Consider the following 119,425-nt stretch of genomic DNA (forward strand, 5'->3'; position numbering starts at 1 on the left):
GCGCTTACTGTGTGCAGAGCACCGGACTAAGCGCTTGGGAAGTACAAGTTGGCAACAACTTGTCCCGCCCGCTCTGGGGCTGCCTCGTCCTCCATGGGCCCTGACAGGTGGCACCTTTGCCCAGCTGAAGTGAGGGGCCTTCTGGGAGAAGTTGGTGCCATTCATTCATTCCAACACATTGACTGAGTACATATTTAGTAATAATAATAATAATGATGGCATTTATTAAGCGTTTACTATGTGCAAAGCACTGTTCTAAGCGCCGGGGAGGTTACAAGGTGAGCAGGTTGTCCCCCGTGGGGCTCACAGTCTTAATCTCCATTTTACAGATGAGGGAACTGAGGCCCAGGGAAGTGAAGTGACTTGCCCAAGGTCACACAGCTGACAATTAGTGGAGCCGGGATAAGAACCCATGACCACTGACTCCAAAGCCCGGGCTCTTTGGAGGCTCTGGGAGGCCTCCTTCCTCCCTCCCTCCTCCCCCTCTCCATCCCCCCCGCCTTACCTCCTTCCCTTCCCCACAGCACCTGGATATATGGATATATGTTTGTACGGATTTATTACTCTATTTATTTATGTATTTCACTTGTACATATCTATTCTATTTATTTTATTTTGTTAATATGTTTTGTTTTGTTCTCTGTCTCCCCCTTCTAGACTGTGAGCCCACTTTTGGGTAGGGACTGTCTCTATATGTTGCCAACTTGGACTTCCCAAGTGCTTAGTACAGTGCTTTGCACACAGTAAGTGCTCAACAAATTTGATTGAATTGACTTGAATTTCCGCTGAGCCACGCTGGTACTATTCTATTTATTTTATTTTGTTAATATATTTTGTTTTGTTGTCTGTCTCCCCCTTCTAGACTGTGAGCCCGTTGTTGGGTAGGGACCGTCTTTATATGTTGCTGACTTGTACTTCCCAAACGCTTAGTACAGTGCTCTGCACACAGTAAGCGCTCAATAAATACAATTGAATGAATGAATGAAATAAACAGAGTTGGACACAGTCCCTGTCCCACTTGGGGCTCACAGTCTCAACCCCCATTTTCCAGATGAGGTAACTGAGGCCCAGAGAAATGAAGTGACTTGCCCAAGGTCACACAGCAGACAAGTGACGGAGCCAGGATTAGAACCCATGCTCCTAGGCTCTATCCACTACGCCCTGCTGCTTCTGAAGCAGCGTGGCTCAGTGGAAAGAGCCGGGGCTTTGGAGTCAGAGGTCACGGGTTCAAATCCCGGCTCCGCCAACTGTCAGCTGTGTGACTTTGGGCAAGTCACTTCACTTCTCTGTGCCTCAGTCGCCTCATCTGTAAAATGGGGTTAAAACTGTGAGCCCCCCGTGGGACAACCTGATCACCTTGTAACCTCCCCAGCGCTTAGAACAGTGCTTTGCACATGGTAAGCGCTTAACAAATACCATCATTATAAAGAAGGATAATAATAATAATAATAATGGTATTTATCATCATCATCATCATCATCATCAATCGTATTTATTGAGCGCTTACTGTGTGCAGAGCACTGTACTAAGCTCTTGGGAAGTACAAGTTGGCAGCATATAGAGACAGTCCCTACCCAACAGTGGGCTCACAGTCTAAAAGGGGCTCACAGTCTAAAAGGGGATTTATCATCACTTTGCACATAGTAAGCGCTTAATAAATGCCATTATTATTATGTGAGCCCCCTACTGGGTAGGGACCGTCTCTCTATGTTGCCAACTTGTACTTCCCAAGTGCTTAGTACAGCGCTCCGCACCCAGTAAGCGCTCAATAAATACGACTGAATCATTAATCACCATTTATCATCAGGATGCGGGGGGTGGGCCGGAGGAGGTTGGATTGAGGCTTTAAGGAGGATGAGAGGTGGTGGGAAAGTTGAATCCCGTGCTGCCCCTCTCCTGAGGCTCCCCAGCCCTAGAGTTTTCCAATGCCCCTCTCTGCCCATTTCCCAGATGGGCAGAATGAAGTCCAGAGGGGGTCCAAGTGGGCAAACCTGGGAGTCCCCGACGCAGGCTCCGAACTCTCTGAGCCTGCTGTCTGGGGTTGGGGGGGGAAGGGGCACCCCGTTCTGCCCAGAGGCCGCCGGCCTCTCCATCCCTCTGCCCCCCAGGCTCAGTTTACCCCCCGCCTCCTCCCACCCCAGCAGCATTTGGTGCAGTGCATCTTGGAAAGGTCCAGGGCTGCAGCACAGGCGTCACCCGCAGAGAGGAGAGAGGAGGGCCGGAGCCAGATTCCCAGCCAAGATGCCCATCTCGCCTCCCCCCATCTTACCTCCTTCCCTTCCCCACAGCACCTGTTTATATGGATATATGTTTGTACATATTTATTACTCTATTTTTTTATTTATTTATTTTACCTGTACATATCTATTCTATTTATTTTATTTTGTTAGTAGGTTTGGTTTTGTTCTGTCTCCCCCTTTTAGCATCTTACTTCCTTCCCTTCCCCACAGCACCTGTATATATGTATATATGTTTGTACATATTTATTACTCTATCTATTTATTTATTTTACTTGTACATATCTATTCTATTTATTTTATTTTGTTAGTATGTTTGGTTTTGTCCTCCGTCTCCCCCTTTTAGACTGTGAGCCCGATGTTGGGTAGGGACTGTCTCTATATGTTGCTAATTTGTACGTCCCAAGCGCTTAGTACAGTGCTCTGCACATAGTAAGCGCTCAATAAATATGATTGATTGATTGATTGATTAGCACCTGTATATATGTATATATGTTTGTACAGATTTATTACACTATTTGTTTATTTATTTATTTATTTATTTTACCTGTACATATCTAGTCTATTTATTTTATTTTGTTAGCATGTTTGGTTTTGTCCTCCGTCTCCCCCTTTTAGACTGTGAGCCCAATGTTGGGTAGCGACTGCCTCTATATGTTGCCAATTTGTACTTCCCAAGCGCTTAGTACAGTGCTCTGCACATAGTAAGCGCTCAATAAATATGATTGATTGATTGATTGATTGATTGATCGATTGATTAGCACCTGTATACATGTATATATGTTTGTACAGATTTATTACTCTATTTATTTATTTATTTATTTTACCTGTACATATCTATTCTATTTATTTTATTTTGTTAGTATGTTTGGTTTTGTTCTCCGTCTCCCCCTTTTAGACTGTGAGCCCGCTGTTGGGTAGGGACCGTCTCTAGATGTTGCCAACCTGTACTTCCCAAGCGCTTAGTCCAGTGCTCTGCACACAGTAAGCGCTCAATAAATACGATTGATTGATTGAAGGGACAGGTGGAAACAGAGGTCCCCCGCTTTCTGCCACTTCCCAATGGGGGAAACCCCCACCACCACCAAACTGCCTCCCCAAACTTCCTCTAATGCTAGAGAAGCAGCGTGGCTCAGTGGAAAGAGCCCGGGCTTTGGAGTCAGAGGTCATGGGTTCAAATCCCAGCTCCACCAACTGTCAGCTGGGTGACTTTGGGCAAGTCACTTCACTTCTCTGGGCCTCGGTTCCCTCATCTGGAAAATGGGGATGAAGACTGTGAGCCCCACGAGGGACAACATGATCACCTTGTAACCTCCCCAGCGCTTAGAGCAGTGCTTTGCACATAGTAAGCGCTTAATAAATGCCATTATTATTATTATTCTCTGGGCCTCAGTTCCCTCATCTGGAAAATGGGGATGAAGACTGCGAGCCCCCTGTGGGACAACCTGATCACCTTGTAACCTCCCCAGTGCTTAGAACAGTGCTTTGCACATAGTAAAAATCTCCAGTGGCTACCGATCAATCTGCGCATCAGGCAGAAACTCCTCCCCCTGGGCTTCCAGGCTGTCCATCCATCCCCTGGCCCCCTCCTCCCTCACCTCCCTTCTCTCCTTGTCCATCGCAGCCCGCACCCTCCGCTCCTCTGCCACTAATCTCCTCCCCGTCCCTCGTTCTCGCCCGTCCCGCCATCGACCCCCGGCCCACGTCCTCCCCCGGGCCTGGAATGCCCCCAATCCCTCTGCCCATCCGCCAAGCTCGCTCTCTTCCTCCCTTCAAGGCCCTGCTGAGAGCTCACCTCCTCCAAGAGGCCTTCCCAGACTGAGCCCCTTCCTTCCTCTCCCCCTCGTCCCCCTCTCCACCCACCCCATCTTACCTCCTTCCCTTCCCCACAGCACCTGTATATATGGATATATGTTTGTACATATTTATTACTCTATTTATTTATTTATTTATTTATTTTACTTGTACATATCTATTCTATTTATTTTATTTTGTTAGTATGTTTGGTTTTGTTCTCTGTCTCCCCCTTTTAGACTGTGAGCCCACTGTTGGGTAGGGACTGTCTCTAGATGTTGCCAATTTGTACTTCCCAAGCGCTTAGTACAGTGCTCTGCACATAGTAAGCGCTCAATAAATACGATTGATGATGATGATGATGATGATAGTAAGCGCTTAATAAATGCCATCATTATTATTATTATTATTATTGTTATTCTCTGGACCTCTGTTCCCTCATCTGGAAAATGGGGATGAAGACTGCGAGCCCCCTGTGGGACAACCTGATCACCTTGTAACCTCCCCAGCGCTTAGAGCAGTGCTTTGCACATAGTAAGCGCTTAATAAATGCCATTATTATTATTATTATTATTCTCTGGGCCTCAGTTCCCTCATCTGGAAAATGGGGATGAAGACTGCGAGCCACCCGTGGGACAACCTGATCACCTTGTAACCTCCCCAGCACTTAAAACCATGCTTTGCACATAGTAAGCGCTTAATAAATGCCATTATTATTATTATTATTATTATTATTATTATTATTCTCTGGGCCTCAGTTCCCTCATCTGGAAAATGGGGGTGAAGACTGCGAGCCCCCCGTGGGACAGCCTGATCACCTTTTAACCTCCCCAGTGCTTAGAACAGTGCTTTGCACACAGTAAGCGCTTAATAAATGCCATTATTGTTATTATTATTATTCTCTGGGCCTCAGTTCCCCGTCTGGAAAATGCGGATGAAGACTGCGAGCCCCCCGTGGGTCAACCTGCTCACCTTGTAACCTCCCCAGCGCTTAGAACAGTGCTTTGCACACAGTATAATAATATTATTATTATTATTATTATGCCATCATTATTATTATTATCTTGCTCCACCCAATGCACGCTGCTCTGTCCGAGCCTCTGAGTCTATGGTGGAGGGTGGGGGGGCTCAGCTTCAGACCCAGGGACCCCCATTTCAGTTCTACACTATGCGGTCAAGCAGGCGAGAGAGACACAAAGAGAGAGGGTGGGGGGATCTGACATTCCCAACTCCAACCCATTCCCTTCCCCCAGATCTCTGGGGCCTTGGTGTGGCGGGAAGCAGCAACCCGCTCCCCTTTCCAGGAATTCCCGGCCCAGCCGGTCGATGTGGAGCCTGGCCACCGGACTCCGCAGGATGCCGACCCCCAGCACCTGGGTATATGTCTGTACGGATTTATAACTCTGTTTATTTATTTATTTTGTCTGTACATATTTATTCTATTTATTTTATTTTCTTAATGTGTTTTGTTTTGTTGTCTGCCTCCCCCTTCTAGACTGGGAGCTCACTGTTGGGTAGGGACCGGCTCTAGATGTTGCCAACTTGGACTTCCCAAGCTGAGAGGGCCCAGCCTCCTTCCTCTCCCCCTCCTCCCCATCTCCATCCCCCCGCCTTACCTCCTTCCCACTCCCCACAGTACCTGGATATATGGATATATGTCTGTACATATTTATTACTCTATTTATTTATTTTATCTGTACATATTTATTCTATTTATTTTATTTTCTTAATGTGTTTTGTTCTCTGCCTCCCCCTTCTAGCCTGGGAGCCCACTGCTGGGAAGGGACCGTCTCTAGATGTTGCCAACTTGGACTTCCCAAGCTGAGGGGGCCCAGACTGAGCCCCCTCTTTCCTCTCCCCCTCCTCCCCCTCTCCATCCCCCCCATCTTACCTCCTTCCCCTCCCCACAGCACCTGTATATATGGATATATGTTTGTACGTATTTATAACTCTATTTATTTTATCTGAACATATTTATTCTATTTATTTTATTTTCTTAATATGTTTTGTTCTCTGCCTCCCCCTTCTAGACTGGGAGCCCACTGTTGGGTAGGGACCGTCTCTAGATGTTGCCAACTTGGACTTCCCAAGCTGAGGGGGCCCAGCCTCCTTCCTCTCCCCCTCCTCCCCCTCTCCATCCCCCCCCCCTTACCTCCTTCCCCTCCCCACAGCACCTGCATATATGGATATATGTTTGTACGTATTTATAATTCTATTTATTTTATTTTGTTAATATGTTTTGTTTTGTTCTCTGCCTCCCCATTCTAGACTGTGAGCCCGCTGTTGGGTAGGGACCGTCTCTAGATGTTGCCAACTTGGACTTCCCAAGCTGAGGGGGCCCAGACTGAGCCCCCTCCTTCCTCTCCCCCGCCTCCCCCACTCCATCCCCCCCCCCCCCCGCCTTACCTCCTTACCCTCCCCACAGCACCTGCATATATGGACATATATTTGTACGTATTTATAACTCTATTTATGTTATCTGAACTTATTTATTCTATTTATTTTATTTTGTTAATATGTTTTGTTCTCTGCCTCCCCCTTCTAGCCTGTGAGCCCGCTGTTGGGTAGGGACCGTCTCTAGATGTTGCCAACTTGGACTTCCCAAGCTGAGGGGGCGCAGACTGAGCCCCCTCCTTCCTCTCCCCCTCCTCCCCTTCTCCATCCCCCCCGCCTTACCTCCTTCCCCTCCCCACAGCACCTGTATATACGTATATATGTCTGTACATATTTATTACTCTATTTTATCTGTACATATTTATTCTATTTATTTTATTTTCTTAATATGTTTTGTTTTGTTGTCTGTCTCCCCCTTCTAGACTGTGAGCCCACTGTTGGGTAGGGACCGTCTCTAGATGTTGCCGACTTGGATTTCCCAAGCACTCAGTACAGTGCTCTGCACACAGTAAGCGCTCAATAAATACGATCGAATGAATGAATGACCCAGGCCGGGCCGCTCGCCCACCCCAGAGAGGGACAGACTGCCTAGAGAGTTAATATGTTTTGTTGTTTTGTTAAGATGTTTTGTTCTCTGTCTCCCCCTTCTAGACTGTGAACCCGCTGTTGGTAGGGACCGTCTCTAGATGTTGCCAACTTGGACTTCCCAGGCGCTTAGTACAGTGCTCTGCACATAGTAAGTGCTCAATAAATACAATTGAATGAATGAATAGAGAGGGCCAGGGGCCTGCCTGAGGTCACACAGCATGGTGGGGCGGGAGGGGGGATGGAGCTGCAGCAGCCCATGGGCAGGGTCTCAGGGTGGTCTCAGGAGGGAGGTTAGAACAAAAACCAAGAAAGTGGAAAGAGCCCGGGCTTGGGAGTCAGAGGACCTGGGTTCCAATCCAGGCTCTGCCTCACGTCTGCTGGGTGGCCCTGGGCAAGTCATTACACTTCTCTGTGCCCCAGTTCCCTCAGCTGTAAAACGGGGATGAAGACTGTGAACCCCACGGGGGGCAGGGACTGTGTCCGACCCGATTGCTTTGTAATAATAGTAATAATAATGGCATTTATCAAGCGCTTACTATGTGCAAAGCACTGTTCTAAGCGCTGGGGAGGTTACAAGGTGATCAGGTTGTCCCACGGGGGGCTCACAGTCTTAATCCCCATTTTACAGATGAGGGAACTGAGGCCCAGAGAAGCTAAGTGACTTGCCCAAAGTCACACAGCTGACAATTGGCAGAGTGGGATTTGAACCCATAACCTCTGACTCCAAAGTCCGGGCTCTTTCCACTGAGCCACGCTGCTTCTCTACCCCGGTGCTTTGAACAGTGCGTAGCCCACAGTAAGTGCTTAATAAATACCACAGTTACTATTATTAGTCTCTCCTGGCACCCCTGACATAAAAGCCAGGTCAGGCAGAAGGGTTGGGGAATAATAATAATAATAATAATAATAACAATAATAGTAATAACAATAATGGCATTTGTTAAGCACTTACTATCTGCAAAGCACTGTTCTAAGCGCTGGGGGGATACAAGGTGATCATGTTGTCCGGCATGGGGCTCACAGTCATCATCCCCATTTTACAGATGAGGTCACTGAGGCTCCGAGAATGTGTTAGAGAAGCAGTGTGGCTCTGTGGAAAGAGCACGGACTTTGGAGTCAGAGGTCATGGGTTCAAATCCCGGCTCCGGCAGTTGTCAGCTGTGTGACTTTGGGCAAGTCACTTCACTTCTCTGTGCCTCAGTTACCTCATCTGTAAAATGGGGATTAAGACTGTGAGACCCCCGTGGGACAACCTGATCACCTCTTAACCTCTCCAGCGCAGCGTGGCTCTGTGGAAAGAGCACGGACTTTGGAATCAGAGGTCATGGGTTCAAATCCCAGCTGCGGCAGTTGTCAGCTGTGTGACTTTGGGCAAGTCACTTCACTTCTCTGTGCCTCAGTTACCTCATCTGGAAAATGGGGATGAAGACTGTGAGCCCCCCGTGGGACAACCTGATCACCTTGTAACCTCTCCAGCGCTTAGAAGAGTGCTTTGCACATAGTAAGTGCTTAATAAATGCCACCATTATTATTAAGTGGCTTGCCCAAGGTCACACAGCAGACATGTGGCGGAGCCAGGATTCGAACCCATGACCTCAGACTCCAAAGCCCGGGCTCTGTCCACTGAGCCACGCTGCTTCTCTATCACATCCCAAGCCCCCGTTCTCTCTGGAGGGGCTCATGCTGGCCTCTCCGGGACCCCGCCTAATCATAGCTTCCCTGTGAGGCCGGAAAAAAAAACATTCTTTATTGGCTTTTCATCTACATCTTGGTGGGGGACGAGGGGGGATTGCGGACCCAGACGTCCCCCGCAGTCCCCTCCCGCCCGGCGTCTTCCCCGCCTCGACGGAGAGAAGGGCGCCGTGCCAACTTGGCATCACCACGGCGGTGAGGCAGCCCACCCTTCTGGCTGCTTCTCAATCACTCGTATTTATTGAGCGCTTACTGTGTGCAGAGCACTGGACTAAGCGCTTGGGAACATATAGAGACAGTGGGCTCGGCCCATCCGCTCCCGCCCGGGGTCTCCTCTGCCCGCCGGGAGAAAGTCGGGCTCTCGGGGTGGGCTTGACCGGCACCGAGCCCCCCCGGCAAATTCTCCGAAATGCCACCCGGCCTCCGACCCGCAGCCGGGCACGCGTCCGTGGGGATGCCGGCTCATCCCGCTCCCCGGGAAGCGTGGAGCGGGAAAGCCAGAAAAGACAGAGCTCTCCAAGCGGGGGACGCCAAGTGTGCCACCCCCGCCCCCAGGCCTGGTCTGTGGGGAGACGCATCCCGCATCCCGTCGGGATTTCTTATCCCGTCCGGGGCCCTTCCAGAGACAGAGAGGCGGCGGGCAGGGGTCGAACAACTCACCGGCCGCCTCCGGCCTAACCGCCGGGGCCTACTTGTCCCCAAGAGAGGGCTGCCTCCATTCCACCATCCCAATCCCGCCGGGGGAATGGGGTGCCCCTTCCCCTCCGGAGGGTCGGCCGGGGGGCTCCGGGGGCCTCACCGGAGGCGGCACAGAGCCCCCGCGTCCTCCGAGTGGTCACAGTTGTGCACGTCCCAGCGGATGTGGGAGCAGCTCAGCAGGGAGGCCTCGTCCCCCTTGCACTTGACATTGTCCAGGAGGATGAGGCCGGCGCCGGGGCCGAAGTGGGCCTCGCCGCGGGCCGCCAGCTCCGACCCGCATCCCAGCTGGCGGCAGACCACCCGCACGGCCCGCAGGTCCCAGGCGTCGTCGCACACGGTGCCCCACTGACGCTGCAGGAACAGCTCCACGCGGCCCTCGCAGCGATGGCTGCCGTTCGCCAGGCGCAGGTGGCCTAATAATAATAATAAGGAGAATCAGCAGGTGGCCTAATAATAATAAGAAGAATCACAGTCTTCACCTATCCGTTCATTTCTTTCCGTTCACGGCCGCCTCCCCCTCTAAACGGTGAGCTCCTCTTGGGCAGGAGCGTGTCTGTTGTTAGACTGTTATTAATAATGATAATCGTTTTGGTATTTGTTCATTCATTCGGCTGCCGCTCGCCAGGCGCAGGTGGCCTAATAATAATAAGAAGAATCACGGTCTTCATCTATCCGTTCATTTCTTTCCGTTCACGGCCGCCTCCCCCTCTAAACGGTGAGCTCCTCTTGGGCAGGAGCGCGTCTGTTGTTAGACTGTTATTAATAATGATAATCGTTTTGGTATTTGTTCATTCATTCGGCTGCCGCTCGCCAGGCGCAGGTGGCCTAATAATAATAAGAAGAATCACAGTCTTCATCTATCCGTTCATTTCTTTCCGTTCACGGCCGCCTCCCCCTCTAAACGGTGAGCTCCTCTTGGGCAGGAGCGCGTCTGTTGTTAGACTGTTATTAATAATGATAATCGTTTTGGTATTTGTTCATTCATTCGGCTGCCGCTCGCCAGGCACAGGTGGCCTAATAAGAAGAAGAAGAATCACGGTCTTCATCTATCCGTTCATTTCTTGCCGTTCACGGCCGCCTCCCCCTCTAAATGGTGAGCTCGTCTTGGGCAGGAGTGCGTCTGTTGTTAGACTGTTGTTAATAATGATAGTCGTTTTGGTATATGTGTTCATTCGTTCGCTCGTGTTTCATTCAATCGTATTTATTGAGCGCTTACTGGGTGTAGAGCTTTGTACTGTCAATCAGTCAATCAATCGTATTTATTGAGCGCTTACTGGGTGCAGAGCACTGGACTCAGCGCTTGGGAAGTACAAGTTGGCAACATATAGAGACGGTCCCTACCTAACAGTGGGCTCACAGTCTAAAAGGAGGGGGGACAGTCTAAAAAATATATATAATATAATATAATATAATATAATATAATATAATATAATATAATATAATATAATATGATTATATTATATTATATTATATTATTATTATTGTACTACTACTACTAATAATAATGATGGTATTTGTTAAGCGCTTACTATGTTCAAAGCACTGTTCTAAGCACTGGGGGCGGGGATACAAGGTGATGAGATTGTCCCATGTGGGACTCACAGTCTTAATCCCCATTTTACAGGTGAGGTAACTGAGGCTCAGAGAAGTTAAGTGACTTGCCCAAGGTCACACAGCAGATGTGTGAGAGAGCCGGGATTCGAACCCATGATCTCTGACTCCAAAGCCCGGGCTCTTTCCGCTGAGCCACGCTGCTTCCCTTAAGCGCTTGGGAAGTACAAGTTGGCAACATATAGGCCCTCTGTCTCTCTCTCTATTTCTCTATTTCTTCCTCTCTTTCTCTGTCTCTCTGTTTCTCTGCCCCCCTCTCTGTTTCTCTCTCTCCATTTCTTTTTATTTTATTTTGTTAATATGTTTGGTTTTGTTCCCTGCCTCCCCCTTCTAGACTGTGAGCCCACTGTTGGGTAGGGACCGTCTCTAGATGTTGCCAACTTGGACTCCCCAAGCGCTTAGTACAGTGCTCTGCACACAGTAAGTGCTCAATAAATATGATTGATTGATATAGAGACGGTCCCTACCCAACAACGGGCTCACAGTCTAGAAGGGGGAGACAGACGACAAAACTAAAACAAGTGGACAGGTGTCAAGTCGTCAGAATAAACAGAAATAAAGCTAGATGCACATCATTAACAAAATAAATAGGATAGTAAATATGTACAAGTAAAATAAATAGAGTAATAAATTCATTCATTCATTCAATCGTATTTATTGTTAAGCGCTTACTGTGTGCAGAGCACTGGACTAAGCGCTTGGGAAGTACAAGTTGGCAACATATAGAGACGGAAGGTGGAGACAGACAACAAAACTAAAACAAGTGGACAGGTGTCAAGTCATCAGAATAAATAGAAATAAAGCTAGATGCACATCATTAACAAAATAAACAGGATAGTAAATATGTGCAAGTAAAATAGAGTAATAAATTCATTCATTCATTCATTCAATCGTATTTCTTGTTAAGCGCTTACTGTGTGCAGAGCACTGGACTAAGCGCTTGGGAAGTACAAGTTGGCAACATATAGAGACGGTCCCTACCCAGAGTCAGGGGTGTGGGGTGGTCCATGCTGGGACACTGGGGGGACAGTCAGGGAGGGAGAGGGGCGAGGCAGGGGTGTTGTTGAGTAAAAGCGCTCAATAAATACGATTGAATGAATGAATGTCTCCTCCTCCCCCCCCCCCCCCCACCCCCGGCCTTACCTCCTTCCCCTCCCCACAGCACCGGGATATATGTTTGTACGAATTTATTACTCTATTTATTTATTTTATTTGTGCATATTTATTCTATTCATTTGATTTTGTTAATCTGTGTTGTTGTCTGTCTCCCCCCTTCTAGACTGTGAGCCCGCTGTTGGGTAGGGACCGCCTCTAGATGTTGCCGACTTGGACTTCCCAAGCGCTTAGTACAGTGCTCTGCACACGGTAAGCGCTCAATAAATACGATTGATTGATTGATTGGACTTCCCAAGCGCTTGGTACAGTGCTGTGCACACAGTAAGCGCTCAATAAATACAATTGAATGAATGAATGTCGCCCCCTCCTCATCCCCCCCGCCTTGCCTCCTTCCCCTCCCCACAGCACCTGGATATATGTTTGTACAAATTTATTACTCTTTTTATTTGTACATATTTATTCTATTTATTTTGTTAATCTGTTTTGTTGTCTGTCTCCCCCTTCTATCATCATCATCAATCGTATTTATTGAGCGCTTACTATGTGCAGAGCACTGTACTAAGCGCTTGGGAAGTACAAATTGGCAACATATAGAGACAGTCCCTACCCAACAGTGGGCTCACAGTCTAGAAGGGGGAGACAGAGAACAAAACCAAACATACTAACAAAATAGAATAGATATGTACAAATAAATTAAATAAATAAATAGAGTAAAAAAATATGTACAACCATATATACATATATACAGGTGCTGTGGGGAAGGGAGGGAGGTAAGATGGGGGGATGGAGAGGGGGACGAGGGGGAGAGGAAGGAAGGGGCTCAGTCTGGGAAGGCCTCCTGGAGGAGGTGAGCTCTCAGCAGGGCCTTGAAGGGAGGAAAAGAGCTAGCTTGGCGGATGAGCCCGCTGTTGGGTAGGGACCGTCTCTGTATGTTGCCAACTTGGACTTCCCAAGCGCTTAGTACAGTGCTCTGCACACAGTAAGCGCTCAATAAATACGACTGAATGAATGAATGAATGAATGAATGAATGAATGAATGAATGGATGGTCCACGCTGGGTCATCGGGGGCTCCGGGGTGGGGTGGGGGGGAGTTGGGTTTTAGAGGACGCATCCCTATCCATGAGGGCGGATGTCCTGGGAGGAAATCCTACACACCTTTCCTCCCAGTGTCCCAGTGACCTTGTCTGAGGTAATAATAATAATGATGATGGCATTTATTAAGCGCTTACTATGTGCCAAGCACTGTTCTAAGCGCCGGGGAGGTTACAGGGTGATCAGGCTGTCCCACGGGGGGCTCACAGTCTTCATCCCCATTTTACAGATGAGAGAACTGAGGCCCAGAGAAGTTGTGACTTAATAATAATAACTATGGCATTTATTAAGTGCTTACTATGTGCAAAGCACTGTTCTAAGCGCCGGGGAGCACTGTTCTAAGCGCCAGGGAGCACTGTTCTAAGCGCCAGGGAGGTTACAAGGTGATCAGGCTGTCCCACGGGGGGCTCACAGTCTTCATCCCCATTTTACAGATGAGGGAACTGAGGCCCAGAGAAGTTGTGACAATAATTATAACGATGGCATTTATTAAGTGCTTACTTTGTTCAAAGCACTGTTCTAAGCGCTGGGGAGCACTGTTCTAAGCGCCAGGGAGGTTACAAGGTGATCAGGCTGTCCCACGGGGGGCTCACAGTCTTCATCCCCATTTTACAGATGAGGGAACTGAGGCCCAGAGAAGTTAAGTGACTTAATAATAATAACGATGGCATTTATTAAGTGCTTACGATGTTCAAAGCACTGTTCTAAGCGCTGGGAAACACTGTTCTAAGCTCCGGGGAGGTTACAAGGTGATCAGCCTGTCCCACGGGGGGCTCACAATCTTCATCCCCATTTTACAGATGAGGGAACTGAGGCCCAGAGAAGTTGTGACTTATTTATAATAATGATGGCATTTATTAAGTGCTTACGATGTGCAAAGCACTGTTCTAAGCGCCGGGGAGGTTACAAGGTGATCAGGCTGTCCCACGGGGGGGCTCACAGTCTTCATCCCCATTTTACAGATGAGGGAATTGAGGCCCAGAGAAGTTGTGACTTAATACTAATAATGATGGCATTTATTAAGTGCTTACTATGTGCAAAGCACTGTTCTAAGCGCCGGGGAGGTTACAGGGTGATCAGGCTGTCCCACGGGGGGCTCACAGTCTTCATCCGGTATATATGTATATATGTTTGCACATATTTATTACTCTATTTATTTATTTATCTTACTTGTACATATCTATTCTATTTATTTTATTTTGTTAGTATGTTTGGTCTTGTTCTCTGTCTCCCCCTTCTAGACTGGGAGCCCGCTGTTGGGTAGGGACTGTCTCTGTGTTGCCGACTTGTACTTCCCAAGCGCTTAGTACAGTGCTCTGCACACAGTAAGCGCTCAATAAATACGATTGATTGATTGATTGATTCATCCCCATTTTACAGACGAGGGAACTGAGGCCCAGAGAAGTGAAGTGACTTAATAATAATAACGATGGCATTTATAGGGACTGTCTCTATATGTTGCCAACTTGTACTTCCCAAGCGCTTAGTACAGTGCTCTGCACACGGTAAGTGCTCAATAAATACGATTGATGATTTATTAAGCGCTTATGATATGCAAAGCACTGTTCTAAGCACTGGGGAGGTTACGGGGTGATCAGGTTGTCCCTCGGTGGGGCTCACAGTCTTAATCCCCATTTTTGCAGATGAGGGAACTGAGGCCCAGAGGAGTGACAGCTGACAGTTGGCAGAGCCGGGATTTGAACCCATGACCTCGGACTCCAAAGCCCGGGCTCTTTCCATAGAGTCGAGGGCCAGATCCGGCGGAATGGGGAAGGGGCTGGGGGGGTCCATACCGTCTCTGGGAGGGAGGATGGATGCCGTCGTCGCTTCGGGGCCTTCCTCTCCGACATGATCTCCCGCCTCCTCCGGTCCTGTGGTAATGCCAGACGGAGCCCCCCACGTGGGCTAGGAGCCGGGCCTGGTGGCTGGGGGACCCCCCTAAACTGGGCAGGGGGAGGATTGGGGTCTTTCTGGACGTCCCCCCCTTTGTAGCAGCCGGGAGGGGGTCCTGTCTTGCCCGCCCCGCCCTGCTCACCGCGACAGATGACGCCCGCGTCCTCGTGGTGGCCGCAGTTGTGCTGGCCCCAGCCCAGGTGGAAGCAGTCGCCCAGCCTGGCCTCGCGTCCCGTACAGTCCACGTTGTCCAACAGGACCGGGCCGGTGCCGTAGCCGAAGTAGCCCAGGACGGTGGCCCCCAGGGCCGGCCCGCAGCCCGCCTGGCGGCAGGCCACCTGGGCGTCCAGGAAGCCCCAGTCGTCATCACAGACGGTGCCCCAGCCGCTCGGGTGCAGCACCTCCACACGGCCCTGGCAGCTGCCGTGCCCGTTGACCAGCCGCAGGCCGCCGCCTGCTCGGGCGGGAAGGAGGGGACGACGGGGGCGGAGGCCAGTGCCCACTCCGGGCCTGAGCTGAGCGCCCCAGGCCCCCGGTTCCCGCCTCCCGCCGCCCCATAAACAGAAATCCTCCAGCAGGGTCAGCTCCTCCCTGCTCCTCCTCCCCTCGCCCAGGGCCCAGATGCCCATCATCCGCCCTTGGCAGTGGGCATCGAAGGCAGACTCCCGCCTTTCCCACTCACTTTTTTCCCTCAGGCCTGGCTGGGCCGTCAGGGGCGGCTCGGTGCCCGGGGAGGGCTGGTCTCCAGCGTCCATCACTGCAGAGACACGTGAATCGGAGAGTTGGGGTTGGGGGGGGGGGTGTCCCACGGCCTATTTATTTTATTTTGTTAGTATGGTTTTGTTCTCTGTCTCCCCCTTTTAATCAATCAATCAATCAATCGTATTTATTGAGCGCTTACTGTGTGCAGAGCACTGGACTAAGCGCTTGGGAAGTCCAAGTTGGCAACATATAGAGACAGTCCCAACCCAATAGTGGGCTCACAATCAATCAATCGATCGTATTTATTGAGCGCTTACTGTGTGCAGAGCACTGGACTAAGTGCTTGGGAAGTCCAAGTTGGCAACATATAGAGACAGTCCCTACCCAACAGTGGGCTCACAATCAATCAATCAATCGTATTTATTGAGCGTTTACTGTGTACAGAGCACTGGAGTAAGCTCTTGGGAAGTCCAAGTTGGCAACATCTAGAGACAGTCCCTACCCAACAGTGGGCTCACAATCAATCAATCGATCGTATTTATTGAGCACTTACTGTGTGCAGAGCACTGGACTAAGTGCATAGGAAGTCCAAGTTGGCAACATATAGAGACAGTCTCAACCCAATAGTGGGCTCACAATCAATCAATCGATCGTATTTATTGAGCGCTTACTGTGTGCAGAGCACTGGACTAAGCACTTGGGAAGTCCAAGTTGGCAACATATAGAGACAGTCCCAACCCAATAGTGGGCTCACAATCAATCAATCGATCGTATTTATTGAGCGCTTACTGTGTGCAGAGCACTGGACTAAGTGCTTGGGAAGTCCAAGTTGGCAACATATAGAGACAGTCTCAACCCAATAGTGGGCTCACAATCAATCAATTGATCGTATTTATTGAGCGCTGACTGTGTGCAGAGCGCTGGACTAAGCGCTTGGGAAGTCCAAGTTGGCAACATCTAGAGACGGTCCCTACCCAACAGGAGGCTCACAATCAATCAATCGATCGTATTTATTGAGCGCTTACTGTGTGCAGAGCACTGGACTAAGCGCTTGGGAAGTCCAAGTTGGCAACATATAGAGACAGTCCCTACCCACCAGCGGGCTCACAGGCTAGATTGTTCATATAGAGAAGCAGCGTGGCTCAGTGGAAATAATAATAATAATAACGATGGTATTTGTTAAGCGCTTACTATGTGCCCAGCACTGTTCTAAGCGCTGGGGTAGATACAAGGTGATGAGGTTGTCCCACGTGGGGCTCACAGTCTAAGCATTGTGGCTCAGTGTAAAGAGTGCTTAGAACAGTGCTTTGCACATAGTAAGCGCTTAATAAATACCATTAGAAAAAAGGGCTTGGGAGTCAAGAGGTCACAGGTTCAAATCCCTACTCCGCCGCTTGTCGGCTGTGTGACTTTGGACAAGTCACCCGACTTCTCTGTACCTCAGTTACCTCATCTGTACAATGGGGATGAAGACTGTGAGCCCCTCGTGGGACCTTAGTTGTCCCACTAAGCGCTTAGTACAGCTTAGACAGTGCTCAGTACAGTGCTCAGTAGGCCCTACTGAGTGCTCACCTCCTCCAGGAGGCCTTCCCAGACTGAGCCCCTTCCTTCCTCTCCCCCTTGTGCCCCTCTCCATCCCCCCCCATCTTACCTCCTTCCCTTCCCCACAGCACCTGTATATATGTATATATGTTGGTACATATTTATTACTCTATTTATTGATTTATCTTACTTGTACCTATCTATTCTATTTATTTTATTTTGTTAGTATGTTTGGTTTCGTTCTCCGTCTCCCCCTTCTAGACTGTGAGCCCACTGTCGGGTAGGGACCGTCTCTATATGTTGCCAACTTGGACTTCCCAAGCGCTTAGTCCAGTGCTCTGCACACAGGAAGCGCTCAATAAATACGATTGATGATGATGATGATGCTCTGTACACAGTAAGCACTCAATAAATATGAGGGAAAGAGCCCGGGCTTTGGAGTCAGAGGTCATGGGTTCAAATCCAGGCTCCGCCGAATGTCAGCTGTGTGACTCTGGGCAAGTCACTTCTCTGGGCCTCAGTGACCTCATCTGGAAAATGGGGATTAAACGGTCGATGCCCCTTCTCCTAGGGGGTGGCTGGCACCGGCGCGGGGGCTCCTTACCCGTGCTGGCTGCGGTGAGGGCGTCTCGGTGGTCCTGGGTGGCCGAGATGGGGGGCTTGGTAGTAGAGGAGACGCCGTTCTCTACATGGAGACGGGGGGAGGTTGGTGGGAACCCAGACAAGACAAAGACTGCAAATGGGGGCTCACGAGCCCCAAATCCTCCACCTGAACCCCATCCCGCTCGGGATCCGGGAAGGTGGGAATGACGGCCCGGTGGTTCAGTGGTCTGGGATGGCCCCCCCAACCCCTTCACAGGGGTCCTGAACTGACATGGGTTGCACCTTCGGCAGCATGGAGAAGCTGCTGTGCCTCAGTGGAAAGACCCCGGGCTTGGGAGGCAGAGGTCACGGGTTCAAATCCCCACTCTGCCAACTGTCAGCTGGGTGGCTTTGGGCAAGTCACTTCACTTCTCTGGGCCTCAGTTCGAATGGGGATTCAAATTGTGAGCCCCCCGTGGGACCCCCTGATCACCCTGTAACCTCCCCAGTGCTTAGAACACACATTAGTAGAGTGCTCTGCACACAGTAAGCGCTCAATAAGTACGATTGAATGAATGAATGAACATAGTAAGCACTTAACAAATACCAACATTATTATTATTATTATTATTACCTTCCCACCGCCTTCGCCACACTTTGTACCCCCCACATGGGCTCTCGGGCACCCGCGATTCTCTTTGGGCTTTTGGACATCTCCTTTCACCCTCTACCCGCCGAGCCCTTCTTCCTCCGAGGTGTAAAACCCACCTTCCCATTTAATCAATCAATCGTATTTATTGAGCGCTTACTGTGTGCAGAGCACTGGACTAAGCGCTTGGTACATTTAGACCAGAAGCTTCCTGTGGGCAGAGATCGTATCTTTGACCTCGATTTATACCATCCGCTGGCATAGCCCGGTGCTCCGCATACAATCAACACAAATGGATTGATTGATATGGGCATGACCGGAGTAATAATAATAATGATGATGGCATTTCTTAAGCGCTTACTATGTGCGAAGCACTGTTCTAAGCGCTGGGGAGGTTACAAGGTGATCAGGGTGTCCCACGGGGGGTTCACAGTCTTAATCCCCATTTTCCAGATGAGGTAACTGAGGCCCAGAGAAGCTAAGTGGCTTGCCCAAAGTCACCCAGCTGACAATTGATGGAGCCGGGATTTGAACCCATAATAATATAATAATAATAATGGCATTTATCAAGCGCTTACTATGTGCAAAGCACTGTTCTAAGCGCTGGGGAGGTTACAAGGTGATCAGGTTGTCCCACGGGGGGTTCGCAGTCTTAATCCCCATTTTCCAGATGAGGTAACTGAGGCCCAGAGAAGCGAAGTGGCTTGCCCAAAGTCACCCAGCTGACAATTGATGGAGCTGGGATTTGAACCCATAATAATAATAATAATGGCATTTATTAAGCGCTTACTATGTGCAAAGCAATCAATCAATCGTATTTATTGAGCGCTTACTGTGTGCAGAGCACTGTACTAAGCGCTTGGGAAGTCCAAGTTGGCAACATATAGAGACAGTCCCTACCCAACAGTGGGCTCACCGTCTAGAAAAGCACTGTTCTAAGTACTGGGGAGGTTCCAAGGTGATCAGGTTGTCCCATGGGGGGCTCACAATCTTAATCCCCATTTTACAGATGAGGTGACTGAGGCCCAGAGAAGTGAAGTGGCTTGCCCAAAGTCACCCAGCTGACAATTGGCGGAGCTGGGATTTGAACCCATGACCTCTGACTGCAAAGCCCGGGCTCTTTCCACTGAGCCGCGTGTACTCTCGGGGTGTGGGGTCGCCCGGGGCCCGTGCCCACTGGAAGGGGCAGGGGCTTCCCACAGCGCCCGCACCGGAGCAGACGACGCCGGCGTCCTCGTGGTGCCCGCAGTTGTGGATGCCCCAGCCCAGGCTGGGGCAGGCGTCCAGGCGGGGCTCCCCGCCCTCGCAGTTCACGTTGTCCAGCGCGATGAGGCCCGTGCCGTAGCCGAAGAAGGCGTTGGTTTTGGCGGCCAGCGCCCGGCCGCAGCCCAGCTGGCGGCACGCCACGGCGGCGGCGGCCAGCCCCCAGTCGTCGTCGCACACGGTGCCCCACGTGCCCCGGTGCAGGATCTCCACTCGGCCTTGGCACGGCTTGCCGCCCCCGGCCAGGCGGAGGCTGCCGTCGCCTGCGGAGAGCGCGGGATCTCAATGCACCGAGGCTCTGGGGGCTCAGCGCCCTCTCCCCGGCTCCCTACGGGCACGGGGAACGGGGTGCCCTCGCTCACCTTTCCCATTCAGCGGCATGTTCGGGGGGGGCTCTGCTGGGTATCACTTTTCCCACCCAGGTGGGCAGCAGCTCTGGAAAAGAGGGATGGGGGTGAAGCGGAAGCGGCTCGGCCTAGTCGGCAGAGCCCGGTGCTGGGAATCGGAAGGACCTGGGTCCTAATCCGCTTTCCGCCGCGTGATCTTTCCGTCTCTATATGACGATGATGGCATTTATTAAGCGCTTACTAGGTGCAAAGCACTGTTCTAATCAATCAATCAATTTGTAATAATAAGAGTCATCACGGTGTTCGGTGCTTATTATTATTATGCGCCAAACAATGTGTCACATTCATTCCTTCCCTTCCCCGCAGCGCCTGTATATATGTATATATGCTTGTACATATTTTTTTACTCTATTTATTTATTTATTTATTTTATTTGTACATATCTATTTATTTTATTTTGTTAGTAGGTTTGGTTTTGTTCTCTGTCTCCCCCTTTTAGACTGTGAGCCCACTGTTGGGTAGGGACTGTCTCTAGATGTTGCCAATTTGTACTTCCCAAGCGCTTAGTACAGTGCTCTGCACATAGTAAGCGCTCAATAAATACGATTTGTGAGCCCACTGTTGGGTAGGGACTGTCTCTAGATGTTGCCAATTTGTACTTCCCAAGCGCTTAGTACAGTGCTCTGCACATAGTAAGCGCTCAATAAATACGATTGATGATGATGATGATGATTCATTCATTCAATTCATTCAATCGTATTTATTGAGCGCTTACTGTGTGCAGGGCACTGTACTACTACTACTACTACTAATAATAATAATGGCATTTATTAAGCGCTTACTATGTGCCAAGCACTGTTCTAAGAGCTGGGGAGGTTACAAGGTGATCAGGTTGGCCCTCGGGGTGGGGGGCTCACAGTCTTAATCCCCATTTTACAGATGAGGTAACTGAGGCACAGAGAGTAATAATAATAATAATAATGATGGCATTTATTAAGCGCTTACTATGTGCCAAGCCCTGTTCTAAGCGCTTGGGAAATCCAAGTTGGCAACATCTAGAGATGGGCCCTACCCAACAGCGGGCTCACAGTCTAGAAGAAGCGCGGGAGAGGTTACGAGATGATCAGGTTGTCCCACAAGGGGCTCACAATTTTAAGCCCCATTTTACAGATGAGGGAACCGAGGCACGGCGAAGTGAAGTGACTTGCCCAAAGTCACACAGCTGACAATCGTCAGAGGGGGTATTTGAACCCGTGACCTATGACTTCAAAGCCTGTGCTCTTTCCACTGAGCCACGCTGCTTCTTCTATATAATGATAATAATAATGATAGCATTTATTAAGCGCTTACTATGTGCAAAGCACTGTTCTAAGCGCTGGGAAGGTTACAAGGTGATCACGGTGTCCCACGGGGGGCTCACAGTTTTAATCCCCATTTTACAGATGAGGTAACTGAGGCCCAGAGAAGTGAAGTGACTTGCCCAAAGTCACCCAGCTGACAATGGGTGGAGCCGGGACCGACTTGTACTTCCCAAGCGCTTAGCACACAGGAAGCGCTCAATAAATACGATGGAATGAACGACTGAATGAATCTCGGTAAGGCACTTCGCTTCTCTGGGCCTCAGTTCCCTCATCCGGAAAATGGGGATCAAGACCGTGAACCCTGTGTGGGATGGGGACTGTGTCCGACCCAATTTGCTGGTACCCACCTCAGCGCTTAGTACGGGGCCTGGCACAATTTGTTAAGCGCTTACTATGTGCAAAGCACTGTTCTAAGTGCTGGGGGGGGCATCATCACAGTAAGCACTCAATAAATACGATTGAATAATAATAATAATAATAATTGGCATTTGTTAAGCGCTTACTATGTGCAAAGCACTGTTCTAAGCGCTGGGGAGGATACAGGGTGATCAGGTTGTCCCATGTGGGGCTCACAGTCTTAATCCCCATTTTACAGATGACGTAACTGAGGCCCAGAGAAGTTAAGTGACTTGCCCAAAATCACACAGCAGACATGTGGTGGAGTCGGGATTCGAACCCATGACCTCTGCCTCCAAAGCCCGTGCTCTTTCCACTGAGCCACGCTGAATGAATGAATTTGTTCAGCGCTTACTATGGGCAAACCCATACCATCATCACCATCACATCACCATCATCAGGGAGGAGTTGGGGGGGAAGATAGAAAGTGAAGGAGCACGGAGGGGGAAAGGGAAGGGAGAAGGAAGAGGATGGAGATTGGGAAGGGCCCATCAGCATTCATTCATTCATTCAATCGTATTTATTGAGCGCTTACTGTGTGCAGAGCACTGTACTAAGCGCTTGGGAAGCACAAGTTGGCAACATATAGAGACAGTCCCTACCCCACAGCAGGCTCACAGTCTAATCATCATCATCATATAGTAAGCACTTAACAAATACCCTGTGAGCCCACTGTGGGGTAGGGACCGTCTCTATATGTCGCCAACTTGTACTTCAATCAATCAATCATCATCATCATCATCAATCGTATTTATTGAGCGCTTACTGTGTGCAGAGCACTGTACTAAGCGCTTGGGAAGTCCAAGTTGGCAACATAGAGAGACAGTCCCTACCCAACAGTGGGCTCACAGTGTAAAATGAGCGCTTACTGTGTGCAGAGCACTGTACTAAGCCCTTGGGAAGTCCAAGTTGGCAACATCTAGAGACAGTCCCTACCCAACAGTGGGCTCACAGTCTAAAATCAATCAATCAATCGTATTTATTGAGCGCTTACTGTGTGCAGAGCACTGTACTAAGCGCTTGGGAGTACAGGTTGGCGACATCTAGAGACAGTCCCTACCCAACAGTGGGCTCACAGTCTAGAAGGGGCAGACAGAGAACAAAACCAGACGTACGAACAAAATAAAATAAATAGACTTCCCAAGCGCTTACTATGTGCAAAGCACCGTTCTAAGCGCTGGGGAAGTTACAAGGTGATCACGTTGTCGCACAGGGGGCTCACAGGCTTCAAAGCGCTTAGTCCAGTGCTCTGCCCACAGTGAGCGCTCAATAAATATGATTAAATGGATGATTGTGGGGCAGGGGGTCGGAGGGGGCGGCTCCTCACCGTTGCACACCACAGCCACGTCCTCGTAGTGGTAACAGTTGTGGACGCCCCAGCCGTGGCTCCCGCACTGGCTCAGGGCGGCCTCCCGCCCCTCGCAGTCCACGTTGTCCAGCAGGATGGGCCCCCGGCCCTGGCCGAAGGCGAGGGCCGCGGGCCCGGGGAGGGCCGGCCCGCAGCCCAGCTGGCGGCACACCACGTTGGCATCCACCAGGTCCCAGTCGTCGTCGCACACGGTGCCCCAGGAGCCGTTGTGCAGGATCTCCACGCGGCCCTGGCAGCGGTTCCGCCCGCTCGCCAGCCTCACCTCTGTGGGCACCGGGAGCCGGGTTGGCGGGCGAGGCGGGGGGACCCCCCCAAAAAAACCCCTATCCCCCACCAGGATCCCAATTTTCCCAAAAGGCCCCAGGGAAGTGATGCCACTGCCCAGCTAAGGCCGTGGGATTGAAAAGACGTTGCCATGGCGAGCTGCAGATTTAGGCGACGTAGCTAAGGCGGGTGGGGACCGGGAAAGCGCTCAGTACGGCGCTCTGAGCTCGGTCGGCGTCTAGTACAGTACAGGGGATGACCGTCGTTGGTGGGTAGACAGTGCCGAGCCCATGGCAAGCTACAGATTCCCTACACCCCACCAGGATCCCAATTTTCCCAAGGCCCAAGGGAAGTGATGCCACTGCCCAGCTAAGGCCGTGGGATTGAAAAGATGTTGCCATGGCGAGCTACAGATTTAGGCGATGTAGCTAAGGCGGGTGGGGACCGGGAAAGCGCTCAGTACGGCGCTCTGAGCGCGGTCGGCGTCTAGTACAGTACAGGGGATGACCGTCGTTGGTGGGTAGACAGTGCCGAGCCCATGGCCAGCTACAGATTCCCTACACCCCACCAGGATCCCAATTTTCCCAAGGCCCAAGGGAAGTGATGCCACTGCCCAGCTAAGGCCGTGGGATTGAAAAGATGTTGCCATGGCGAGCTACAGATTTAGGCGATGTAGCTAAGGCGGGTGGGGACCGGGAAAGCACTCAGTATGGCGCTCTGAGCGCGGTCGGCGTCTAGTACAGTACAGGGGATGACCGTCTCGGGGAGGCCTACCTGGGAAAGGTAGCGGTGTGGGCTCCAGGGTGCCGGCTGGAAAAGTTGAAGAAGGGGATTAGACAATTTAGGCCCGAAGTCCCTGTCTCCCCAGCCCTGGGACAGCTGGTAGAAATAATAATGATGGTGATTTTTAGGCGCTCACTAAGTGTCAAGCACCTGGGACAGCTGGTAGAAATAATAACGATGGTGTGTTTTAGGCGCTCACTAAGGGTCAAGCACCGTTCTAAGCTCCGAGGGAGGTAGAGAAGCAGCACGGTGCAGTCGATGGAGCTCGGGCCTGAGAGTGGGGAGGTCTTGGGTTCTGATCCTGTTCTGTCACTTTTGCTTCTCTGGGCCTCAGTTCTCTCATCTGTAAAATGGGGATTGAGACCAGGAGCCTGGATCCCCATCCCCCCTGCCCTAACTTCTTCCCCTCCCCACAGCACCTGTATATATTTTTGTGCATAATTATTACTTTATTTATTTTACTTGTACATATTTATTATTCCATTTATTTTATTTTGTTAATATGATTTGGTTTTTTGTCTGTCCCCGCCTTTCTAGACTGTGAGCTCGCTGTTGGGTAGGGACCGGCTCTATATGTCGCCAACTTGTACTTCCTAAGCGCTTAGTCCAGTGCTCTGCACACAGTAAGCGCTCAATAAATACAATTGAATGAATGAATGAATATGTTGCCAACTTGAACTTCCCAAGGGCTTAGTCCAGTGCTCTGCACACAGTAAGCACTCCATAAATACGATTGAATGAATGAATGAATGAATGAATACGATTGAATGAATGAATGAATGAATGAATATGTTGCCAACTTGGACTTCCCAAGTGCTTAGAACAGTGCTCTGCACACAGTAAGTGCTCAATAAATACGATTGAATGAATGAATGAATAAATACGATTGAATGAATGAATGAATATGTTGCCAGCTTGTACTTCCCAAGCGCTTAGTACAGTGCTCTGCACACAGTAAGTGCACAATAAATACGAATGAATGAATGAATATGTTGCCAACTTGGACTTCATGGGATTTGGACTTCGTGCCATGTTGCCAACATGGGACTTGAACCCATGACCTCTGACTCCAAAGCCCGGGCTCTTTCCATTGAGCCACGCTGCTTCTCAATGAATGAATGAATGAATGAATGAATGAATGAATGAATGACAGGACGTAGCAGCCCGGGAATTTACGGTGTAAGGGCGCCACCTCGCGTCCAATTCCGGGAGCGCCCTGTTCGAGTCTAGGGCCCGGGTTGTAATAATAATAATAATAATGGTATTTGTTAAGCGCTTACTATGTGCAAAGCACTGTTCTAAGCGCTGGGGGAGATACAAGGTCATCAGGTTGTCCCACGTGGGGCTCACAGTCTTCATCCCCATTTGACGGATGAGGGAACTGAGGCACAGAGAATAATAATAATAATAATAATAATAATAGTAATAATAATAATAATAATAATAATAATAATAATGAGAAGCAGCGTGGCTCAGTGGAAAGAGCCCGGGATTTGGAGTCAGAGGTCATGGGTTCGAATCCCGACTCCACCCCTTGTCAGCTGGGTGACTTTGGGTAAGTCACTTCACTTCTCACGGCCTCAGTTACCTCCTCTGGAAAATGGGGATTAAGATTGTGAGCCCGACGTGGGACAACCTGATCACCTTGTATCCCCCCCAGCGCTTAGAACAGTGCTTTGCACATAGTAAGCGCTTAACAAATACCATCATTATTATTATATTATTATTTGTTAAGCACTTACTATGTGCAAAGCACTGTTCTAAGCGCTGGGGGGGATACAAGGTGATCAGGTTGCCCCACGTGGGACACACAATCTTAATCCCCATTTTCCAGATGAGGGAACTGAGGTTCAGAGAAGTGAAGTGACTTGCCCAAGATCACTCAGCAGATATGGGGCAGAGTCAATCAATCAATCGTATTTATTGAGCACTTACTGTGTGCAGAGCACCGTACTAAGCGCTTGGGCAGTCCAAGTTGGCAACATAGAGAGACGGTCCCTACCCAACAGTGGGCTCACAGTCTAGAGGCGGGATTCGAACCCATGACCTCTGACTCCCAAGGCCGGGCTCTTTCCACTGAGCCACGCTGCTTCTGTAGAGAAGTGAAGTGATTTGCCCAAGGTCACACAGCGGGCGAGTGGCGGAGCCAGGCTTCCATCCAGTCCTCTAGTAGGGGAAGTCTTTTATCTTCACCCCAACAAGCAGTGTGGTCTAATGGATAGAGCACGGGCCTGGGAATCAGAAGGACCTGGGTTCTAATCCCGGCTCTGCCACTTTTCCATCATGACCTTGGGCAAGCCACTTCGCTTCTCTGGGTCTCAGTTACCTCATCTGTCAAATGGGGATTGAGACTGTGAGCCCATGTGGGACAGTGAGCCCGCTGTCGGGTAGGGCCCGTCTCTAGATGTTGCCAACTTGGACTTCCCAAGCGCTTAGTACAGTGCTCTGCACACAGTAAGCGCTCAATAAATACGACTGAATGAATGACAGGAACCGTGTCCAACCTGATTTGCTCGTAATAATAATAACAATCATAATGATGGCATTTATTCATTCATTCAGTCGTATTTATTGAGCGCTTACTGTGTGCAGAGCACTGGACTAAGCGCTTGGGAAGTCCAAGTTGGCAACATCTAGAGACGGTCCCTACCCAACGGTGGGCTCACAGTCTAGAGAAGCAGCGTGGCTCAGTGGTAAGAGCCCGGGCTTTGGAGTCAGAGGTCATGGGTTCGAATCCCGGCTCCACCACATGTCTGCTGTGTGACCTTGGGCAAGTCACTTAACTTCTCTAAGCCTCAGTTACCTCATCTGTAAAATGGGGATTAAGACTGTGAGCCCCACGTGGGACAACCTGATCACTTTGTATCCCCCCAAGCGCTTAGAACAGTGCTTTGCACATGGTAAGCGCTTAACAAATGCCAACATTAATTATTATTAAGGGGGAAACAGAGAACAAAACCAAACATATTAACAAAATAAAATCAATAGAATAAATATGTACAAATAAAATAAATAAATAAATAGAGTAATAAATCCTTACAAACATATATATGTATACATATATACATTAAGCACTTACTATGTGCAAAGCACTGTTCAAGCGCTGGGAGGTTACAAGGCGATCAGGTGGCCCCCAGGGGCGGGGGGGGGGGGGGGGGCGGCTCCCAGTCTTCATCCCCATTTTCCAGATGAGGTCACTGAGGCCCAGAGAAGTGAAGTGACTTGCCCAAGGTCACACAGCAGACAGGTGGCAGAGCCGGGATTTGAACCTATGACCTCTGACTCCAAAGCCTGGGCTCTTTCCACTGAGCCACGCTGCTTCCCTGTAGTAAGCGCTTAACAAATACCAATATTATTATACAGCACAAACCAGCTCACCTGGAGGAGCGAGGAGGAGGAGGAGGAACAAGGCCGAAGGGAGCAGGAACGGGGGGACGGTCCAGGGGGGCGGACTCCACGCTCTGTTCTTCTGGACGGGGCAGGGACCAATGCGCATTTCGGCTTCTCGAACCCAGGACCCCGTGGCAGGACGTAAGCTCGGGCTGCGGATTGGAAAAAATCGCATCAGCGGATCCCAGCCAGTGGTGGGAGGCGGGCCGGGGGCCCAAGAGTTCTCTCCTTCCACAACCCAGCGCCTGTATCTCTGTATGTACGTATTTATTACTCTATTTATTGATTTATTTCATTTGTACATATTTCTTCTATTCATTATATTTGGTTAATACGTTTTGTTTTGTTCTCTGTCTCCCTCTTCTAGACTGGGAGCCCGCTGTTGGGTAGGAACCGTCTCTAGATGTTGCCAACTTGGACTTCCCAAGCGCTCTGCAATCAATCAATCAATCAATCAATCGTATTTATTGAGCGCTTACAGTGTGCAGAGCACTGGACTAAGCGCTTGGGAAGTCCAAGTTGGCAACATCTAGAGATGGTCCCTACCCAACAGTGGGCTCACAGTCTAGCACACAGTAAGTGCTCAATAAATACGGTTGAATGAATAAAGCTTCACTCCTCTCTGGCTGACCTTCTCACTGGGCCTCCATAATAATAATAATAATAATAATAATGGCATTTATTAAGCGCTCACTATGTGCCAAGCACTCTTCGAAGCGCTGGGGAGGTTACAAGGTGATCGGGTTGTCCCAAGGGGGGCTCACAGTTTTAATTCCCGTTTTCCAGATGAGGCCACTGAGGCCCAGAGACTATGTGCCAAGCACTGTTCTAAGCGCTGGGAAGGTTACAAGCTGATCAGGTTTATCCCACGGTGGGGGGGCTCACAGTCTTCATCCCCATTTTCCAGATCGGAGAAGTGAAGCGACCCGCCTAAAGTCACACAGCTGACAAGTGGCGGAGCCGGGATAATAATAATAATGTTGGTATTTGTTAAGCACTTACTATGTGCCAAGCACTGTTCTAAGCACTGAGATTTGAACCCGTGACCTTGTGACTCGCAAGCCCAGGCTCTATCCACTCCACCACATGGAACTAGAACAGAACCCGGGCCTCCAGCTTCCAGGACTCCCCACCTCGCACCCTGACTTGGGGCCTGGGTAATAACAATAATAATAATAACAATGGCATTTATTAAGCGCCTACTGTGTGCAAAGCGCTGTTCTAAGCGCTGGGAAGGTTACAAGCTGATTAGGTCGTCCCACGGGGGGGCTCACAGTCTTCATCCCCATTTTCCAGATCGGAGAAGTGAAGCGACCCGCCTAAAGTCACACAGCAGACAAGTGGCCGAGCCGGGATGATAATAATAATGTTGGTATTTGTTAAGCGCTTACTATGTGCCAAGCACTGTTCTAATCGCTGGGATTTGAACCCGTGACCTTCTGACTCACAAGCCCGGGCTCTATCCACTCTGTCACGTGGAACTAGAACAAAACCGGGACCTCCAACTTCCAAGACTCCTCCCCTCGCATCCCCACTTGGGGCCTGGGAAATGATAATAATAATAACAATGGCATTTATTAAGCGCCTACTATGTGCAAAGCGCTGTTCTAAGTGCAGGGAAGGTTACAAGCTGATCAGGTTATCCTATGGGGGGGAGCTCACAGTCTTCATCCCCATTTTCCAGATCAGAGAAGTGAAGCGACCTGCCTAAAGTCACACAGCTGACAAGTGGCGGAGCCGGGATAATAATAATAATGTTGGTATTTGTTAAGCGCTTACTATGTGCCAAGCACTGTTCTAAGCACTGAGATTTGAACCCGTGACCTTGTGACTCGCAAGCCCAGGCTCTATCCACTCCACCACATGGAACTAGAACAGAACCCGGGCCTCCAACTTCCAGGACTCCCCACCTCGCACCCTGACTTGGGGCCTGGGTAATAATAATAATAATAACGATGGCATTTATTAAGCGCCTACTACGTGCAAAGCGCTGTTCTAAGCGCTGGGAAGGTTACAAGCTGATTAGGTTGTCCCACGTGGGGGCTCACAGTCTTCATCCCCATTTTCCAGATCGGAGAAGTGAAGCGACCCGCCTAGTCACACAGCGGACAAGTGGCCGAGCCGGGATGATAATAATAATGTTGGTATTTGTTAAGCGCTTACTATGTGCCAAGCACTGTTCTAAGCGCTGGGATTTGAACCCGTGACCTTCTGACTCACAAGCCCGGGCTCTATCCACTCCGCCACGTGGAACTAGAACAAAACCGGGACCTCCAACTTCCAAGACTCCTCCCTTCGCATCCCCACTTGGGGCCTGGGAAATGATAATAATAATAACAATGGCATTTATTAGGCACCTACTACATGCAAAGCACTGTTCTAAGCGCTGGGAAGGTTACAAGCTGATCGGTTTGTCCCACGGGGGGGCTCACAGTCTTCACCCCCATTTTCCAGATCGGAGAAGTGAAGCGACCCGCCTAAAGTCACACAGCTGACAATCAATCAATCGTATTTATTGAGCGCTTACTGTGTGCAGAGCACTGGACTAAGCGCTTGGGAAGTCCAAGTTGGCAACATATAGAGACGGTCAATCAATCAATCGTATTTATTGAGCGCTTATTGTGTGCAGAGCACTGGACTAAGCGCTTGGGAAGTCCAAGTTGGCAACATATAGAGACGGTCAATCAATCAATCAATCAATCGTATTTATTGAGCGCTTACTGTGTGCAGAGCACTGGACTAAGCGCTTGGGAAGTCCAAGTTGGCAACATATAGAGACGGTCCCTACCCGACAGTGGGCTCCCGGTCTAAGAGACAGGTGGCGGAGCCGGGATGATGATAATAATAGTGTTGGTATTTGTTAAGCGCTTACTATGGGCCAAGCACTGTTCTTGGAAAAGCCGTGTTTTCCGACTCCAAATCCCGGGCTCTTTCCACCGGAGCCAAGCTGCTTCTCCGATGGGGGAAATGGCGGGCAGAGCTCGGGGTGGACTGGCCTGACCTCAGCAGGGGCCCGGAGCCCCGGCGCACAAATGGGCGCGCGGGACAAGGAGGAAAAATAATCCAGTCCGGGCGGCGCGTTTTCAATACTCCATTCATCAGGCGGGGGCCGGGGGGAGGCGGGAGAGCCCCTGGGAATAATGTCGTCTTTTGTGCTTCTCACTCCGGCCTTCCTCCTCCGTGACAGGCCCCGGCCCGGGCCCGGGGACCGGGCTGAAAGATGGAAGCCGAGATGGGGGGCGGCCGGACGCGAGAGCCTTTTAGACCGTGAGCCCACTGTTGGGTGGGGACCGTCTCTAGATGTTGCCAACTTGGACTTCCCAAGCGCTTAGTCCAGTGCTCTGCACACGGCAAGCGCTCAATAAATACGATTGATGAGGATGAGAGGGGAGAAGAGTCCGTGGGGGACAGGAACTCGGCCACTCATTCATTCGATCGGATTTATTGACTATGTTGCCAACTTGGACTTCCCAAGCGCTTAGTCCAGTGCTCTGCACACGGCAAGCGCTCAATAAATACGATTGATGAGGATGAGAGGGGAGAAGAGTCCGTAGGGGACAGGAACTCGGCCACTCATTCATTCAATCGGATTTACTGAATATGTTGCCAACTTGGACTTCCCAAGCGCTTAGTCCAGTGCTCTGCACACGGCAAGCGCTCAATAAATACGATTTATGATGATGAGAGGGGAGAAGAGTCCGTGGGGGACAGGAACTCGGCCACTCATTCATTCAATCGGATTTATTGAATATGTTGCCAACTTGGACTTCCCAAGCGCTTAGTCCAGTGCTCTGCACACAGCAACACTCAATAAATACGATTGATGAGGATGAGAGGGGAGAAGAGTCCGTGGGGGACAAGAACTCGGCCACTCATTCATTCAATCGGATTTATTGACTATGTTGCCAAATTGGACTTCCCAAGCGCTTAGTCCAGTGCTCTGCACACGGCAAGCGCTCAATAAATACGATTGATGAGGATGAGAGGGGAGAAGAGTCCGTGGGGGACAGGAACTCGGCCACTCATTCATTCAATCGGATTTATTGAATATGTTGCCAACTTGGACTTCCCAAGCGCTTAGTCCAGTGCTCTGCACACAGCAAGCGCTCAATAAATACGATTGATGATGATGAGAGGGGAGAAGAGTCCGTGGGGGACAGGAACTCGGCCACTCATTCATTCAATCGGATTTATTGACTATGTTGCCAAATTGGACTTCCCAAGCGCTTAGTCCAGGGCTCTGCACACGGCAAGCGCTCAATAAATACGATTGATGAGGATGAGAGGGGAGAAGAGTCCGTGGGGGACAGGAACTCGGCCACTCATTCATTCGATCGGATTTATTGAATATGTTGCCAACTTGGACTTCCCAAGCGCTTAGTCCAGTGCTCTGCACACGGCAAGCGCTCAATAAATACGATTGATGATGATGAGAGGGGAGAAGAGTCCGTGGGGGACAGGAACTCGGCCACTCATTCATTCAATCGGATTTATTGAGCGCTCACTGGGTGCCGACTGTGAGCCCACTGTTGGGTAGGGACCGTCTCTAGATGTTGCCAACTTGGACTTCCCAAGCGCTTGGTCCAGTGCTCTGCACACAGTCAGCGCTCAATAAATACGATTGATTGATTGATTGATTGACCGTCTCTAGATGTTGCCAACTTGGACTTCCCAAGCACTCAGTACAGCGCTCTGCACACAGTCAGCGCTCAATAAATACGATTGATTGATTCCGTGGCTCAGTGGAAAGAGCACGGACTTTGGAGTCAGAGGTTATGGGTTCAAGTCCTGGCTCTGCCAATTGTCAGTTGGGTGACCTTGGGCAAGTCACTTCACTTCTCTGGGCCTCAGTTGCCTCATCTGTAAAACGGGGATGAAGACTGTGAGCCCCCCGTGGGACAACCTGATCACCCTGTATCCTCCCCAGTGCTTAGAACAGTGCTTTGCACATAGTAAGCACTTAATAAATGTCATTATTATTATTATTATTATTATTATTATTATTGATTGATTGCAGAGCACTGGACTAAGCGCTTGGGAAGGCCAAGTGGGCAACATCTAGAGACGGTCCCTGCCCGACAGCGGGCTCACGGTCTAGAAGGGGGAGACAGACAACGAAACAAAACATATTAACAAAATAAAAGAAATAGAATGAATATGTTCAAATAAAATAGAGTAATAAATACGTACAAAGATATATACAGGTGCTGTGGGGAGGGGAAGGAGCTAAGGCGGGGGAGATGGGGAGGGGGAGCCTGATTTGCTCGTATTCACCCCAGCGCTCAGTACAGTGCCTTGCTAGGTGCTTTCCAAATACCCTAATCGAGAAGCAGCGTGGTTCAGTGGAAAGAGCCCGGGCTTTGGAGTCAGAGGTCATGGGTTCAAATCCTGGCTCTGCCAATTGTCATCCATGTGACTTTGGGCCTCTAGACTGTAAGCCCGCTGTTGGGTAGGGACCCTATCTATATGTTGCCAACTCGTACTTCCCAAGCGCTTAGTACAGTGCTCTGCACACAGTAAGCGCTCAATAAATTCGATTGATTGATTGATTGACCGTCTCTAGAAGTTGCCAACTTGGACTTCCCAAGCGCTTAGTCCAGTGCTCTGCACACAGTAAGCGCTCAGTAAATACGATTGATTGATTGATTGATTGATTGAAGTGACTTGCCCAACATCACACAACAGACAGGTGGCGGGTCCGGGATTCGAACCCATGGCCTCGGACTCCAAAGCCCGGGCTCTTTCCACTGAGCCACGCTGCTTCTCATGTAAATACGACTGAATCAATCAATCAATCAATCGTATTTATTGAACTCAGTGAGACTGAGCCCCTTCCTTCCTCTCCCCCTCGTCCCCCTCTCCATCCCCCCATCTTACCTCCTTCCCTTCCCCACAGCACCTGGATAGATGGATATATGTTTGTACATATTTATTACTCTATTTATTTATTTATTTATTTTACTTGTACATATCTAGTCTATTTTATTTTGTTAGTATGTTTGGTTTTGTTCTCTGTCTCCCCCTTTTAGACTGTGAGCCCACTGTTGGGTAGGGACTGTCTCTATATGTTACCAATTTCTACTTCCCAAGCGCTTAGTCCAGTGCTCTGCACACAGTAAGCACTCAATAAATACGATTGATTGATTGATTGATTGACCGTCTCTAGAAGTTGCCAACTTGGACTTCCCAAGCGCTTAGTCCAGTGCTCTGCACGCAGTAAGCGCTCAATAAATACGATTGATTGATTGAAGGGACTTGCCCAACGTCACACAGCAGACAGGTGGCGGGGCCGGGATTCGAACCCATGGCCTCTGACTCCAAAGCCCGGGCTCTTTCCACCGAGCCACGCCGCTTCTCGTATAAATACGGCTGAATCGATCAATCAATCAATCAGTCGTATTTATTGAGCGCTTACTGTGTGCAGAGCACCGGACTAAGCGCTTGGGAAGTACAAGTTGGCCACATATTTATTACTCTGTTTATTTATTTATTTATTTATTTTACTTGTACATTTCTATCCTACTTATTTTATTTTGTTGGTATGTTTGGTTCTGTTCTCTGTCTCCCCCTTTTAGACTGTGAGCCCACTATCGGGTAGGGACTGTCTCTATGTGATGCCAATTTGTACTTCCCAAGCGCTTAGTACAGTGCTCTGCACATAGTAAGCGCTCAATAAATACGATTGATTGATTGATTGATTGATTGAATAAAGGCCCAGGTGGGAAGTAGATCAGGTCCCGGGCCTCCCAGTCCCCCGTCTCCCTCTTCATGGAAGAGGTGGGAGGAAGACCACCCCCCGTGCCCCCATCGTGCCCCCCAAAGCCGGGCCCCGGAGAAGGGATGGCCTACCTACTTGGAGGGGGATCTTCTTCCAGGAAAAGGAGCCACCGCTTCCTCGCTCATCCGAGGACTCCGGGCCCGGTGGGGAGGAAGAAATCAGGCGACGGGGCGGAGAGCAGACGGGGGGCAAGGGGGGCGAGCCATGGGCAGAGGGGGTCGGGCCGAGCTCCGGGGGCCTTAGCCGGGCACTGCCGAGATCCCGGCCAGAGGGATTTCCTGGTGATCCAGGGACAGGCTCGGCTTTCATCCAGGAAGGGAGGAGGCCGAGGCCTTGCCAGCCGGAGTTGGCGCGGCGAGGGATCGGGTTCCCTCGGTGGCCGGAGCAGGGTGGCAGGGGGAACCGGCTCGATTGCCAGGAATAATAAGGATGGTATCTACTAGGCGCTTCCTCTGTGCCAGGCGCTGTACTGAGAACCGAGAAGCGGCGTGGCCCAGTGGAAAGAGCCCGGGCTTTGGAGTCAGAGCTCATGGGTTCAAATCCCGGCTCCGTCAGCTGGCTGACTTTGGGCCAGTCACTTCACTTCTCTGGGCCTCACTTCCCTCATCTGGAAAATGGGGATTAAGACTGTGAGTCTCCCCCTGCCGTAGGACAACCTGATTTTATTTTGTTAGTATGTTTGGTTTTGTTCTCTGTCTCCCCCTTTTAGACTGTGAGCCCACTGTTGGGTAGGGACTGTCTCTATATGTTGCCAATTTGTACTTCCCAAGCGCTAAGTACAGTGCTCTGCACATATTAAGTGCTCAATAAATACGATTGTTGTTGTTGTTGTTGTTGTATCCTCCCCAATCAATCAATCGTATTAATTGAGCGCTTACTGTGTGCAGAGCACTGGACTAGGCGCTTGGGAAGTACAAATTGGCAACATATAGAGACAGTCCCTACCCAACAGTGGGCTCACAGTCTAAAAGATAACAATAATAGCATTTATTAAGCCCAAAGCACTGTTCTAAGCGCTGGGGAGGTTACAAGGTGATCAGGTTGTCCCACTGGGGGCTCATAGTCTTCAGCCCCATTTTACAGATGAGGGAACGGAGGCGCAGAGAAAAGTCCCACAGCTGACACGTGGCAGAGCCGGGATTAGAACCCACCACCTCCGACTCCCAAACCCGGGCTCTTTCTACTGAGAGTGGGTTACTCCCCAGCGCTTAGAGCAGTGCTTTGCACATAGTAAGTGCTTAATAAATGCCATTATTATTATTATCATTATTATTATTATTATTATTAACTGAGGGGGATACGAGTGAATCGAGTGGGTCTCAGTCCCTGTCACTCATTCATTCATTCATTCATTCAATCGTATTTATTGAGCGCTTACTGTGCGCAGAGCAGTGGTAGTCTATTCAATTGTATTGATTGATTGAGCTCTTACTGTGCGCAGAGCACTGGACTATTCTAGTCTATTCGATTGTATTGATTGATTGAGCGCTTACTGTGCACAGAGCACTGGACTATTCTAGTCTATTCAATTGTATTGATTGATTGAGCGCTTACTGTGCGCAGAGCACTGGACTATTCTAGTCTATTCGATTGCATTGATTGATTGAGCGCTTACTGTGTGCAGAGCACTGGACTATTCTAGTCTATTCAATTGTATTGATTGATTGAGCACTTACTGTGCTCAGAGCACTGGACTATTCTAGTCCATTCAATTGTATTGATTGATTGAGCGCTTACTGTGCTCAGAGCACTGGACTATTCTAGTCTATTCAATTGTATTGATTGATTGAGCGCTTACTGTGCTCAGAGCACTGGACTATTCTAGTCTATTCAATTGTATTGATTGATTGAGCGCTTACTGTGCTCAGAGCACTGGACTATTCTAGTCTATTCAATTGTATTGATTGAGTGCTTACTGTGTACAGAGCACTGGACTATTCTAGTCTATTCAATTGTATTGATTGAGCGCTTACTGTGCGCAGAGCACTGGACTATTCTAGTCTATTCAATTTTATTGATTGGGCGCTTACTGTGCGCAGAGCACTGGACTAGTCTAGTCTATTCAATTGTATTGATTGATTGAGCGCTTACTGTGCGCAGAGCACTGGACTAGTCTAGTCTATTCAATTGTATTGATTGATTGAGCGCTTACTGTGCGCAGAGCACTGGACTATTCTAATCTATTCAATTGTATTGATTGATTGAGCGCTTACTGTGTGCAGAGCACTGGACTATTCTGGTTTATTCAATTGTATTGATTGATTGAGCGCTTACTGTGCGCAGAGCACTGGACTAGTCTAGTCTATTCAATTGTATTGATTGATTGAGCACTTACTGTGCTCAGAGCACTGGACTATTCTAGTCTATTCAATTGTATTGATTGATTGAGCGCTTACTGTGTGCAGAGCACTGGACTATTCTAATCTATTCAATTGTATTGATTGATTGAGCGCTTACTGTGTGCAGAGCACTGGACTATTCTAGTCTATTCAATTGTATTGATTGATTGAGCGCTTACTGTGCGCAGAGCACTGGACTAGTCTAGTCTATTCAATTGTATTGATTGATTGAGCACTTACTGTGCTCAGAGCACTGGACTATTCTAGTCTATTCAATTGTATTGATTGATTGAGCGCTTACTGTGTGCAGAGCACTGGACTATTCTAGTCTATTCAATTGTATTGATTGAGCGCTTACTGTGCGCAGAGCACTGGACTATTCTAGTCTATTCAATTGTATTGATTGATTGAGCGCTTACTGTACGCAGAGAACTGGACTATTCTAGTCTATTCAATCTCATTTATTGAGCACTTATTGTGTGCAGAGCACTGGACTAAGCGCTTGGGAAGTCCAAGTTGGCAACATATTGAGACGGTCCCTACTCAACAGTGGGCTCACAGTCTAGAAGGGGGAGACTGTCCCATGTGGGGCTTACAGTCTCAATCCCCATTTTACAGATGAGGTCACTGAGGCCCAGAGAGGTGAAGTGACTTTCATTCAATCTTATTTATTCGTTCATTCATTCAATCATATTTATTGAGCGCTTACTGCGTGCAGAGCACTGTACTAAGCGCTTGGGAAGTACAAGTCAGCAACACATAGAGACTGTACCTACCCAACAACGGGCTCACAGTCTAGAAGGGGGAGACAGACATCAAAACAAAATACGTAGACAGGTGTCAAAATCGCCAGAACAAATAGAATTATAGCTATATCAATCAATCAATCAATCAATCGTATTTATTGAGCGCTTACTATGTGCAGAGCACTGTACTAAGCACTTGGGAAGTCCAAGTTGGCAACAGATCAATCAATCAATTAATCAATCGTATTTATTGAGCGCTTACTATGTGCAGAGCACTGTCCTAAGCGCTTGGGAAGTACAAGTTGGCAACATCTAGAGACAGTCCCTACCCAACAGTGGGCTCACAGTCTAAAACGGGGAGACAGAGAACAAAACCAAACATACTAACAAAATAAAATAAATAGAATAGATATGTACAAGTAAAATAAATAAATAAATAAATAGAGTAATAAATATGTACAAATATATATACAGATAGAGACGGTCCCTACACAACAGCGGGCTCACAGTCTAGAAGGGGGAGGCTGTCCCATGTGGGGCTTACAGGCTCAATCCCCATTTTACAGATGAGGTCACTGAGGCCCAGAGAGATGAAGTGACTTTCATTCAATCGTTTTTATTGAGCCCTTACTGTGTGCAAAACACTGTACTAAGCGCTCGGGAAGTCCAAGTCAGCAACAGATAGAGACGGTCCCTACCCTACAGCGGGCTTACAGTCTAGAAGGGGGAGACAGACGACAAAACAAAACATGCAGACGGGTTCAAGTCATCAGAACAAATAGAATTAAAGCTAGATGCACAGCATTAAGGAGAAGCAGCGTGGCTCAGTGGAAAGAGCCCGGGCTTTGGAGTCGGAGGTCAGGGGTTCGAATCCCGGCTCCATCAACTGTCAGCTGGGTGACTTTAGGCAAGTCACTTCACTTCTCTGGGCCTCCGTTACCTCATCTGTAAAATGGGGTGGTTGTGTGCAGGGTGATCAGGTTGTCCCACGGGGGGCTCACAGTCTTAAAGAACAGTGCTTTGCACATAGTAAGCGCTTAATAAATGCTATTATTATTATTGACAAAATCAATAGAATAGTAAATCTGTACAAGTAAAATAAATACAGTAATAGATCTGTACAAACATATATCCGGGGGCTGTGGGGAGGGGAAGGGGGGATGGGGAGAGGAAAAAGGGGGCTCAGTGTGGGAAGGCCTCCTGGAGGAGGTGAGCGCTCAGTAGGGCTTTGAAGGGAGGAAGAGAGCTAACTTGGTGGATGTGTGACTTGCCCAAGGTCACTCAGCAGACAGCGCTTAGAACAGTGCTTTGCACATAGTAAGTCCTTAATAAATGCCATTATTATTATTATCATTATTATTACTACTACTCTTTTCCGGCCTCTTCACTCCCAAGACCCCTAAGACAATTCAACCATCTCCTCAGGATTGCTCTAAACACCGGACTCATCCTCAATCGTATTTATTGAGCGCTTACTATCATCATCAATCGTATTTACTGAGCGCTTACTATGTGCAGAGCACTGTACTAAGCGCTTGGGAAGTACAAATTGGCAACATATAGAGACAGTCCCTACCCAACAGTGGGCTCACAGTCAGCCCCAGGGACAATTCAACCACCCCAGGGCTCCCCTCCTCACATTTTCCATGCCTGCTTTAATCCTTAGGGACTTCAATATCCCGCACAGAGATGCTCCTGATGACCCTTCTGCGGCTGCCCGCCTTCTCTCACCCCTCAACTCCTACCGAGAGCTCACCTCCTCCAGGAGGCCTTCCCAGACTGAGCCCATCCCACCTCCTTCCCCTCCCCACAGCCCCTGTATACATGTTTGTGCAGATTTATGACTCTATTTTACTTGGACAGATTTACTATTCTATTGATTTTCTTTTGTTAATATGTTTTGTTTCGTTGCCCGTCTCCCCCTTCTAGACCGTGAGCCCATTGTGGGGTAGGGACCGTCTCTATATGTTGCCAACTTGTTCTTCCCAAGCGCTTAGTCCAGTGCTCTGCACACAGTAAGCGCTCAATAAATACAATTGAATAAATGAATGAACCGGTGGAGCTGGGATTAGAACCACCCTCCCTCCTTCCCCTCCCCACAGCCCCTGTATACATGTTTGTACAGATTTATCACTCTATTTTAGTTGGACAGATTTACTATTCTATTGATTTTATTTTGTTAATATGTTTTGTTTTGTTGCCCGTCTCCCCCTTCTAGACCGTGAGCCCATTGTGGGTAGGGACCATCTCTATATTTGCCAATTTGTTCTTCCCAAGCGCTTAGTCCAGTGCCCTGCACGCAGTAAGCGCTCAATAAATACAATTGAATGAATGAATGAACCAGTGGAGCTGGGATTAGAACCGCCCTCCCTCCTTCCCCTCCCCAAAGCTCCTGTATACATGTTTGTACAGATTTATTACTCTATTTATTTTACTTGGACAGATTTACTATTCTATTGATTTTCTTTTGTTAATATGTTTTGTTTCGTTGCCTGTCTCCCCCTCCTAGACCGTGAGCCCATGGTGGGGTAGGGACCGTCTCTATATTTGCCAATTTGTTCTTCCCAAGCGCTTAGTACAGTGCTCTGTACAATAAATACGATTGATTGATTGATTGATTGACAATATACTGAACGCTCGTTCACAACGAGTTTACAGTCTCACCCCTAACATGGACCAATCAGTGATTTTTTGATGGAACCCTTACTCTGTGCAGGACAATATACTGAACGCTCGTTCACAACGAGTTTACAGCCTCACCCCTCACATCCCCCCCATCTTACCTCCTTCCCTTCCCCACAGCACCTGTATATATGTATATATGTTTGTACATATTTATTACTCTATTAATTTATTTATTTATTTTACTTGTACATATCTATTCTATTTATTTTATTTTGTTAGTATGTCTGGTTTTGTCTCCCCCTTTTAGACTGTGAGCCCACTGTTGGGTAGGGACCGTCTCTATATGTTGCCAATTTGTACTTCCCAAGCGCTTAGCACAGTGCTCTGCACACAGTAAGCGCTCAATAAATACGATTGATGATGATGATGGACTGTTAGCAGGTTATCAGCCTTGTTGGAAGGGTTCACAGTAAGTCAGAGCTACTGACTGAACCCCTTCCTTCCTCTCCCCCTCCTCCCCTTCCCCATCCCCCCCCGCCTTACCTCCTTCCCCGCCCCACAGCACCTGGATATATGGATATATGTTTGTACAGATTTATTACTCTATTTATTTTACTTGTACATATTTATTCTATTTATTTTATTTGGTTTACATGTTTTGTTTCGCTGTCTGCCTCCCCCTTCCAGACTGTGAGCCCGCTGTTGGGTAGGGACCGTCTCTAGATGTTGCCAACTTGGACTTCCCAAGCGCTTAGTACAGTGCTCTGCACACAGTAAGCGCTCAATAAATACGACTGAATGAATGAATGAATGCTCTGCACACAGTAAACGCTCAATAAATACGATTGAATGAATGAATGAACCGGTGGAGCTGGGATTAGAACCGCCCTCCCTCCTTCCCCTCCCCACAGCACTTGTATATATATTTGTACAGATTTAATACTCTATTTATTTTACTTGTACGTATTTACTATTCTATTCATTTTGTTAATGATGTGCATCGAGCTTTAATTCTATTTGTTCTGACGATTTTGACACCTGTCTCCATGTTTTGTTTCGTTGTCTGTCTCCCCCTTCTAGACTGTGAGCCAGACATTGGGTAGGGACCATCTCTATCTGGGGGAAGCAGCGTGGCTCAGTGGAAAGAGCCCGGGCTTTGGAGTCAGAGGTCATGGGTTCGAATTCCGACTCCGCCAATTGTCAGCTGGGTGACTTTGGGCAAGTCACTTAACTTCTCTGGGCCTCAGTGACCTCATCTGGAAAATGGGGATGAAGACTGTGAGCCCCCCTTGGGACAACCTGATCCTTCCCAAACTGAGCCCCCTCCTTCCTCTCCCCTTCCCCATTCCCCCTGCCTTACCTCCTTCCCCTTCCCACAGCATCTGGATATATGTTTGTACAGATTTATTACTGTATTTATTTTACTTGTACATATTTATCATTTTATTGATTTTATTTTGTTAACATGATTTGTTTTGTTGTCTGTCTCCCCGTTCTAGACTGTGAGCCCGCTCTTGGGGAGGGACCATCTCTATATGTTGCCCACTCGTACTTCCCAAGCGCTTAGTCCAGTGCTCTGCACACAGTAAGGGCTCAATAAATACGATTGAATGAATGAATGAATGAATGAATGAATGACCTTGTATTACCCCCCAGCGCTTAGAACAGTGCTTGGCACATAGTAAGCGCTTAACAAATACCATCATGAAGCAGCGTGGCTCAGTGGAAAGAGCCCGGGCTTGGGAGTCATTCATTCATTCATTCATTTATTCAATCGTATTTATTGAGCGCTTACTGTGTGCAGAGCACTGTACTAAGCGCTTGGGAAGAACAAGTTGGCGACATATAGAGACAGTCCCTACCCAACAACAGGCTCCCGGCTCTGCCACTTGTCAGCTGTGTGACTTTGGGCAAGTCGCTTCACTTCTCTGGGCCTCAGTTCCCTCATCTGTCAAATGGGGATGAAGACTGTGAGCCCCACATGGGACAACCTGTTGACCTGTATCCCCCCACCCAGCGCTTAGAACAGTGCTTGGCACATAGTAAGCACTTGACAAATACCATCGTTATTATTATTACGTCTGCTGTGTGACTTTGGGCAAGTCACTTCACTTCTCTGGGCCTCAGTAACCTCATCCGTAAAATGGGGATGAAGACTGTGAGCCCCACGTGGGACAAACTGATCACCTTGTATCCCCCCCAGTGTTTAGAACAGTGCTTGGCACATAGTAAGCGCTTAACAATACCATCTTTATTATTATTACGTCTGCTGTGTGACTTTGGGCAAGCCACTTCTTCGCTTCTCTGGGCCTCAGTGACCTCATCCATAAAATGGGGATGAAGACTGTGAGCCCCACCTTGGACAACCTGATCACCTCGTATCCCCCCCCGCCCCCAGCGTTTAGAACAGTGCTTGGCACATAGTAAGCTTTTAACAATACCATCTTTATTATTATTACGTCTGCTGTGTGACTTTGGGCAAGTCACTTCACTTCTCTGGGCCTCAGTGACCTCATCTGTCAAATAGGGATGAAGACTGTGAGCCCCCCGTGGGACAACCTGATCACCTTGTAACCTCCCCAGCGCTTAGAACAGTGCTTTGCACATAGTAAGCGTTTAATAAATGCTATTATTATTATTATTATTATTATTATTTGTATCCCCCCCAGCGCTTAGAACAGTGCTTGGCACATAGTAAGCGCTTAACAAAGGCCGTCATGCTGGTCTTCTGTGACTTCCCCCGCCCCGCCCTGAGAAAACTACAACTCCCAGAAGGCCCCGCGCGTGGGGGACATGCGCAGTGACCGCGTTTGGAAAGCGGCGACGCCAGTTTCGCTCCCGTCCGCCCGCCCGGAGCGGTCTGGACGCCCGCCCCTCCCCCCCCGCACCCCTACCCCGGACCGGACCGGATCGGACCGGATCGGACCGGACGGGAGCCCCGCGGCCTGCAGCCACGGTTAGACCGGATCGGGTCGGGAGGGGAGGGGAGGGGAAGGGGAACCGGGGGGCGGAACTGGGGGCACACGGGCAAGGGACCCCGGGCGGAAGTGGGGGGGACGGAGGGGACGGAGACCGGGCGGAAGTGGGGGTGAGGGGACAGGGAGACCGGGCGGAAGTGGGGGTGAGGGGACAGGGAGACCGGGACGAAGTGGGATGGGGGGGAGACCGGGCGGAAGTATGGGTGAGGGGACGGGAGACCGGGCGGAAGTGGGGCGTGAGGGGACGGGGAGACCGGGCGGAAGTGGGGGTGCGGGGACTGGGAGACCGGGCGGAAGTGGGAGTGAGGGGACAGGGAGACCGGGCGGAAGTAGGGGTGAGGGGGACGGGGGACCCCAGGCGGAAGGGGGGGGTGAAGGGGGGGAAGTGAGGGAGACCGGGCGGAAGTGGGGGTGAGGCGACAGGGAGACCGGGCGGAAGTAGGGGTGGGGGGGGGACCCCAGGCGGAAGGGGGGGTGGGGGGGGCGCGGGGGGAGACCGGGCGGAAGTGGAGGTGAGGGGGACGGGGAGACCGGGCGGAAGTGGGGGTGAGGGGACAGGGAGACCGGGGGGAACTGGGCGGAACTGGAGGTGAGTGGGGAAGGGACCCCGGGCCCAGAAAGGGGGGGGGGGGGGGGGAGGGGCGGAGACTTGAGGTGAGGGGGAAGGAGGCGGGGCCGCAGGGGCAGCGTGGCTCCGGGGAAATCATAATAATAGTAATAATGATGACATTTGTTAAGCGCTTACTATGTGCGAAGCACTGCTCTAAACGCTGGAAAGAGCCCGGGCTTTGGAGTCAGAGGTCATGGGTTCAAATCCCGGCTGCACCAACTGTCAGCTGGGTGACTTTGGGCAAGTCACTTCGCTCCTCTGGGCCTCAGTTTCCTCATCTGGAAAAGGGGGATTAAGACTGGGAGCCCCCCGTGGGACAACCTCACCACCTTGTAACCTCCCCAGCGCTTAGAGCAGTGCTGTGCACGTAGTAAGCGCTTAAATACCAGTCAATCAATCAATCGTATTTATTGAGCGCTTACTGTGTGCAGAGCACTGGACTAAGCGTTTGGGAAGTACCAGTCGGCAGCACATAGAGCCGGTCCCTACCCAACAGCGGGCTCACAGTCTAGAAGGGGGAGACAGAGAACAAAACCAAACATACTAACAAAATAAAATAAATAGAATAGATATGTACAAGTAAAATAAATCAATAAATAAATAGAGTTATAAATCTGTACAAACATATATCCGTATATCCAGGTGCTGTGGGGAAGGGAAGGAGGTAAGATGGGGGGGATGGAGAGGGGGACGAGGGGGAGAGGAAGGAAGGGGCTGAGTGTGGGAAGGCCTCCTGGAGGAGGTGAGCTCTCAGTAGGGCCTTGAAGGGAGGAAGAGAGCGAGCTTGGCGGATGGGCTCTCTTTTAGACTGTCGTCTTTTAGACTGTGAGCCCACTATTGGGTAGGGACTGTCTCTCTATGTTGCCAACTTGGACTTCCCAAGCGCTTAGTACAGCGCTCTGCACACAGTAAGTGCTCAATAAATACGATTGATGATGTGTGGAGGGAGGACGTTCTGGGCCGGGGGGAGGATGTGGGCCGGGGGTCGACGGTGGGATGGGCGAGAACGAGGCCTAACGGTGAGGAGATTAGCAGTGGCAGAGGAGCGGAGGGTGCGGGCTGGGCTGGGGAAGGACAGAAGGGACGGGAGGTGGGGGGGGCGAGGTAATGGACAGCCTGGAAGCCCAGGGTGAGGAGTTTCTGCCCGTGGTTGCTGCCTATGGTGCCCGAGTTGCCCGCGGGCACCGTGGCCCGGGCTCGATTCCCAAGGATGGCCATCGTCGAGCGACCCCTCCGCATATACGATGATGATGATGATGATGATGGCATTTATTAAGCGCTTACTCTGTGCAAAGCACTGTTCTAAGCACCGTACCTTGTTCTCGCCTGTCCCGCCACTGACCCCCGGCCCACGTCCTCCCCCGGGCCCGGAATGCCCCCAATCCCTCTGCCCACCCGCCAAGCTCGCTCTGTTCCTCCCTTCAAAGCCCTGCTGAGAGCTCACCTCCTCCAGGAGGCCTTCCCAGACTGAGCCCCTTCCTTCCTCTCCCCCTCGTCCCCCTCTCCATCCCCCCATCTTACCTCCTTCCCTTCCCCACAGCACCTGTATATATGGATATATGTTTGTACATATTTATTACTCTATTTATCTTACTTGTACATATCTATTTTAGGCTTTTAGACTGTGAGCCCACTGTTGGGTAGGGACTGTCTCTAGATGTTGCCAATTTGTACTTCCCAAGCGCTTAGTACAGTGCTCTGCACATAGTAAGCGCTCAATAAATACGATTGATGATGATGATGATCTATTCTATTTATTTGATTTGGTTGGTACGTTTGGTTTTGTTCTCTGTCTCCCCCTTTTCGACTGTGAGCCCACTGGTGGGTAGGGACCGGCTCTAGATGTTGCCAACTTGGACTTCCCAAGCGCTTAGTCCAGTGCTCTGCTCAATAAATACGATCGATGAGGATGATGGGGAGGTTACAAGGTGATCAGGTTGTCCCACGGGGGGGCTCCCAGTCTTCATCCCCATCTTCCAGATGAGGGAACTGAGGCCCAGAGAAGTGAAGTGACTTGCCCGAAGTCACCCAGCTGACAACTGGCAGAGCCGGGATTTGAACCCACGAGCTGTGACTCCAAAGCCCGGACTCTTTTCCATGCTTCTCTAACAGAGGCACGGGGCCCTAACGGCCGCGTGCTTCGCTCCGGCAGGTTGGCGGCGGCAGCCGGAGATGAGCGGCGGCGGAGGGGACCCCGTCGGGTGAGCCCGCCCGCGCCCGCCCCGCGGAGATGGCCATCGCCCCGAGCCCCGCGGCCCCGCAGGCGGGCACCGCCGTGGCCGTGTGGGAGTGGCAGGACGAGGGGGGCAGCTGGAGGCCCTACAGCGGCTCCGTGTGCGGCTACATCGAGCGGTTTGTGTGGCACCAGGGCCCGCGCGGGGGGTCCCAGGGGGGCAGCGTCCCCCTGGGGCAGGCCGACCCCGCTTTAGCCCCCTACGTCATCGACCTCCCCAGCTGGACCCAGTTCCGCCAGGACACCGGTAAGCCACCCGGGGGTCGGGGAGAGGCGGGACCGGCAGGGGCCTTTTCCGTAACTCCGCGGGATTCGTTCCGCGCATCCCTGTGCTGAACGCTGGAGCAGAGGCAAGGTAATTTTTATCTTTTTTAAATGGCATTTATTACGCTCTTGCTAGGTGCAAAGCGCTGTCCCACAGGTTGTCCCACGGGGGGCTCACGGTCTTCATCCCCATTGTACAGATGAGGGAACTGAGGCCCGGAGAAGTGAACTGACTTCACCCAGCTGACAATTGGCGGAGCCGGGATCGGAACCCATGACCTCTGACCCCAAAGCCCGGGCTCTTTCCACTGAGCCACGCTGCTTCTCTAAGCTTCAGTGGTATTTATTGAGCGCTTACTATGTGCGAAGCCCTGTTCTAAGTGCTGGGGAGGTTACAAGGCGATCAGGTTGTCCCACAGTCTTCATCCCCATTGTACAGATGAGGGAACTGAGGCCCGGAGAAGTGAAGCGACTTGCCCAAAGTCACCCAGCTGACAATTAGCGGAGCCGGGATCGGAACCCATGACCTCTGACCCCAAAGCCCGGGCTCTTTCCACTGAGCCACGCTGCTTCTCTAACCTTCAGTGGTATTTATTGAGCGCTTACTATGTGCAAAGCCCTGTTCTAAGCGCTGGGGAGGTTACAGGGCAATCAGGTTGTCCCACAGTCTTCATCCCCATTGTACAGATGAGGGAACTGGGGCCCGGAGAAGTGAAGCGACTTGCCCAAAGTCACCCAGCTGACAATCGGCAGAGCCGGGATTTGAACCCATGACCTCTGACCCCAAAGCCCGGGCTCTTTCCACTGAGCCACGCTGCTTCTCTAAGCTTCAGTGGTATTTATTGAGCGCTTACTATGTGCGAAGCACTGTTCTAAGTGCTGGGGAGGTTACAAGGCGATCAGGTTGTCCCACAGTCTTCATCCCCATTGTACAGATGAGGGAACTGAGGCCCGGAGAAGTGAACTGACTTACTCAAAGTCACCCAGCTGACAATTGGCGGAACCGGGATTTGAACCCATGACCTCTGACCCCAAAGCCCGGGCTCTTTCCAGTGAGCCACACTGCTTCTCTAACCTTCAGTGGTATTTATTGAGCGCTTACTGTGTGCGTAGCACTGTACTGAGCGCTTGGGAGAGTACAGTACAACAATCAACCGACACATTCCCTGCCCACAGCGAGCTTATAGCCTAGCGTGGCTCAGTGGAAAGAGCACGGACTCGGGAATCAATCAATCAATCGTATTTATTGAGCGCTTACAGTGTGCAGAGCACTGTACTAAGCGCTTGGGAAGTCCCAGTTGGCATCATATAGAGACGGTCCCTACCCAACAGTGGGCTCACAGTCTAGAATAATAATAATAATAATAATGATGACATTTGTTAAGCGCTTACTATGTGCAGAGCACTGTTCTAAGCGCTGGTGGGGGGGATACAAGGTGATCAAGTTGTCCCACATGGGGCTCACAGTCTAAATCCCCATTTTACAGATGGGGTAACTGAGGCTCAGAGCAGCTAAGTGACTTGCCCAAGGTCACACAGCAGACATGTGGTGAAGTCGGGATTCGAACCCATGACCTCTGACTCCAAAGCCCGGGCTCTTTCCACTGTGTCGTGCTGCTTCTCTAGAAGAGTCGTCAGAGGTCATGGGTTCAAATCCCAGCTCTGGCAGTTGTCAGCTGGGTGACTTGGGGCAAATCACTTAACTCCTCTGGGCCTCAGTGACCTCATCTGGAAAATAGGGATTAAGACTGGGAGCCTCACGTGGGACAGCCTGATCACCTTGTATCCCCCCCCTCAGCGCTTAGAACAGTGCTTGGCACATAGTAAGCGCTTAACAAATACCATTATTGTTGTTAGAGCGGGGGAGACTGACATTACGATAACAAAAAATTACGGGTAGGTATATAATAATCGGATCGGCCACCGCCCTGTGGTCTGCCCGGGCCTGTCGTGGTCTGAGGCGTGGTCTCAGTTTACAGATGGGGAAACCGAGGCCCAGGCGGGGGAAGTGACTGGGCCGAGGTCACCCAGTTGGCTAGGGCAGAGTGGGATTAGAACTCGAGTCTCCCAACCCTCCGGCCCTTGCGCCGCTGAGCTGGGGAGAGGACTCTGGCTGAGGTCACCCAGAAGCATAAGGGCACCACGGATCTCTTATTATTATTATTATCAATAATAATAATAATAAGAGATCCGTGGTGCCCTTATCAATAATAATAATAATAATAATAATAATAATAATAATGGCATTTGTTAAGCGCTTACTATGTGCCAAGCACCGTTCCAAGCGCTGGGGAGGTTACAAGGTGATCAGGTTATCCCACCGGGGGCTCACAGTTTTAATCCCCATTTTGCAGATGAGGGAACTGAGGCCCGGAGAAGTGAAGTGACTCGCCCAAAGTCACCCAGCTGACAGTTGGCGGGGCCGGGATTTGAACCCATGACCGCTGACTCTGAAGCCCGGGCTCTTTCCGCTGAGCCACGCTGCTTCTCTATATAGTTCATCCTTAACCATGAGGGTGGATGTACATATGTATATACGTTCGTACGCATTTATTACTCTATTTATTTTACTTGTACATATCTATTCTATTTATTTTATTCTTTTAATAGGTTTTGTTGACTGTCTCCCCCTTCTAGCCTGTGAGGCCCACTGTCGGGTAGGGACCGTCTCTATAAGTTGCCAACTTGGACTTCCCAAGCGCTTAGTCCAGTGCTCTGCACCCAGTAAGCGCTCAATAAATACGACTGATTGATTGATTGATTGGATGCCAGGAGGGCAACCAGCGGGCGTTTCCTTCCCGCATCCAATGAGAAGCAGCGTGGCCCAGTGGAAAGAGCCCGGGCTTTAGAGTCCGAGGTCATGGGTTCAAATCCCCGCTCCGCCTATTGTCAGCTGGGTGACTTCGGGCAAGTCACTTCTCTAGGTCTCAGTTCCCTCATCTGTCAAATGGGAGTGAAGACTGTGAGCCCCCCGTGGGCCCACCTGATCACCTTGTAACCTCTCCAGCGCTTAGAACGGTGCTTGGCACCTAGTAAGCGCTTCATAAATGCCATCATCATTATTATTATTATCATCCCGGTTGGACCTGACAGAGCCGGAGACCTGGACTGGACGCAGGGCCCGGGGGGGGACGGGAGGGGGTCTCTCCGGGAAGGCCCCCCGAAACCGTCCCCCGTCCCGCAGGCACCATGCGTTACGTGCGGCGGCACCTGTACCCGGCGCTGTCGGCCCCCGGCCAGGGCGTCCTCTGGGAGTGGCTGAACGACGAGGGCGGCTGGACGCCGTACGAGATGAGCGTCTGCGTCTACCTGGAGCAGCAGTTCGCCCGCGGGAGCCCCGGGGCCGACCTGGCGGCCCTGGGCTACAACTATACCGTCCACTACGGCAGCCGGACGCAGGTGAACAAGACGTCCAGCTTCCGGCGCAGCGTCCGGCGGAGCCTGGGCCCACCCTACCCGGCCACCGCGGTCCCCGGCCCGCCCGGCCCCGCGGGGCTGGCCTGCTCCTGCCTTCAGTGCCTGGCCGCCGGCGCCGGCGGAGGCGGCGGGTCGGGCCCCGTCTCCCACCGGTCCCGGCACTGGGCGGCCCACCTCCCGGCGGCTTCGGCGGCCCCGGCCCCGCACCGGACGGCCGCCCTCGGGGCCCACCAGGCCTTCGCGCCCTACAGCAAGCCCGCGCTGGCCGGCGGGCGCTCGGCCCCGCGGCTCGGTGCCGCCCCGGCGTGGGTCCCGCCGCAGCCGGGCGGCCCCGCCGCCCCCCCACCTCGCCCAGCCCGGACCGTCGACGTCCAACGGAACCAGGTACGGCCCCGCGGCCCGGCCGGCCCGGCGTGGGTTGGTCCATTTAGCCGCGGCGTCTCGTTCCTCTTCCCACACCCCCTGGTATCATCATCATCATCAATCGTATTTATTGAGCGCTTACTATGTGCAGAGCACTGCACTAAGCGCTTGGGAAGTACAAATTGGCAACATCTAGAGACGGCCCCTACCCACCAGTGGGCTCACAGTCTAAAAGGGGGAGACAGAGAACAAAACCAAACATACTAACAAAATAAAATAGATATGTACAAGTAAAATAAATAATAGAGTAATAAATACGTACAAACATCCATATATCCAGGTGCTGTGGGGAAGGGAAGGAGGTAAGATGGGGGGGATGGAGAGAGGGACGAGGGGGAGAGGAAGGAAGGGGCTCAGTCTGGGAAGGCCTCCTGGAGGAGGAAGGCCTCCTGGTGTCCCCCCACCTCCCTCACGTGGGGCCAGATTAAAGGGTAAGGGGCTTCTTCCTCCCTTCGAGGCCCTCAGAGAGGGATTTGTAGAAAAGATAATAACGACGGTATTTGTTAAGCGCTTACTACGTGCCAAGCACTGTTCTAAGCTCTACGGTAGATACAGGGTAATCAGGTTGTCCCATGTGGGGCTCACAGTCTTAATCTCCATTTTACCAAATTATTACTATTATTATTATTGTTACCCATCACCTCCCCCGTGGCCCCCTGACACTCAGAGAGGGATTTGTAGAAAAGATAATAATGACAATATTTGTTAAGCACTTACTATGAGCCAAGCACTGTTCTAAGTGCTGCAGTAGATACAAGGTAATCAGGTTGTCCCATGTGGGGCTCACAGTCTTAATCTCCATTTTACCAAATAATAATAATAATAATAATAATTATTATTATTATTATTATTATTATTATTATTATTATTACCCATCACCTCCCCCGTGGCCCCCTGACACTCAGAGAGGGATTTGTAGAAAAGGTAATAATGACGGTATTTGTTAAGCGCTTACTATGAGCCAAGCACTGTTCTAAGCGCTGCGGTAGATACAAGGTAATCAGGTTGTCCCACGTGGGGCTACCAGTCTTAATCTCCATTTTACCGAATTATCATTATTATTATTATTATTATTATTATTATTATTATTATTATTGTTATTGTTATTATTATTATTATTACCCATCGCCTCCCCCGTGGCCCCCTGACACTCAGAGAGGGATTTGTAGATCCCTTCAAGGCCCTACTGAGAGCTCACCTCCTCCAGGAGGCCTTCCCACACTGAGCCCCTTCCTTCCTCTCCCCCTCGTCCCCCTCTCCATCCCCCCCACCTTACCTCCTTCCCTTCCCCACAGCACCTGTATATATGGATATACGTTTATACATATTTATTACTCTATTTATTTTACTTGTACATATCTGTTCTATTTATTTTATTTTGTTAGTATGTTTGGTTTTGTTCTCTGTCTCCCCCTTCTAGACTGTGAGCCCGCCGTTGGGTAGGGACCGTCTCTATATGTTGCCAACTTGGACTTCCCAAGCGCTTCGTACAGTGCTCTGCACACAGTAAGCGCTCAATAAATACGATTGATTGATTGATTAATAAATGCCATCGTTATTATATGAGGCATCATGTGAACCTAGAACGGGCTGCCGGAGTCTGAAGTTGGACGGGGGTGGAGGAAGGTGGCGGGGACGGAGGGGTGTTTTAGGTGGGTGGGAGAGTGGCCCGGCAGGCCTTCCCGACTGGAGCGCGGGACCCGATCTAGGCCGGCCTGATCGGCGGCTATTCCGGATTGGGATCAATCAATCAATCAATCGTATTTATTGAGCGCTTCCTGTGTGCAGAGCACTGGACTAAGCGCTTGGGAAGTCCAAGCTGGCAACATCTAGAGACGGTCCCTACCCAACAGCGGGCTCCCAGTCTAAAAGGGGGAGACGGAGAACAAAACCAAGCATACTAACAAAATAAAATAAATAGAATAATTGGGATCATCATCATCAATTGTATTTATTGAGCGCTTACTATGTGCAGAGCACTGTACTAAGTGCTTGGGAAGTACAAATTGGCAACATCTAGAGACAGTCCCTACCCAACAGTGGGCTCACAGTCTGAAAGGGGGAGACAGAGAACAAAACCAAACGTACTAACAAAATAAAATAAATAGAATAGATATGTACAAGTTAAATAAATAGAGTAATAAATATGTACAAGCGTATATCCATATATACAGGTGCTATGGGGAAGGGAAGGAGGTAAGATGGGGGGGATGGAGAGGGGGACGAGGGGGAGAGGAAGGAAGGGGCTCAGTCTGGGAAGGCCTCCTGGAGGAGGTGAGCTCTCAGTAGGGCCTTGAAGGGAAAATAAATTTAATAAATTTAAGAAAATAAATTGGGATGTCCCGCTGACCCTTCTCGCGGGAGAGGCGAAAGGAGCTTGGCTTGGGCGTACCCTCGACCGGTGTACTCCGGCCCCCCGTAACCAAAATTCCCGGCTAAGGTTTCCGTCAGGCCCGGGAGCCGGGCGGCAAACTGGAGGGAAGAGTCTGGATTGGGGTTGATTGGTTGGTCCACGGGCCAGGCGGGATCGGGAATCCAGGAGCGTGGCGGGGAAATAGGAGGTGGGCTTCTCGCGCTCCGGCCCCCGGCCCCCGTTGGCCCAGGGCAACCGAAACGAGCCGCGGGCAAGTCCAGCCCGACCTGTTCCTCAGGGGGTCAGAGAGAAGGGACGATTTAGCCAGCTGCAGAGAACAGCCTTTCATTCATTCATTCAATCAATCGTATTTATTGAGCACTTACTGTGTGCAGAGCACTGGACTAAGCGCTTGGGAAGTGCAGGTTGGCAACATATAGAGACGGTGCCTACCCAACAACTGGCTCACAGTCTAGAATAATCATTATTATTATATGCCATCATTATTACTCATTCAGTTGTATTGAGCGCTTACTGTGTGCAGTGCACGGTACTAAGCGCTTGGGAAGTACAAATTGGCAACATATAGAGATGGTCCTTACCCAACAATGGGCTCACAGTCTAAAATAATCATCATTATTATTATTATTATTGTTATTATTATTAAATGCCATCATTATTACTCATTTAATCGTATTTATTGAGCGCTAACTGTGTGCACAGCACGGTCCTAAGCGCTTGGGAAGTCCAAGTTGGCGACATATAGAGACGGTGCCCACCCAACAACGGGCTCACAGTCTAGAATAATCATTATTATTATATGCCATCATTATTATTCATTCAGTTGTATTTATTGAGTGCTAACTGTGTGCACAGCACTGTCCTAAGCGCTTGGGAAGTCCAAGTTGGCAATATATAGAGATGGTCCCTACCCAACAATGGGCTCACAGTTTGGAATAATCATTATTATTATATGCCATCATTATTATTAATTCAATTGTATTTATTGAGTGCTAACTGTGTGCACAGCACTGTCCTAAGCACTTGGGAAGTCCAAGTTGGCAACATATAGAGACGGTGCCTACCCAACAACGAGCTTACAGTCTAGAATAATCATTATTATTATTATTAAATGCCATCATTATTATTCATTCAATTGTATTTATTGAGCGCTTACTGTGTGCAGAGCACTGTACTAAGCACTTGGGAAGTACAAGTTGGCAACATATAGAGACGGTGCCTACCCAACAACTGGCTCACAGTCTAGAATAATCATTATTATTATATGCCATCATTATTATTCATTCAGTTGTATTTATTGAGCGCTAAGTGTGTGCACAGCACTGTCCTAAGCACTTGGAAAGTCCAAGTTGGCAACATATAGCGATGGTCCCTACGCAACAACGGGCTCACAGGCTAGAATAATCAGTATTATTCTATGCCATCATTATTATTCTTTTAATCGTATTTATTGAGCGCTTACTGTGTGCAGAGCACTGGACTAAGCACTTGGGAAGTCCAAGTTGGCAACATAGAGAGACGGTGCCTACCCAACAACTGGCTCACAGTCTAGAATAATCATTATTATTATATGCCATCATTATTATTCATTCAGTCGTATTTATTGAGCGCTTACTGTGTGCAGAGCACTGGACTAAGCGCTTGGGAAGTCCAAGTTGGCAACATATAGAGACGGTGCCTACCCAACAACGGGCTCACAGTCTAGCTGCCCAGGCGGGCAGGGGAGCCTCCTCCCCGCCCTTTAGCGGTTTCACCCTCACCCCCGGGCAGCCTGCCACCTCTGTGTTCCCCGGGGCAGGGAAACTCGGGCCATTCTCCGGTCACGGCGGGTCTGAACTAATCCCCATTTTACAGATGAGGTCACTGAGGTCCAGAGAAGGGAAGTGACTCGCCCAAAGTCACCCAGCTGACAGTTGGCAGAGCTGGGATTTGAACCCACGAAGGTGCCAGCAGCCGGGGCCGCCCCCGCCCTGCCTCCTCTCTCTATCGCGAGCCCACCCTTGGGTCAGGTGGGAGACAGGGGGGTGGAGGCCGGCAAGTTTTTAGGAGCCTGATGGCTTCAGGGTGGTGGCACTTCAATCAATCAATCAATCAATCGTATTTATTGAGTGCTTACTATGTGCGGAGCACTGGACTAAGCGCTTGGGAAGTCCAAGTTGGCAACACATAAAGACGGTCCCTACCCACCAGTGGGCTCACAGTCTAAAAGGGGGAGACAGAGAACGAAACCAAACATACTAACAAAATAAAATAAATAGAATAGATATGTACAAGTAAAATAAATAGAGTAGTAAATCTGTACAAACATATATACATATATGCAGGTGCTGTGGGGAAGGGAAGGAGGAAAGATGGGGGGTAAGATGGTAAGATTCATTAATAATAATAATAATGAAGGTGGCATTTATTAAGCGCTTACTCTGTCCCTGTCATGGCACTCTTTCTGCCCTCTCTCCTAGCCCTGGGCCACCAGGAGATCAAGCCCGGCCCCTGACAGACCCAAGTCTTATAATAATGATGGCATTTATTAAGTGCTAAGCACTGTTCTAAGCGCTGGGGAGGTCACAAGGTGATCAGGTTGTCCCACGGGGGGCTCACAGTCTTCATCCCCATTTGACAGATGAGGGAACTGAGGCCCAGAGAAGCGAAGTGATAGTTACATAGCTGACAGTCGGCGGAGCCGGGATTTGAACCCATGACCTCGGACTCCAAAGCCCGGGCTCTTTCCACCGAGCCGCGCCGCTTCTCTTGGAAGAGGGAGGGACCCCGGGAGGGGGTTAGGTCTCCGTTGGAGGCCGGTTTCGACAAGTCCGCTCCACCCTGCGAGGAAGAGGCCTGTCCTGTTCAGCGAGGCTACGCTTCCAGCCGTCTGGGGTGCGGTTCAGAACGGGAGAAGGCGGCTTCTGACGGAGATCAATCAATCAATCAATCAATCGTATTTATTGAGCGCTCACTGTGTGCAGAGCACTGGACTGAGCGCTTGGCAAGTCCAAGTTGGCAACATCTGGAGCCGGTCCCTACCCAACAGCGGGCTCGCAGTCTAGAAGGGGGGGACAGAGAACAAATCAATCAATCAATCAATCAGTCGTATTTATTGAGCGCTTCCTGTGTGCAGAGCACTGGACTTAGCGCTTGGGAAGTCCAACACATAGAGACGGTCCTTACCCAACAGCGGGCTCGCAGTCTAGAAGGGGGAGACAGAGAACAAATCATCATCAATCGTATTTATTGAGCGCTTACTATGTGCAGAGCACTGTACTAAGCGCTTGGGAAGCACAAATTGGCAACATATAGAGACAGTCCCTACCCAACAGTGGGCTCACAGTCTAAAAATCAATCAATCAATCAATCAGTTGTATTTATTGAGCGCTTCCTGTGTGCAGAGCACTGGACTAAGCGCTTGGGAAGTCCAAGTTGGCAACATAGAGAGACGGTCCTTACCCAGCAGCGGGCTCACGGTCTAGAAGGGGGAGACAGAGAACAAAACAAGACGTATAAACCAAATAAAATAAATAGAATAAATATGTACAAGTAAAATAAATAAATAGAGTAATAAATCTGTACAAACATATATTCATATATACAGGTGCTGTGGGGAGGGGAAGGAGGTTGGGCGGTGGGGCTCAATCAATCAATCAATCGTATTGAGCGCTTACTATGTGCAGAGCACTGTACTAAGCGCTTGGGAAGTACAAATTGGCAACATAATGGATGGGGATGGGGAGGAGGAGAGGAAAAAGGGGGCTCCTCGGCTCCCCGCTGCCAAGGAGACCATCTCTGGGTCAGCGTAGGAGAGCCACGAGGTGAGAAAGGAGGGAGTGAGGGGATGGAGTGCTTTAAGAGAAGCAGCGTGGCTCAGCGGAAAGAGCCCGGGCTTTGGAGTCAGAGGTCATGGGTTCAAATCCCGGCTCCTCCAGTTGCCAGCTGTGTGACTTTGGACAAGTCACTTCACTTCTTTGGGCCTCAGTTCCCTCATCTGTAAAATGGCGATTAACGACTGTGAGCCCCCCGTGGGACAACCTGATCACCCTGTAACCGCCCCGGCGCTTAGAACAGTGCTTTGCACATAGTAAGCGCTTAGTAAGTGCTATCGTTATTATGATTATTATTATTTAAAGCCGACGGTGCGGCGTGTCTGTGTGATGCGGAGGTGGTGGGTGACCACTGGAGGTTCTTGAGGAGTGGGGAAATGTGGCCTGAGTGTTTGTGTAGAAAAGCGACTGTGAGCCCCACGGGGGACAACCTGATCACCCTGTATCCTCCCCAGCGCTTAGAACAGTGCTTTGCACATAGTAAGCGCTTAACAAATGCCAATTATTATTATTATTATTAGAAGGGCTCGCGTTCGGCGGTTTCCATTTCCTCCCATTCCCTGTCGATGGTTTCTGGAGCCCCATGGACACGTGGAGGTCAGGAGGGAGTCCGGGGGATTTCTCCAGCTGGGCAGCGGGAAGGGGCCTGGGCTGCGGAGGGAAGTTGGGGGTCTTTCCTTTGGACCGTGGGCTCTGTCCATCCTGATCCATCCATTTATTTATCCTGGAATGCCCCCAATCCCTCTGCCCATCCGCCGAGCTCGCTCTCTTCCTCCCTTCAAGGCCCTGCTGAGAGCTCACCTCCTCCAGGAGGCCTTCCCAGACTGAGCCCCTTCCTTCCTCTCCCCCACATCCCCCTCTCCATCCCCCCCATCTTACCTCCTTCCCTTCCCCACAGCACCTGTATATATGGATATATGTTTGTACATATTTATTACTCTATTTATTTCACTTGTACATATCTATCCTATCTATTTTATTTTGTTAGTATGTTTGGTTTTGTTCTCTGTCTCCCCCTTTTAGACTGTGAGCCCACTGGTGGGTAGGGACTGTCTCTATATGTTGCCAATTTGTACTTCCCAAGCGCTTAGTCCAGTGCTCTGCACATAGTAAGCGCTCAATAAATACGATTGATGATGATGATGATGATTTATTTATTTTACGTGTACATATTTATTCTATTTAGTTTATTTTGTTAATATGTTTTGTTCTGTTGTCTATCTCCCCCTTCTAGACTGTGAGCCCGCTGTTGGGTAGGGACCGTCTCGAGATGTTGCCAACTTGGACTTCCCAAGCGCTTAGTACTGCGCTCTGCACACAGTATAAGCGCTCAATAACTACGATTGAATGAATGAAAAGCGACCCGGGCAGCAGAGCGAATCTGGCCTGGAGCGGGGAGAGGCAGGAGGCAGGGATACAGTAATCCAGGCTGGATAGGGCGATTGGATTAACGCGGTCACGGTTTGGATGGAGAGGAAAGGATGAGTTTTAGAGACGCTGTGAAGGTAGAACGGACAGGATTTGGTGAAGGACCGAATATTTGGGTGGAATGAGAGGGGAGTCGAGGAGAACGCCAAGGTTACGGGCTCGTGTGATGTGATGGGAAGCAGCGTGGCTCAGTGGGAAAAGCTCGGGCTTTGGAGTCAGAGGTCGGGGGTTCGAATCCCGGCTCCGCCACTTGTCAGCTGGGTGACTTTGGGCAAGTCCACTTCACTTCTATGGCAATCAATCAATCAGTCGTATTTATCGAGCGCTTACTGTGTGCAGAGCACCGGACTAAGCGCTTGGGAAGTCCAAGTTGGCAACATCTAGAGACGGTCCCTACCCAACAGCGGGCTCACAGGCTAGAAGGGGGAGACAGAGAACAAAACATATTAACAGAATAAAGTAAATAGAATAGATATGTACAAGTTAGAGTAATAATATTACTCCGCCTCCGCCCCCCCGGTGCCCAGAGAAATTCTATGTGCCTCAGTTCCCTCATCTGGAAAATGGGGATGAAGACTGTGAGCCCCCCGTGGGACAACCTGATCACCGTGTAACCTCCCCAGCACTTAGAACAGTGCTTTGCACATAGCGCTTAATAAATGCCATTATTATTATGTGTGGTCCCTTCCTCCCCACTGGTTCTGGTGTTTGGGTGGGTCTCCCCTCTGAGGGAGGAGGGTGGCACACTGGGCACCGGCCCCCGGGCTTTGCCTGGCTCGCAGCCCACGCGTTCCTTGACGCTCTTTCTCTGTTTTTTCCCCTCCAGCGTTCCTGGGAGCATCCCCGTGCAAACACAGAGGTCCAGCCGGATTCAGCAGGCCCTGGCAGGTGAGCCTCTTGGATCCCAGGGCGAGGGCGGTCCGTCAGAAACATCCCACAGGATGCCCAGGCCCGGGGGCCGTTAGCCCTGGCCAGCGGAGCGCGGCGCCATGTGAAGTTGTGACCGGGGAGTGGGGTGGGCGGTCACCCCGGGAGCCGGATGAGGGGGTCACACATCCCGAGCTTTCCGTCACCTTTCCGAGAGGGCCTGAGGCCGGGAGCTTTGAACCCAGCACCAGGCCCGGGCTTCCCGCACTGGTGGCATATCGTGCCAGGGATTGGTCCCTTGTGAGCCTGGCAGAGGCTGGCTGCTCCCTCAGGCCTGGAGGAATTCGTCCCCGGGGGTGATCTCCTCCGCCCCCGGTGCCCAGAGAACCAATCCTTGGCACCCCCATCCTGCCTTGACGATGGGAGGTGACCGGTGGGCACTGGGGCCCAGGAGGCCCGGGTTCGAGTGCCACCGCTACCCCCGCCTGCTGGGAAACCTCGGGCAAGTCCCTCACCGCTGGGCCTCCATTTTCCCACCTGTGAAATGGGGGAGAATAGCACCCTCTCCGGGACAGAACAGACCCAGGAGGCGGAGGAGCCGAGCCCGGAGACAAGCGGGCCGGCCGCTGACCACCTCCTCCGCCTCAGGAGACCGCAAAATCCCAATCGCGTCTGTCTCGGCCCCGGGGGCCGCCCTTTCTACCCACCGGACCTCCAATGGACTGCCCGGGTCTTTGGGCACCTCCTGAAAACAGCGGGTCGTTCTTGTGTCCTGAGCCCGGGACGAGATTCCTCTGGCCTCTGGACCGGAGGGGGATTCTGCTTCCGGAAGGACGACGGGGATTTGAAATTTCAAAACTAGATGAGCTCGCCTGCCCGCCCCAGGTGGGACCAAACCCCGCTAGGATCCGGGGCCAGCCTGGCATGGAGCACTGTGGACCTGGGCAGATCAGGGCGTGAGAGGTTGGCAATCAATCAATCAATCAATCAATCGTATTTATTGAGCGCTTACTGTGTGCCGAGCACTGTACTAAGAGCTTGGGAAGTACAAGTTGGCAACATCTAGAGACAGTCCCTACCCAACAGTGGGCTCACAGTTGAGAAGACTGGCACTTGGCAGTGAAGTTGGCAGTGCCCGTAACTACCAGAGAGCTGCTTTGAGTAGCTGCCTGCCCCAGATTCATTCATTCATTCATTCAGTCATCATCATCAATCGTATTTATTGAGTGCTTACTGTGTGCCGAGCAGTGTACTAAGCACTTGGGAAGTACAAGTTGGTAACATATAGAGACAGTCCCTACCCAACAGTGGGCTCACAGTCTAGAAGACTGGCAGTTGGCAGTGCCCGTAACTCCCAGAGAGCTGCTTTGGGTACCTGCCTGCCCCAGATTCACTCATTCAATCATCATCAACATCATCGGTCGTATTTATTGAGCGCTTACTGTGTGCCGAGCACTGTACTAAGCGCTTGGGAAGTACAAGTTGGCAACACAGAGAGACAGTCCCTACCCAACAGTGGGCTCACAGTCGAGAAGACTGGCAGTTGGCAGTGCCCGTAACTCCCAGAGAGCTGCTTTGGGTAGCTGGCTGCCCCAGATTCATTCATTCATTCGTATTTATTGAGCGCTTACCGTGTGCAGAGCACTGGACTGAGCCCAGATCCCATCTGTCCCCGTGCCACCCAGCCCTAACCCCACGGGACCAAATGGTGGTCAGTGTCGGGGGGCCTTGGGCACCTTCTTTCTGTGTCGGGGTCCGAAGATTCTCCTTGATCCCCTCCCACCCCCCCTCGGGGGGGTCTCCGGGCCGTACCCTCTCCTTCCTCCTCTCCGTCCATCCTCCTCCCTCCGTTCCTGCCGGCCACCCACAGTACTCTGCCGGGTTTAATTCGGGTCCCGTGCTGAATTGATTGCTTCTCGTTTTTCTCCCCCCACCCCGCGGCCGCCGGCTCCCCCGCATGTCCGCCTCTCCCCGCCGCCCTCCCCGCAGGCGTGACCAGTGTCCTGACGTCCGCCCTCGGCATCCCCCCGTGCCTGCCTCGCCCACCGCCGCCCGCCAGCACTCCCGCCTCCCGTTTGTCCGCTAAAAGTCACAGCTCAGTCAAGAGACTGAGGAGACTGTCCAGGAAAGGTAGTGCCTCCGGGAGAGAAACCCCCCGCTCCTCTCGGGGGGCTGCCGGCCCTCCCGGCAGCCCCCCATCCCGCCTTCCGACGCTTGCGCGATGCTCCTCTTTCACCCCATCCCACCTCTCCCCCTCTTTCCTCTCTCTTTAGCCGCGTTTCGGAAGGCAGCCGTTCCCCCCCCAGTTGGTACCGCTTCGGCCCCGCTTCCGTGCCCGGCGTCGAGGAGCTGGGAATAATCAGATCAGGCACAACACCTTTCCTCCGCTGGGCTTGGCATCCAAGAGGGAGGGAGAGCCCATCCCCATTTCACGGATGAGGAAATGGAGGCCCCGAGGCGGTGTGACCGGCCCGCGGTCGTCACCCCAGCGGGCCAGGCTGGAGTGGTGGGGGTGCCAGTTGGGCAGACGGTTCGTTCATTCATTGTCGCATTTATTGAGCGCTTACTGTGTGCAGAGCGCTGGACTAAGCGCTTGGGAAGGACAAGTTGGCAACATATAGAGGCGGTCCCTACCCACAGTGGGCTCACAGTCTAGAAGACCAGGGTGAGAAGCTTGTGGCCGGCCTGGAGATTAGGGATGCCCCTCCAGCTGCCCCTCTCAGTGGTGTTGTCCAGAGGAGACGGAGCAGTGTCGATAATAATAATAATAATAATGGCATGTATAAAGCGCTTACTATGTGCAAAGCACGGTTCTAAGCGCTGGGGAGGTTACAAGGTGATCAGGTTGTCTCACAGTCTTCATCCCTATTTTCCAGATGAGGTCACTGAGGCCCAGAGAAGTGAAGTGACTCGCCCAAAGTCACCCAGCTGGCAATTGGCGGAGCCGGGATTTGAACCCCTGACCTCTGACTCCAAATAATAATAATAATGATGATGGCATTTATTAAGCGCTTACTATGTGCAAAGCACTGTTCTAAGCGCTGGGGAGGTTACAAGGTGATCAGGTTGTCCCACGGGGGGCTCGCAGTCTTCATCCCTATTTTCCAGATGAGGTCACTGAGGCCCAGAGAAGTGAAGTGACTCGCCCAAAGTCACCCAGCTGGCATTGGCGGAGCTGGGATTTGAACCCCTGACCTCTGACTCCAAATAATAATAATAATGATGATGGCATTTCTTAAGCGCTTACTATGTGCAAAGCACTGTTCTAAGCGCTGGGGAGGTTACAAGGTGATCAGGTTGTCCCACGTGGGGCTCCAAAGCCCGGGCTCATTCCACTGAGCCGCGTGTGTTTGGGGCACTGTATTAAGCGCTTGGGAGAGTACAACCCAACGATAGAACAGACATATCCCCTGCCCACGATGAGCTTCCAGTCCTGCGTCCACTCTTAGCGCGGTCCCACGGATCCGGGACTGGGGCAGGGGCCAAAAAAAGCCCGCTCGGCTGCTGGGAAGCGGGGTGCCTGGGGGGGGAAAACGGAGATATCCGTCTGGCGCGGTGGGATTGGATCGTCCGGCGTGGTGTCCACATGGGATCCGGGCCGAGGGATCGGTGGCTCGGGGTCCCCCAATGCCGGGGACAGGAGACCTTCTAGACTGTGAGCCCGCTGTTGCGTAGGGACCGTCTCTAGATGTTGCCAACTTGGACTTCCCAAGCGCTTAGTCCAGTGCTCTGCACACAGTAAGCGCTCAATAAATACGATTGAATGAATGAATTCAATCACTCACTCTAGAGCTCACCTCCTCCAGGAGACCTCTCCCAGATTGAGCCCCCTCCTTCCTCTCCCTCTCCATCCCCTCCGCCTTACCTCCTTCCCCTCCCCATAGCACCTGGATATATGGATATATGTTTGTACATATCTTTAACTCTATTTAATTTATTTGTACATATCTATTCTATTTATTTTGTTTTGTTAGTATGTTTGGTTTTGTTCTCTGTGTTCCCCTTCTAGACTGTGAGCCCACTGTTGGGTAGGGACCGTCTCTATATGTTGCCAACTTGGACTTCCCAAGCGCTTAGTACAGTGCTGTGCACACAGTAAGCGCTCAATAAATATGATTGAATGAATAATAATGATGGCATTTAATAATAATAATAATAATAATAATAATGATTATTTTAGACTGTGAGCATGTTGTTGGGTAGGGACTGTCTCTATATGTTGCCAACTTGTACTTCCCAAGTGCTTAGTACGGTGCTCTGCACACAGCGCTCAATAAATATGATTGAATGAATAGTAATGATGGCATATAATAATAATGACTATTCTAGACTGTGAGCCCGTTGTTGGGTAGGGACCGTCTCTATATGTTGCTAACTTGTACTTCCCAAGCGCTTAGTACGGTGCTCTGCACACAGGGCTCAATAAATACGATTGAATGAATAATAATGATGGCAAATAATAATAATGATTATTCTAGACTGGGAGCCCGTTGTTGGGTAGGGACCGTCCCTATATGTTGCCAATTTGGACTTCCCAAGCGCTTAGTGTAGTGCTCTGCACACAGTTAGTGCTCAATAAGTACAATTGAATGAATAATAATGATGGCATTTATTAAGCGCTTAGTACAGTGCTGTGCACACAGTAAGCGCTCAACAGATACGATCGAATGATAATAATGACGGCATTTATTAAGCGCTTACTATGTGCAAGGCACTGTTCTAAGCGCTGAGGAGGTTACAAGGCGATCAGTTTGTCCCAAGGGGGGCGGCTCACAGTCTTCATCCCCCTTTTTCAGATGAGGGAACTGAGGCCCAGAGAAGTGACTTGCCCAAAGTCACCCAGCTGACAATTGGCGGCGCCGGGATTTGAACCCAGCTAGACTAACTCTATCTCTATATGTTGCCAACTTGTACTTCCCAATCGCTTAGTCCAGTGCTCTGCACACAGTAAGCGCTCAATAAATACGATTGAATGAATGAATGAATCCAACACCCGTTCCCTAGTGCGGGTGCTGAATAATAATAATAATCAATCAATCAATCGTATTTATTGAGCACTTACTGTGTGCAGAGCACTGTACTAAGCGCTTGGGAAGTCCAAGTTGGCAACATATAGAGACAGTCCCTAATAATAATAATAATAATGATGGCATTTATTAAGCGCTTACTATATGCAAAGCACTGTTATAAGCGCTGGGGGTGATACAAGGTGATCACGTTGTCCCACGGGGGGCTCACAGTCTTCATCCCCATTTTACAGATGAGGAAACTGAGGCCCAGAGAAGTGAAGTGACTTGCCCAAAGTCACCCAGCTGACAAGTGGCGGAGCCAGGATTTGAACCCGTGGCTTCCGACTCCCAAGCCCAGGCTCTTTCCACTGAGCCACGCTGCTGCTCCAACAGCGGGCTCACAGTCTAAAAGGGGGAGACAGAGCACAAAACCAAACATACTAACAAAATAAAATCAATAGAACAGACATGTACAAATAAAATAAATAAATAAATAAATAGAGACAGTCCCTAATAATAATAATAATGATGATGGCATTTATTAAGCGCTTACTATGTGCAAAGCACTGTTCTAAGCACTGGGGGAGATACCAGGTGATCACGTTGTCCCACGGGGGGGCTCACAGTCTTCATCCCCATTTTGCAGATGAGGAAACTGAGGCCCAGAGAAGTGAAGTGACTTGCCCAAAGTCACCCAGCTGACAGGTGGCGGAGCTAGGATTTGAACCCGTGGCTTCCAACTCCCAAGCCCAGGCTCTTTCCACTGAGCCACGCTGCTGCTCCAACAGCGGGCTCACAGTCTAAAAGGGGGGAGACAGAGCACAAAACCAGACATACTAACAAAATAAAATCAATAGAACAGACATGTACAAATAAAATAGAGTAATAAATATGTACAAACATATATACAGGTGCTGTTCTAGACTGTGAGCCCACTGTTAGGTAGGGCCCGTCTCTCTATGTGGCCAACTTGGACTTCCCAAGCGCTTAGGCCGGTGCTCTGCACGCGGGAAGCGCTCAATAAATACGATTGAATGAATGAGTGGATGAACGAATGAGCCCGCGACCTCCGACTCCAAAGGCCGGGCTCTTTCCACTGAGCCACGCTGCTTCTCTAACAGCGGGCTCACAGTCTAAAAGGGGGAGACAGAGCACAAAACCAGACATACTAACAAAATAAAATCAATAGAACAGATATGTACAAATAAAATAAATAAATAGAAGAATAAATATGTACAAACATATATACAGGTGCTGTTCTAGACTGTGAGCCCACTGTTGGGTAGGGCCCGTCTCTCTATGTGGCCAACTTGGACTTCCCAAGCGCTTAGTGCGGTGCTCTGCACGCAGGAAGCGCTCAATAAATACGATTGAATGAATGAATGAGTGGATGAACGAATGAGCCCGCGACTTCCGACTCCAAAGGCCGGGCTCTTTCCACTGAGCCACGCTGCTTCTCCGTATCCAGCGGGTTTTCCCGGCCCCAGTTTTCCCGTTCCTCCTCTTCCTCCTCCTCCAGCACTAACACGCTGCCGTTTTAACCCTTTTAATCCATCTCCCCTCAGGAGCTCGGGCCTCTTTTGCTTTCTCTGCCGGCCCCTATGACCCCTGTCCTGACAAACCCCCCGAAAACATTTCTCTCCCTCCTTCCCTCTCCCGGTCTCCCTGCCAGACGTCCCACCCACCGAGCCCGGGCAGGTGGTGAAGAGGTACCTCGCCGAGCTGCAGAGCCCTCCGGATGAGGTAACAATAATAATAATAATAATAGCGATATTATCATTATTATTATCTTATAATCTTATCTTATAATATAACAATATATAATAATATAATAATAATATATCTTATACTATAAGATATATCTTATATTATCTTATAATAATAATGATAGCATTTGTTAAGCGCTTACTATGTGCAAAGCACTGTTCTGAGCCCTGAGGAGGATACAATCAATCAATCGTATTGATTGAGCGCTTACTGTGTGCAGAGCACCGGACTAAGCGCTTGGGAAGGGCAAGTTGGCAACATAGAGAGACAGTCACGGTAACCAGGTTGTCCCACGTGGGGCCTCACAGTCTTAATCCCCATTTTCCAGATGAGGGAACTGAGGCGCGGAGAAGTGAAGGGACTTGCCCAAAGTCACCCAGCTGACAAGTGGCGGAGCCGGGATTTGAACCCACGACCTCTGATTCCCAAGCCTGTGCTCTTTGCACTGAGCCACATATATTACTCTATTTATTTATTACTCTGTCTATTTATTTATTACTCTATTTATTAATTTATTTCACTTGTACGTATTCTACTTATTTTATTTTGTTAATATGTTTTGTTTTGGACTGAACAAGGACTGAACCCCCTTTTTCCTCTCCTCCTCCCCATCCCCCCCGCCCTACCTCCTTCCCCTCCCCACAGCCCCTGTATATACGTTTGGACAGATTTATTACTCTATTTATTTTCCTTGTCCATATTTACTATTCTATTTATTTTGTTAATGAGATGCATCTAGCTTTATTCCTATTTATTCTGACGACTTGACACCTGTCCACAGGTTTCATTGTCTGTCTCCCCCCTCTAGACTGGGAGCCCGTTGTCGGGTAGGGACCGTCTCTATGTGTTGCCAACTTAATAATAATAATAATAATTATGGCATTTATTAAGCGCTTACTATGTGCAAAGCACTGTTCTAAGCGCTGGGGAAGTTACAAGGTGATCAGGTTGTCCCACGGGGGGGCTCACAATCTTAATCCCCATTTTACAGATGAGGGAACTGAGGCACAGAGAAGGTAAGTGACTTGCTCGAAGTCACCCAGCTGACAAGTGGTGGAGCTGGGATTTGAACCCATGACCTCTGACTCCAAAGCCTGGGCTCTTTCCACTGAGCCACGCTGCTTCTCCATTCATTCATTCATTCAATCGTGTTTATTGAGGGCTTACTGCGTGCCGAGCACTGGACTAAGCGCTTGGGAAGTACAAGTTGGGAACATATAGAGACGGTCCCTACCCAACAGTGGGCTCACAGTCTAGAAGGGTAGGGAACGTGTACTTCCCTAGCGCTTAGTACAGTGCTCTGCACACAGTAAGCGCACAATAAATGCAAATGAATGAATGGTGAGCAGCAGCCCTCTGTGCCGGGAGCGGGTGGTAGGGACATCCCCCTCAATCAATCAATCAATCGATCGTATTTATTGAGTGCTTACTGTGTGCAGAGCACTGTACTAAGCGCTTGGGAAGTACAAGTTGGCAACATATAGAGACGGTCCCTACCCAACAGCGGGCTCACAGTCTAGAAGGGGGAGACAGAGAACAAAACATATTAACAAAATAAAGTAAATAGAATAGATATGTACAAGTAAAATAAATAGAGTAATAAATGCGTACAAACATATATACATATATAACAAACATATATACATACATACATACTAGGCTCCCTGCTTCCAGTCTCCCCATCAATCCCATCTTTTCCCAAACTTCAGCACCCCACTTCGAAGGAACCCCGTCTCCTCATTCTCGGTGGGCTAAAGGAGATGGCGAGGTGAGGCGTGCCCAGGCATGCCCAGGGCTCACAGTCTAGAAGGGGGAGACAGAGAACAAAACAAAACATATTAACAAAAAAAAAAAATAGAATAAATATGTACAAATAAATAGAGTAATAAATCTGTACAAATATATATCCATATATACAGGTGCTGTGGGGAGGGGAAGGAGGTAACGCTGGGGGATGGGGAGGGGGAAGTGCTTATTATATGTCAAGTACTGTTCTAAGCGCTGGAATAGATTCATTCATTCATTGTCGTATTTATTGAGCGCTTACTGTGTGCAGAGCACTGTCCTAAGCGCTTGGGAGGTACAAGTCGGCAACATATAGTACATAGCAAGCGCTCAATAAATACGATTGATGATGATGATATAGAGACGGTCCCTACCCAACGGCGGGCTCACAGTCTAGAAGGGGGAGACAGAGAACACAGCCAAACATATTAACAAAATAAAATAAATAGAATAGATAGGTACAAGTAAATAGAGTAATAAATACGTACAAACATATCTACATATATAACAAACATATATACATACTAGGGTGATGTACAAGTAAATAGAGTAATAAATACGTACAAACATATATACATATATAACAAACATATATACATACTACGGTGATGTACAAGTAAATAGAGGAATAAATACGTACAAACATATCTACATATATAACAAACATATATACAAACTAGGATGATGTACAAGTAAATAGAGGAATAAATACGTACAAACATATATACATATATAACAAACATATATACAAACTAGGGTGATGTACAAGTAAATAGAGGAATAAGTACGTACAAACATATATACATATATAACAAACATATATACATACTAGGGTGATGTACAAGTAAATAGAGGAATAAATACGTACAAGCATATCTACATATATAACAAACATATATACATACTAGGGTGATGTACAAGTAAATAGAGGAATAAATACGTACAAACATATCTACATATATAACAAACATATACATACTAGGGTGATGTACAAGTAAATAGAGGAATAAATACGTACAAACATATCTACATATATAACAAACATATATACAAACTAGGATGATGTACAAGTAAATAGAGGAATAAATACGTACAAACATATATACATATATAACAAACATATATACAAACTAGGGTGATGTACAAGTAAATAGAGGAATAAGTACGTACAAACATATATACATATATAACAAACATATATACATACTAGGGTGATGTACAAGTAAATAAAGTAATAAATACGTACAAACATATCTACATATATAACAAACATATATACATACTAAGGTGATGTACAAGTAAATAGAGTAATAAATACGTACAAACATATATACATATATAACAAACATATATACATACTAGGGTGATGTACAAGTAAATAGAGGAATAAATACGTACAAACATATATACATATATAACAAACATATATACATACTAGGGTGATGTACAAGTAAATAGAGTAATAAATACGTACAAACATATACATATATAACAAACATATATACAAACTAGGGTGATGTACAAGTAAATAGAGGAATAAATACGTACAAACATATATACATATATAACAAACATATATACATACTAGGGTGATGTACAAGTAAATAGAGTAATAAATACGTACAAACATATATACATATATAACAAACATATATACATACTAGGGTGGTTTGACTGAGCCCCTTCCTTCCTCTCCCCCTCGTCCCCCTCTCCATCCCCCCATCTTACCTCCCTCCCTTCCCCACAGCACCTGTATATATGTATATATGTTTGTACATATTTTTTTTACTCTATTTATTTATTTAATTTATTTGTACATATCTATCCTATTTATTTTATTTTGTTAGTATGTTTGGTTTTGTTCTCTGTCTCCCCCTTTTAGACTGTGAGCCCACTGTTGGGTAGGGACTGTCTCTCGATGTTGCCGATTTGTACTTCCCAAGCGCTTAGTACAGTGCTCCGCACATAGTAAGCGCTCAATAAATACGATTGGATGATGATGATGGTGTGGGGTGACCGGGCTCTCGCCGTCTCCAGGACTGCCTGATCTGCATGGAGAAGCTGTCGGCGGCTTCGGGGTACAGCGACGCGGCTGACGGCAAGACTGGCCCCAACGCCGTGGGGAAACTCACCGACTGCGGTCATGCCTTCCACCTGCTCTGTGTGCTGGCCATGTACAAGAACGGGAACCGGGTGAGGCCAGGGCCCCGAGCGCCAATCCCCCCCCGCTGCCGTGCGCGCCGACCACCGAAAACCGGGAGAGGCCACGGCCCCGCCACTTTCTACCCCCCGTCCCCGAGTCTGGCGTTTCTAGGAGGGGTCTCGGAGGCGGGATTCCTTCAGAGCGAGGTGCTGAGGTTTGGGGAGGATGGGATGGATGGGGAGACGAGGCAGGGAGCCCATCCGCCAAGCTCGCTCTCTTCCTCCCTTCAAGGCCCTACTGAGAGCTCACCTCCTCCAGGAGGCCTTCCCAGACTGAGCCCCTTCCTTCCTCTCCCCCTCGTCCCCCTCTCCATCCCCCCCATCTTACCTCCTTCCCTTCCCCACAGCACCTGTATAGATGGATATATGTTTGTACATATTTATTACTCTATTTATTTCTCTTACTTGTACATATCTATTCTATTTATTTTACCTCCTTCCCTTCCCCACTGCACCTGTATATATGGCCTTCCCAGACTGAGCCCCTTCCTTCCTCTCCCCCTCGTCCCCCTCTCCATCCCCCCCATCTTACCTCCTTCCCTTCCCCACAGCACCTGTATAGATGGATATATGTTTGTACATATTTATTACTCTATTTATTTATTTTATTTGTACATATCTGTTCTATTTATTTTATTTTGTTAGTATGTTTGGTTTTGTTCTCTGTCTCCCCCTTTTAGACTGTGAGCCCACTGTTGGGTAGGGACTGTCTCTATACGTTGCCAATTTGTACTTCCCAAGCGCATAGTACAGTGCTCTGCACATAGTAAGCGCTCAATAAATACGATTGATGATGATGATATATGTTTGTTCATATTTGTTACTCTATTTATTTTACTTGTACATATCTGTTCTATTTATTTTATTTTGTTAGTAGGTTTGGTTTTGTTCTCTGTCTCCCCCTTTTAGACTGTGAGCCCACTGTTGGGTAGGGACTGTCTCTAGATGTTGCCAACTTGGACTTCCCAAGCGCTTAGTCCAGTGCTCTGCACACAGTAAGTGCTCAGTAAATACGATTGATGATGATGATGATGGGGAGTTGAGGGGGAGATAACTCCAACGGGGATGGTGGAGGGGAGGGAGCTGGAGGTCAGGAGCCCTAGGTTCAGGAGTAACTTGAACATCCCCCTTGAAACTTGGCAACAAAACTCAAAGATGGGGGCGGCAGCAGTTGGAGATCCGCGGGAGCCCAAGAGCACGTAGCCTGCCTCGCCCCCAGACCCTATGCCTGCTTTGCCAACGCCGCGGCCCGGGGAGCGGACCCTTTGGGGGGCAGAGTGCCCACTTGACCACCCTGGAGGGGCTGTACCCCCGCTGAGCCTCCTCAGCCCGGGGTTTGGGCCCTCCGGTACAGGACGGCAGTCTGCGGTGTCCCTCCTGTAAGACCATCTACGGGGAGAAGACGGGCACGCAACCCAAGGGGAAGATGGACGTGTCCACGTTCGCCGTGTCGCTGCCCGGCCACGAGGACTGCGGGACCATCCAGATCGTCTACTCCATCGCCAGGGGGATCCAGGTGAGTTGGCTGCGTTTGCCGGGACGGCGGGGGCTGGGGGGGCCTTCTCAGCCCCCTCCTCACTAGCCCCCTAACAGCCATAGGGGAGAATCATTTGGGGCTCACAAAGGGCCCAGAAACCTGCCCTGGGCCTACGGGGCATCAGTTCAGCCCTGGCACGAAGGCCGGTAACCTCACCCGTGCCACTCTTGGGAGAGGTGTGACAGCTCTCAGCTCGGCCCCCGGATCCCGCCGAGAGGGGCCGGGCCAGGCGTCGTGGGCTCCCAACTGAGTCATCTCCTCTGCCACCGCAGGGCCCCGAGCATCCCAACCCGGGAAAGCCGTTCACCGCCCGGGGCTTCCCCCGCCACTGCTACCTGCCCGATAACGCCCAGGGTCGCAAGGTACTTATCGCCGGTCGCCTGGGTCCTGCTCTCTCTCAGCCTGTCTTGCACCTCCCCTACCCCGGCCTCCCCGCCGCCTCCCTTCGATAAGGTCTCCTCTCTGGGCCTCTGAGACTGCTATTCAAAGCTCTCACCCCCTTTCTGGGGGTGTGGCGGCATCGCCCCTGATGCCAAGCGGCCAGGGAAGCGACTTGCCAGCCTACGGCCTGGCCGCCGTTTCCTGGGGGACACCGTGGCCGGGTCCGAGCAAACTTCCCGGAGGGCGGGTGTCCCCCTGGGTGTGTCATCGCCCGGGTGGCCGGGAGCGGGCAGAACCCCCTCACCCGGTGTGCCCCGGCGGCCCGCCCCCAGGTCCTGGAGCTGCTGAAGGTGGCGTGGAAGCGGCGCCTCATCTTCACCGTGGGCACGTCCAGCACCACCGGGGAGACGGACACCGTGGTCTGGAACGAGATCCACCACAAAACCGAGATGGGGCTGAACCTGACCGGCCACGGTTACCCCGACCCCCACTATCTGGACAACGTGCTGGCCGAGCTGGCCGCCCAGGGCGTCACGGAAGACAGCCTGGGCCAGTAGCCGACTGGGCTCCGAGGCCGGCCATGCCCCTCCTCCCGCTGCTCCGGGCGCTGACACCCTGTGGCCTTATGGGACTCCTCCCGCCCGAGCGGTGACGGGGGGCCGGGGGCCGGGGACCCCCGGGCTGGAAGAGAAGGTTATTTTTCTATGCGGTCCGAATGTTTTTACACGACACGTCGTCCGTCACCGGCATCTGCCCGGCCGGGACGCCTAGGATACCCGGCCGAGAGCGGGCCGAGCCGGCGAGTTGGGGCGGGGCCGGGGCGGTGGTGGTCGTCTCGGCCCCCCGCCCCGTCACCCTGCCCCTACCACGGTGCCTCATCACCCCCTCCGACCCGGGGCCCCCGATGCCTTTACTTCTCTCCATCACTTGCAATAAATCCTACATAGCCATGGTCCTGGCCTGAACGTGCTGTCCTGCTGGCACCCGCCCGGGGCCCTTCTTGGCCTAACCTCAATGTGGGGGGCGGAGGGCACAAGTTGGGGCCGCCGCCAGGGCAAGCCGAGGAGGCTACACAGTAGCCACTGGCTCTCCACAGCCCCGATCAAGGGGTCACCCCAGCCCCTCACGGCTGACACCGCTAGCCCCGCTCCGTGCCCTAGATTCTCTTCCCCAAACTTAATAATAATAATGACGGCATTTATTAAGCGCTTACTATGTGCAAAGCACTGCTCTAAGCACAGGGGAAGTTACCAGGTGATCAGGTTGTCCCACGGGGGGCTCACAGTCTTAACCCCCATTTTCCAGATGAGGGAACTGAGGCCCAGAGAAGTGAAGCGACTTGCCCAAAGTCACACAGCTGCCAAGTGGCGGAGCTGGGATTTGAACCCACGACCTCTGACGCCAAAGCCTGGGCTCTTTCCACTGAGCCACGCTGCTTCCCCCCGAAGTGGCCTAACCCATCCGCCCACTGCCAGGCAGCCTCGGTGGGTTCCCGGAAGAGGCGGGCTGGGACGCCGACCCGATCCCAGCCGTGTCTTCCCGGCTCACCGTCCAGCAGGCGAGCGGGGACTCGGGCCCGACCCGGCGAGGGCCTTGAGTCGCTACTTCGGTCGCACGGGGATGGAGGGGGCGAGGTGGGCTTCTTGGGCACAGGCGTGATGCCCATCGACCTCTAAATCACGCACACGTATACACGTGCAAACAAAAATCTACCCTTACCACTCCCACACTTAGCCACTTTGTGTATACGTAGGTGTTGAGTGGGTGAGCAGTGTGTCCTTACGTGTACCCGTCATGCACGTATATGTGGATCCCCACTCTTCCCCTCCACGGGCCACCATGTGCTGGACTGATGACCACTGGCGAGGCCAGGCCATGGGAATCGGGCAGGAATTCCAGCGATGTGGCCGGGAGCCAGGCGGCGGGGAGGGAGGGAACCAGCGCCGTCCAGTTCCCGCCGGGGGGTGAGACGAGGTGGATGGGTGAGGTTGGCGGGATCCCGGGCCCTTCTTGCCACCGCTAGCCAGGAGGGAGTAGGGAAGGGGTGGAAATACGGGTTCTTCTGGCCTTCGCCGTCCGGGCCACCCACCCGACCGGTTGGCTGGCAGGACCGTGCCCCAGACCCGCCCTGGAGGGAGAGCGGCCGGACCGGTCCCCGCTTGAAGTACCCCGCGACCCCTCCGTGACGAGGCCCCGGGGGCCCTGCCTGCCCGACGGACATGCGTCTCCCAGCGTGGACGCGACTGCTCCCGGCCCTGCTGCTGGCGGCCGGGGCGGTTGGCCCCGGGGCCGGACTGGGTGAGTGTCTGCGGGGGGTTCGAGTCATCGCTGCTGGTCAAATGGTCACTGGCAGCGGGGGCACGGACCCCCTCCCACCGGGGCTTTAGGCTGGGGGACCCCTCCCTGGGATAATTAGTCCAGTGCTCTGCACACGGTAAGCGCTCAATAAATACGATTGAATGACTGAATAATAATCATGATGGTATTTGTTAAGCGCTTACTATGTGCCGAGCGCTGTTCTAAGGGCTGGGATAGATACAAGGTGATCGGGTTGTCCCACGGGGGGCTCACGATCTTAATCCCCATTTTACAGGTGAGGTAAGTGAGGCCCAGAGAAGTGAAGTGACTTGACCAAGGTCACACAGCAGGCCAGTGGCAGAGCCGGGATTAGAACCCGCGACCTCTGGGTCCCAAGCCCGGGCTCTTTCCACTAAGCCACGCTGAGTAGGTCATGCCCTGGCCTGGGCTCTACCACGCCCATCACCTCCCCCAGCCCGGACAGGGTGGGACCATCTGTCTGCCCTCTGTGCCTTCTTCCTGATCTGAGCCTCAGTTTCCCTGTCTGGAAACGGGAGCATGTGCCCCTTCCTGCCCCTGGGAGGATTCAGCAGCAGTTGTGGAGGCCTAGGACCCTGACTCTCATCGGCCCATCCCTGCTTCCTTCTCCCTACCCCTCCAGCTCCCTGGAGAGTGACCCTGCAGAAAGGTCCCGGCTTGGATCTGGGATCCTGGGATCAAGGTCTTCTCCTACCTGCCTATTCATTCATTCATTCAATCGTATTTACTGAGCACTTACCGTGTGCAGAGCACTGTACTAAGCACTTGGGAAGTACATGTCGGCAACATATAGAGATGGTCCCTACCCGACAACGGGCTCCCAGTCTAGAAGGGGGAGACAGACAACAAACCAAAACATGTGGACAGGTGTCAAGTCATCAGAATAAATAGAAGTAAAGCTAGATGCACAGCATTAACAAAATAAATAGGAGAGTAAATATGTACAAGTAAAATAGAGTAATAAATCTGTACAAACATATATCCAGGTGCTGTGGGGAGGGGAAGGAGGTAGGGTGGAGGGGATGGGGAGGAGGAGAGGAAAAAGGGGGCTCAGTGTGGGAAGGCCTCCTGGAGGAGGTGAGCCCTCAGTAGGGCTTTGGAGGGAGGAAGAGAGCTACCCTGGCCCAACTGAGCAAGTTGCCAAGCTGCGTGGTGGCATGGGAAATGGTTCATTCATTCAATCGTATTTATTGAGCGCTTACTGTGTGCAGAGCACTGGACTAAGCACTTGGGAAGTCCAAGTCGGCAACATAGAGAGACGGTCCCTACCCGACAACGGGCTCACAGTCAAGAAGGGGGAGACAGACAACAAAACCAAACAGGTGGACAGGTGTCAAGTCGTCAGAATAAATAGAAGTAAAGCTAGATGCACAGCATTAACAAAATAAATAGAAGAGTAAATATGTACAAGTAAAATAGAGTAATAAATCTGTACAAACATATATACAGGTGCAGTGGGGAGGGGAAGGAGGTGGGGAGGGGGAGAGGAAAGAGGGGGCTCAGTGTGGGAAGACCTCCCGGAGGAGGTGAGCTCTCCGTAGGGCTTTGAAGGAAGGAAGAGAACTAGCTTGGTGGATGGGCAGAGGGATTGGGGGCATTCAGGGCCAGGGGGAGGATGTGGGCCGGGGGTCGACGGCGGGATGGGTGAGAACGAGGCCTAACGGTGAGGAGATTAGCGGCGGAGGAGCGGAGGGTGCGGGCTGGGCTGGAGAAGGACAGAAGGGACGGGAGGTAGGAGAGGGCGAGGTGATGGACAGCCTTGAAGCCCAGGGTGAGGAGTTTCTGCCTGATGCGTAGGTTGATTGGTAGCCACTGGAGATTTTTGAGGAGGGGAGTAACATTCCCAGAGTGTTTCTGCACAAGGAATGTGGAGCAGAGTTGGGGGGTCGGTGGTCCACCCCTAATCAGGAGGGTAGGTGCCAGGAGGGCGACCAGCCCAGGTTTCCTTCCTGTCGGAGTCCAGGGCCGGTGGGGGGGGGGTGGGGGGACACAGGGCCTCCCCGAGGAGCGTCACTCAGGAGGTGGCGCTTCCTTCAGAGCCGATCCGCTACAAGCCCCAGGTGTCTGCTCATCCCCTCGAGGGCAAGGTCACCGCCACCACCTTCACCCTCGACCAGCCGCTTTGCGTCTTCGACGGCCAAGTCGTCTCGACCGACGCCATCTGGTTGGTGGTGGCTTTCAGTAATGGTAAGTGGGGATGGGCCTTACCTCCTTCCCCTCCCCACAGCCCCTGTATATATGTTGGTGCAGATTTATTGCTCTATTTGTTTTACTTGTACATACTTATTCGATTTATTTTATTTTGTTAATATATTTTGTTTCATTGTCTGTCTCCCCCTTCTAGCCTGTGAGCCCGCTGTTGGGTAGGGACCATCTGTGTATGTTGCCAACTTGGACTTCCCAAGCGCTTAGTACAGTGCTCTGCACACAGTGAGTGCCCAATAAATACAATTGAATGAATGAATGTATATATGTTTGTACATATTTATTATTCTATTTTACTTGTACATGTTTATTCTATTTATTTTATTTGGTTAATATGTTTTGTTTCGTTGTCTGTCTCCCCCATCTAGCCTGTGAGCCCGCTGTTGGGTAGGGACCGTCTCTATATGTTGCCAACTTGGACTTACCAAGCACTTAGTCCAGTGCTCTGCACACAGTAAGCGCTCAATAAATATGATTGAGTGAATGAATGTATATATGTTTGTACATATTTATTACTCTATTTTACTGGTACATATTTATTCTATTTATTTTATTTTGTTAATATGTTTTGTTTCGTTGTCTGTCTCCCCCTTCTAGCCTGTGAGCCCACTGTTGGGTAGGGACCATCTCTATATGTTGCCAACTTGGATTTCCCAAGCGCTTAGTCCAGTGCTCTGCACACAGTAAGCGCTCAGTAAATACGATTGAATGAATGAATGTATATATATTTGTACATATTTATTACTCTTTATTTTACTTGTACATATTTATTCTATTTATTTTATTTTGTTAATATGTTTTGTTTCATTGTCTGTCTCCCCCATCTAGCCTGTGAGCCCGCTGTTGGGTAGGGACCATCTCTATATGTTGCCAACTTGGACTTCCCAAGTGCTTAGTACAGTGCTCTGCGCACAGTAAGCGCTCAATAAATACGATTGAATGAATGAATGCATATATATGTTTGTACATATTTATTACTCTATTTTACTTGTACGTATTTATTCTATTTATTTTATTTTGTTAATATGTTTTGTTTCGTTGTCTGTCTCCCCCTTCTAGCCTGTAAGCCCACTGTTGGGTAGGGACCGGCTTTATATGTTGCCAACTTGGACTTCCCAAGTGTTTAGTACAGTACTCTGCACACAGTAAGTGCTCAATAAATACGATTGAATGAATGAATGAATGGGGTGGGGGCCCACTGTCATTGAGAAGCAGCGTGGCTCAGTGGAAAGAGTCCGGACTTTGGAGTCAGAGGTCATGGGTTCAAATCGAGGCTCCACCAATTGTCAGTTGTGTGACTTTGGGCAGGTCGCTTAACTTCTCTGTGTCTCAGGTCCCTCATCTGTAAAATAGGGATTAAGACTGTGAGCCCCACGTGGGACAACCTGATCACCCTGTAACCTGCCCAGCACTTAGAACAGTGCTTTGCACATAGTAAGTGCTTAAAAAATGCCATTATTATTATTATTATTGGGCCTTGCTAGGAGAGGGGGGATGGGAACAAGGGACCACCCCCCTCTTTCCTGACCTCCTGCTGACACTCCCTGGCCCCAGGATGCTGGAAAAACAACATTGACCACTGCTCTCTTCAAGCATAATAATAATAATTGTGGTATTTGTTACGCGCTTACTGTGTGCCAGTCCTCCTAGACTGTGAGCCCGTTGTTGGGCAGTGACCGTCTCTATACGTTGCCAATTTGTACTTCCCAAGCACTTAGTACAGTGCTCCGCACGCAGTAAGCGCTCAATAAATACGATTGAATGAATGAAATGCCGGGCAGTGTACTAAGCGCTGGGATGGAGGCAAGCAAATCGGGTTGGACCCAATCCCTGTCCCACACAGGGTTTACAGTCTCCATCCCCATTTTATACATGAGGCAACTGAGGCCCAGAGAAGTGAAATGATTTGCCCCCCGTGGGACAACCTGATCACCCTGTAACCTCCCCGGCGCTTAGAACAGTGCTTTGCACATAGTAAGCACTTAATAAGTGCTATCATTATTATTATTATAATTATCTAAAGCCGACGGTGAGGAGTTTCTGTGTGATGCGGAGGTGGTGGGCGACCACTGGAGGTTCTTGAGGAGTGGGGAAGCGTGGCCTGAGCGTTTGTGTAGAAAAGCGACTGTGAGCCCCATTTGGGACAACCTGATCACCCTGTATCATCCCCAGCGCTTAGAACAGTACTTTGCACATAGTAAGCACTTAACAAATGCCAATTATTATTGTTATTTGCCCAAGGTCACACGGCAGACAAGTGATGGAGCCGGGATTAGAACCCGTGTCCTCCTGATTCCCGGGCCCGTGTTCTAGCTACTACGCCATGCTGCTTTCATTCATTCGTTCATTCAATCGTCTTTATTGAGCGCTTACTGAGTGCAGAGCACTGTACTAAGCGCTTGGGAAGTCCAAGTTGGCAACATATAGAGACGGTCCCTACCCAACAGCGGGCTCACAGTCTAGAAGGGGGAGACAGAGAACGAAACAAAACATATTAACAAAATAAAATAAATAGAATAAATATGTACAAATAAAATAAATAAATAGAGAAATAAATACGTACAAAAATATATATCCATATATACAGCGTATCCATGTATGCATTTATACACAGCGTGGCTCAGTGGAAAGAGCCCGGGCTTTGGAGTCAGAGGTCATGGGTTCAAATGCCGGCTCCACCAACTGTCAGCTGGGTGACTTTCGGCAAGTCACTTCACTTCTCTGGGCCTCAGTTACCTCATCTGTCAAATGGGGATTAAGACTGTGAGCCCCCCGTGGGACAACCTGATCACCTTGTCACCTCCCCAGCGCTTAGAACAGTGCTTTGCACATAGTAAGCACTTAATAAATGCCGCCATTATTATTATTATTATACAGGTGCTGTGGGGAGGGGAAGGAGGTAAGGCGGGGAGGAGGGGGAGAGGAAGGAGGGGGCTCAGGGTGGGAAGGCCTCCTGGAGGAGGTGAGCTCTCAGTAGGGCCTTGAAGGGAGGAAGAGAGCGAGCTTGGCGGATGGGCAGAGGGATTGGGGGCATTCCAGGCCCGGGGGAGGACGTGGGCCGGGGGTCGATGGTGGGACGGGCGAGAACGAGGCCCGGTGAGGAGATTAGCGGTGGCAGAGGAGCGGAGGGTGCGGGCTGGGCTGGAGAAGGACAGAAGGGAGGGGAGGTAGGAGAGGGCGAGGTGATGGACAGCCTTGAAGCCCAGGGTGAGGAGTTTTTGCCTGATGTGTAGGATGACTGGCACCCACTGGAGATTTTTGCTTCTCCAAGCATGCGCTTGGTGGGCACAGCCCCGGCCCAGAGCCTGGGTTTGAGGGGCTACTGTGACCCGGGGCTGGGCTTGAGCCAGGCCCCCCAAACCAGGGCCCGGGTTTGAGGGCGGCACACGGGCCCAGGGCCTGCCCCAACGTTTGTCTCTCTCCCCTCCGCCTCCCCGCAGCCTCTCGAGATTTCCAGAACCCGACGACAACGGCCTCCATCCCCGCCTACCCCAGGCTGCTGACTGACTACTCTTACATGACGCTGAAGGGGTCTCCCGATCTGTATCCGTGCGCCGAGGCCGGGGGGCTCGCCGTGCTCCGGGTGGGCACCGATCCGGGCTGCCTCCAAGACCGGGGCGGGCGGTACTGCAATGCCCCACTTCCCGCCCCCGGGCCTTATCGGTGAGCCTCTGCCACGAGGCTGGTTTGTCGAGGGGGGCAAAGTGGGCCGCATCAAATTGTTGCCAACTTGTACTTCCCAAGTGCTTAGTACAGTGCTCTGCACATAGTGAGCGCTCAATAAATACCATTGATGATGATCAGGATTTTGAGGGGACAAATTCCACTTCTGCCCGTGACTCATTCATTCATTCGATCATATTTATTGAGAGCTTACTGTGTGAAGAGCCCTACTAAGCGCTTGGGAAGTACAAGTTGGCGACTTCAATAGTATTTATAATTTTTTTTATGGTATTTGTTAAGCGCTTTCCGTGTGCCGGGCGCTGTACTAAGCCCCGGCGTAGATCCGAACTGTTCAAGTTGGATTCGGTCTGTGTCCCACTTGAGGCTCTCAATCTTAATCCCCGTTTTACAAGTGCGGGAACTCAGACACAGAGAAGGGACGGGACTTGCCGATGCCCCTTTTAGACTGTGAGCCCACTGTTGGGTAGGGACTGTCTCTAGATGTTGCCAATTTGTACTTCCCAAGCGCTTAGTACAGTGCTCTGCACATAGTAAGCGCTCAATAAATGCGATTGATGATGTCACACAGCAGACTAGAGGTGGGGCCGGGATTAGAACCCACAGCCCCGGGCTCTAGCCAGTAGGCCATGCTGCTTCTCTTCACCTGCATATATGTATATATGTTTGTAGATATTTCTCTATTTATTTATTTATTTATTTTACTTGTACATATCTATTCTATTTTATTTTGTTAGTATGTTTGCTTTTGTTCTCTGTCTCCCCCTTTTAGACTGTGAGCCCACTGTTGCGTAGGGACTGTCTCTATATGTTGCCAACTTGGACTTCCCAAGCGCTTAGTACAGTGCTCTGCACACAGTAAGCGCTCAATAAATACAATTGATTGATTGATTGATTTACTTGTGTATATCTATTCTATTTATTTTATTTTGTTAGTATGTTTGGTTTTATTCCCTGTCTCCCCCTTTTAGACTGTGAGCCCACTGTTGGGTAGGGACTGTCTCTAGATGTTGCCAACTTGGACTTCCCAAGCGCTTAGTCCAGTGCTCTGCACACAGTAAGTGCTCAATAAATACAATTGATTGATTGATTGATTTGCTTGTATATATCTATTCTATTTATTTTATTTTGTTAGTATGTTTGGTTTTGTTCTCTGTCTCCCCCTTTTAGACTGTGAGCCCACTGTTGGGTAGGGACTGTCTCTATATGTTGCCAACTTGGACTTCCCAAGCGCTTAGTACAGTGCTCTGCACACAGTAAGCGCTCAATAAATACAATTGATTGATTGATTGATTTACTTGTATATATCTATTCTATTTATTTTATTTTGTTAGTATGTTTGGTTTTGGTCTCTGTCTCCCCCTTTTAAACTGTGAGCCCACTGTTGGGTAGGGACTGTCTCTAGATGTTGCCAACTTGTACTTCCCAAGTGCTTAGTACAGTGCTCTGCACACAGTAAGCGCTCAATAAATATGATTGATTGATTGATTGATTTACTTGTATGTATCTATTCTATTTATTTTATTTTGTTAGTATGTTTGGTTTTGTTCTCTGTCTCCCCCTTTTAGACTGTGAGCCCACTGCTGGGTAGGGACTGTCTCTATATGTTGCCAACTTGGACTTCCCAAGCGCTTAGTACAGTGCTCTGCACACAGTAAGCGCTCAATTAATACGATTGATTGATTGATTGATTGACTGGAGCTGTGGTCCGGTGGATTTGAAAGGGGCGTTGCTGGCAGCAGGGAAATGGGCCGAGCGAGCAACTGGAGGTGGAAGAGTTGAGAACCGCGGGCCAGGGAGCTGAGGGGCCGCTCTGAGCCTCAGTTTTCCCGCCTGCGAAATGGGGCCGGGGCCCGGCGTATAGTACTCGTCACCTTCCACAGACGCCTCGAGTTCCCAATCTGTCCCTTTTCCCCACCTCCAGAACCAAGTTTCTCGTGATGGATGAGGCGGGTCGCCCCAAGGCAGAGACGCAGTGGTCTGATCCAATCACCCTCAAACAAGGTAGCCTGGGATGGAGTGGGGGGATCCTGGGGGAAGGGATGGATGGGACTTCCTGTTTTCCAAGCAGGAAAGTCCCTTTCCCATCCCTGCAGCCCTTTCCCAGAATCATAATGATAGCATTTATTAAGCGCTTACTATGTGCAAAGCACTGTTCTAAGCGCTGGGGAGGTCACAGGGCGATCAGGTTGTCCTACGGGGGGCTCACAGTTTTCATTCATTCATTCAGTTGCATTTACTGTGTGCAGAGCACTGTACTAAGCGCTTGGGAAGTACAAGTTGGCAACATATAGAGACAGTCCCTACCCAACAGCGGGCTCACATAACTGAGGCTAAGTGACTTGCCCAAAGTCACACAGCTGGCAATTGGCGGGGCCGGGTTTTGAACCCATGACCTCTGACTCCAAAGCCCAGGCTCTTTCTGCGGAGCCACGCAGCTTCTCTAGAATCTCACAGAGGAAACTGGCGAGACCTAAGGAGTCAATCAGTCAATTTTATTTATTGAGCGCTTACTGTGTGCGGACCACTGTACTAAGTGCTTGGGAGAGGACAGTATATATGTATATCCACCTGTATATATGTTTGTACGTGTTTATTACTCTTTATTTTATTTGTTCATATTTATTCTATTTCTTTTATTTTGTTAATAGGTTTTGTCTTGTTGTCTGTTTCCCCCTTCTAGACTGTGAGCCCGCTGTTGGGTAGGGACCGTCTCCATATGTTGCCAACTTGTACTTCCCAAGCGCTTAGTCCAGTGCTCTGCACACAGTAAGCGCTCAATAAATACGATTGAATGAATGACAGTCCAACAATAAGCCGACACATTCCCTGCCCACAGCGAGCTTACAGTCTAGAGGGGAGAGATTCAGGCAGCAGAGACCCCAGCCAACCCATCATCATCATCAATCGTATTTATTGAGCGCTTACTGTGTGCAGAGCACTGTACTAAGCGCTGGGGAAGTACAAGTTGGAAGAACCCCTCTCCCACAGGGGGTTCAAAAGCCTAGGCCCGAGCCATGGGCCTGGGCTCCAAGCCATCATCATCATCAATCGTATTTATTGAGCGCTTACTATGTGCAGAGCACTGTACTAAGCGCTTGGGAAGTACAAATTGGCAACATATAGAGGCAGTCCTACCCAACGGCCAGGGATCAGGGCAACCTGGCTTATGCCACTGGGCCATCCCTCGCCCATTGCGGGTGGCCCGCACGTGCGGAAGGAGCCGCGGGGATTAAGGGGACGGGTGGCATCTCTCCCCTCTGCATCCCCGCCCCCCGGACCCCAGGTGAGCTTCTCCCCCGTCACCCCAGGGCGGGACCCCAGCTCCGTGGACACTTGGCCGGGCCGGTGTAGTGGCAGCATGGTCATCATCACGGCCGTCCTGTCCGTCCTCGCCGGCCTCCTTCTGCTTGGACTCCTCACCGCCGTCGCCGGAGCCTGTACAGCGTGAGTCTTCGCGCCCATGGTGGGGGGCAACCACTGGACCACGCGATCCCGCGGGTTTGGGGAAGGGGGCTTGGCCCTTTCGCCTGCAAGGGGACCCCAAGGGTGTCCCCCCCCCGCCTCCTGTCCCGGCCGCCTCGAGGAAGCCGGAGGGGGGTTGGGGAGGGGAAGGGGGCTGGAGCCTGGGGAGACCCCCATTTCTGACCCTGTGCCCTCCCCCACAGCTCCAGCCTCTGGAGGCCCGAGGAGGCCATGCCCCGAGAGCAGCTGCGCCTCGGCTCCTTCCTGGCCAAGCGCTACAGTCCACATCCCCTGCCCCCCGAAAGGGCCCGCGTGCTCTCCGCCACCCGTGACCCCTACGGTGGGCACTAGAGATGGACCCACCCCCACCATCATCTGCAGGCCCAGAGCCCCTCCACAGGGGCTTGGCTGTGCAAACCTCCCCACCCCTGAAGGGGGGATGCCAAAAAACGGGGGGAAATCAGAGTGACACCCGGCTGAGTCACAAAGACCACCCTCTGCACCTACACCCCCAACTCAGGGACCAGGATGGGGGCATTCCCCAGCGGAACCCCCCATTTTGGTCTCAGCCTGGCACCCCACCTGGCTCTCAGGGCCCCTGAAGAGACTGCAGAAGGGTGGGGAGGTGACGAGTAACCCCCCTCAACCTCCCCCCACCTCAAAGCTGCGGGACCCCAGGGTGGTCCAGGCCCCCTCCAAAGAGGCAAGGTGGTGGCTACGGGAAAGACGAGCTTTTAGCCCCAGAGAATAAAGTACGTGGGGACCAGATCGTGGCTGTGACTTTTTTCTCAGCAACAACCCCCAGGGGTGCCATCTTATAATAATAATAATAATAATGGCATTTGTTAAGTGCTTACTATGTGCAGAGCACTGTTCTAAGCACTGGGGGGGGGAACAAGGTGATCAAGCTGTCCCACGTGGGGCTCACAGTCTTAATCCCCATTTGACAGATGAGGGAACTGAGGCTCAGAGAAGTGAAGTGCCTTGCCCAAGGTCACGCAGCAGACATGTGGCGGAGCCGGGATTCGAACCCATGACCTCTGACTCCAAAGCCCGGGCTCTTTCCACTGAGCCACACTATCCTGGACCGGTTCCCAGGAAGGGGCGGTTGCTATTGAATTGAGCACTTTGGGGGAGATGTGAGCTGTCTCCAGGACATAAGCGTGGAAGCCTGCTGGGGAGGAGCAGTCTGCCTCTCCGCTCTGTGGCCCGGGAGGAGAAATGGGAGTAGCCGGAAAGGGAATGGGACTAGGTTGGTTGTCCTCTGGCCCTGCCGGACGCAACAGACCAGGAAGGGGTGGGACCTAATGGGGAAACGGTCCCGATTATTAGGGAAGAAAGGGGCCACCCCCAGCCCGGCGAGTCGGTGGGGGAGGCACCGGGCTGAGAACCCAGAAACCCAGGGATCCGGCCCGGTCCCGGTGGTGATGGGGTCCTACTGAGGCAGGGATTCTTCTCCCCCTTTCACAGACGAGGAAATGGAGGCCCAGAGAAGTTTAGTGGTTTGTCCAAGGTCACCCAGCAGGCCATAACGGCCTTCTCCTGATACCCAGGAGACTGCGTTGGCTCTAACCCCACTATCATATGGGCCTTGTCCCCCTTACTCCCCACCTCCATTCTCCAAGGCATTTCACGAAGCCCCATTTGACCGGGCTCCGCTAGAGCCTGACTGCCGCAGGGCACCCTTGGGAGTCTCATGACCCCCTTCCCACCAGGAGTCCGAGTCTATGATGATGATGATGGCGTTTATAAAGCGCTTACTCTGTGCAAAGCACTGTTCTGAGCGCTGGGGAGGTTACAAGGTGATCAGGTTGTCCCACAGGGGGCTCGCAGTCTTCATCCCCATTTTACAGATGAGGTAACTGAGGCACAGAGAAGTTGATGATGATGATGATGGCATTTATAAAGCGCTTACTCTGTGCAAAGCGCTGTTCTGAGCACTGGGGAGATTACAAGGTGATCAGGTTGTCCCACAGGGGGCTCACAGTCTTAATCCCCATTTTACAGATGAGGTAACTGAGGCACAGAGAAGTTAATGATGATGATGATGGCATTTATAAAGCGCTTCATATGTGCAAAGCACTGTTCTAAGCACTGGGGAGGTTACAAGGTGATCAGGTTGTCCCCTCCCTCTCATCCTGGTTTAGAGAGGGAGGGGCAGGGATAATAATAATAATAATAATAATAATAATGGCATTTGTTAAGCTCTTACTATGTGGAAAGCACTGTTCTAAGCGCTGGGATAATTTTGGTACTTGTTAAGCACTTACTATGTGCCAAGCACTGTTCTAAGCTCTCAGGGAGATACAGGGTAATCAAGTTGTCCCACATGGGGCTCACAGTCTTAATCCCCATTTTCCAGATGAGGGAACTGAGGCCCAGAGAAGTGACGTGACATGCCCAAAGTCACACAGCTGATAAGTGGTGGAGCTGGGATTAGAACCCATGACCTCTGGCTCCCAAGCCTGTGCTCTTTCCACTGAGCCACGCTGCTTCTCTGGGGAAACTGAGGCAGAGCCAGGGAAAGAGCTGGGGTGTCCTGGGGCTCTCCTGCTGCCCCGTGGGAGCCCCTGGGCCCAGCCTCCAGTGCCCCTACCCTCTCTGAGTCCGCTCTCTGTCCCTGGGAACAGCTAACAGGAGAGCCCTGGGCTCAGTGCGGTACAGAGGTCGAGGGTGTCCAGCTGATCGGTGACATTCATTCATTCATTCCATCGTATTTATTGAGCGCTTACTGTGTGCAGAGCACTGTACTAAGCGCTTGGGAAGTCCAAGTCGGCAACATATAGAGACGGTCCCTACCCAACAGCGGGCTCGCAGTCTAGAAGGGGGAGACAGAGAACAAAACAAAACATATTAACAAAATAAAATGAATAGAACAAATATGTACAAATAAAATAGAGTAATAAATCCGTACAAACATATATATAGATAGATAGATAGATAGATAGATGATAGATAGATAGGTGCTAAATCCGTACAAACATATATACATATATACAGGTGCTGTGGGGAGGGGAAGGAGGTAGGGTGGGGGGGAGGAAGGAGGGGGCTGAGTGTGGGAAGGCCTCCTGGAGGAGGTGAGCTCTCAGTAGGGCCTTGAAGGGAGGAAGAGAGCGAGCTTGGCGGATGGGCAGAGGGAGGGCATTCATTCCAGGCCGGGGGGATGATGTGGGCCGGGGGTCGATGGTGGGATGGGCGAGAACGAGGCCTGGTGAGGAGATTAGCGGTGGCAGAGGAGCGGAGGGTGCGGGCTGGGCTGGAGAAGGACAGAAGGGAGGTGAGGTAGGAGGGGGTGAGGTGATGGACAGCCTTGAAGCCCAGGGTGAGGAGTTTCTGCCTGACGCCTAGATTGATTGACAGAGTTTCCAGGGGTGCTCCAAGACTGGACAGATACGGTACCCTTGTCCCTAAGACCTCAACACGGAGCAAGGAATACTGTAAGCCCACCTTTTAGACTGTGAGCCCACTGTTGGGTAGGGACTGTCTTTATATGTTGCCAACTTGTACTTCCCAAGCGCTTAGTACAGTGCTCTGCACACAGTAAGCGCTCAATAAATACGATTGATTGATTGATTGATTCACACACTAACAAATAATGGCATTTATTAAGCGCTGCCTCAAACTGGGTCCAGCCACCCTCCACCTCTCTCCTGTTCTCCTCTCCTGCCCCACCCAGTTCTGGGCAGGCAGGCACGGTGTCTTCCCGCTTTACCCAGGGGCTCGTCCCTCCTTCGTCATCATCAATCATATTTATTGAGCGCTTCCTGTGTGCAGAGCACCGTACTAAGCGCTTGGGAAGACCAAGTTGGCAACATAGAGAGACGGTCCCTACCCAACAGTGGGCACCCAGTCTAAAAGGGGGAGAGTGCGGTCCCTCCTGCACCGGGACACCTGCTACGAGGGCCGGATTGGCCGGTGGGCAAGACCACTTTTTAGACTTGGGTAGGGACTGTCTCTATATGTTGCCAACTTGGACTTGCCAAGCGCTTAGTCCAGTGCTCTGCACACAGTAAGCGCTCAGTAAATACGATTGATTGATTGATTGACCGGGGGATGCCAACCCCTCAGTCTGGTCACCGCTGAACTCCCGCCATCCTCTCCGGGCAGGGACCACTCGCCGCCTCACAGCTGACCGAAAGTCCAGACCAACAGGGCGCTCAAAGATCTCTCCGTCTCTTTCTTTTTCTCTCTTTCTCCCCCCACCCTGGGCTGGGGCAAACTGAGGTCCTCACCTCTGAGTCACCCAACAGGGGTAGGGGGGTGGCGGCAGTGGGGAAGGGAGGGAAACAACAGGGTGGGAAAAAGGAGGGAGCGGGGGCCTGAAATGACTCACAGTTTTGGTTTCTTCGCCCTCTTGCAGACTGAACAATAAGGTTGTTTTGCTTAGATTTGGGCAGGTGTCTGGGAGAGGCGAGAAAGGGGGAGCAGGGGGGCAGGCGGCGAAAGAAACAGCAAGATAGAAATGGGGCGCTGGGGGAGACGCCCTCGGCCCCTGGGAACAGCCAACGGGAGAGCCTGGGCTCAGTGCAGTACAGAGGTTGAGGGGGGCCAGCTGATAATAATAATAATAATGGCATTTGTTAAGCGCTTACTATGTGCAGAGCACTGTTCTAAGCGCGGGGGGGATACAAGGTGATCAGGTTGTCCCACGGGGTGTCACAGTCTTAATCCCCATTTGACAGATGAGGTCACTGAGGCCCAGAGACTAATAATCATCATCATCCCCCCCAAGCCTTACCTCCTTCCCCTCCCCACAGCACCTGTAGATATGTACATATATAAATATGTGTGTGTGTGTGTTTGTACATATTTATTACTCCATCCCCATTTTGCAGATGAGGTCACTGAGGCTCAGAGAAGTGAAGTGACTTGCCCCAGGTCACACAGCAGACATGGGGCAGAGGCGGGAATCGAACCCATGACCTCTGACTCCAAAGCCCGGGCTCTTTCCACCGAGCCACGCGATCGGTGACAGAGTTTCCAGGGGTGCTCAAAGACTGGACAGATACGGTACCCTTGTCCCTAAGACCTCAACATGGAACAAGGAATACTTGTGTGTGTTCACACACTAATAATAATAATAATAATGATAATAATGGCATTTATTAAGCGCTTACTATGTGCAAAGCGCTGTTCTAAGTGCTGGGGAGGTTACAAGGTGATACCCCCTTCACCCCTGCCCTCTCCTAATTACTGACAGTCGTGCCCCTGGCCCCTTCTGTTCTTGGGGCAGAGAAGTTTAAAGCCCCACTATCCGAACTCTAGAAGTTTAATACTTATGGTATAATAATAATAATGTTGGTATTTGTGAAGCGCTTACTATGTGCCAAGCACTGTTCTAAGTGCTGGGGGAGATACAAGGTCATCAGGTTGTCCCATGGGGGGGCTCACAGTCTTAATCTCCATTTTACAGATGAGGGAACTGAGGCCCAGAGAAGTGAAGTGACTTGTCCAAAGTCACCCAGCTGACAGTTGGCGGAGCCAGGATTTGAACCCATGACCCCTAACTCCAAAGCCTGGGCTCTTTCCACTGAGCCACGCTGCTTCTCATGCTAAGCACTCATGTATATATTAAGCGCTTATGATGTGCCAGTAACCCGTTCTAAGCCCCGGGGTAGATGCAAATTAATCTGGTTGGACACCAGTCCCTGTCCCACAGAGGGCTCACAGTCTTCATCCCCATTTTCCAGATGAGGGAACTGAGGACCAGAGAAGTGAAGTGACTTGCCCAATGTCACACAACTGACGAGTGGCGGAGCCGGGACTAGAACCCATTTCTACATCAGAGAAGCAGCGTGGCTCAGTGGAAAGAGCCCAGGCTTTGGAGTCAGAGGTCATGGGTTCAAATCCCAGCTCTGCCACTCGTCAGCTGGGTGACATTGGGCAAGTCACTTCACTTCTCTGGGCCTCAGTGACCTCATCTGGAAAATGGGGATGAAGACTGTGAGTCCCCCGTGGGACAACCTGATCACCTTCCCAGACTGAGTCCCCTCCTTCCTCTCCCCGTCCTCCCCTTCCCCATCACCCCCCACCTTACCTCCTTCCCCTCCCCGCAGCCCCTGTATATATGGATATATGTTTGTATGGATTTATTACTCTATTTATTTTATTTGTACATATTTATTCTATTTATTTTATTTGGTTTATATGTTTTGTTTTGTTGTCTGTCTCCCCCATCTAGGCCGTGAGCCCGCTGTTGGGTAGGGACCGTCTCTATATGTTGCCGACTTGTACTTCCCGAGCACCTAGTCCAGTGCTCTGCACACAGTAAGCGCTCAATAAATACGATTGAATGAATGACCTCGTAACCTCCCCAGCGTTTAGAACATAGTAAGCGCTTAATAAATGCCATCATTATTATTATCATTATTATTATTACCCCTGATTCCCAGGCCCCGGGTTCTGTCCTGGGCTCTGTTATTTTGTTAGTATGTTTGGTTTTGTTCTCTGTCTCCCCCTTTTAGACTGTGAGCCCACTGTTGGGTAGGGACTGTCTCTAGATGTTGCCAATTTGTACTTCCCAAGCGCTTAGTACAGTGCTCTGCACATAGTAAGCGCTCAATAAATACGATTGATTGATTGATTGATCCAAGGGGCCCAGGGGTCATGCAGGCCATCCCCCTGCCTCTGTGCTGGACCCCCCCTCAACCAGGCCCAGATGAGGTGTGATGGGTCTGTTTCTTCAAAGTCTCCAGGGTGATATCCTTCCAAGCCCAATCCCTTCCGAACCCTCCCGTCCCTCAACCTCTCCCTCCCGCCGATGACGCCACCACCCTCCCCACCCGAGAGGCCCATAACAACTCGGTGTCTTTCCCTTCTCACATTTCACATTTTGATGGTCTGCTAATCCTGTGGCTTCTTTTTCCGAAACACTTCCCGGATCCGCCCCCATCCTCTTCACCCAAACAGCCACCACCCTGGTTCTGTCTCTTCCCAAGGCGATCAGATGACCGTATCGGCCTCCTCCCTGATCTCTCTCTACCTCCAGCCTCTCCATAATAATAATAATAATTATTATTATTCCTTTTTCCTCTCCTTCTCCCCATCACCCCCTGCCCTACCTCCTTCCCCTCCCCACAGCACCTGTATATATGTTTGTACAGATTTATACGTATTTATTATTACTCTATTTTATGTGTACATGTTTATTCTATTTATGTATGTATGTGTTCTATTCTATTTATTTATGTGTTGCCAATTTGTACTTTCCAAGCGCTTAGTACAGTGCTCTGCACATAGTAAGCGCTCAATAAATACGATTGATTGATTGATTGATTTTACTTTGTTAATATGTTTTGTTTCATTGTCTGTCTCCCCCTTCTAGACTGTGAGCCCGCTGTTGAGTAGGGACCATCTCTATATGTCGCCAACTTGGACTTCCCAAGGGCTTAGTGCAGTGCTCTGCACACAGTAAGCGCTCAATAAATATTTTATTTTGTTAATATGTTTTGTTTTGTTGTCTGTCTAGACTGTGAGCCCACTGTTGGATAGGGACCGTCTCTATATGTTGCCGACTTATACTTCCCAAGCGCTTAGTCCAGTGCTCTGCACACAGTAAGCGCTCAATAAATATTTTATTTTGTTAATATGTTTTGTTTTGTTGTCTGTCTCCCCCTTCTAGCCTGTGAGCCCGCTGTTGGGTAGGGACTGTCTATATGTTGCCAACTCGTACTTCCCAAGCGCTTAGTCCAGTGCTCTGCACACAGTAAGCGCTCAATAAATATTTTATTTTGTTAATATGTTTTGTTTTGTTGTCTGTCTCCCCCTTCTAGACTGTGACCCCACTGTTGGATAGGGACCGTCCCTATATGTTGCCAACTCATACTTCCCAAGCGCTTAGTCCAGTGCTCTGCACACAGTAAGCGCTCAATAAATATTTTATTTTGTTAATATGTTTTGTTTTGTTGTCTGTCTCCCCCTTCTCGACTGTGAGCCCGCTGTTGGATAGGGACCGTCCCTATATGTCGCCAACTTGGACTTCCCAAGCGCTTAGTACAGTGCTCTGCACACAGCGCTCAATAAATATTTTATTTTGTTAATATGTTTTGTTGCCTGTCTCCCCCTTCTCGACTGTGAGCCCGCTGTCAGGTAGGGACCATCTCTCGATGTCGCCAACTTGGACTTCCCAAGCGCTTCGGCCAGTGCTCTGCACACAGTAGGCGCTCCATAAATCCGACTTAAATGAGTGAATGGATGGTAAGTACTCAACAAATACCAAAATGATTATTATTACAGTGCTCTGCACCCAGTAAGCGCTCGGGAAGTACGACTGGAAGAAGAAACCGGACGGCTCGGGCCGCTAAGGAGGAGCGTGGTGGGGGGGAGATGAGAAGTGGGGGTGTCCAAGGGGAAGGAATGTGGTTGCCATTAGCAACGGCGCTCCTCCCGGCCCTTTCTCCCGGCCCTTCCCTGCACCCCATCACCACCCTCACGGAGAGGAATGTCCGGGCCCACCTTGGCTCGTGCCTGCCAACGCCGGCCCGCCCCCGCCCAACCCGGGTGGAAGCTACCGACATGGGACCTCACCCCATCTCCCCGCTCTCCCCGTCATCATCATCATCATCATCAATCGTATTTATTGAGCGCTTACTATGTGCAGAGCACTGGACTGAGCGCTTGGGAAGCACAAATTGGCAACATCTAGAGACAGTCCCTACCCAACAGTGGGCTCACAGTCTAAAAGGGGGGAGCCAGAGAACAAAACCAAACATACTAACAAAATAAAATAAAGAGAATAGATATGTACAAATAAAATAAATAAATAGAGTAATAAATCTGTACAAACATATATACAGGTGCTGTGGGGAAGGGAAGGAGGTAAGAGTGGCGGTGGCCGGAACATCTCCAGGTCCCCTACGTGTCCCTCCCGGCTGGACGGCTCGCTCCGGTCGTCTCCCGGAGGGGAGGACGAGGGTGCAGTTGATAAGATATTTGTTAATAATAATGTTGGCATTTGTTAAGCGCTTACTACGCGCAAAGCACTGTTCTAAGCGCTGGGGGGGATACAAAGTGATCAGGTTGTCCCCCGTGGGGCTCACAGTCTTCATCCCCATTTTACAGACTGAAGCTCAGAGAAGTTAAGTGACTTGCCCAAGGTCACACAGCAGACAGGTGGTGGAGCCGGGATTCGAACCCATGACCTCGGACTCCAAAGCCCGGGCTCTTTCCACTGAGCCACGCTGCAAGTGCTTACTGGGAGCCAGGCCTTCTAGACTGTGAGCCCACTGTCGGGCAGGGACCGTCTCTAGATGTTCCCGACTTGGACTTCCCAAGCGCTTAGTCCGGTGCTGTGCACCCAGTAAGCGCTCAATAAATACGATTGATTGATTGATTGATTCTCTGGGCCTCAGTTCCCTCATCTGTAAAATGGGGATGAAGACTGTGAGCCCCCCCCCCCCGTGGGACAACCTGATCACCTTGTAACCTCCCCAGCGTTTAGAACAGTGCTTTGCCCAGAGTAAGCGTTTAATAAATGCCATCATTACTAAGCGCTGTATCAGATAGAGAAGCAGCGTAGCTTAGTGGAAAGAGCCTGGGCTTTGGGAGTCAGAGGACGTGGGTTCTAATTCTGGCTCCGCCACATGTCTGCCGTGTGACCTTGGGCAAGCCGCTTCACTTCAATCGTATTTATTGAGCGCTTACTGTGTGCAGAGCACTGTACTAAGTGCCTAGCACTGTACTAAGCGCTTAACTTCTCTGTGCTTCAGTTACCTCATCTGTAAAATGGGATTAAGACTGTGAGCCCCACGTGAGACAACCTGATTACCTCGTATCTACCCCAGTGCTTAGAACAGTACTTGGCACATAGTAAGCGCTTAACAAATATTCACTCATCATCATCATCATCAATTGTATTTATTGAGTGCTTACTATGTGCAGAGCACTGTACTAAGCGCTTGGGAAGTACAAGTAGGCAACATATAGAGACGGCCCCTACCCAACAGTGGGCTCACAGTCTAAAAGGGGGAGACAGAGAACAAAACCAAACATACTAACAAAATAAAATAAATAGAATAGATATGTACAAATAAAATATAAATAAATAGAGTAAAAAATATGTACAAGCATATATAAATATATATACTCATTCATTCAATCGTATTTATTGAGCGCTTCCTGTGTGCAGAGCACTGTACTAAGCTCTTGGGAAGTACATAATTATTATTATTATTAGTCACCTGCCAGACAGCCAAGTCTTGGGGACGGGAGGAGATCCTTGTTAGACTGTGAGCCCACTGTTGGTTAGGGACCGTCTCTATATGTTGCCAACTTGGACTTCCCAAACGCTTAGTACAGTGCTCTGCGCACAGTAAGCGCTCAATAAATACGATCGATTGATTGATTGAGCTCTCTGGAATAACAAGACGAATACAAGGTGTGAGCAGCGCTTAGAATAGTGCCTGGCACATAGTATGTGCTTAACAATTACTATTATTATTTATTGAGTGCTTACTGGGGGCAGAGCTTGGCTCGGTGGAAAGAGCCCGGCTTGGGAGTCAGAGGTCGTGGGTTCTAATCCCGGCTCTGCCACTTCTCAGCTGGGTGACTTTGGGCAACTCACTTCACTTCTTTGTGCCTCAGTTATCTCATCTGTAAAATGGGGATGAATAATAATAATAATAATCATGGCATTTGTTAAGCGCTTACTATGTGCATGGGTACACTCCCCCTCGTCCCTCTCTCCATCCCCCCCGTCTTACCTCCTTCCCTTCCCCACAGCACCTGTATATATGTATATATGTTTGTACATATTTATTACTCTATTTATTTTACTTGTACATATCTATTCTATTTATTTTATTTTGTTAATACGTTTGGTTTTGTTCTCTGTCTCCCCCTTCTAGACTGTGAGCCCACTGTTGGGTAGGGACCGTCTCTAGATGTTGCCAACTTGGACTTCCCAAGCGCTTAGTCCAGTGCTCTGCACACAGTAAGCGCTCAATAAATATGATTGATTGATTGATTGCAAAGCCCTGTTCTAAGCGCTGGGGAGGTAACAACGTGATCAGATTGTCCCACGGGGGGCTCACAGTCTTCATTCCCATTTTCCAGATGAGGGAACTGAGGCCCAGAGAAGTGAAGTGACTCGCCCAAAGTCACCCAGCTGACAATTGGCGGGGCAGGGATTTGAACCCATGACCGCGGACTCCAAAGCCCGGGCTCTTTCCACTGAGCCACGCTGCTTCTCAGCCCCATGAATGAAGACTGTTATCCCCACGTGGGACAACCTGATGACCTTGTATCTCCCCCAGCGCTTAGAACAGTGCTTGGCACGTAGTAAGCGCTTCACAAATACCAACATTATTATTATTATTATTATTATTATTATTATTATTATTACTAAGCGCTTGGAAGAGTATAATGCAACAGAATGGGTGAACACATTACCCCACCATAAGGAACTTACGGCCTAGAGGACCGTCCTGTGCTGAGAGTTTACTGAGTGAAGAACACTGCACTAACCGCTTGGGTGAGTACGATATAGTAGATCATCATCATCAATCGTATTTATTGAGCGCTTACTATGTGCAGAGCACTGTACTAAGCGCTTGGGAAGTACAAATTGGCAACATCTAGAGACAGTCCCTACCCAACAGTGGGCTCACAGTCTAAAAGGGGGAGACAGAGAACAAAACCAAACATACTAACAAAATAAAATAAATAGGATAGATATGTACAAGTAAAATAAATAAATAGAGTAATAAATATGTACAAACATATAGTAGATAGATATGATCCCTGCCTTCAAGGAGTTTGCCGTCGAGCTGAGGAGACAGACGTTAAAAATGAATTACAGGTAAGAGGTGCAACGAAGTATAAAGATATGTACATAAGTGGCGTGGAGGTGGGGTTGTGATGAGCGCCCACGTATTCCGAGGGCACGGACTCAGGGGCGTGGGAGAGGAAATACGATGGGAGAGGAGAGATTAGTCAGGGAAGGCTTCCTGGAGGAGATGGGATTTTTTTAAGGAGGGTTTTGAATAATAATAATAATGATGATGGCATTTGTTAAGCGCTTACTACGTGCAACGCACTGTACTAAGCGCTGGGGAGGATATAAGGTGATCAGGTTGTCCCACGTGGGGCTCACAGTCTTAATCCTCATTTTGCAGACTGTGAGCCCACTGTTGGGTAGGGACCATCTCTAGACGTTGCCAACTTGTCCTTCCCAAGCGCTTAGTACAGTGCTCTGCACACAGTAAGCGCTCAATACATACGATTGATTGATTGACTGAGGCCCAGAGAAGTTAAGTGACTTGCCCAAAGTCACACAGCTGACAATTGGCGGAGCCGGGATTTGAACCCATGACTTCTGGCTCTTTCCCCTGAGCCACGCTGCTTCTCTAGGTTCGACCTGATTATCTTGTATCTACCCTAGTGTTTAGTACAGTGCCTGGCACATAGTAAGTACTTAGCAAATATTATTTTCGTCATCAACGGTAGTAGCGGTAGTATTTTCAAGCCAGGTTAAGTAGGAAGGGGAAAGCTAATGGAGCATTTTAAAGTCGATGTTCAGGACACAAACCAGCCAGCACTTCTGGGTGAAGAGCGGGGAAAGGGAGCACCCCGTCTGGGTGTCATTTAATCATATTTATTGAGCGCTTGCTGTATGTGGAGCACTGTACTAAACGCTTGGGAGAGGACACTACAACACTAAACAGACACATTCCCTGTCCACAAGGAGCTCACAGTCTAGAGGAAACTTCCCCTGACCCTACTCCCTTGGGACATCCTGGTTCATTCATTTAATAGTATTTATTGAGTGCTTACTTTATGAGGAGTACTCTACTAAACGCTTGGGAGAGGACAATACAAAGCTAAACAGATGCATTCCCTGCCCATGAGGAGCTTACAGTCTTGAGGAAATTTCCCCTGACCCTACTCCCCTGGGACATACTGCTTCATTCATTTAATCGTATTTATTGAGCGCTTACTGTATGCGGAGCACTGTACTAAACGCTTGGGAGAGGACACTACAACACTAAACAGACACATTCCCTGTCCACAAGAAGCTTACAGTCTAGAGGAAACTTCCCCTGACCCTACTCCCTTGGGACATCCTGGTTCATTCATTTAATCGTATTTATTGAGCGCTTACTGTATGCGGAGCACTGTACTAAACACTTGGGAGAGGACAATACAACACTAAACAGACACATTCCCTGTCCACAAGAAGCTTACAGTCTAGAGGAAACTTCCCCTGACCCTACTCCCTTGGGACATCCTGGTTCATTCATTTAATCGTATTTATTGAGCGCTTACTGTATGCGGAGCACTGTACTAAACGCTTGGGAGAGGACAATACAAAACTAAACGGATAATTCCCTGCCCATGAGGAGCTTGCAGTCCTGGTTTTTCCTGACACTTTCTGGGGCTGTAAAGAGAGTCACCCCCCAGGAGGCCTTCCCAGACTAAGCCCCCCTTTTCCTCTGCTCCCTCTCCCTCTCCCCATCACCCTATCATCATCATCACCATCAATCGTATTTATTGAGCGCTTACTATGTGCAGAGCACTGTACTAAGTGCTTGGGAAGTACAAATTGGCAACATATAGAGACAGTCCCTACCCAACAGTGGGCTCACAGTCTAAAAGGGGGAGACAGAGAACAAAACCAAACATACTAACAAAATATTGCTCCTTTTTCTCTACCCTCCTCCCTGCCCCACAGCACTTGTGCTTATATGTCCATATTTATAATTATAATTCTATTTTTTATTAATGATGGGGATAGATCTCTAATCCTTTTTATTTATAATGATGCTACCGATGCCTGTTTACTTATTCTGATGTCTGTCTCCCCACTTTTAGGCTGTGAACCCGTTGTGAGCAGGGATTGTCTCTGTTGCTGAATTGTACTTCCCAAGCGATTAGTCTAGTGCTCTGCACATAATAAGCACTCAATAAATGCGGTTGAATGAATGAATGAATGAGTGTGAGTGAGAAGGGGGCGGGAGTGGGGCGACTAAGGGCTTCTTGGGGGGGTCTCTGGGGCCTCTGGCCCCCCAGGCCCGTCCTCCACAGGGCAGGAAAGCCCAGGCAAGTGCAGAGCGGAAGGTTCATTCATTGAATCGTATTTATTGAACGCTTACCGTGTGCAGAGCACTGGACTAAGTGTTTGATAATAATAATGATGGTATTTATTAAGCCCTAACTATGTGCCAAGCTCTGTTCTAAACACTGGGGTGGATAGAAGGTGATCAGGTTGTCCCACGTGGGGCTCACAGTCTTAATCCCCATTTTACAGATGAGGTCACTGAGGCACAGTGAAGTGAAGTGGCTTGCCTAAGGTCGCACAGCAGACAAGTGGCAGAGCAGGGGTTAGGACCCATGACCTTCTGATTTCCAGGCCCCTGCTGTATCCACTACTCAAAGCCATTCGTTCTCTTGGGTCCTGGAGCCTCCCGTGAAGGCAGCTCCAAATCCATCCCCACAAACCCGGCGGGCCAGGCCGGGGGCGTCCCCGGCGGCCGTGAGGGGTGGGGGGCTGTCCTTGGGACTGTCCGGGGGGCTGCCTGGGGGCTGTCCTTGGGACTGTCCGGGGGGCTGTCCTTGGGACTGTCCGGGGGGCTGGCCTGGTGACTGTCCTGGGGGCTGTCCTGGGGGCTGTCCTGGGGGCTGGCCTGGTGACTGTCCTAGGGGCTGTCCTGGGGGCTGTCAGGGGGGCTGTCCTGGGGGCTGTCCTGGGGCTGTCCTGGGGGCTGTCTGGGGGTTGACCTGGGGACTGTCCTAGGGGCTGTCCGGAGGGGTGTCCTGGGGGCTGACAGGGGGGCTGTCGTGGGGGCTGTCCTGGGGCTGTACTGGGGGCTGTCTGGAGGCTGACAGGGGGGCTGTCGTGGGGGCTGTCCTGGGGCTGTACTGGGGGCTGTCTGGAGGCTGACCTGGGGACTGTCCTGGGGCTGTACTGGGGGCTGTCTGGAGGCTGACCTGGGGACTGTCCTAGGGGCTGTCCTGGGGGCTGTCCTGGGGCTGTCCTGGGGGCTGTCTGGGGGCTGTCCTGGGGGCTGTCCGGGGGACTGTCCTAGGGGCTGTCCTGGGGGCTGTCAGGGGGGCTGTCGTGGTGGCTGTCTTGGGGCTGTCCTGGGGGCTGTCAGGGGGACTGTCGTGGTGGCTGTCTTGGGGCTGTCAGGGGGGCTGTCGTGGGGGCTGTCTTGGGGCTGTCCGGGGGACTGTCCTGGGGGCTGTCCTGGGGACTGTCCTGGGGGCTGTCAGGGGGGCTGTCCTGGGGGCTGTCGTGGGGGCTGTCTTGGGGCTGTCCTGGGGGCTGTCTGGGGGACTGTCCTGGGGGCTGTCCTATGGGCTGTCCGGGGGCTGTCCTGGGGACTGTCCTAGGGGCTGTCCTGGGGACTGTCCTAGGGGCTGTCCTGGGGGCTGTCCTGGGGCTGTCAGGGGGCTGTCCGGGAGCTGTCTTGGGGCTGTCATGGGGGCTGTCCGGGGGGCTGTCCAGGGGGCTGTCCGGGGGACTGTCTGGGGGCTGTCGGGGGACTGTCTTGGCGCTGTCGTGGGGGCTGTCCTGGGGGCTGTCCAGGGGGCTGTGGTGGGGGCTGTGGTGGGGGCTGTGGTGGGGGCTGTCGTGGGGCTGTCCCGGGGGCGGGGCTGGGCTGGGCTGGGCAGGGCTGGGCGGGCAGCCGTCGGGCCTCCCCCGGCCGCCTTAAGCCCGCTCCCGGGGCACCGTCCGCCCAGTGTCCTGCCGCCCGCTCCGGCCGATGCCCTCGCCCGCCCGGACACGACGAGGAGCCGGAGGGGCCCAGGCGGCGGGAATGGGCCCCCTTCGCCCCCCCCTGCTGCCCCTGCTGCTCCTGCTGGCCAGCCCGGGGCCCGGGGCCGGCCTGGGTGAGAGCGGGCCCCGGAGGGCGGCCACTAAGGGGGGCGGGGGCCGGGGGGCTCCCAGGGCCATCTGGGGGCTTTCCTGGACCTCTAGAAAAAGAGACTTGGGGGGAAGCCCCCCCTCACAGGGTCTCCCGGGCTCCTCAGAGGAGGGGGTAGGGACCCCCCCGCCCCCTGCCCGCTGGGCGTGGATTGGAATTCTGTTCCCGAATGAATCTGGCGAAGAGCACGGTGAAGGGAAAAGGGTGGGAATAGAGGCACTGCTGCTGCCAGTCTCTCTGCCACCTCCCCAGCCGGGCTGGTGTGGGGGCGCCCAGGGACACCCCCAGAGGACACCCTCCCCAGCCAGCCCCTTCTCAGAAGTCCGGAGGCCAAGAGATGGACCCTCCTCTGTAGACACCCCTGTCCTTTCCCCCTCTGCCAAGCTCTGGGATGCAGGGTGAGGTGGGGTGAGGGTTGGGAGCGGGGTGGGGGGAGCTTGCCCCTGTCTTTTCCCTGCCTCTGTCCCTGCCCCTACTCCCGTCCCCCGCCTCGGAAATCTGAGACTGCTGGTCAGGATCCCTGCGGGGGGGCAGGGGGAATGATGGTCACCCCTGCTCAGAGCCCAGCTGGCTTCTTGTCCTTTGCTTTTGACTGGAGTTGGGGGGTGAGGGTAGAGGGGTACTAAAAGGCCTTGGGAAAGAACCCGGACTGGGCTCGGGCCCCAGGGCTTCTAGCGACTCCAGAATTGGGACCCCACACTGGTCCTCGGTTTACTTCCCCAGCCTGGGCATGGCCTGAGGCCCCACTCTGCCTCACCCCTGCCAGTTTGGACAAGGGGTCTCCTTGCCCCACTCCCAGCCCTTAGGGTGGCACCTCCCCACCCCGCCAGTACTCCCTGGGCATGATTAGGCACCAGCTGGATTCTCCTGAGGGCACCTGTGCTCTCTAATGGAGCTCTGAGATACCATAAGAACATCAGAGTCCCACTCGGCCCTCTCACTGGGCCGCTCAGACCAGGCTCCAGGGCCCACCCACACAGCCCCCAGCCCCCAAATGACCCCTGTTCCCACCCCACCGATGCCACCGTCCTCTGGATCCGGCCCATCCTCCTTGGCATGGCAGATCTGGGCTCAAGAGAGCAGGAGGGCAGACGGGGGATTGAAGAGCGATGCCAGTTGTGTGGCCTGTTTGAGAAGGCTGGGAGCAAGGAAGGGGGCATGACGATTTTGACACCTGTCTCCATGTTTTGTTTTGTTGTCTGCTTCCACCCCGCCTTCTAGACTGTGAGTCCGTTGTTGGGTAGGGACTGTCTCTGTCTGTTGCCGACTTGTACTTCCCAAGCGCTTAGTACAGTGCTCTGCTCACAGTAAGCGCTCAATAAATACGATTGAATGAATGAAGCACCTGGGGGGGTCAGAGACGCTCACGGCCGACCACTTTCCCTATAAGCCCAACCTCCCCACCTAACCCCTGCCCAGGGATGGGTCTGTTGGAAGAGAGGGACACCGCTCCTGGGGTTCCGTTGCTCCATGATGCCCACAGGCCGAATCCCCTTTTATTCACTCAATCGTACTTATCAAGCATTACTGTGTGCAGAGCACTGTACTAAGCGCTTGGGAAAGTACAATGCAGCAATGAAGAGAGACAATCCCTGCCCCGGGGTGGTCAGGTTTCCTGGGTCTCTTGGAAGACAGGGACACCGCTCCTGGGGTTCTATAGCTCCATGACGCCCACAGGCCGAATCCCCTTTTATTCACTCAATCGTACTTATCAAGCATTACTGTGTGCAGAGCACTGTACTAAGCGCTTGGGAAAGTACAATGCAGCAATGAAGAGAGACAATCCCTGCCTCAGGGTGGCCAGATTTCCTGGGTCTGTTGGAAGAGAGGGACACCGCTCCTGGGGTTCTGTTGCTCCATGACGCCCACAGGCTGAATCCCCTTTTATTCACTCAATCGTACTTATCAAGCATTACTGTGTGCAGAGCACTGTACTAAGCGCTTGGGAAAGTACAATACAGCAATGAAGAGAGACAATTCCTGCCCCGGGGTGGCCAGATTTCCTGGGTCTGTTGGAAGAGAGGGACACTGGTCCTGGGGTTCTATAGCTCCATGACGCCCACAGGCCAAATCCCCTTTTATTCACTCAATCGTACTTATCAAGCATTACTGTGTGCAGAGCACTGTACTAAGCGCTTGGGAAAATACAATACAGCAATGAAGAGAGACAATCCCTGCCCCGGGGTGGCCAGATTTCCTGGGTCTGTTGGAAGAGAGGGACACCGCTCCCGGGGTTCTATAGTTCCATGATGCCCACAGGCCGAATCCCCTTTTATTCACTCAATCGTACTTATCAAGCATTACTGTGTGCAGAGCACTGTACTAAGCGCTTGGGAAAGTACAATATAACAATGAAGAGAGACAATCCCTGCCCACAGTGATCTCACCCAGGGCAAAGTCAGGGACCAGGCTGAACCTCACTCAGGGCTAGCCCGGTCCGATTCGAACCCAGAACCTCCCCCCTCCTCCCCCTGCCTGGCCCAACTCCTGGCCTTGCCCATCCAGACTTCTGGATTAGAGAAGCAGCGTGGCTCAGTGGAAAGAGCCCGGGCTTGGGAGTCAGGGGTCATGGGTTCTAATCCTGGCTCCGCCACTTGTCGGCTGTGTGACTTTGGACAAGTCACTTCACTTCTCTGGGCCTCAGTTCCGTCATCTGTAAAATGGGGATTAAGATTGTGAGCCCCACATGGGACAACCTGATCACCTTGTATCTCCCCAGCTCTTAGAACAGTGCTTTGCACATAGTAAGTGCTTAACAAATACCATCATTATTATTCATTCAATCGTATTTATTGAGAGCTTACTGTGTGCCAAGCACTGTACTAAGCGCTTGGGAGAGCACAATATAACAACAAACAGACACATTCCTGCCCATAATGAGCTCTAGAATCTAGAGCTCTAGAGATGAGCTCACACTGGTTGTTATATATGATGGTATTTGTTAAGTGCTTACTATGTGCCAAGCACTGTTCTAAGCACTGGGGTAGATACAGGGTAATCAGGTTGTCCCACCTGGGGCTCACAGTCTTCGTCCCCATTTTACAGATGAGGTAACTGAGGCACAGAGAAGTTAAGTGACTTGCCCAAAGCCACACAGCTAAGTGGCTGCTTCCGTGTGGACGATGTCCCAGTGTCCCTGTTATCCCTGTGGACTGTTGGGACTTCATTCATTCATTCATTCATTCAACCGTATTTATTGAGCACTTACTATGTGCAGAGCGCTGTACTAAGTGCTTGGGAAGTCCAAGTCGGCAACAGATAGAGACGGTCCCTACCCGACAATGGGCTCGTTCATTCATTCATTCAATTGTATTTATTGAGCGCTTACTGTGTGCAGAGCGCTGTACTAAGTGCTTGGGAAGTACAAGTCGGCAACAGATAGAGACGGTCCCTACCCAACAACGGGCTCACAGTCTAGAAGGGGGAGATAGACAACAAAACATTACATGTAGACAGGTGTCAAAATCGTCAGAACAAATAGAATTATAGCTATATGCACATCATTAACAAAATAAATAGAATAGCAAATATGTACGAGTAAAATAAATAAAGTAATAAATCTGTACAAATATAGACAAGTGCTGTGGGGAGGGGAAGGAGGTAGGTCCAGGGGGATGGGGAGGAGGAGAGGAAAAAGAGGGCTCAGTCTGGGAAAAAGAGAAGCAGCGTGGCTCAGTGAAAAGAGCCCGGGCTTTGGAGTCAGAGGTCGTGGGTTCAAATCCCGGCTCTGCCAGTTGTCAGCTGTGTGACTTTGGGCAAATCGCTTGACTTCTCTGGGCCTCAGTTACCTCTGTCAAATGGGGATGAAGACTGTGAGCCCCCCGTGGGACACCCTGATCGCCGTGTATCCTCCCCAGCGCTTAGAACAGAGCTTTACACATAGTAAGCTCTTAATAAATGCCATCATTATTATTATTAAAAAGGGGGCTCAGTCTGGGAAAATGGGGGGTCAGTAGTCTCGGCAAGCTCACGAGGATGACATTGCCACAGCGATGTCTGTGGGATGGGGGGTGTTGCTCGGTGGATGGGTTCCACCATCCCTCTTCCACAGTGGCTTGGGGCCAGCGTGAGCCCCAGGCTGGCCCCTCCAACTGGAGGCCCGTGGACTCCCCCGCAAGCGGCCGTGTTTCGGGTGCCGACCCCGCCTCGTTCTCTCTGTTTTTCCTTGGCTGCCACCTCCAGAGAAGATTCCTTACACCCCAGTCATCACGACACGCCCCCTGGAAGGGAAGCTCACGGGGTCCACCTTCACTCTGGACCAGCCCCTGGGCCGATTCAACAGCAGCGCCATCGACGACTTGGACGACATCTGGCTGGTGGTGGCCTACAGCAACGGTGAGCCGGCGGGAGAGTTGGGGCTGTGCCCGCCGGCTCCCTGCCCTTTTTGGGGGGTCCTGAGTTCCAATTCCGACCTTCGGGGACTTCCCAGAGACCCTGCCCCCCTCGCCGCCTCTTCAGGAAGGGGAACTGGAAAGGGCTCAGGTGTTCCCCACAGCCACGCGTAGAGGAAGCGCTCCGGGAAGGGGCTGGGAGAGGGTGGAGCAATGCGGATGAGCCAGGGACCCCACTCCAGGGCCTCCCCCGTGATCCTCCTAGGGGACCCCACCCCAGGGCCTCCTCCTGCCTCCTTCCAGGGGACCCCTCAGCCTCCCCTGCCCCCCACCCCCCATTTCCATCTGGGCTGAGACCAGGGCCTGGGATGCAGGGGAGATGGAAAACTCAACCTGAGGGACAGAGGGGACCCAGAAAATTGGATGATGCCCGGAAGAGTGAGGGTGACCTCTGACCTCGGTCCTCCTCATTCATGAATCGTATTTATTGAGCACTTACTGTGTGCAGAGCACTGTACTGAGGCCTTGGGAGGGGACAATAAAATAAATAAATAATGGCATTTATTTAATGGCATCTTCTAGACTGTGAGCCCACTGTTGGGTAAGGACCGTCTCTAGATGTTGCCAACTCGGACTTCCCAAGCGCTTAGTCCAGTGCTCTGCACACAGTAAGTGCTCAATAAATACGATTGATTGATTAAGCGCTTACTATGTGCAAAGCACCGTTCTAAGCGCCGGGGAGGTTACGAGGTGATCAGGTTGTCCCACGGGGAGCTCGCAGTCTTAACCCCCATTTTACAGATGAGGTCACTGAGGCCCAGAGAAGTGAAGTGACTTGCCCAGAGTCCCACAGCTGACAGTTGGCAGAGCCGGGATTTGAACCCTCGACCTCTGACTCCAAAGCCCGGGCTCTTGCCACTGAGCCACGCCGCTTCTCGCGGCTCAACAATACAACACAATACAACAATATACAGACACATTCCCTGCCCACAACGAGCTTATAGTCTACCTCCTTGCCTCCGGACAGCCACGGACAACTTCTCGAACCCTGCGAATCCCGAAGAGGTGACCTATTTCTCAGACCTTGCCGAGAAGCAGTATTACATGACCATGAGGGCCACCAGGGACCTATACCCCGGGGGAGGTAACTCCAGCATCCTTTCCGTGCTCCGGGTGGGCCAGGAGCTCAACTGCAATTCCGGACCGTGCAACAGTCCCCTGACGTGGCCCGGGCCCTACAGGTAAGAGCCCCCAACCCACCCCAAGTTGGGTCCCACCCCCAACCCTGGAAACCTCCAAGGGTGACCACACAGAGACAGGGTCAGCCCACCCAGCCTCTGTCTCCTCGCCACCTACCCTATTCCTCCTGCTGCTTCCTGGGGGGTCTTGGGAAGGTGGGAATTCCACCCTGGATTTTCTGGGAGGGGGCAGCTGGGTCCGCGGGGAGGGGCGTGAGGAGAGGGGAGGCGGAAAGGGAGGCCGGTACACGAAGCACGGAGGCCCTGCAGTCAAAGCTGGGGCCGGCAGCGGTGGAAAAGGGAGGATATGACACTTTTTGTGAACGGGAAGGAGCCAGAATAGGGTCTGGGGGCTCCATGGAGACTTCTCTCCCTCCTAGGGTCAAGTTTCTGGTGATGAATGATAGCGGGCCCGTGGCAGAGACGGAGTGGTCTGATAATATCACTCTGAAAGAAGGTAATTGTCCGGGGGTGTGGGGAGGGTCTGGCCCCTCTTTACTCAGCCCTGGCCCAAAGCCAGACTCTCTCCAGACCCTAGCGCTGCCCGGTTGGGTGGTACATGACGGAGTGAGTTTGTGGTGGCATCATCCAGGTAGGCGCAGCAGTGATAGGAGGCATTGTCAAATGGGGCGATGAGACAGATCCTTCCATTCATTCAGTCAGTCAGTCAGTCAGTGCCGAGCACTGTACTAAGCACTTGGGAGAATACAACAATAAACGGACACATTCCCTGCCCACAACAGGTTTCCCGTACGGGGGTAGACGGAGGCTGGGAAAGCTGGGAGGTGGAGCAGGAAGCAGACTATCCATGTAGAGTTGGAAGCGTGCGGCAGCTGCCTCTGGCTGAGGAGGGAAAAATGTTTTTCATCCCTGCTCCGCGCTCCTTCCCCCTAACCGCCTTCCGCTTGCCAGCCGAGGAGCCCGGCGACCCCGGCCCGGCGAGGCGCGGCCCTGGAATGATCGTGATCACCACTATCCTCTCCGTGCTCTTCGCCCTCCTGCTGGGCGCCCTCGCCAGCGTTCTCATCCAGGCATGGTAATCATAATGACGATGATGGCATTTGTTAAGCGCTTCCTATGTGCCCAGCACTGTTCTAAGCGCTGGGGAAGATACAAGGTGATCGGGTTGTCCCACGTGGGGCTCACAGTCTTCATCCCCATTGGACAGATGAGGTCACTGAGGCCCAGAGAAGTGAAGTGACTTGCCCAGAGTCACACAGCTGACAAGCGGCAGAGCTGGGATTTCAACTCCCAAGCCCGGGCTCTTTCGGCTGGTCCCGGGGATCTGGCACAGGGCTGTGGGGGGCGAGCCCAAGATTATGGGGATACAGCTGGGAATCCTGGGTGCTGACACTGACCTTCTGGGCCGCTCCCACCTTCTGGTGCCTCAGTTTCCCCCAAGGGGGGTGGATGGGGGTATCCTGAGGGGCCAAAAAAAGCACTCGCCACCTGATCCCCCTTGCAGCTTCAGCAGCTCCGGCAGCACAGACATCTCCAGGCCCAGAAACTCTGAGAGAGTGAGAAATTACGTCACCCACCACATGTACAGCCGTTCTGAGACCGAGAACAACTGAGGGTCTTCTCCGGCCCAAACCGTCCACCCAGCCCGGACCCGTCCTCTGACTCTATTCCTCCAGTCCCCCTTCTGCCCCCTTCCCCATCCCCTCCGGAGAGACCGGCCGGGTGGGACTGATGGGTTCATTCATTCACTCATTCCATCGTATTTATTCATCATCATCAATCATCAATCGTATTTATTGAGCGCTTACTGTGTGCAGAGCACTGTACTAAGCGCTTGGGAAGTACAAACTGGCAACATCTAGAGACAGTCCCTACCCAACAGTGGGCTCACAGTCTAAAGGGGGGGAGACAGAGAACAAAACCAAACAGACTAACAAAATAAAATAAATAGAATAGATATGTACGAGTAAAATAAATAAATGGAGTAATAAATATGTACAGATATATATACATCATCATCATCATCAATCGTATTTATTGAGCGCTTACCGTGTGCAGAGCACTGTACTAAGCGCTTGGGAAGTACAAACTGGCAACATCTAGAGACAGTCCCTACCCAACAGTGGGCTCACAGTCTAAAAGGGGGAGACAGAGAACAAAACCAAACATACTAACAAAATAAAATAAATAGAATAGATATGTACAAGTAAAATAAATGAATAGAGTAATAAATATGTACAGACATATATACATCATCATCATCATCAATCGTATTTATTGAACGCTTACTATGTGCGGAGCCCTGTCCTGAGCGCTTGGGAGAGCACATTACGACAATAAACGGACACATTCCCTGCCCACAGTGAGCTTACAGTCTAGGACGGGAGGACAGACGTCAATACAAATAAATAAATGACAGATATGGGCTTAAATGATGAGGGGCTGGGAGGGGAATGAATAACGGGGGCGAGTCAGGGCAATGCAGAAGGGAGTGGGAGAAGAGGAAAAGGGGAGCCTTTAATACACTAATAATAATAATAATGATGATGGCATTTGTTAAGCGCTTACTAAGTGCAAAGCACTGTTCTAAGCACCGGGGAAGGATACAAGGTGACCAGGTTGTCCCACGTGGGGCTCACAGTCTTCATCCCCATTTTACAGATGAGGGAACTCAAAGTGACTTGCCCAAGCTCACACAGCTGACAGTTGGCGGAGTCGGGATTTGAACCCATGACCTCTGACTCCCAAGCCCGGGCTCTTTCCACTGAGCCACGCCGCTTCTCTAGGCATCTCAGTAGGCATCTCAGATTGATCGATCGTCGTGAGGGGAATGAGACCGTGGATGCTCTGGGGAAGTAGGAGCGCCCAACAAAATCGAGGGATTGTTGTTGTTTCTGAAACGTGAGTGGGAGAGGGAAGACCCTGGAGACCTCGACTCCTGCTTGAATTTGAGTCCCTCGGGTGGCTCCCCCTGGGAATTGGGTTAGGGGGGTGGGTCAGGGAGAGGGGGTGAGGACTGGGCCTTGGCGCACTCGTATTGAGCAGGGCAAAGGACACGGCCCGTCACAGCACGCGCTGATGGGCTTCGGGTCGGCGCCTTTCAATCTGCTGTGAGAAAGGAAGCATACGAGGCCCACGAAGCCCCACGCATGAGCATGACCTGTCCAACTCCGGCCTCCAGCCCCATTTCTGGTCAACCAGTAGCTCCTGTGGAGTGCAGAGTACTGTGAGCACTGAGCTGCAGGAGCAAATAGGGGAACAAGGATAGGTCCTGCCCTTAGGGAGCTTACAATCAGCATTCATGGTGAGGGACTCCCATTTTACATCCCCAGGACCCTACACCCCTCACCCCTGCTGCTGGAAGCACCTAAGGGATTCGTACCCCCAATCCAGTCCCCCCAATTCAGTCCCCCCAGCCCAATCCCCCATCCCAGAAGGGAGGTAGAGCACCTATTGGGTGGGGACCGAGACTAGAAGATTTGGAGAGCCAACGGTGCCACCCCCATCCCTCCTCAGCCTCGGTTTCCCTGGTGAACGGCAATAAGCCGCTCCCTCAGCCGGGGAGATTGAATCAGCCGAGGGAGAAGCCACCCAGCCAGCAGGGGAGTTTATGTTCCGCTTCACAAGGCCATTTCGACCTGCCGTGGTGACATTTTGATTTATCTGGCTGATGGGAGGTGAGGCAGAGCGTAAAGACAAATACAAGTTGAGGTCAAACGAAAGGAGCTCGCCTTCCCCCCGGCCAAGGGAGAACAGAGGATCCGTTCTCACAGGGAGCTGGAAACGCCAGCAGATGCCAGAGGGGTTTGGAGGGATCCACGGACGAGCTTTCCGTGCTGGGTCACTGGGGGAGAATCAGAGATGGAGGGGGAGAGTCAGGGGTGTCGGATGGTCTTTGCTGGGTCACCGGGGGAGAGACGGGGTGGAGAAGGGAGGGTCAGGGTGTTGGATGATCTGTGCTGGGTCACTGGGGGAGTCAGGGATGGAGAAGGGGAGAGTTAGAGGTGTTGGACGGTCCTTGTTGGCTCTCTGGGGAAGAGTCAGGGGTCCAAGCTGAGGAGAAAGCCAGGGATGTGGGATGGACAAGATTGAGTCACTGGGGGAGAGTCACGGATGGAAAGAAGACAGTAAGGAAGTGAGAGGGAAGTGAGAATGAGGTTGTGGGTATGACAACTACCCAAAAGCCCCTCTCTGAGCCCACAGGCCAGGACAGACCGGCCAGCAAGGGGAAGTGCCCATGGGGAAACTGATGAGAACCGGATCAAGGAGCATCAGCAGGGAGATGGGCGGTTGAGGAGTAAGATATTCATTCATTCATTCATTCATTCATTCAATTGTATTTATTGAGCACTTACTATGTGCAGAGCACTGGACTAAGCGCTTGGGAAGTCCAAGTTGGCAACATCTAGAGACGGTCCCTACCCACCAGTGGGCTCCCAGTCTAGAAAGGGGGGACAGAGAACAAAATGAAACATATTAACAAAATAAAATAAATAGAATAAATAGGCACAAATAAAATAGAGTAATAAATTCATACAAACATATACATATATGTTCCGCTTCACAAGGCCATTAAGCGCTTAGTACAGTGCTCTGCACATGGTAAGAGCTCAATAAATACGATTGATTGATGATATATATAAGTATATACAGATACAGATACATAGAGACAGTAAAGCGCTCAATGAATAGTATTGATTGACTTCAGCCTCATAAAAGCTGTGGCTCAGTGGAAAGAGACTGGGCTTTGGAGTCAGAGGTCATGGGTTCAAATCCCAGCTCTGCCAACTGTCAGCTGTGTGACTCTGGGCAAGTCACTTAACTTCTCTGTGCCTCAGTTACCTCATCTGTAAAATGGGGAATAAAATTGTAAGCCCCCCATGGGACAACCTGATCACCTTGTAACCTCCCCAGCGCTTAGAACAGTGCTTTGCACATAGTAAGCGCTTAACAAATACCAACATTATTATTATTATTATTATAAAATGTCAGCTCGTTGCAGGCAACGTGTCCATCAACTTGGATTGCTGTTTCCCAAGCGCTTAGCACAGTGCTCTGCATGTGGTAAGCACTCAATAAATATCACTGATGGTGATGCTGATAGATCACACCCTCAATCTGGCACCATTTCCCCAAACCTTCGACAGAGACTGACACAGAGAGACAGAGACAGAGACAAATGGCCACAGTGAGAGACAGAGACCCAGAGGCAGAGACACAGAGAGTCACAGAGACAGAGAGAGACACGGACAAACACACACAGACACACGGAGGCAATGACAGACAGACAGAGCCAGACAGGAACATGGACAGAGAAGATATCAGGCGAGGGAAATTCAGCCCATCATCAATCGTATTTATTGAGCGCTTACTATGTGCAGAGCACTGTACTAAGTGCTTGGGAAGTACAAGTTGGCAACATATAGAGACAGTCCCTACCCAGCGGTGGGCTCACAGTGGGAGCAACTGGGAAGGGCCAGGGGCTGTCCCATTACTACTCAATTAATCGATCACCAATCTGTCATACTGACCGAGCACCTACTGAGTGCCCAGCATTGTACTGAACATTTGGAAGGGTAGCATATCAACAAGACACACGTCCTCTGTCCTCAAGGAATTTTTAATCTAATGGCAGAAACAGGCTACAACCTTTCTTTTTTTTTTTGTTAATGGTGATGATGATGATGATGATGGCATTTGTTAAGCGCTTACTATGTGCAAAGCACTGTTCTAAGCGCTGGGGGGGGATACAATGTGATCAAGTTGTCCCACCTGGGGCTCACAGTCTTAATCCCCATTTTTACAGATGAGGTAACTGAGGCTCAGAGAAGTTAAGTGACTTGCCCAAGGGCACACAGCAGACTTGTGGCGGAGCTGGGATTCGAACCCATGACCTCTGACTCCAAAGCCCGTGCTCTTTCCACTGAGCCACGCTGCTTCTCTAATGGTATTTGTTAGGTGCTAACTAGGTGCCTTCTGCCATACTAAGCGCTGGGGTAGGTATGAGATGATGATGGTGATGATGGCATTTGTTAAGCGCTTACTATGTGCAAAGCACTGTTCTAAGCGCTGGGGAGGAGACAAGGTGTTTAAGTTGTCCCACGTGGGGCTCACAGTCAATCCCCTTTTTACAGATGAGGTAACTGAGGCTCAGAGAAGTTAAGTGACTTACCCAAGGTCACACAGCAGACATGTAGCAGAGCTGGGATTCGAACCCCTGGCCTCTGACTCCAAAGCCCAGGCTCTTTCCACTGAGCCACGCTGCTTCTCTGAGATAATCAGGTTGGACACAGTCCCTGTTCCACATAGGGCTCACTGTCTTAATCCCCGTTTTCCAGGGAACTGAGGCACAGGGAAGCAAAGTGATTTGACCAAGTTCGCACAGCAGACTAGTGGCAGAGTCAGGATTAGAACCCAGGTCCTGTGATTCCCACTGTCCACTAATAATAATAATAATAATCATAATGGCAGTCATTCATTCAATCATATTTATTGAGCGCTTACTGTAGGCAGAGCACTGTACTAAGCGCTTGGGAAGTACAAGTTTGCAACAGAGACGGTCCCTACCCAGCAGCGGGCTCACAGTCTAGAAGGGGGAGACAGACAACAAAACAAAACATACAAACCAAATAAAATAAATAGAATAAATATGTACAAGTAAACTAAATAGAGTAATAAATATGTACAAACATATACATATATACAGGTGCTGTGGGGAGGGGAAGGAGGTACTCATTCATTCATTCAATCGTATTTATTGGGCACTTACTGTGTGCAGAGCACTGTACTAAGCGCTGGGGAGGTTACAAGGTGATCAGGTTGTCCCACGGGGGGCTCACAGTCTTAGTCCCCATTTTACAGATGAGGTAAATGAGGCCCAGAGAAGTGAAGTGACTTGCCCAAAGTTGGCGGAGCCAGGATTTGAACCCATGACCTCTGACTCCAAAGCCCATGCTCTTTCCACTGAGCCACGCCGCTTCTCAGCCATGCTGCTTCACTAGGCCATGCTACTTACTAATTAACCTTCAACTTTCCCACCTCTCCCAAGCAGAATCTCAAGAGGAGATCTTTCACCTTCTCCTAAAAATCCCTTCCCTCCATCTGCGCTTCTGACTCCATCCATTTGCATTTATTTTTGATATTTTTCATTCAGTCAGTCATCGGTCATATTTGTTGAGCGCTTACTGTGTGCAGAGCACTGTACTAAGTGCTCGGGAACGTACAATACAGCAGTGAAGAGAGACAATCCCTGGCCACAACAAGCTCAGTCTAGCGGGGACAAGACGGGAAGGGACTGTCTCTATATGTTGCCAACTTGTACTTCCCAAGCGCTTAGTACAGTGCTCTGCACACAGTAAGCGCTCAATAAATGCGATTGATTGATTGATTGATCAAGACGAGTAAACAGGCATCAAAACATCAATACAAGTAAACAGGCAGCATCCCCTCTTTTCCCTCCTTCACCACCATCTTGACCACGAGAAGCAGCGTGGCTCAGTGGAAAGAGCCCGGGCTTTAGGAGTCAGAGGTCATGGGTTCAAATCCCGGCTCCACCACTTGTCAGCTGCGTGACTTTGGACAAGTCACTTCACTTCTCTGGGCCTCAGTTCCCTCATCTGGAAAATGGGGATGAAGACTGTGAACACCATGTGGGGCAACCTGATCACCTTGTAACCTCTCCAGCACTTAGAACAGTGCTTTGCACATAGTAAGCGCTTAATAAATGCCATCATCATTATTATTATTCATTCATTCATTCAATCGTATTTATTGAGCGCTTATTGTGTGCAGAGGACTGTACTAAGCGCTTGGGAAGTACAAGTTGGCAACATACAGAGACGCTCCTTACCCAACAGTGGGCTCACAGTCTAGAAGGGGGAGACAGAGAACAAAACAAAACATATTAACACAATAAAATAAATAGAATATGTACAATTAAAATAGAGTAATAAATACATACAAACATATATACATATATACAGGTGCTGTGGGGAGGGGAAGGAGGTAAGGGGGGGAAGAGGAAGGAGGGGGCTGATCACCTTGTAACCTCCACAGTGCTTAGAACAGTGCTTTGCACATAGTAAGCGCTTAATTCATTCATTCATTCATTCATTCAATCGTTTTTACTGAGCGCTTACTGTGTGCAGAGCACTGTACTAAGCGCTTGGGAAGTCCAAGTTGGCAACATATAGGGACGGTCCCTACCCAACAGTGGGCTCACAGTCTAGAAGGGGGAGACAGACAACAAAACAAAACGTAAATAATAATAAATAAATAAGAAATGCCATCATTATTATTATTATTATAGTAAGCGCTCAATAAATACGATCGAATGAATGAATGAAGTGGGGGAGCCGGGATTTGAACCCGTGACCTCATTCATTCATTCATTCGTATTTATTGAGCGCTTGTTAGTATTATCTTCAACCACTCACTCTCCAATGGCTCCTTCCCCATGGTTTGTAAACACTCCCACGTCTCCCCTCCCCTAAAAAAAGCCCTTTTCTGACCCCTTGGCTCCCTCCAGTTACGGCCCCATCCCCTTCCTACCTTTCTTTTCCAGACTCCTCAAGTGAGTTGTTTACGCTCTCCGCCTCCACTGCCTTTCCTCCAATTCTCTCCTCGACCCCTCGCCTTCTGGCTTCCGCCCTTTTCATGGAAACTGCCCTCATTACGGTGGCCAACGACCTCCCTTCTTGCCAGATTCAACGGCCTCTACCTCATCGTCCTCCGCCGCTCGGCTGCCTTCCACGCTGTAGGCCGTGTCCTGACTGTGGGACCCGCTCTCCCCCCATGACTGCCAAGGCAGGCCATGCCCCCGCCTCAATCAATCAATCAATCATATTTATTGAGCGCTTACTATAATAATAATAATGGCATTTATTATTTATTTATTATTATAAATGCTCTGTGTGCAGAGCACTGTACTAAGCGCTTGGAAAGTACAAGTTGGCAACATATAGAGACAGTCCCTACCCAACAGTGGGCTCACAGTCTAGAAGGGGGAGACACAGAACAAAACCAAACATACTAACAAGATAAAATAAATAGAATAGATAGGTAAAAGTAAAATCAATCAATCAATCAATCGTATTTATTGAGCGCTTACTGTGTGCAGAGCACTGTACTAAGCACTTGGGAAGTCCAAGTTGGCAACATCTAGAGACAGTCCCTACCCAACAGTGGGCTCACAGTCAAGAAGGGGGAGACAGAGAACAAAACCAAACATACTAACAAGATAAAATAGAATAGATAGGTACAAGTAAAATCAATCAATCAATCAATCAATCAATCATATTTATTGAGCACTTACTGTGTGCAGAGCACTGTACTAAGCGCTTGGGAAGTCCAAGTTGGCAACACATAGAGACAGTCCCTACCCAACAGTGGGCTCACAGTCTAAAAGGGGGAGACAGAGAACAAAACCAAACATACTAACAAAATAAAATAGAATAGAATAGATAGGTACAAGTAAAATCAATCAATCAATCAATCAATCGTATTTATTGAGCACTTACTGTGTGCAGAGCACTGTACTAAGCACTTGGGAAGTACAAGTTGGCAACATTTAGAGACGGTCCCTACCTAACAGCGGGCTCACGGTCTAAAAGGGGGAGACAGAGAACAAAACCAAACATACTAACAAAATAAAATAGAATAGAATAGATGGGTACGAGTAAAATAAATCAACAGAGTCATAAATATGTAAAATAAACAAATAAATAAATAGAGTAATAAATATGTACAAACATATGTAGAGGTGCTGTGGGGAAGGGAAGGAGGTAAGATGGGGGGGAAAGCACAGCCACGAGCGGGGCCGAGTGAGTGCCGGCCCAGCGGGCGCACCCATCCCACCCACCCCCCGGGAGGAGAAAACGTGCTCCTCTTTATCATCATCATCATCATCAATCATATTTATTGAGCGCTTACTGTGTGCAGAGCACTGTACTAAGTGCTTGGGAAGTCCAAGTTGGCAACATATAGAGACAGTCCCTACCCAACAGTGGGCTCACAGTCTAAAAGGGGGAGAGCCCCTTTTAGGGCACCTCACCCTCCATTATGCCCTGTGTCCATCCTGATATCTGGCTACTGTTAGCCCATTCTACAGGCAGGAAAACTGAATCTGGGAGCCCAAAGCTGACCATCACCTCCTTGGGATGGGCATCCCCCAGACCCTGAAACACCCAGAGCTCCCTTCTCCAGCCCCCAGGAACGAGCCCACCCTCATCCCCAAGAATTAGGATGGCATCTGCCTCTTCAGCACAAGTGTGAAGCAGATACTCTATTTATTTATTTATTTATTTATTTTATTTGTACATATCTATTCTATTTATTTTATTTTGTTAGTATGTTTGGTTTTGTTCTCTGTCTCCCCCTTTTAGACTGCGAGTCCACTGTTGGGTAGGGACTGTCTCTATATGTTGCCAATTTGTACGTCCCAAGCGCTTAGTACAGTGCTCTGCAAATAGTAAGCGCTCAATAAATATGATTGATGATGATGATAATCCCTGCCTGGGTCAGAGCCACCCAGCCCCTCCACCCCCATGGCAAGCTCCATTTGGGAAACAGCTGGAGGATTTATTCATTCATTCATTCATTCAATCGTATTTACTGAGCGCTTACTGTGTGCAGAGCACTGGACTAAGCGCTTGGGAAGTACAAGTTGGGGACATCTAGAGACGGTCCCTACCCAAATCCCTAAGACCCCCGGGGAGTGGGGGACAAAGACCCCCGGTGATCACTTCCTCTCTGGGAATCTGGGGAAATTAACTGCTCCTAATAATAATAATAATAATTGTGGTATTTGTCAAGTGCTTGCTATGTGCCAAGCACTGTTCTAAGCCCTGGGATAGCTACAAGATAATCAGGTTGGACACCGTCCCTGTCCCACATGGGGCTCACGGTCCTAATCCCCATTTTGCGGATGAGGGAACCGAGGCACAGAGAAGTGAAGTGACGTGCCCAAGATCACACTGCAGACATAATAATAATAATAATTTTGGTATTTGTTAAGCACTTACAATGTGCCAGGCACTGTACGAAGTACTGGGGTCGATATAAGCAAGTTAGGTTGGATATAGTCTCTGTTCATTCATTCATGCATTCATTCAATCATGTTTATTCATTCATTCATTCATTCATTCAATAGTATTTACTGAGCGCTTACTGTGTGCAGAGCACTGGATTAAGCGCTTGGGAAGTCCAAGTGGGCAACATCTAGAGACAGTCCCTACCCAACAGTGGGCTCACAGTCTAAAAGGGGGAGACAGAGAATAAAATCAAGCATACTAACAAAATAAAATAGAATAGATATGCACAAGTAAAATAAATAAATAAATAAATAGAGCAATAAATATGTACAAACATAAATAAATGCTAATTATTATGCTAAAATGATAGCATAATAAATGCTATCATTATTATTAGTAGTAGTAGTAGTGCATATTTACTAGACTTATTTTAAGACTGTGAGCCCACTGTTGGGTAGGGACTGTCTCTATATGTTGCCAATTTGTACTTCCCAAGAGCTTAGTACAGTGCTCTGCACACAGTAAGCGCTCAATAAATACGATTGATGATGATGATGATTAATGATGTGTATATAGCTATAACTCTATTTATTCTGATGGTATTGACTCCTGTCCACTTGTTTTGTTTTGTTGTCTGCCTCCCCTTTCTAGACTGTGAGCCCACTGTTGGGTAGGGCCCGCCTCTATAGGTTGCCAATTTGTACTTCCCAAGCGCTCAGTACAGTGCTTTGCACACAGTAAGCGCTCAATAAATGTGATTGAATGAATGAATGAATCTTCCCCGCCACCCACCCTGCCCCCAGTGATGGGGAGCTCTGAACAGAGGGGTGGGTGGCCCTGCTGGGGTCATGCCCGGTGCCCTCGACGTGCCCCCGGCTGGGCATCAGCCGACCACGTCCTTGCCCTTTCTCCTGGCAGCTACTCGTCCAGTCCAGTAACCGGAGAACAGTGGGATACAGGGTGGGGGGACCATGGGAGGGTGGGCTGACCCCTCACCCACCTGGACCCCTCTGTCCTGCACCTCTGACGCTGAGAAAGTCTGCACAGGCCCATAATAATAATAATAATAATAATAATGGCATTTGTTAAGCGCTTACTATGTGCAAAGCACTGTTCTAAGCGCTGGGGAGTTTACAAGGTGATCAGGTTGTCCCATGGGGGGCTCACAGAAGGAATCCTGAACATTAGCTGGCCCCCCGTGGGACAACCTGATTGCCTTGTATCCTCCCCAGCGCTTAGAACAGCGCTTGGCACATAGTAAGCGCTTAACAAATACCATCAAAAAAGAATGTGAGCCCGTCTTCTAGACTGTGAGCCCGTTGTCGGGTAGGGACCGTCTCTCTAAGTTGCCAACTTGGACTTCCCAAGTGCTTAGTACAGAAGCAGCGTGGCTCAGTGGAAAAGAGGCCGGGCTTTGGAGTCAGAGGTCATGGGTTCAAACCCCGGCTCCGCCAATTGTCAGCTGGGTGACTTTGGGCGAGTCACTTCACTTCTCTGGGCCTCAGTGACCTCATCTGTAAAATGGGGATTAAGACTGTGAGCCCCACGTGGGACAACCTGGTCACCTTGTAACCTCCTCAGCGCTTAGAACAGTGCTTTGCACCTAGTAAGCGCTTAATAATTGCCATCATTATTATTATTATTACAGTGCTCTGCACACAGTAAGTGCTCAATAACTACGACTGAATGAATTCCTAGACTGAGCCCCCTCCTTCCTCTCCCCCTCCTCCCCCTCTCCATCCCCCTCCCACCTTACCTCCTTCCCCTCCCCACAGCACCTGTAATATTTGTATATGTTTGTACGTATTTATTACTCTATTTATTTATTTATTTTACTTGTACATATCTATTCTATTTATTTTCTTTTGTTAATATGTTTTGTTTTGTTCTCTGTTTCCCCCTTCTAGACTGTGAGCCCGCTGTTGGGTAGGGACCGTCTCTAGATATTGCCAACTTGGACTTCCCAAGCGCTTAGTCCAGTGCTCTGCACACAGTAAGCAGTCAATAAATATGATTGATTGATTGATTTTACTTGTCCATATCTATTCTATTTATTTTATTTTGTTAATATGTTTTGTTTTGTTCTCTGTCTCCCCCTTCTAGACTGTGAGCCCGCTGTTGGGTAGGGACCGTCTCTAGATGTTGCCAACTTGGACTTTCCCAAGCGCTTGGTACAGTGCTCTGCACACAGTAAGTGCTCAATAAATACGATTGATTGATTGATTGATTTTACTTGTACATATCTATTCTATTTATTTTATTTTGTTAATATGTTTTGTTTTGTTGTCTGTCTCCCCCTTCTAGACTGTGAGCCCGCTGTTGGGTAGGGACCGTCTCTAGATGTTGCCAACTTGGACTTCCCTAGCGCTTAGTACAGTGCTCTGCACACAGTAAGCGCTCAATAAATACGATTGATTGGTTGATTGATTGAATGAATGAAAATGTGGGTTCTGAAGGCCACAGAGGCTACCAAGGCAACCTCCTGCCTCTCTGTGGTGCCACGGCAATGGGCTGCGTTCACTTCAGTCAGTGGGGATCCCTCTCTATGCCCGGCTAGGTAGGGGGGCTCATTCATTCATTCAATCGTATTTATTGAGCGCTTACTGTGTGCAGAGCACTGTACTAAGCGCTTGGGAATTACAAGTAGGCAACATATAGAGATAGTCCCTATCCGACAGCGGGCTCACAGGCTAGAAGGGGGAGACAGACAACGAAACAAAACATATGAACAAAATAAAATAAACAGAATATGTACAAGTGAAATAGAGTATGGGTCACCCCTGTGCCGGGGGTGTCATGTGTGGGGGAGGACTGGGCCCAGCCCCAAGTCAGAGTGTACAGGGAGGAAAAGGGATTCCCTGGTTGAAACCAATTGCTCATTTCCCAGCCAGGGAACAGAAGTAGCTGGGCTTTCCTGGAAACCCCGGAGTTAGAGGGAAGGAGGGGGAAGAGGTTGGGTCTCCTGTGGGGAAGTGAAGGGGGGGTGAGGGGAGGGGATGGGGGTGACTGGGAGGGGCTGGAGGGTGAGGAAGGAGCTTAGGGTGCCTGGGAGAAGTTGGGGGTTAAGGAGGGGAAGGGTCTGAGGGATAAGGGAGGAACTGAGGATGGGAGAGGGGATTGGGGTGAGGAAGGGGATGGGATGAGTGGGAAGGTCTGGCAGTGAGGAAGGAGCTGAGGGAGAGGATGGGGTGAGTGGGAGAGTCTGATAGGGTTGGGGCCCAGAGTTTCTGGGTTACCACTACTCTAACTCCATTTAAGTTTATTAATTTTCCTTCTTTTCACCCAGCCTGGCCCAACCGAGGCTCTGAATTGGATGGGGGGGCTTCCTGGTCTTCCACTGGTCCCCCCCCGCCACTCCCTCCCCAGTCCTTTCGGCCTGTTCACCCACTCCCCAGGGAGTCCTGGTGGCCTGGCCCCGCTCCCGCCTCCCAGAGCAGCGGAGGTGAATTCCAGGGGGCCCTTCTCTGGGCCTCGGTTGCCTCATCTGTAAAATGGAAATCAAGTGTGAGCCCCATGTGGGACAGAGACTGTGTCCAACCTGATTTTCTTCTATCCACCCCGAACAGTGCTTGGCACATAGTAGGAGCTTAACAAGTACCGTTATTATTATTTTTTATTATTACTGGGACAGGTGGAGAGCCTATGGCCAGAGTTGCCTCTCCGGTCCATTGAGGGGGTGGATGACCGGTGATCTAGACTGGCCTTCCAACCCCCACATAGGCACAGTGGGGAGAGAAAGCATCCGTGTCCGAGCGGCAATGCTGACCAGTTGGGCCACCCCAGAGGCCTCTGTCCCCATCCCCCCCGCCCCCCGGCCCCCACCAGCCTCCTGGCATTCCTGATCCAAGCCACAGGGCTGGACGTGCCGGGAAGGAGCAGAGGAAACCTCCTGACTTCCCCAGGCGGGCCCCACCGGAAAGGACGGATCCACGGAGAGGATTCGCTGTGTGCCCTCGGACTGGTGGACGAAC

General features: G+C 50.6%; 4 protein-coding genes across 6 annotated transcripts; 3 read left to right on the forward strand and 1 right to left on the reverse strand.

Moving 5' to 3' along the window:
* Positions 1-8,769: 8,769 nt before the first annotated feature.
* SSC4D (scavenger receptor cysteine rich family member with 4 domains) lies at positions 8,770-27,878 on the reverse strand. Its single transcript, XM_038758854.1, has 10 exons — positions 27,754-27,878; positions 24,367-24,402; positions 23,287-23,592; positions 20,218-20,290; positions 20,167-20,183; positions 19,804-20,118; positions 17,966-18,046; positions 15,260-15,874; positions 15,018-15,095; positions 8,770-9,820 (listed from the first exon to the last, which is right to left on the reverse strand). Exons 1-10 carry the CDS (start codon positions 27,869-27,871, stop codon positions 9,501-9,503), a joined length of 1,959 nt encoding a protein of 652 aa, XP_038614782.1. The 5' UTR covers positions 27,872-27,878; the 3' UTR covers positions 8,770-9,500.
* An 18,115-nt stretch (positions 27,879-45,993) lies between these two features.
* On the forward strand, positions 45,994-72,293 carry DTX2 (deltex E3 ubiquitin ligase 2). Its single transcript, XM_038759121.1, is given in 10 exon segments — positions 45,994-46,321; positions 49,523-50,093; positions 50,095-50,139; positions 58,619-58,680; positions 60,649-60,789; positions 65,341-65,411; positions 69,258-69,413; positions 70,777-70,938; positions 71,232-71,321; positions 71,673-72,293. Coding segments are annotated over 10 exon segments (1,773 nt in total). The 5' UTR covers positions 45,994-46,071; the 3' UTR covers positions 71,898-72,293.
* Positions 72,294-73,415: 1,122 nt separating this feature from the next.
* UPK3B (uroplakin 3B) lies at positions 73,416-83,776 on the forward strand. Of its 2 annotated transcripts, XM_038759695.1 has the most exons (6): positions 73,416-73,638; positions 75,715-75,864; positions 79,323-79,545; positions 81,488-81,567; positions 82,875-83,010; positions 83,232-83,776. In XM_038759695.1, the coding sequence occupies exons 1-6, from the start codon at positions 73,560-73,562 to the stop codon at positions 83,377-83,379; spliced, it is 816 nt and encodes a 271-aa protein (XP_038615623.1). In that variant the 5' UTR covers positions 73,416-73,559; the 3' UTR covers positions 83,380-83,776. The 2 variants fall into 2 exon arrangements, with proteins under 2 accessions (XP_038615623.1, XP_038615624.1); XM_038759696.1 differs by lacking the exon at positions 75,715-75,864.
* Positions 83,777-98,717: 14,941 nt separating this feature from the next.
* UPK3BL2 (uroplakin 3B like 2) lies at positions 98,718-106,174 on the forward strand. 2 transcript variants are annotated; one of them, XM_038759658.1, is made up of 6 exons: positions 98,718-98,859; positions 103,077-103,229; positions 104,253-104,466; positions 104,844-104,920; positions 105,376-105,499; positions 105,929-106,174. In XM_038759658.1, the coding sequence occupies exons 1-6, from the start codon at positions 98,733-98,735 to the stop codon at positions 106,035-106,037; spliced, it is 804 nt and encodes a 267-aa protein (XP_038615586.1). In that variant the 5' UTR covers positions 98,718-98,732; the 3' UTR covers positions 106,038-106,174. The 2 variants fall into 2 exon arrangements, with proteins under 2 accessions (XP_038615586.1, XP_038615587.1); XM_038759659.1 differs by lacking the exon at positions 98,718-98,859 and adding an exon at positions 99,151-99,292.
* Positions 106,175-119,425: the final 13,251 nt, after the last annotated feature.

This window comes from Tachyglossus aculeatus, chromosome 17 (genome assembly GCF_015852505.1).
Source record: "Tachyglossus aculeatus isolate mTacAcu1 chromosome 17, mTacAcu1.pri, whole genome shotgun sequence".
NCBI lineage: Eukaryota > Metazoa > Chordata > Mammalia > Monotremata > Tachyglossidae > Tachyglossus > Tachyglossus aculeatus.

What these genes read in the sequence shown, in the direction of transcription:
- SSC4D (XM_038758854.1), bottom strand. Translation starts at nt 27,871, where the DNA reads ATGCGCATTGGTCCCTGCCCCGTCCAGAAGAACAGAGCGTGGAGTCCG. An exon ending in CGCCGGCGTCGTCTGCTCCG is followed by an intron (nt 18,047 to 19,803) that starts GTGCGGGCGCTG and finishes GTCTCCATGTAG; the next exon opens with AGAACGGCGTCTCCTCTACT. An exon ending in CATCCTCCCTCCCAGAGACG is followed by an intron (nt 9,821 to 15,017) that starts GTATGGACCCCC and finishes TATTATTATTAT; the next exon opens with TAGGCCACCTGCGCCTGGCG.
- UPK3BL2 (XM_038759658.1), top strand. Translation starts at nt 98,733, where the DNA reads ATGCCCTCGCCCGCCCGGACACGACGAGGAGCCGGAGGGGCCCAGGCG. An exon ending in GGGGCCCGGGGCCGGCCTGG is followed by an intron (nt 98,860 to 103,076) that starts GTGAGAGCGGGC and finishes TGCCACCTCCAG; the next exon opens with AGAAGATTCCTTACACCCCA. An exon ending in AGCGTTCTCATCCAGGCATG is followed by an intron (nt 105,500 to 105,928) that starts GTAATCATAATG and finishes TCCCCCTTGCAG; the next exon opens with CTTCAGCAGCTCCGGCAGCA.
- UPK3B (XM_038759695.1), top strand. Translation starts at nt 73,560, where the DNA reads ATGCGTCTCCCAGCGTGGACGCGACTGCTCCCGGCCCTGCTGCTGGCG. An exon ending in GGTGGTGGCTTTCAGTAATG is followed by an intron (nt 75,865 to 79,322) that starts GTAAGTGGGGAT and finishes GCCTCCCCGCAG; the next exon opens with CCTCTCGAGATTTCCAGAAC. An exon ending in GTCGCCGGAGCCTGTACAGC is followed by an intron (nt 83,011 to 83,231) that starts GTGAGTCTTCGC and finishes CCTCCCCCACAG; the next exon opens with CTCCAGCCTCTGGAGGCCCG.